At 41.5% G+C, this 144,179-nt stretch overlaps 4 protein-coding genes across 10 annotated transcripts; 2 read left to right on the forward strand and 2 right to left on the reverse strand.

Annotated features, from left to right (window-relative positions):
- Positions 1-13,754: 13,754 nt before the first annotated feature.
- On the reverse strand, positions 13,755-29,870 carry poc5 (POC5 centriolar protein homolog (Chlamydomonas)). Of its 4 annotated transcripts, none has more exons than XM_023822956.2 (13): positions 29,774-29,870; positions 29,214-29,301; positions 28,050-28,197; positions 26,689-26,781; positions 25,975-26,168; positions 22,420-22,596; positions 22,119-22,223; positions 20,950-21,129; positions 20,420-20,582; positions 16,153-16,295; positions 15,879-16,001; positions 14,739-14,918; positions 13,755-14,452 (listed from the first exon to the last, which is right to left on the reverse strand). In XM_023822956.2, the coding sequence occupies exons 2-13, from the start codon at positions 29,295-29,297 to the stop codon at positions 14,324-14,326; spliced, it is 1,719 nt and encodes a 572-aa protein (XP_023678724.1). In that variant the 5' UTR covers positions 29,298-29,301; positions 29,774-29,870; the 3' UTR covers positions 13,755-14,323. The 4 variants fall into 4 exon arrangements, with proteins under 4 accessions (XP_023678724.1, XP_023678725.1, XP_023678727.1 ...); XM_023822957.2 differs by having other exon boundaries at positions 29,214-29,297; positions 29,774-29,861; XM_023822959.2 differs by having other exon boundaries at positions 29,646-29,780.
- Positions 29,871-51,066: 21,196 nt separating this feature from the next.
- On the forward strand, positions 51,067-112,554 carry LOC111849762 (synaptic vesicle glycoprotein 2C). Of its 3 annotated transcripts, none has more exons than XM_023822929.2 (13): positions 51,067-51,343; positions 61,809-62,466; positions 74,526-74,706; positions 80,116-80,267; positions 92,040-92,173; positions 95,414-95,503; positions 96,377-96,487; positions 96,751-96,839; positions 105,644-105,808; positions 106,533-106,666; positions 108,431-108,634; positions 108,926-109,085; positions 109,829-112,554. In XM_023822929.2, exons 2-13 carry the CDS (start codon positions 61,887-61,889, stop codon positions 110,010-110,012), a joined length of 2,184 nt encoding a protein of 727 aa, XP_023678697.2. In that variant the 5' UTR covers positions 51,067-51,343; positions 61,809-61,886; the 3' UTR covers positions 110,013-112,554. The 3 variants fall into 3 exon arrangements, with proteins under 3 accessions (XP_023678697.2, XP_023678698.2, XP_072570527.1); XM_023822930.2 differs by lacking the exon at positions 51,067-51,343 and adding an exon at positions 51,889-51,992; XM_072714426.1 differs by lacking the exons at positions 51,067-51,343; positions 61,809-62,466 and adding an exon at positions 72,391-72,507.
- An 8,386-nt stretch (positions 112,555-120,940) lies between these two features.
- Positions 120,941-123,546, reverse strand: LOC111849805 (proteinase-activated receptor 3-like). Of its 2 annotated transcripts, XM_023823009.2 has the most exons (3): positions 123,349-123,546; positions 122,664-122,708; positions 120,941-122,544 (listed from the first exon to the last, which is right to left on the reverse strand). In XM_023823009.2, exons 1-3 carry the CDS (start codon positions 123,410-123,412, stop codon positions 121,529-121,531), a joined length of 1,125 nt encoding a protein of 374 aa, XP_023678777.2. In that variant the 5' UTR covers positions 123,413-123,546; the 3' UTR covers positions 120,941-121,528. The 2 variants fall into 2 exon arrangements, with proteins under 2 accessions (XP_023678777.2, XP_023678778.2); XM_023823010.2 differs by lacking the exon at positions 122,664-122,708.
- Positions 123,547-132,949: 9,403 nt separating this feature from the next.
- On the forward strand, positions 132,950-139,896 carry LOC111849769 (proteinase-activated receptor 1). Its single transcript, XM_023822939.2, has 2 exons — positions 132,950-133,205; positions 138,090-139,896. Exons 1-2 carry the CDS (start codon positions 133,124-133,126, stop codon positions 139,196-139,198), a joined length of 1,191 nt encoding a protein of 396 aa, XP_023678707.2. The 5' UTR covers positions 132,950-133,123; the 3' UTR covers positions 139,199-139,896.
- Positions 139,897-144,179: the final 4,283 nt, after the last annotated feature.

A 144,179-nucleotide genomic window follows, 5' to 3' on the forward strand; every position in this document is an offset into this window, starting at 1 on the left:
AACGGCACATGGTGGGTTGACATGGTGTAAATGGTGACAGATATGCAAACATTTGGTTTTTCTTGCCCACCTAAGTAAACCATAAGGCATTTCTCACTATTTGGCCTGACACTCGTGAATTATGTCCCACTATTGTGTGTATGCATATTTTATCATGGTTTCCCACTCTGACATTTTTCCCTCTTGCTTCTGTTGCCCCGGTGGCCACACATGTGCAGACTGTCGTAAGTCATTCTACACACACAGACAGACAAGAGATGTGATAACGGGATTTCTGCATGCTTCTGAGACCAACCCAGTAATGCGAATCACATGACATAGGGCAGCAGGTAGAGGCCCTCCTCCCTGGTTAGTCATTGCAGTAACAGGACCTGGGGAGGGAGAATGCTTTGCTCATTCTCCCAGAATGCAGGCGTCATCTTCACAAGCTCATTTCCATGCTGATGGCATTATTTAGCATTCCCCTCTCCACATGCCCAAAAGCAGCCATCATTAGGCATTTAATATTCGAGGTGTACTCCACAACAATGTACTAATTTTAAATACATTTTAAGTGTCTTCAGAAGTGTTAAAAATCCCATCCGTTTTCCAGAACCAGTCCCACGATATAGAGGATGCATGTCAGGCTCTCACAGGGCTCAAACACACACACACACACACGTTTGTATTCCTATATTGTTGTGGGGACTGTCCATTCATTTCTATGGGCATAACCATAATCCCTGCTATGACAACCTTAACCCCTACCCAGCCCTAACCTTAGTCATAAGTAACCAAACAAAAGACTTTTGGCATTTATCGTTTTTCGATTGCAGTCACAGATCATTATAAAACTTTTCCCTTGTGGGAACCAGAAAATCAGAATCAGAACTCACTTTATTGCCAGTATGTGCAAACATGCCAGAATTGTTTGTGGTTAAATGCCAAACGTGGAGTACAGGACCAAAATTACAAGACATACAGGGGAACATTAATAGAACACTATGTGCAAGAAAAGAGGAATACAATCAAGAGTAGACAGATTTACAAAATACACAGTGCAAGACATCTTAAGACAATATGCTAAACATAAGAACTAGTGCAAGAACCATTTTAGCCCACGTCCCCACAGGGAGTGCCCCCTGGTGGTGGAGTACAAAATAACGTGAGAACTGAGATCCATACCCTGTGAGTCAACAGAGGCTATTCATTTAGATATAAATAGAATTATTTAATTTCATATTTCAGGAATAGATTCTATATGAAAAGATATCAACAGAAACTGTATGCATATATGTAGAAAACATTCAAGCAAAAGTTAGTGAACCATTCAGCTTATTCGGAAAAGGTTTTTGCTAGTTTGCCTTATAAATGTTGTTGCCCTTTTTTCTGATGTTATTTGTCCATATCGGGCATTTGTTGTTCCCCTTGACACATTAAACAAATATGCAGTTTTTGCAATTTAGGCACTATCTTTTCGGCAGTTTGAAAATCGTTGATCATCAACCCACTTTTTTAGCTGACATGTACTGCTAATCAATCAACCTTTCAGCCAAATATGACTCCTTGTGGCAGTGCATTTGTAATTGTGATTTAGTTACTTCAAGGTTAAAGTCCTTCTATACATGGCATTTCCAAATTTTGTCCATTTCTGTTTGTCACTGCCGTGATTCGTTTAGTTTGTTCAATGCTTGATTTACTGTTTGGTTTGTTCACTGGCAAACTGGATAATGCAGAGATGCCCAACTGGTGTAATGATGTACACTTGTCTGAAAGAGTCAGAATGGCAAATATAATCTAATATTAACCCTAACCTGGATGGGTAGAAGTGGATAGAAGATGGATTGATGAATTAAGTATAATCTATAATTACATTTAAAATATGTATAAGGAATAAATAGTTGTATAAAAATTCATATAGTTAAGTATAAATAAGTAAAGTTACGTTGAACAATCTAATACACAGATAACCTCCTAAGAATCGCTCACTACAGTGGTCAGCTCTTTTTGATATTTAGAATTGCAAATGGGGATCTCTGGACACAGCATTCCTCAGATTGGAGGACAATCACGTTATTTTGTACTCCACCACAAGGGGGCACTCATTACCCTAATTTTCCTCAAATTCCCTGTGGGTATTGTGGCCTACTCTCCTCTGCAATGGGCTTTTTGTACCTTCAAGAATGGGTCACCCAGGAAAATCTAAAAACATACATGAGGAAAATGCTACTTGCAAAATTCCACCTTTGAAGTCACACTTTGCTTAGGTACATCATGATTGGCTTTTCAAATACTGATGTATCTTACGGATGGACTTACAGGTTTATAAAGTGTTGTTATTAATTCTGTTTGTAGACTTCTTCCAGCTGGCTAGTTTTATATGGATATCTAATATCTTAATTACACAAATTACCCTACATTTGTAGGAAAGCTTATGTGTCTTTAAAAACAATTTTAACCTGGCAGTGGTGACGTGATTATAGTTGTATTTAATTTAAACATATTCATTCAAACTTATAATTACATATTTCCACTGCTCTGACTCATAACATTTTCTGTAAATGAGGTTTTTTAAGGAAATGAAGACATAAAATAATAAGATTATTAAAATATCTGCCCTCTGTAAAAAGATTAAGCAATTCAATTTAAAGTGATCAATTCTCATCCACTGCTGCATTTCCAGGCCATAAATATGGTAATTTAACGTTTTATCCCAAAGCCACTATAAAACTATGTATGTAAATTCCCAAAGGTTTGTATGTGATTTCCTAATACGGGCTTGGTCTAGCGATTACAAATATCATTCACGTACAGGTCTCAGTTAGGCTCTGTATAATTTCTCAGAACTTATCTGGTATTTATGAACATGTTTTGTGATTTTTAAAACATCAATCTTTTGTTAGGCGGCTCCTGTTTGGCTCTGATTTCCTGAAGCAGGGTTGTTCGTATCGTTTTCTGAGTCTAAAGCAGTTATGGAGACCCGTTCCACATCCTGCTCGATAATGTGATCCTGGAGTCGGGTCTAATCTCCCGCTCGCCACTTGGCCTCTGTGATACGTGTCTTCCCACATCTGGCCGAGGACGCCCACCGTAAACCAACCGCGGTGACAGCTCATCACCGCCGAGCCTCACCCTGGGCACTTCGGCATAATGGAAATATTGATTAGCTCCTTGCACTGATGGAGACTCTGCTTGGCAGCTTGTCTGCAGAAGTTAAATGACACTAGCGGTAAATGAAGCGGCATCGTGTGGCTTCTCTACAAGGGACAGTTTAAGCCAATACAGTGATTAAATAAGATAGGTACCTTGTGTGTTGCAGATGTTTCTGTCTTCAAAAGGCACAGATTCACAAGAAACACCCAATGCACTTTTGCACCCCCTGTACCCTTCCAGCTCATAGCAGATACTATACATAAAAAAAAAGTTTAATAGTGTTCTCCAGTTGATAGTGTGAGTTGGATTTATCAGAATTAAATCACTTGTATCCGTAGACAGACATCAAAATACCATAACAATTTATGGTATGAATCAAGGCTAGTAACAAAACATCATAGCAAGGCAGGAAACTAATGAATATCATTATACTTTTTGAACCTCTCTTTGCTGCATGGGCCAGATAATCGGGCAGAAATCGGACAGAAGAAGGAAATCTGATTAAGCCTTTTGTTTAATCTGTGCCCACCTCTCACTGCGAGACTGTATATAATCTTACAAAATCACTTCCCAGCACTGTATCTGAAATTATAGTACATTTCTGGCAAGATTACACCATGATAGCGTCAAACCAAATTCTCCAGTTCACGATGACACCAATTTCCTATTCCGAATGGTCAGATTGCGGATAGCGGGTGGAGTGCAAATGTGAGTTGCATTTTCACTTCAGCAAAATATCAACTGGCTGTTCTGCTTTGCTGAGGACAGAAAGATTAACTTAATGAGTAAAAATCCCCCCCCCCCCCCCCCCAAATGCCACCTTTGCGATTTTTTTCTGCCAGTCAGCACCCCACCACACACCCCCAGCATGACTACTATGCGTTTTGCTGTGACAGGCACCCCAGCTGCAGATTTCTTGAGAGAACTGCATCGATACATTGGTCCTGGTGACATGCCCCCTCGATCACGCTCAGAGGCATACCGCTATGGCACTTCCGCTCACAAACTCAGCGACGTGAAACACAATAGCAGCTTCAATTGATGTATTTAAATTCTATATAATAAAAAAATCCCCTCAAGATTAGCTGGCAGAGGTTTCTGCCACAGGATGGGGGTGGGATGGTACATTTACTAGATTGCCAGATGTTCCTCAGGAGATCTTGTAGAAGTCAGTCTGAGAATCTGGATAAGACGGAGACCCAAGACTACAACTTTATAAACTCAGAGAATCTGAACACTGTCTCCACGTTTGAATATCTGAGATACTGACACACTATGTGCGTGTAGGGGGCAATTCAGTAGGTGGCGCCGTTGCCTCACATCGCTAGGTTTCTGAGTTTGAATCGGACCCCAGCTCCCTGTATTTGTGGTGTGATCAAGTTCACCCTGAGTTATTTGTGTTTCCTATTGGCTATCCTTGCAGTCCTGAGATGTCTGGTTCCAGCGAATCAGCGACTTTAGGCCTTGTGTTTGTGCTGCTGCGTGCATATACCAGTGGCCTTAAAGGGATTGACACTCCAGAGGATGACCTTACCTTATGTGGCGTTCTTTCTGGAACACACTCCAGAGCACCCAGATCAGAGACCCAGGCTGGATGAGCTGTCAGTGAGTGGATGGACGTATATGCATCTGATGTTCTATGATTTTGGAGTTCTCTGAAAAGCTTTATACTTCAGTGTATCTTTATGAATCACATTTAAGATTTTTTATGTTCCCCTCCTCCATCTGAATGTCATTTCTCATCCTGGTGTCCCTTGGTGGCCTTGTGTGCTTCTTTCTTTGGGATATTGATGAGCAGATCTGTCACCCTTGGAGAAACTTGAAGTCGAACTGCTCGTACCCATAACGTGTTTGTTTGAATCCTGGCTGACTCAGAATAGATCAATTCCATTCAATAAAGATGTTTTTTTAAATCATGTGTTATTGTAGTATTGAGTAAAGCAGCTTAGAATCGATCCACAAGATCCCTCCTACGATTGTTTTCTGTTCTAAATTTAAAAAAGCTTGTCCTGAACCGGGGGTCAGTATTCAGTCCCTGCTGTGCTTAGCTGTGTGTGGCCAGTGGACCCCAGAGGACACAAAATGGCTTGGGGGGGAAGGGGGTTCAAGCCAGGTCGCTCTGCCTCTCGACGTCATGCAGTGATGTCAGCTGGTGAAAAGGGCAGAACAGTGTGTGTGTCTGTGTTGAGGAAGCTGGACAGAAGTTCACTGGTAAAGATATGTGTGAGTTGGCATCACTCCTCCCAAGCTGGTGTGCTGGTTGGAGGAGTGGGAAAGTGGGAAATGGGCCAATTCCAAACTCAAGGGGCACATCTGTCTGCCTGCCTGCCTGTCTGTCTGTCTGCTTGTCTGTCTGCCTGTCTGTCTGTCAGCTTGTCTGTCTGCCTGCCTGTCAGATTGTCTGCCTGTCTGTCTGTCAGCTTGTCTGTCTGTCTGCCTGTCTGCCTGTCAGCTTGTCTGTCTGTCTCTCTGTCTGTCTGTCTGTCAGCTTGTCTGTCTGTCTGCCTGCCTGTCTTTCTAATTTCTTTTGTAAGATTCATGCAGAAATATCGAGATTGTCATTACAGACTCATCTCTCTTGTTGTGGGTAAAACTGTTTACAACAATGTCTCTGCTCTCTGCTTGGGACGGTGAACAGTGAACAGAGCCCACGTGAAAAGCAGGAGTGTGGCTTGAAATCTGGGTCGCCTGGCAAGATGCCATTTTGCGCAACTCGCTAGGATCTGCTGAGTTAGGTACATTTTGCTGGTTGGGGGTGGGGTGGGTCCGGCGATACATTTTACTTGGGTCCCCTCATAGAGTTTGCCGGGTGAGGCTGGGTCACCCCAGTAGATCATGTATGGGAAGCTCTCGATTTTGCTGGGCCCCCCGAACCTGCTAGGGTCTCTATCACCCTCTGACACACCTTTGTTGACAAGTGAAAAAATAGGAAAACATCCAGTATTTTTCCTTTCTGTGGTCAGATGGGGACATAGTCACGTTTGAACTAACATGACAAGAGAAAAAACAGGGATTAACGTGCGACTGGTGTGTTGAGGCTGAACAGGGGAAGGAGATCACAGGCCCTTGGGAATGGTGTCAACTAGCATCTGAATTACTGGGTGTGAAAAAACCCAGAGCACCTCAATATACTGTATACAACAAGGAACAGGTGGATGTAATCAATACAAACTTGATCTCTGAAGGCAACACCCCACCTCACATGGAACAAATAATGATACCTTCAAAATCTATATCAGACTGTAGATTAATATGCATATATTTCTGCAGATACATTTGACATGTACTTTCCATGACCCTAATGCTTGCAATTTTATATGTGTAACCATAGCTACTGTCACTGACATCTAGTTGTATGATTTGAATTGTGAGGCCATTTTTGTGTATCTCTTTTTCATGTGGTGGTTTTTTTTTCATATTATGAGTTATATTTTCAGCAGCACTGTACTGGATAAGTGCTTGGAAGATGTCTGGATGGGTGACTTAATGTGCTCTTATGGTGATGCTCTTTATCTGTTAAGTGCACGTATTATTTGCACTGACCTCTGCGTCACATTGCAGAAAAAAGAATGCAGCCAGTCAAACACAATCCAAAGGCTAATGTCAGGACAAAATGGCAGGGGGGGGGGGGCTTTGCTGATCAACACAGCCCTGGCTGCGGTTTTATGAAAACACCTGGGGGAGGCAGTGAAGGTGGGACAGAAACAAGGAGAGCAGCGCATGTACAGCTGCTGTCAGTCTGTGTTCACATTTAATCAACATGGAAGCTTTTGGCACAATAATCAAAACGTCAAACCAGATTTACTTAATCAATGAGAGAAACTGAAGACTATAACAAGGCATTAACATCAAAAGGAATTAAATATTGTCTGGATTTAATCTTTATACAATTTCTGTGCTCTCGTATGCCTTAATCATTAACTAGCAGATTTTAGATTAATTTGGTTCCTAGTCTAATACAAAAGAGGTTAGCTGTGATTGGATTGCAGTGATTACGTTTCCTTAACATGTTTTTTTATAATTAGTAAATAGATTAAGTAATAACATTTTATCATAAAATAACGTGTATGGGAACGCATCCTCTCCACATATGTGTCAGAGTTTTCCTACAGAAATTATGGGATGTTGCTGACGCAACAATAAAATACCGCCTCCCTCCCCCCATAAACACAAGGGTATATAAATGTGCTCCTGATTCCATTCTACGCTGCTGCACAACAATTTCTCTCTGCGCCCCCAACGGCATTTTAAGCAACTCTCCCGTTTCTGTTACCCTGACCAAAGATGGCAGAGAAAGACCTTGGAGACCCAGAGACAGTGTATATGCCTGAAGTGCTGTTGGGAGAGTAGAGCAATGAGTAGATAGATTCTGACCACCGCTATGATGCTGTACATGTCCCGCTTATGAAATCCACTGAGGTGTTTTGACCATTCCTAACATATTCCAGTTGTCAGAAAGAATGCAAGCAGAGTATGAGGGAGCATTTAGTCAAAACATGCAGTTTATTACATTAGTCAATTCTTCGATTATAATCGATTATTTGTATTTTCCATCCATCCATCCATCCTACCAACCATAAACTCAGTGGCCATTAGCTAGTAATGGGTAGAATCCACTTTTGCCTCTTGACACTCTCTGCATGGGATATATATTCAGGTGCTGACATACGATTTGCTGTTTGGATGTGCGACTGTCCTGCTGCTTTGTTTACCTGCTACAACAGATACCTTGCACTAGTGTCTAAACCAAGAAGAATGAGAATTATGCTCTTTTGTGGTTTTATGTGAGTGCGCACACTGTCATCTCTTGTGACTACAAATCCCTCCATGCACCCCCACGACCCACTGTGCCTCAGAGCCTTGGAAAATAATAGGCTTGGCTGCAATGTGAAAAATGTCAGAATCACGTCAAAATGAGGGACATAGAAAGGCTTTACATTAGTATAAACTTCCCAAATAAAGAAATTCTTAGTTTTCTGGCACATCGGTACCAGACAATTATTAATATGAGGACATTGAAATGGCTGTATTATAAATGATAACTTTTTATTTTTATTATTATCAAATTATTACTTTATTCTCGAACGTTATGCCTCGAAGCTTCATATTTTTATTTTACATAACAGTGGCACTAAAATACCATTGCATTATTCAGTTATGAAGGGATGTAGTAAATGTGTTGTCAAATTGCATCACCAGTCCTGAAGCGGTTTAATAAATATGAATGTAGCTTTTGTACATCCCTGACATCATTCTCAAAGTGACACACTGAGCAGCCAGTAATGATTCCCCTTGAGACACACAATGGAAACTGGAATTATAGCATCTCAGTCCCACCTTCCCCACTGTTCTGCACTGACGTTCAGAAAAGAGGGGTCTTTGATCACAGCAAAGGCTAATTCATACTTAGTGTTCTGCTTCACATTCAACCCAGTAATTCATCACGTTGAAAACAATTTAACCACGAAAATAAAGTACAGTTAGATCATTGCACAATTTAAGTTATATCAAGTATCTCCTCTGTATTTTAAACACCACTTTAATCTCTAGCATCCTATCAAAATATATTGTATGCTTTTCAGGGGATTATTACTTTGCCACAGTTAGTGCAGCTTAAACAGATTCTTGCCCATTACATATGACAAAATATTACATATTTGTATCCTTGTGAATGGCAGTAATGAGCTATCATTTTTAGGAGCAATCAAGGGTGAGATGTTGAGAATTTGTTTTATTATTATTATTAGCAGTAGTAGTAGTATTCAAATTATTTGTATTATTCATTATAATTTTTATTGTGGTTGGAAGTCATTAAGATCCAGAGTTTTCTTTCATCATGTTACAAATCACAATTCAAGGCATCTGTGGAGTATGTTCCTGTGAAATGGCCGATCGGATCAATGTCTTATCTTCTCCACAGCAGGGATGTCCTTAGAAGTGCCATAAAGGCTTTCTGGTCTTCCAAGGAAGGATATGAGAAAATATCTCAAATCACCCAAATCATATACATGAAGCCTTTTTATTGCGTTTCTTTGATGTACTGAAATCTACTCGCTGACTATCGGCCAGCACTGAGGCGTAAAACTAAAACACGTTTCACAAAGTGCCTTTTTCCGGCAGATTGCAGGCCACTGGTCAATGCTGTGCTTTGCGGTCTCCCCCAGGACCAGCTCAGTGTGTTACCACTGCAAAAGCCAAGGACTTTGTAACTTACACGTTCCTATTTCATTTTTATTCCATAGTGCCTTTGATTAGCGCAATTAATTTATATTGTTGCTATTTTTCTTACTTTTCAATGTCTATTTGTATTTTTAATTATTGTCACTTTAATTGTCTTTTACTTGATTTTTAATTCTCCATTAATGATTGTTTTTATTTCATCTTACTTTATGTACTCTGAATAACCTGTGTTTGAAGATGTGCTATATAAATAAACTTGCATTACCTTGCCTAGAAAGTCTGTAAATGAGACAGACTGCAGAGGAACTAGAACATTATACAAAGGTAATTATATGCATATTTAGGCTCATCATCACAAGTGCAGGTATTAAGCCAAGCTAGCAATCTTATATCTCAGATCATTCACAGGCTTTCCACCTATACTGGATATTTCTGAAATACTACGACTATTTGAGCAGTGGTGTAGGCAACCATTAGAGCGAAGATTATTTGCAATTTTCCTGAGGGAATTCTTGAGAGTGTAATTCATCCTCCTTTGAGAGGGGGATAAGATTATCAGTGTTTCAGAGTCGAATGGAGGCAGTGTCACTGCCCTTAGAGTATTCCCTTATCGGGGAAATTCGCCACTCGTCTGAGCTGCTGCCGCTGTCATCCTTTGAGGGAGAGACCGAGAGGCCACTGGAATCCAGTGTCTACAAAACGGATTTGAATTTTCCATCTCCCTACATGCTACAGGGTTGGAGGTGGTCGAATAATTCAGCTTTCCATCTCTCTATTCTCATGAGCTTCTTACACATCTGGGGTCCTGAAGCAAAGAAGCAAATTATTTTCCTGAGGCTTGAAAATCACATATCTGTAGATGAATTGATTCCTCAAGTGTAAATAAAAAGGCCAGCTGGAAAGGCTTCGCTATGGAGTGTTTGATGGTGGCAGAAGCTAATGTTTTATTATTATTTAATAACAAACTCTGATTGTAGCTATTTTCAAAATGTGCCGTATTTGTATCTTGAGGTGTAGATACTGTATGCTGGTCGACCTGAAGGTATTTAATATATGTTTTTCTGTTTGTAAGTGCTAATCACTTTAACAGTTCAATGTGTTCAATGTTATGTAGTTAGGTAATGAAAAATATAGGCTTTGTAATTATTGATAAATGTGCATTTTAACAATTGTTTATTGGCAAAAATATTACAATTTCTGGAGCTGAGTCAGAATCTGTGCTGTTTGTGACTAACAGCTGTGGATCATGTTGATTTATTCTCTTAATTTCACACTGATAGATCACAGTGATCATAGACCTCAGCTCTGTAGCAGAACACTGTTGTTATATCTGAATAATGTAAGGTCACCACGGCGACCCTGGGCTTTGGTCAGCTTCGGAGCCCCCAGGTCACAGTATGCAACCATCCACGATGAATGTTTTCTTGATGAGGCCGCAGAATTCAATCTCCAGTTTCAACACTGCCTTGCAATTATTGGATTTCAAGATGAAATTTAGTGTAAGCCCAAGACCAGAATACAGGTTGTCCCCGGGTTAAGAACATCCAACTTAAAGACAGCTTGTACTTACCAAGAGACTGCCATAAAGCCTATTATATTAAAAATTCAGATTAAATACAGTGGTTCGTAATAATGAACGTACACACTACTTTGTGAAGCTCGTGAAGACATTGCGTGGCTTCAGCAGTTCACTGGCTTGAGGCACTATATCTACTTTTATTACTGTATTGTTATCATTATTATATACTAATAGTAATATACAGCACCCTCCACAATTATTGGCATCCCTTGTAAAGATTTGTAAAAAGGGTTAGAAAAAATGCACCTTATACTGAAGTAGCTTCATCTCACACTGAAAAAATTTGAAAAATCCAATCTTTCATTGAAATAAATTTATTCAAAGAAAAAAAAATCCTTCATCAAAAAATTATTATTTTTAACAAAAACACATGTGCCATGATTATTGGCACCCCTGGAAATTATAGTGAACACAATGTAACTGAAGCATGTTTCCCCTGTAAATTGTACATCTTTGAGTTGAGTGGAGTGAATAGGAACCTTCAAGCTGTAATCCATGACTTCCTGGTTAACAGGGATACGAACATGAGGCGACACAGAGGCCAAATTCCCTTAGTCATCCATCAACATGGGAAAGATAGGAGAACACACAGACCAAATGAGGGAGAAGTGCGTTGACCTTCATAAATCTGGGAATGAATATTTAAAAATAGGTACTCGCCTGAAAATGCCCATCTCTACTGCTAGGGCAATAATAAAAAAGTGGACAACAACTGGAACTGTTACAACCTGCCTGGAAGAGGACCCAAGTTCATTTTCCCCCACGTACAGTGAGGAGGATCGTAAGAGAGACAAAAAAATCCCCAAGGATCACGGTTGGTGAATTACAAGGCCAAGTAAAATCTTGGGGTTACCATCAGACGCCACCTTCATGCTAACAGATTATTCGGAAGCTATGCCAGAAAGAAGCCTTTTCTGTCAGTTAACCACAAACATAAGCGCCAGGAGTTCGTGAAACACTACTACAATTTAAATGGAACCAAATTCAATGGTCTGATGAAACAAAAATGGAGCTTTTTGGCAATAAACATTCAAGGTGGGTTTGGTGTAAAAAGAAGGATGGCTATAATGAAAAGAACCTTATCCCAACTGTAAAACATGGTGGAGGTTCTGTTTTTCCTCCAAAGGCCCTGGAAACCTTGTTATGGACTCCATGAAATACCAGGACATTTTAAATCAAAACTTGGCTGTCTGTCAAAAAATTAAAACTGGATCTTCCAGCAGGACCATGATCCTAAGCACATGTCCAACTCTACACAAAAATGTTTAGCTGACCATAGAATCAAGCTTCTGCCATGGCCGTCTCAGTCTCCTGACCTGAACCCCATTGAACACCTGTGGGCTGAGCTGAGGAGGACAGTGCACAAGAGATAGCCTAGAACCCTGGATGATCTGGAGAGATTCTGTAAAGAGGAATGGTCTCAGATGCCCTGCTCTGTATTCTCCAACCTTGTAAAATGTTATAGAAGACTCAATGCTGTTAAGGTACGTTGTACAAAGTATTAAATCCAGGTGTGCCAATAATTGTGGCACCTGTGTTTTTGTTGAAAATAATTATTTCTTGATGAGGGATGTTTTTCTTTCAATAAATTTATTTTAATGAAAGGTTGGATGTTTGTCATTTTTTCAGTGTGATATGAAACTATTTCACCAAACTACAAATCTTTGCAGGAGGTGCCAATAATTGTGGAGGGTGCTGTAATAGTAACTACAGTATATAGTAGTTGTTATATGCTATTATTAATTATATAGTAATTATATACTATTATTAAGCTATATTACCATTACTGTATCATTATTATGTAGTGTTTTATTATTTTTCCAACTTACCTTACAAATTCAACTTAAAGATAGAACGGATCTTGCTCGTAACCGGGGTACTGCCTGTAAGCAGTTAGAAGACGGCCAGATGGATAAACGGATTTTGTATAAGGACTCATAAATCCCATAGAGTTTATGGCTACATTAATGCTAATTTCAATCTCAAGATCACATAGCTCCAGCTTTTCTATAAGAAGTGTTTAGATAGAGTGCCAATGTACTGAGGACATTTAACAGTATCCCCAGGGCTCTGGGTTCAATGAACCCCACCGACTCTGGCTGTGTGCAGTTCAAAAACACGCAGTTCGGTGAATTGTGTACCTAAATTGCCCATTGCAAGTGTGTGCGCCCTGTGACTAAACGAGTTTGCATCCAAGGTGCCTCCCGCCTGGTGCCCTCTGCTTCCTGAAACCGGCACTTATGCAGGATGAATGGATGCTCATTTTCATTTTTTTAAAACCCCATTACTGAAGCCTTCAAGGCTGGAGCACAGAAAAGCATTTAAAGCTGGGCAGCCTCTCCAAAGGACGGAGGTAAAATTAATTAAATGACCCACTGCGGCTGAACCAATGTGACATTCAGTGTGGGGGGGGATTGGAAGATGCTATCGCTGACTTTTTATGACACGTCTGTTTCCTGCTCTCGCCACAGTGAAATACAAAGAGGCTGCCCTTAACCCTGGATTTATCACTGTCTTCACAGTCCACGGGAACAGAATGAGCCAGCATTTACGCTGGGAAAATGAGCCCAAGCTGCTCCCCTCACCACAGGCAGGGAGCTGTTACACAGGCCCCTCGGCCCTGTAACCGGCAGCCAGTGACACAGTTAACTAATTTCAGGCCGGAGCAGGAACCTGCTGCCTGCATGTTTCAAAGGATCCGCACCGTTTCCTGTGAATCTCCTCCACATCCCAGGCACACAGGAAGCCTTCGGATTGCTGAAGGGATGTGCTGGCTGGGAGACTCCATTACTGTGACCAGGTAAGAGGATTCAAGGTTGGCAGACGAATATACAAAAGGTATACTACACTTATACAACAGTGATACACTTCATTAATAAAATTTATTAAAAATCAGACAAAGTTAATTGAAAACATTTAAAAAAAAAAAAAATGTAAACAAATGCATAAAACAGGAAAGTGGTCCCTGAGGTTTGAGAGTTTGAGGAAAATTAGTTTAGTATGATGTTATTATTTCCAACAAAAAACTTAATTGTGCACAATTGTAATTCTCAACCGTAATCTTTTTAACTACCCATTTCAAAATCGACCTTTTAGCATATGAAAATGTATATCATACACACACACGCACACGTATGTGTGTGTATGTATATAATTTATATATCAATCAATCAATGCATACAGAGGTAGCCTAAATCAGCATTTCCCATCCCAGCCCTCAGGGACCCCCAGACAGTCCACATTTTCGCTCCTAGCTGGGAAGGAGCAAAAACGTGGACTGGCTAGGGGTTGCCAAGGACCGGGTTGGGAAACACTGGCCTAAGTGAGGCTCTTCAAGTCCTTCACTCCAGTCCTCAGCCGTGTCAGATTAACGAGCCTGATGAATGCCCTTTCGCTTGTGCGTGTGTGTGTGTGTGGGGGGGGGGGTGAGCTTCATTCCACCAGCTTGATGGAGTGTATCTGAGAGGTGGGGGCCCTGCCATGATGGGCGGGGCCTCTGCCACCTGCGGAGCCCTGAGAGGATCGGGGGAACTTCGCTGCTGTCGCCTGGCTGACAGTAAGCTGATGAGGTGACACAGGGGAGGAAAAAACAATACAAGAGTGTCATGGCAACGCAGATCACAGTACGGTGTGACGGTAAATATACCGCTATGTCCACAGCATCCCGCCACGTTTCATTATTAAATGCAAAACTAATGAGAAGCTATGACACTGTTCAGTCTCTAATTAAATTAACTTAATTGGAAGATTATTAAATACAGTGAACGACACGCTGCTTCCCTGCTGAAGCTATAATTGTTCTTCCTTCACAAATAATATCTAATGAGGGTGATGTGGGTGGGCTGACCTGAGTGACGGGATGGTGTCGCTCCACGATGACCGAGCTCATGGGCGGGTCGACCCCCATCACCTGCAGGCTCCCGGCCACACGGCTTGCCCTGCCTCTGAGGTCGGGGCGGCCTGTGATGCGAGCCGTGATGGTCTTGGCAGCCTTCTGCTGGGCCGAGGTCACGACACGCGTGCCGGGCTACGGGAGAGCAGGGAGGCCTTCAGAATACAGCCGTCAGCTCACTGATAAATCTGCTCCACCTTAAACCCGGCTGTTACGCTCATACACTGTTCTCAGATCAGCCATGCTTCAAATGGAGACAAAAACCTGTTTCATTTTATGAGAATCACTATTCTTCTTGTCCTCTACTTCAGTGCATCCCAACCTGGGGGATACCCAAACAGGCCCGAGGACCAGCTTGAGAAATACAGACGCTCCTCTACTTACGAATGAGGTACGTTCCAAACGACCGTTCGTAACTTGAAATGTTCTTAAGTCGTTATTCAACATCATTTTAAGGGTATACGCAAGTACAAAGAACTAGGATGCTGTGAGTATGCATGCACGCTACGCTGAAAGTTCCTCAGTTGAAAGTGCGTAAGTAGAGGAGCATCTGTACTGCTCTATTTCACGAACCGTGGAACTAAGGAGGGCACCCTGGCACAGGGAACTTCTATAGTAATTTGCTAACTGAGGCTTTTGTCCAAAGCGACTTACAGTAGAGGGAAGGGCTCCCTGGGATTTGAACCTATGACCTTGCGTTGTTAGTGCATTGATCTTTTGGACAACCATTAAGAATGTAGTGATGAACTGTCACAAAAAAATGACCTACAAATAATGTAATGTACACTGATAAAACTATATTAATAAAAACCTGCATCATACCTGTGTGTTTTTATTTTACAAAAAAAAGTTTATAGCAGAGCTTTTAAGCGCAAACAGCCAATAGGACATGACTTTATGACCCTCCAATGCACCCCCCCCCCCCCTCGTGTTCAGATGTGTGCTGTGGCCACCAAACGCAGTATTCAGGGACCCCCCCCCCCCAGGGAGCTGGAGGACAGCAAAAATGTGGACTTCCTGGGGGTCCCTGGGGATTGGAAACACTGCTGTACCAGAATTTCTGTTCAGGGGAGTGCTGGACTGAAGGAGTACAACCTGTTTGTGGGTCGCTGCAGCGCCTCCTGGCGGAAGAACAGTACTGACTGAAGTGGTGGAGGGGAAGCCTTCCACTGATCTGAATGGGCCAGCTCCAGATCCAGACTGAGACATGAACTGGGACTGTACAGGAGAGACGTTACTAGGGACCAGAACCAATGCTGTTACCAGTATCTACAGGCATTAGTGACTGAGCCAGAAAAGAGCAGATCAGTGGGAGAGTTGTAAGTGATGCGGCAAGCAAAAGACAAGCTTCTCCACAGCGATGTCTCACCGCAGGATCTGCGTCATCATGGGCCAGGCTGGGGGGCGTGGCTGACTCAAAGTGCACCGGGCTGGAGCGGGCAGGGGGGTTGGGCTGTGGCTGGAAGCAGACCGAGGAGCTGGAGCGGGGGGCGTCCGGCGCGGGCTGGAGGTCTGTGAGTGCGACAGGGCTGATCATTGAAGAGCTGCCCAGGAGGGGGCGGCAGAGAGCAAATCTAATCACAGCTGCCACAGACTGAATGGGGCGTCTCCTCCACATGAAAAAAATCATCACCACTAGCTGTTAGCCATCAAAGGAACAACGTGAGGACATAAGATGCATTTCTGATCTGGAACTTTCTGCAAAGCCCACAACTACGTGACTGCAAATATATATCTAGCATGCTTCACAAATTTTTAAAATGTCAAAATGGCAAAGAAAAACATCATTCATTCACGGATACAGCTGTCAGAATCAGGCAGTGTTTGTGACCAGTTTCCTGCAGCATTATCTGGATTTGGAATAAACCTGTAACGAGCAACGGAGCCCACTGCCCAGCGACAGTCGCCGTGGTGACAGAGCACGCCCACCATAACGGCTCCTCCTGCTCTACTTGCAGCCATTCTGTCTGGCCCTATTTAACAAAAACGGCACTTCCCCTTCATCTGCCGCACGGGAACATCCTGACCTTCGTTAAAACCCAGCAGCCCCCACAGCCTCCCTCCCAGGCGCCCCGCCGCTGCTCGTAAGAGCAGGAGGCAGCTTCCCGTCCAGCCTGCATCACGGAGGGCTCGCTGATTTATGGGGGGGTTTACCGGCAGGTTCAGGACGAGGACACAGTTCGGAGAACAGCAGGCCCACGTTACAGAAGCCTGCAGACTCCCTGCTTATTCATACTCGGCAAAATGGCAAGTATTCCTACCACTTCAGCACTATACATAAAATCACACACACACACACAACTGTCACTGCCCATCCCTTAGGACACCCCCCCCCCACACACACACACACACACACACACACACACACACACAAACACATCCACCACTGGACCTCTCACACATGCACACACTGGATATCTACACCATATGGACAAAAGTATTGGGACACACCTCTTAATCACTGAATTCAGGTTGTTTCATTCAGACCCATTGCCACGGGTGTATGACATTAAGCACAGAGCCATGCAGTCAGGTTTACACACATTTGTGAAAGAATGATTCGTTCTGAAGAGCTCAGTGAATTCAAGCGTGGTGCTGTCATAGGATGCCACCATTGTAATAAGTGAGCTTGTGAAATTTCTTCCCTGCTAGATATTCCATGGTGATCTGTAAGTGGCATTATTGCAAAGTGGAAGCGTTTAGGACAACAGAAACTCAGCCACGTAAAGTATGAGAGCAGGTCACCGAGTGCTGAGGCATATAATGCGTAAATATTGCCAACGCTCTGTTGATTCAGTAACTGCAGAGTTCCAAACTTCCTCTGGCATTAACTCCAGCACAAAAACCGTGCGCCTGGAGCTTCATGGAACAGGCTTCCATGGCCGAGCAGCTGCATACAAGCCCCACATCACCAAGCTCAATGCCAAGTGTCGGATGGAGTGGTGTAAAGCTCACCGCCACTGGACTCTGGAGGAGTGGAAACATGTTCTGTGGAGTGACGAATAACGCTTCTCTGTCTGGCAATCCGATGGACAAGTCTGGGTTTGGCAGATGCCAGGAGAATGTTACCTGCCTGACTGCATTGTGCCAAATGTATAGTTTGGTGGAGGAGGGATAATGGTGTGGGGTCAGGCGTTACTAATAAATGACATGATTTTAGTCTTGGTGCCTTATGCCTTAGTCAAAGATGACTTAGACTAAATGAATTCATGGCACTAAATGAATCTACTCCAGCTGATTACAGTTATAAGCATAACCCTCGACCAGATGGCAAAGGTGGTGCTGATGCAATGTTTCAGTCTAACCTAGGAGAGTCTGAAAAAAGTGGTTATAGCTTTAGCACATTTGAAATTCTTGTTCTTAGTTTTGCTGGCTCATCTCCTTGTAGTCCTTCACCTCCAATCATCATTGTTATTGTGTATAGACTTCCTGGTCCGTACAGTAATTTTCTTAAGGAGTCTGCTATTCTTGACTCTGTAGGTGTATGTGAGAATTTAGTCAGGCCTACTCATGTCTGCAACCACACCCTGGATTTGGTTCTTAGCCATGGTGTCCTGGAGGAACATGTATCTATTATCCCTCAGAATCCTCTAATTAAATGTTTGAATTACAGTATAGCCTCCCTTCCAGCCTGCTCGCCCTTCTGCCTGAGACGTCTCTCCTGCATGCCCTGCTGCTGTACCACTGTTCATCCTACCATCAGAAGCAGCACCAGTATCTGCTTGCCCCCTGCTTTGAGACTCAAATGTTAAAATTGGGACAGTGTGAACTGGAACTTTGCCATCTTGCCCATTTGATTTCCTCTGCCGGTCCCAGGAGGATGGGCTCCTCCTTTGAGTCTGGTTCCTCCCAAGGTTTCTTCCTTCTAGTTTTTCCTTGCCACGGTCACCTTGGGCTTGCTCACTGGGAGCTTTGGGCGGGGATAATGTAAAGCGCTTTGAGACAGTGAAACAACGTGAAAATGTGTTATACAAATAAAACTGAATTGCTTTCCTAGCCCAACCCCTGAGAAACAAGATCCATAAGTTGGTTGCGTTTGGTGTGGAAGATCTTGACTGGCCTGCAAAGAACCCTAACCTCAACCCCAATAAACACCTTTGGGATGAACTGGACCTGAGATTGCGAGCCAGACCTGACCTCACAAATGCTCTTCTGGATGAATGGACAAAAATTCCCATAGAAACGCTTCAAATTCTTGTGGAAAGCCTCCCCAGAAAAGCGATATAGCTGCAAAGGGGGGACCAGCTCCATATTCATGCCTATGGATATAGAATGGGATGTCGTAAGCTTCTGTAGGTGTAATGGTCAGGGGTGAGTTTCCCGAAGCCTTCGTAATGCTACGTCTTTCGTAAGTTCTACGTTAAAAGATATAACTTACGAATGATGTAGCATAAAGGTTGCAGGAAACTCACCCCAGGTGTCCCAATACTTTTTTCCATATAGTGTTTCTCCTTGTGGAGGCTTTCCATTAATTTCTATGGGCATAACATAAAAACTATGACAACCTTAACCGCTACCCAGCCCTAACCTTAAGTAACCAAACAAAATACTTGTGGCTATTTTAGTTTTTTTGATTGCAGTCACAGATCTTTATAAAATCGAGTTTCCCTACTAAGAGGGTTTCACTTTATGGCACTGCCCAATGTGACACATTTCCTCTGCGCCCTGCCACCTCCTTCAGTGTGACCCTGGGGAAATGGACAAGGCTCCACCTCCAGGCCTGATGAGCCACTGGCTCCAAGAAACACACAGCTCCCGGAAGACCGTCGAGCTGGAGGAGCAATCCAGGTGTGAAGACTGTGAAGACGGCAGACTGTGACGATCCAACATTACAGCAGCTCCGGTAGACCCAAGCTGCCCAGCATGTGTGTCTGTGTCTGGCCGCTTTCACATCTCAGGAACTTTTTTTTAGGAACAAAAACCTTTTTCCAGAACCGGGAACTTTTGTCACGTTCACACTGCAGGAACCGGCTGTAGTTCCTTAGAGGTGATTCCGGAACCCTTTTTTAGTCCCTACTCGAGACAAGGTACTTTTCGTTCAAACTCAAACTACTGGGGACATGCTTACAGTGACACCCTGCATATTAGTTGACCACAAGCACTGGCAGTAACTTGGAAGGTACAGGGCAGTGCAGAAAAAGAGATGTTGCAGAGTAAATATTGAGCAGATGGAACTATTTTTCTAACCCAATTACAGTCAATGCATCAATAAATCCCTTTTTTGCTTGCGTTTCTATATTCCTGCACCGGTATATTCGAATGATAACTAATATACTTTTATCTAATATTGCTAGGGTTGGCGGCGAAACTTGCCAATGCGAATTAGAGGGATACCGTTACATCTTTTTTTATTCTGTGGAAAACTAAAGATCTTCTGACCAAATTTAATTAGAATCATGAATATGTTGCGGGTCATATAAGTAAAATATAAATAAAAGGCTGTGTCCTGGTTCGGTCACAATGAATCCTCCCAGTAACTAACAAATAACCAGCAAAGCTTACTGCGGTGTAGTTTCCTATGAGATTATGTGTGAAGTTTAACCTTATGTCTCCCCTGCTTATTTAGCATTAAGTGTGGTTTAACTTGTGTGGTTTGAAAGCGCTTTAAATATGTGTCAGTTTCTCGGGGCACTGACCGTGGTCTGGCCTGGCCTCAGCCCCCTGGAACACGCTCATGGCCTCCATATTGAGAGCACACACCCCTCGCATGAAAGCCTTCTTCATGGACTCCTCGAAGCGCTCCCTCTCCGCGTGCAGCCTCCGGATCTCTCCCCGGGCCTCCTCCAGTTCCTCGGTGCACTGACGGACACAGCATGAGGCTCCACTCAGGTACTGGGTGTGACTGGAAGGGCCCCTCGGCACAAGGCCCCCCAGGGTGAACTCATTTTCCGACCCATGTGACCCCTGGTCACACAAATGCTGTGTTGGAGCGGCTCCTTGTGAAGGTGAGGATGCCATCCCTTCTCCGTCCCCATAAAACAGACACATCTCAGCTGTTAGACCCTCTTAAGGTGGTGCAGTGATCACTAAAATTTAAATAAATTCAAACTTAGCCCCATCCAGCTCTGTATACACCCCCCCCCCCCTCCAAAGTCCCACTGGAGCCACTATCCTCATTAAAGCCTGGGTATACTCCCGGGACCTTTAACCCCCAGAGGCCCCTCACCTGGGCCAGCTGTGCCTCGTGGTTGGCAGACAGCTGGGCGCACACGGCCTCGGCGCGGGCCTGGCATGCCCTCTCCACATGCTGCTTCCACCGGGCTTGGATGGGCGAGCGCCAGGCCGCCCATACCTTCCTCTTCAACTGCAGCAGGTAGTGCTGCTCCGCCACCTTGGCCGCGTGAGCCTGGAGCGGCGGACAGGAGAGCCGGAGGTGAGGGAGGGACGGGGGGGACGGGCACACTCACACACACGCATGCAGACACACGCACACACACGCATGTACACAGACGAACGCTCATACACACAGGCACATACACACACACATACACACGCATTTGCGAGTTTATAAGTAACCAAACGCAATACAAGCCTGTTGGCTTTTGTAGTTTTTCGATTGCTCTCACAGATTCTTATAAAATTGAGTTTTCCCTTTTGGGGACCGGAAAAAGTGGTTCTCACGTTAAAATAACAGGTTATTATTGCATTGTGGGGACATTCGCTACGTATACATTTCACCCACCCACCCACGCACCCCCACACAAAACACTGAATACATCATGCAATGGACTCCAAAACACCTACAATTTTGATGCTCTACAACAATGTTTGTCAACCCAGTCCACAGGGACCCCCCAGACAGCCCACATTTTTGCTCCCTCCCAGCTCCCAGCCAATCAAGACCACAGAAATCAGGTGCAGGTGTGCTGGGACCTGGGACAGAGCAAAAATGTGGACCATCCTTGAGGACTGGATTGAGAAACACTACTCTAGAAGATGACAGAGGTATGACAAAAAAAAAAAAGCTTTTTATCTCAAAGTTTTTATCTAAAAGCCTTAAATTGACCTGTGTCTCTGAGTGGATTTTGTGGCTGTAAGGTATACATCATATCCTCAAAAAAGAAAAAAATATATAATGACATAAAAGGAGACAGTAGGTTGAGTGTTTAATAAGCACATATAGAGGGCTGTCATAAGTCACGCTCAGGCTCAATACGCCATTTGCATAAACCATAATGTTGTTAGATTACTGTCATTAGGATTTAATGGAGTAAGGCCCTGCAGAGGAGGCTGCATGAAGTGCCGGGCTAGGGGGGGGGGCGGTCACAAGCAGCACATCAACAGCTGGGTGTTTAAAGGAAAGCTGGGCGGAGCCCCCTTGGGAGGGGCCCTCACCTCCTCCTTGGCTTCAAGGTGCTGCAGCCTCCAGTGGGTGAAGGTCCTCATCAGCTCCAGCCGCTCCCTCTGCCTCTCCAGCGAGTGGCTCAGGTTACTGATCACCTGCCGGCATGGAGGGGAACCTTTCAGGCCATAAATCCACCCCCTTGTCCGTCTCGAAAACAGTACTAACCAGCCACAGAGGCTGAAGGAAGAGCAAACTGATGGTAGCCTTAAGGCTGGGGAAACGCAGGATAACGACACCAAAGCCTGAGATCATTCAGGAGACCCTGGTGGGTGGGGGGGGGGGCGCAGGCACCTCGTCCTTCCTCTGGTTGGAGGTCTCGTAGGTGCGCAGCAGCTCCTTCAGACTGTCCGTCTGGGCAGAGAGGCGAGCCACCTGGGCCGCGTGCCTCTGCCGCTCCCTCTTCAGCTCCAGCCGGTGCTGCTCCATGAAGACCAGCTTCCACTTGCGGAGCTCTGCCATCACGTGAACCTGAAAATCACTGCGAGAGTCACCCAAAGAGAGCCCAACCCCCCCACCCCTCCCCGTCAGGATCAGAAGCTCAAAGTCCCGCCCCCAGGTAATGTGGACAGTTGTCCTCTGCTCACATTATATTATTCCCTTTTAAACACCACGTATGTCCACTTTATTATTGTGCTTTTTTACTATATATATATATATATATATATATATATATATATATATATATATATATATATATATATATATATATATATTAGGGGTGCACCGATTGCAGTTTTCTGGCCGATCAACGATCACCGATCCTTAGGCAACCTTACCTGCCGATCTCGATTTTTTTTTGCCGATCTTGTTTCTTTCATAACTAAAAGACAGTTACTTCAATGTTTCCATTTTTATTGAGTAAATTGATATGAATACTCACAAAACATGAGGTAGTGTCCTCAAATATAAATGAACATATAAATGAGCATTGCTGTTTGAACTACAAAATCATATTTTTTCTTCCAGACTTTAATTTCTCTAATTTTGTAAAAAAAAAATATATATATAGCTGTTATGACACACTTGTCCAAAAAATAGGGAGGGAGGCAGCCTGCACTGCACCTCTCTCGGGAATGGGAGAAAAGGCTGATTTAACCCTCTGGGGCCTAGGGGTAGGAAATACACTTTCACTGACTGGGGCATGATCACACATTTCATCACACTTAATTCATGGCAAATAAATTATTTCTTATATATTTGTTTTGCCATTACACTCATCTTTATTTTAATATATATTGTAAATATGTCAGATTTTTGTTAAGTTTAAAATTTGACATCAAAGTATAGACATTGCAAAATGCAGTTTGGAACACTTGCAGAAACATTATAAAAGTACATAGTAAGCAATGCTGGCAGTTTGTTTTGATCCCAGATATCTGATCACCAAAGTCTTGGCTACATGAAGATGACTAAATGGTGTAGATGCAACATTAATTTGGATAAATAAATAAGAAAAACCTAACTCATGTAACTATTTCTGGCTCCTTTCATTGAATATGTAGCAACTTTCATGTGTATGAATGAGCCATTGTCACCTGGCCACGTCCCCAACCCCCTTTTATGGCGCTGAAGGGGATGTATCTGGATCGCGTTTCACCGTTGCGCTGTTAATCAAATTACCATGCGAATGCGATTTGAATACGCGCTAATGCGGCTATTTAGAATGTGAATAGCGATCTTCGGGTGAGAGCGGTACTACACGCCCCCGATGCAGGTAAAACAAAGTAAGATGACATGGTTTACTTTTTTGCCGATTTAACCTAATTAAAAAAACTTTAATACTTCCGACAATGGACGTTTTGAAAAGAAGACAGATTACGGATTTAGCCAGCGTTTTTTTCATGATTATACATTAAGATTTCAGCGAGATATTTATAAACTGAAATAGACGCGAAAAGTACGCGATGTCGTCGACGACATACTCGACCCCAAAGAGTTAAAAGCATATAACTAAGATCGGTGGATCTCATGGGAATATGGTCGATTTCTGATCCCCTCAAATTAACGTGATCGAGGCCGATCGATCGGTGCGCCGATCGATCGGTGCACCCCTAATATATATATATATATATATATATATATATATATATATATGGAATACGTCTATTTTTCTTTACCTACTGATAGCATTTGATATTTAAGTGACCAATGAAAAGATATTTTATGAAATCATCTATTTAAGTAGCATTTATGTTTGTGCTAGGTATCATCGTATATTAGGTGTTCATCCTGGTTTTTTGTATGGATTACATAATATTGCTAATTTTAACAATGAAAGCTAGATAGCTAGCTAACTACAATTAGTGTTAATTGTAAATATAATTTTTATATAATTGTATTATATAAAGAATAATTCGTTTATATCTTGTTGACACTGACATATTTGCCTCCCTGACAACAACTGATATCCACTGAGAACATTAAACTGTTCACTGCTGGCTGCGGTAAAAATAGGTTTCTGTTTATGGTGCTAATAGTGTCTCATTCTGTTGTTTTAGGTTTATTTTGTAAAGCAGTTTGAGAAAATTATGGATTTTTGGAGATACAATCAGCCTGCATTTTACGTGGTTTTGAATGACTGCGGTTGGAAAACACATTTGAAAAAGCCTTAAAACTAACCAAAAAAGAACAATTTCAAATTGGCACGCAAAGTGCGTAAGTGTGGATTGAGCTAGGTGTGTGTCAGTACGCCGTCTGTTAAAACATCCACTAGCCAGCATCCTAACTCAGTTGTTGTCTAGCACTGGTTGGTGACGGAACTGCGCTCACTATTTCTGTACTGTACTATAGCATTCACTAATAGGTGTACATGCAAAGTAAATAGGCACTTTCATACAAGGGTTTTGAACGTACGCAGTTTTGGATTATCTCAGTGAGTCTCTTGATTTAATTAGCGACTGGGCTGACATCTGGCAGAAGAAATTTAACGTAGATAAATGTAAGGTAATCCATGCAGGGAGCAGAAATATAAAAGTACAGATATTTTATGGGTTCCCCACAAATAAAGGTAGCTGATTATGAGAAAGACCTTGTGTGTATGTTGATGCTTCCATATCCCACTTTCACCAGTGCGGGGAAGCAATTAAAAAGGCCAATAGGATGTTGGGTTACATCTCTTAAGTCAAGGGAGGTGATGCTATGATTATAAAATTCCTTGGTAAGACCCCACCTAGAATATTGTGTGCAGGTTTGGTCACCATACCTTAAAAAGGACATTGCTGCCTTGGAAAGGGTGTAACGTAGGGCTACGAGAATGATTCCTGGTCTTAGAGGAATGTCTTATGAGGAGAGGTTAGCTGAGCTGAATCTGTTTAGCCTCTGCAAAGGAGACTAAGGGGGGACATGATCCAGGTATATAAGATTCTAACAGGTCTGGATGCTGTTCAGCCAAATGGCTACGTCAATATTAGTTTAAATACTAGAACTCGTGGCCATAGGTGGAAATTAGCGGGAGAACATTTTAAACTAAATTTGGAGGAAACACTTCTTTACACAGCATGTAGTTAGAGTATGGAATAGTCTTTCTGCTAGTGTAGCGGAAGCTAAAACCCTGGGTTCCTTTAAATCAGAGCTAGATAAGATTTTAACAACTCTGAGCTGTTAGTAAAGTTCTCCCCCAAACGAGCTTGATGGGCCGAATGGCCTCCTCTCGTTTGTAGATTTCTTATGTTCTTATGTAGTCGTGGAACCAACTGACCAGACAAGATGCAGGAGTACTGTACGTGTTTTTCATCAGACAGTGATGATCTACACTGACAAAACCTGACAGGTGATGGCTTCCTGTTCATTCTAATCACCATAATTAATCTGATAGATCTTCCTCTGTAAACACTGGTGATAACTTGCCTTCAGGTTGTCGCTCCAGGTATCCAGCACCTGTTCCATACGGCTCAGCTGCTCTTCAGACACAAACATCTCAGTCACGGCAGTAACCCCAGGCTCTGGGATGCTGCTCCCAGAGCTCTCCGGCTCACTGTGCACCTCCTCCAAATCGACGGCTGACACGACACTGGCCCTGATGGGCATCTCCTCTGCGGAAGCTGAACATCAACAAAAAAAAAACTTCCACGTGAAAGCTGTACGGTGACCAACACCCTTCTCATTTACCCGTAAACTTTATCTCAAAAACGTAAATTAGATAAACGGTAATAAGAGGTCTGGGTGTTCCAGTGCAAGTTCCTAATCTAGTGAGATTTACTTTTCATATAATAATATGAGATTTTTATTAGTTCATTTTAGAATAATGATGATTATGCATCTGAGAATAAGCCCTGTGGATTGCTGTGCATTGTACCCTGTGCTTCATGCAAAAGGCTCCAAGCTGACTGTGACCCTGCTAGGGGGAAAATGAATAAATGGATGGATGGATGAATGGATGGATAGATATGCTCATAATAATTTTTAAAAGCTATTTTTATAACTTAAAATACTTTTGCATTGCACATTTATGAACACTATGACTATGACCTTGATACAAAAAGCAGCTCAGGTATACTGTGGAATAAGAAGTGCAAGAACCTAAAAGGCACCATAAAAGGCAGCTGGCTTTCCGGGACCTACCTAGAACCCTGGCTGAGTGCTCCCTGGGCGCGACTCCAGCTGACGGTACCTCGCTGCTCGAGAGACGCTCTCCTGCCCACTTGGCCGTCGACCCTGTGACGTCATACAGAAAAGCCAGCGCTTCATTTCCAAATGACTGTCTGTGCCTTAATGAAATTAAAGGATACTGGGAGACACACACACGCTGAAGGTTAAAAACCGACTTTGGCTCCAGTCCAGCGGCTCGTTTCCAATCAGCTGTAAACCCAGTGGTCCTTCGCAGATAAAAGCCTGCAGACTAATTGCACTCAGAAGCTGAGCAGCTGCCGCGTCAGCAGAGCCAATCGGTGCCGGTGAACGAAAAGGATACAACTTTAAAAACAAGACTGAGACGCATCTTATCCATCTTAAGCTGGCCCAGCCAGCGATGTTAGGGCTGCTCATTCTCAACAGCATGGAGAGAGTCTAAATTATAAACACCGTCACGGTCAGACAGGGTACACTGGAGACTGTTTCTTAAGATAAGCTTTAAATGGCAGGCACAATGCTGTCCATTACATTGGTAGAAAATTCTATTCATCCATTCATCAACTGCTTATCCTGGTCAGAATGAAATCGGGGGTCTAAAATATCATTAAAAATACAGCATCCAATGTGGGCTGGTTTTTTTTCATCTGCCTGGCAAATTAATCAGGTTGTTTGAGATTGCAACAAATTACTGAGAGGTTGGACCCTGAACTAACTACCTAGGGATACTTATGAACCTTAATTAATGATCCATCACACAAGAAAGGGATGTTTTTGAGCTTAAAATAACCACCTAGGGGGTGGTGTGTAGCTCAGCGGGTGACTGGAAGGTTGCTGGTTCGAGTCCCATCCCCAGCAAAATAGTCGCATGTCTGTAGGGCCCTTGAGCAAGACCCTTAACCCTCCAAAATGCTGCAGGGGTGCTGCATAAATGGCCAGACCCAGCCATTGGACCTTAAGCCTCGCTCTGACTTGTCTATATGTATTTGTGTGTGTGTCTCATGGAGAGCAAGATGGGACCCATGGAAGCAGGTGTAGCTGTACTTATACAAATGGTGATAAAAGCATTTCAATTCACCTGCCTGCTAGGGCAGGGATGCTTTTAAAAACTTGTATGCAAGAAGTCATTGGAAAGTATATTGTTTTACATCATTTGGGTTTGGCTTTTAGTGGAACACTTTTACCACGATTTACCATGGAAAGCTTATCGTGCTTCTTTGCCAGTGATCATAATCGCAGAGTACAGGCAAAAAAGACCTGTGGCTCAGGGGAAAATTATGTAAATATCTCAGTCGCCCGTTTCTTTAAAAAATAACAATCGTAGCAGAGCATGTGCAGTCATGGTGGCAGCTTACCCACAAGGGGGCGAGAGCGAGTGGCGTCCATTAACCCCGCGATCCTCCCGTCGGCGGGTGCCTGCGATGCGTGGCGGGGCTGACGTGCCGGGTCCACCTCAAACTTGGGAGTCACCACAGCGTATCGGAGAAGCTCCTCATATTCATCCTGTCAGTCCGGCAGCAGTCAGGGAGCAGAGGTGATTAAGAATGAAATGATGTACGATGACTGTAAGAGCTCCATCTACTTCTGCTTTTCGTTCTTATAGAAATTACATCAAAAAGTATTGGTGTGACAGCATCAGTTAAAGATACTAATAAAGTCACAATTTGTATTCTTAAAACTGGAATAAATCATTGATTATCCGTCATACATTTTTTTTTTCCATTTAATAAGTAACCACATTTTGGAAAGAAAAATTATCATCTACTATGAATTTAGTGCATTTGATTAAGCTGCTGACAGTCTTCTTTATAAACAGCTGTTATCCGTAAATGAGTTTCTTGGCAAATTTATGAAATTACATATTAAATTTTAAGAAAAAATAAGTCAAAGTTATTATTACAACGAGACAGTCTTGAGAAAGAACATCAGTTTGACCAATTAAATTTAAAATACTCAAAATCCATCCATAGGTCCCAGCTGCATGATCAGACCTGACTTCTGCCTGATAATGCAATTACATATTATTTTTTAACAGACCTTACAATGCTGTCACAGCCATTTCTATTTCTGCGGCATTTGCCAAAATAGAGCATGTATGATTTTCTCTAACCACGTAAATACAACATTCCCATTTAAATATGACTCTTTGATCACACTTACCTGAGCCAAGTAATTTGAAAAACTTTATATAAGAATGTCTGGTGGAGCTGAATAAATACTTTTGATTAAAAAACTGACGTTTCAAAGATTATCCACAACTAGCAAAATATTAAGCATGTAGTAATTAAGAGAAGAGGTCCTGCATGGGTCCAAAGAAAATTATGTCTTTATAAATTTGTAATGTATTGTGGGAGGTGGTAGACCCATAGAAGAACTATTCTATACTTGTTTATCAAAGTTAGGCTGTTCATGTTGTGTCCCATAACTGATTTTCACTGGTTAGCATCAACTCAAATGTGACGCTGGTGAAGAAGTATCTGATACATTAACAGAAGTTTAAGACGTTCCAGTTGCAGTACCTGCAGCGCGGAGGACACTGAACTGCCCCCATCTGAATCCTTCGGCAGAACTGGGCTGCTTCCCTCCGCTTCATCTGATGACATCTAGCTAAGCAATATCAAATACGATACAATAACCAACATTATGTAGATCTGCAGACCTACGTTTTGCAGCGTTGTATTATGTTATATAGCAGTATGATTGCTAATAAATCTTTCCAACCTAGACATTACACATACCCAGAGGAATACTATGGAAAGTATAACGCTATCAAATATAACAGAAATCTATAGAGACTATACTATTTTAAAAATGATAATCTTATTACATATTAAGCACAATTTATCAACACATATATAAACATTATTTGAACAAGCACCCATCCGGCTTTTGCCTAATATTGATATTACATACAGTATAAGTATTAGCAATTTACAAATTGGCAGAACCACCTATGCCATTTCCAAAAAGTGTAATACTGCCCGTATAGACGTGTGCAAAAACACAGCAGGCATACTCCTCTTCAGCCCAGCAAAATAAATCCTCTTTCATTCACACACGATTCCTTCTTTGCAATTACCTTTCGTTTATAAGACACTGCCCAGGAAGCACAGTTAGCAAGCTAAACTTTCTCTTTGCTTTCTGACAGTTTCAAACCTGTGGGCGCGTCATCAACAACGCCACATCTGATTGGCCGCGTTTGTCTACAATGCTTACCATTGGTGGGCTGTTAACCGGAATTAGGGGTTATTAAGTGGAAGCTGGTTGGATCTGTTTCTATGGCAATCTGCGCAGAGGTAACGCCAGGCAGTTACTCCATATGGTAACTCAGCGGGTAGCGCTGATGCCTCTTCCTATTAGGGTTAGGGGATTGAATTGCTCGCTCTGTATGTGTGGGATTCCTCAGGGCACCTCCCAAACACACGCCGTCTCTCAGTGTGTGTGATAATGTGTGCTGCCATTTAAATGGACAAATGGCTGTAAAATAGGGTGAAAAAACACCGTTCATTTTAAGAAACGGTGACTGCTCAATTCTTCTGTTAGTGCGCTCAAATAATTACACGTTAAATGCCTAATGTTTTAGCTAGGTTGATTATTAAGGTTAGGTTACTTTGATATAGCTGTACGTAGTGCTCAGTTTTTTCGTCCTTTTTTGTACTGTGTCCATCCAGTTTATGAAATTATATTCAGAATTAAGCTGCTTACAATTATATTGCCGTCGCAATAAATACTAAGAACACTGGGTGTTTTAAACATGCTCTATACAGTACGTGGGACAAGGACCTCTTTATCATTGTGCCCAAAATCCCTTGCTAAGTCTGTCTTGGGTTTCTTCAAGCTTTGCTAGCCTCAGTACAGAGCTGGTGCAATATTAAGTAGATCTTTGCTAAAGATCTCCCATAAAGTACTCTTGGGTGCCGCTAGAAATTTTGGACCCCATGAAAGCCCCCCCAAACCCAGACCAATCCAATCATGTTGCAATTTTTTGGGCCCTTAATTGTCAGTCAGATTTATAAAGTATATCGTTTTAGAAAGTATAATATCTCTTTCAGATGGACAGAACATATAAGTATTATTAAATCAGTACCTTTAGTGATACTTCTCACTTTGTCATTAACATAATACAGTTTTTTCCATGATGCTGAGTATGTATGTCTTGTCCTTTTTCCTCTGTTACGCCCATTCATCAGCACCATATCGATAATGCACCAGCATTATAATTAATAAACATTTACCGGAAGCAATTACAAACTGAGGAAATTATTAATGACGCCATACTGTATTGACGTAATAATGAAAGATAATAAATCAGCTAATTTTTCTATTACCAAGCTTCTTTTCCCATATCTTTTCCATGGTCCTTGACATTATATTATTTACTGTTATGGAACAGGGTACTTTAATGCAGTTTATAATGCATTATTATTATTATTATTATTATTATTATTGTGATGGGAACAAAATTCAGTGGAAAGTTTTTTGATCAACTTATGTGTGGACTCTTCTGACACCCAAAAATAAAACCATCAAGTCATATCTAAACACAAGTATCAAACAGCTAATACATATTTATTTGGGTGTTTTAAAGCAAAATCTACATCAGTTAAATTATTAATGAATAAATGACTGACAAACCTAGCAAAGGAAAACAGATCATTTCTGCTCCTCACCTTCCTCTTCTCCTACAGTCCTTGGTCACTTCTTGTCCCACAGCTGGTACTAGACTTCCAACTGGCTTTCTGCCGTTTAGCACTAATCTTGAGAAATACCAAAGACGGACATCTACATCATCAGATAGTCTTAATGGTTAATTTGGTCATTTATAGTGAATTTAAAAAAATGTTGCAGCCATGTTTCATAAATCATCAGTTGTACTTATTTCACCTTCATTGGTTTAATATCTTGCAGTTTCTCTGTCCTAGAGCAGATTGCCCTTGATAATATTGAATGGAATAATGTCAAGCTTCATCTAACTTTTAAATACATATATAATAGTGTGATCTGCATTCTAAAGCTCTTAAGAACTATCCAGACTTGAGCTGTTGCCCAAAATCATCCATCCATGTATCCATCCATCTTCCAAATGCTTATTCTAGTCAGGGTTGCATGGCAGCAGCTATAGGCTCAAGGCTGGAGTACAAGATGCCAATTCATCAAAGGGCACATGCAGACACACTCACATGCACAGACATACAGGACAGGCAGTTCTGATACACCAATCAGCCTAACTGTATTTCTTTGAGCTGACTCGTGTGACATGGGGAGAATATGCAATATATACAAACTCCACACATACACAAAGCAGAGGGGAGATTCATACCAAAACATGGTCAGAAGTGTGGAAGACAGTCTTTATATAAATGTTCATTAGGTGGTTTGATCCATCCTTTACACCGTCCTGCTGGATTTCATGTTAAATCTTAGAAGGAGATGTTTTTTGTTTTCTGCAGCCTCATGCCATGATGGGACAGTCGTTCTTTGAGGGACAAGCTGCAGGTGGAGGCTCTGACCAGTAGGGGCATTATGCTGATAATATCCTCTAAAGACAGATTGAGGACATATGCCATCCATTTCCCGAAACTGCTCATCTTACTCAGGCTCACAGGGAGGCCTGAGCCTACAGGAACAAGGCAGGGAGTGACCCAGGATGGGACACCAACCCGTCACAGGGCACACTCACACATGCCATTCACTCACACCTACAGGGAATCTGGTAACTCCAATTAGCCTCGGCCTGATTATGGACTGTGTGGGAAAACCCGCATACCTGGAGGAAACTCCATGATAGCAATATGCAAATTCCACATGCATGGAATTCTGGTGGAGACTTGAATCCAAGCCCCAGAGATGTGAGGCAACAGTGCTAAGCACTGCACCCCAAGCACTGCACCCCAAGCACTGCACTCCAAGCACTGCACCCCAAGCACTGCACCCCAAGCACTGCACCCCAACCCCAACCCCAAATGAGAACAGAAAGGAGACTGTGTTTAAAACATAAATTTCTAACCACTGTAGATGGAAGGTGATGGACATTATTAGGAAGGATGATGATACATTTTAAACTAACCACAGAAGATAATGTAAAAAACATTAAAATTACCCACAATTACTGGTACTGACTGCTTTTCCCATTGTGATTATAATGTTAATTGGCCTTCTGTCCAAGATGGAGCCCCAGCCTTATGCCCTGTGCTACCTGGGGAGACTCCAAGACCCCTGGACCATGAGCAGAATAAGCAGCTGGAAGGATACCTGCAGACACTCCCGTTTCCCCGGGTTTCTCCTGTATTTCAAGGCTATCTCCTGGCACCTTCTCATGTTGTTGTTTCTCCTGGGTAAGTCCTGAAATTTCCCTGGCCCTCAAACTGTTATGAATAACTGTCATACATGAATCCATAAGTTGTGTATGTTTGTATGATGTCACCCAACTTGACTGATTGTTTATGAAACACAATCTAGACACACAATTCACACACTACATACAGTTTTGACCCATTCCTTACTGCAACCTAGCAACAAACAGTCCAATTTAAGGGGTGTATGCAGCCATCTGTCTGTCTGTCTGTCTGTCTAACTATCTATATAATCTGTTTATTTATTTAATCATCTACTTACTGACTTATCCAATTCCCACCCTTCACCACCAAAATAACTCCAGTATTTTGAAACCGAAATGTTGGCAGGTATGGGAAAGTGGCTGGATGATTATGAAGTTTAAACGTTTAATAAACAAGTTATCTTATAGATTATAAGACCCCTTGAGAGTTACATTGTAATACAATGAGCAATGACTCAAAACGTTCATTTAGCAAGGTGCTCATACAGACTGACATTGTCACAAATTAGAACATCTGGCGGTGTTCATTTAATGTGGGAGACAGTCATCAACATGGCGCGATCTGTCGAGTTTGATGACAGTCTGATGAGCACGCTGCTGTTGTTTTTAAATTTTGTTTGCCAGGCCAGTTTTTGCCTTCCCATAGCATAGAAAGAAACAGTGCAAAAGATGGCCTTTGGTCTTGAAAAGCTGGTGGACTCATTTCAAATGCTCTATACAGGAAATGAAATACAGCATTCATCTGTTTCTTCTGATCCTGAGTAAGCAGGTTAATACACAAAGGAAGCACCTTATCTTATGTTGTCTTATTGTCTTCGATAAGCAGAGAGTTTTTGATATTTTAAGATAGATCTACTTGAGTTTGCTTTACAAATTACTGAAAAAGACCAGCCAGTACCCCATACGTGGATTTTATCATGCGTTTGTTTTCATTAGTCATTTATAAAAATCAAACCAAATTTAAATTAACGAATGATTTTGATTTAACTTAATTATGTCAAAAGCTTACAATTAATATCTGTAAAATTAAAGTAATAGGCTTCTTGTGTGTTTATCGGCTCATAAAAATTCATGCTGCAATAAAAGTATAATTGAATTGTCTACGACAGTTTTCTGTGAACCATCGAAACATTTCAGTCTAATGTGAAAACATTAACAAACAAAAACCAATAAAACATAACATTGTTGCAACATTCACCCCTGGATTTTTAATCAACTACCCAATAATAAAGGTGAAGTTCATAATATAATCATTAACAACAATACAATAACAACTATGCCACAGAGGTTTCAGAAACAAAATAGCTGTTTAATTAAAGATGCATGACAAAGCTAGAATATTTTTACAGTACCCCTAACAGCTACTGAAATGCATTACAATGCTTACCAATCATTTCCAAACTGTAAACTATTTTGATGCTCTAATCATTATTGCCTCTCCCCCTAGCTAATTGTTATTTGGCTTTAAAGTATTAAGATTTATGCGGCTGTCTTAATAAAGATGAAATGTTTTTATTCATGTTTAATGTGAAATTTGAGCATGTTTTCCCAGAGTACAGTGTGATTGTCTCTGCTGTGATTTATTATGAGTCAGTCTGAAGAAAGCTGTTCAGTGAAACATACTGGGGAGTCAGGCATACTACCCCTGCTGCTCGACTAAAGCATTATCTGCTAATCAGTATTTTAAGAGGAGTCAGTCATTGAGGATTGTGCGGAAGAAACTGTTTTTTTTTAGATAGGATAGGATAGGATAGGAGAAACTTTCTCAGCCTATTACATAATTCTACACATAAAGCTCAAATCTGCACTCAAGACGAATACTATTCAGCACAGATAGCTGGGACCACCTGCTTGCCGTCTCTGCCTGGCGCACCTCTGACAGTGCCCTTCTCCCGGCTGCAGGGCCGTCAGCCGGGAGCCGCCCTTCTCCGGTGTTTCACTCCTTTAATCCTGGAACTTCTCTGGGTGGTGGAGCAGCGACTGGGACGTCTCCCTACTGCCCCCTGCATCTGGCCCTAAGATCCCTGCTCCTCCCCATTGCTTGTCCTTCCTGCGGAGCCAGAGCCAGAAGCTCCCCTGCTCTGCCTCCTCAGCAATACCTCTGATGGCTAGGGACTTGAGGAGACGCTGAGCTGATGTTCCTGCATAGCCTCTGCAATCAACCTCCAGTGGGAATGCGAACGCCCTCCACCCGGCCTGAGAGCATGCAGCTGCCAGCTCTGCATGCTTGTCCTTCTCCCTCTCGAAGGCAGCCTCCATTCCTTCCTCCCACGGAATGGTCAGCTCGACCATGATGACCGCCTTGGTGAAGGAAGACCAGAGCACTATATCGGGTCGCAGAGAGGTTGGGGTGATCTCCTGAGCAGCTGGTTAAAATTAGTGATTAAATAGGTGCAGATTATGGATAAACACACAGAAAATTCAAATTCCAGCAGGATTTGTGCTGTAAAACTCCCGGTTAATGCACTCCATCTTCAATGACAAAATAAAATACCCTATCTAAAAACTATATTTGGTCATATTTTTTTGTGTCAGACACGTGTTGATTGTTTCCCAGGAAAACAGGAAACATGCCCCCCATGAAATAATACAATATGTATGGAGGGAAAAACAGGGTGAATTCAGGTGATCAGCCCATTCATTCCCACCGTCTGTTTCGTTTTTCAGCGTGCTTCCTTTCTGCTGGAACTGAAAAGGCCGTCTTCTCTGTCATTCTTTACTGTTCCTCTGTACAGTTTTGTTCGGTCCCTGTTTCTTTTCCCATCTAGTCACATGGTTCTGTTTTTGGTTCTACCGGAGCGTACCAAGAAATTCTGCCCCCCCAACAAAATGTCATCTTGCCCCCCCACCAGATTTTACATATGATTTCACATATCCAAGGGTCCCGGGAAACTGTTGGGCCTCCTGAATCTGCCAGGGTATCCATGACCCTCCTCTGCCCCCAGTCCTACCCAGGGTAAGTGAAAAAGATGCAAAAAAGCAAATACCATTCATCCTAAGTATATAATGTTTTGTACAATATGTTGATTGTCATTGCTATGTTATATGACTGCTAAATATAAAAATCTGTCAGGGTCGGTGTCCCATTTGTTTTCTCCCTATCTGGCCAGAAGGTGTCGCTGGTCGTCTCGATCCCTAGCGTGTCTCCCTGCTCCCTGAGCCATTGTGTAGCTCAATGGGTTGAACAAGCGGCTCTGAGGCTGATGCCCTCCAGTCCTGAGTTCCTGTTATTTAATATTTATTAGTTTTCTGCTTTGCTTTGTGTGATTGTTTAAGGTTTACCCTGCTTGTGCCTTGATTTTGTTCTGCTTATACTTATGTTTGTAGTCATTCCAATATTGTTGTTAACCCTTAGCGCTTGTTAAGGTTTCCTAGTCTCTGTGTTTGTTAATTGTAACTTATTCCACTGATTGGTTGATTTTATTATGATCCAAACCTGCCCCTTGTTAGTCTTGTTGTCTAAGTATTTAAGTGCCTGTTCTTGTTCTGTTCCTTGTTGGTTCATTGTGGCCATTTTCCATGTGTGACTGTATTCCTGTGTTCCTGTGAGTTTGTTAGCTGTATTTTTGATAGTTATTTCTTGTTAGTTCTGTAGTTGTTAATGTGTCTTATAGTAGCTGCGGTTGTTTTCTACTCCTGCTCCTTGTTTTTCTCTGTTCCCTAGTTGTGCTTTGGTTTGTTCTTGATTTTCCTGTTTTGCTTTTGGTCCCTCGTTGTCTATTTTCGGGTTTCTGCTTTGTGTTCTGTTCTGTTTTGTGAATAAACCCCTTTTCGTTGGAGCCACTCCTTGGGTCGTCATTCTTTTCGCTCCTTTATCATGCCCCAGCATAAGAAAGAATACATTGTTCGATATTCGATATTCCACATCGAATGTTACATTGTTAAGGCCATAGAATATTTATTTTTCTTTACTTTTGTATGTTTTAGTTACTGCTTAATTTGTACATGCCTGATAAGGCCTTCTGGCACAAATGAAGTTCATTTCTATGTCATCATTACTATAGCCAAGGTAAGAAATACGTATAAATGTTGTAAATGCGAAATCCTTAGTTTTCCAGCGCCCAGACATTGCAAATTCCTTTGTCTGAACAATATCAACAAGTCGATTTTTCATTACTTTCTGCAGGCGTATCTGGCAGCATCTGAGAACTTCCTGTTATAAATCAACCAAGTGATAAATAGCAGAGATATGGCAGGGGAGGAATGCTGTAAGGATTCAGAAAGCAACACATATTTACAGCATTTTCAGTGACCACAGACAAACATAGCACCCACAACATTTTTAATATTAAAAAATAAACTGGAACAGCAGGAGGTGTAGTGGTTAAGAATATATAAACCCATAACTTTCTTCAAAGTGCTTAGCCTGAATTGCCCCAGTAAAATATGTAAAAATTTATGAATAGGTGGAAATTGCATGTTGCATTCGATGAAAACATCCGATGTTATGAAACTCTCAGACGAAAGGGAATATAAAAGATGATTTGCTGACATGAACACAATCAGCTTTGCGCTAATTATTATGATGCCATGTATATGTTCTAATTAAAAGTCGCTTTCCATATGCAATTAAAGGCACAGCCAAAAACAGTGTAAATGAGTGCCCATGCACCACTTAAAATTAATCAAGGTTTGAGCAAGTCATGATTGATTTAATTAATATCATTAAAACATGTACACTACTTTAATTACTCGATGAATAATAATAAAAAAAGATAATACATTTTAATGATCTCTGTTTTCTGAAAATATGCAGAAATCATTGCTATACTGTAATTGCTTTGCTGTCATTAAGGACTCTGATCACTTCCTGATTTTCGCACAGCTGAAGACATCAAAAACAACCTAAACAAAGGAAGCAATAGAGTGCAGAAATGAAGGATGTGAACCTGTATCTGGTAGCCCCAGGTCTCTGGCCCCAGGTGAGTCCTGCTGCAGCCTTTTGGGCGAAGGACTGAACCTGCTGAACTGCTCAGGTAAGACAAGCATCGCAATAAATGGGTTCCATGGGTCACTTCAGACAAACACATTAGCTAAACAAGTAAATAAAAGAAACTACTTCCAGCATTTAGAAATCAGTTTTGAAAGAAACTGCATCTTAAAGATCAAATAAATATTTTTAAAATGAATATAACAGGACATAATATACTGTCTGATTGAATATAAGTTTTTCACTATAAAATAGTTAAATGGTCCTTTATTAATATTAGTACAATTATACAACTTTAAACAGGAACATCCATCCATCCATTGTCCAACCCGCTTATCCTACTGGGTCGCGGGGGGTTCGGAGCCTATCCCGGAAGCAATGGGCACAAGGCAGGGAACAACCCTGGACAGGGGGCCAGCCCATCACAGGGTAAACAGGAACAATTTAATAATATTATAGCGCAGTGTAATGTTCACCCAAATTCCATTAAGAGTTTGCTATTTATTAGACATTTATTATGCTTTATCTTTGCTTGCTGTGGTTGAGTGAGTAAGGTCAGGTGATCAGCACAAAGTAAAAGAGGGACTGAAATGTTCCCCGCAAAGCGTGCTTTTGATAAAGCGTTCCCGAGGCAGGTTGCTTTGGAGACACGTTCTCCCAGGGATCATTGTCATTCGCTTTGTGATTATGAGTCATCGCCATGTTGCGGAGGAGTCGGTGGCTATGGGAAGGGGAAGGCACAGCTCAGCGAATGAAAAAGAAACGTGACTCCCCTCCATCTTAATGATCTCACGACTCCTATTCCCCCTCCCCCACATGCACGACGCTGTGGAAATTGAACGTCTAATGGTTTCCGCCTGATGGTTTCAGCCTGATGGGAATCAAAATAGAACATGGTTTTCTGTGTACAAGTGAGATTATAAGTCTTAAGCTTCCCTGGATTTTCTGATGTGAAAAATTATTGCATTTGCATCCTCTTTGCCTCATATTACAACAGTTGTGCTATTTTTACCCCCTTCAAATCTTTTCTGATTTCTGATTATTATACAATAGGTGAATTCATACAATGATGAATGCATACTTATACAATGATCATATATTTTTTGGTCTATTTTGAGTGGCAATTTTACATTTCTGATTTTCTGTATTCTAAAGACACTTTTGGATTCGCTGTCCTAAATGTCATAGAAGATAATAGCAAGCAGAGGCAGAGGAGGGGCAGTATACCCCCAGAGGCCCCTCCTGGGCCTAATGGATTATGTCGCAGATGTGGGGGGGGGGGGGGAGGGGGGTCATTTGGCCAGTGACTTAAATGTAATGAAACGTGACACAAGACAAGGGAACATCCTCATAATGCAGCACATGGGGAGCAAACGGCAGCTGGGCAGGGAAAACAAAGCGATTACGTCTATCTGCTTCTCAGTCTCTTACTGTATTCATAGAATTATTTGAGTTCACCTGGGATTTCCTTGCCATGTACAGTATATTGCTTATTGGCATCTTGTCTTGGGTCTCTGTGGAGGAGGGAAGGCAAGGAAGGAACGTATATGATTGAGTATTTGCCAACTTATATTACTGATAATTGAATTTAGGTGGTGATGTCTGTCAAGGGATAACTCTTCAGATTGATACTTATCTGATAGTGTGGTTATTAGTGTGGAAATGAGTAGGAGAGATTTAGGCTGTTTAAAAAGGCTCATTATTCTTACTGGTAAATTGTGGGAACCTGAATTCTCTTCCCAATTTGGTCCTGGTTGGTCTTTATTTGGTTAAGCAGGTTCTGCCTCTGCTTCTGAACTTAATTTTTACACACACACACACACACACACACAGAATAATATTTTGCTATCCCCAGACATTGACTCGGAAATGAGATGTCAAGCTAAGGGAAAAAACACATTGCTAAGATCTCTGAGGAACAAATATCCATTTTAAATGTTTTCCCTTTCCACTGGGTTCTGTTAGATTAAACATATGGTACCCCTTGCTTTTGCCATTATTTTGAACACTTTTACACATCACATAAGAAACAGTCTACTTTAACCAGTTACATTTTGTAATTTGTGATCGGTTTGTGTTGTTATGTTAGTGTTAAAACTACCTGAATTTTTTAACTAAATGCACATCAAATTACCCATACAAATATGCATTTAATAATAATATAATAACATTGCATTTTCACCCTGTGATGGGTTGGAGCCCCACCCTGGGTTTTTTCCCTGCTTTGTGCCTGTAGAATCTGGGGTAGGCAGTGGACCCCCCCACAGCCTTGAATAGACAAGCAGGTTGGATGGATGGATGGATGGATTTTCACTCTAGTGGTTTATCCATTTTGTTGCTGTCTACAGGTGGCATGATTACCCAGTGGGTAGCCCTGTCATTGTCATACCTCCAGGGTTGGGGGTTTGAATCCCACCTCGTTGTATGTGTGTGGAGTTTGCCTGTTCTTCCCGTGTCATGTGGTTCCCTCCAAAGACATACACTCAGTGTCTAACTGCATATGTTCCCTGTGCTTGACTGGCATCCCATGTAGGGTGTGCCCCTACCTTGTGCCTGGCATAGACTGGCAGTCTCTGATGTTTCACAGCTCTGACTAGCAGCTGCCCAAGGTTACTGACCAATTAAAGTCTTCATGGGAACTTACATCAATTTGCTTTTTCCCCAGAATGCATATGGCTAATTGTGTATAGTGTACTGAGGCAAAACTATAAAGTATATATTTTTTAAGTAAAATACATTTTTCTTTTAAATATTACTGAAATATGAGGTCATCTTGTGTTAGAGGTGATAAGAGCTGTAAACTTTCAAGCAATGATCAGAGGCATTGCAACATGACAGGCAGGGCAGGCAATGGCCTGGGGGCCCCAAGCTGTAAAGGGGCCCCCAAGGGAGACCAATTACATAGTACATCGCAACGACAAATCTGCTTTTTTGTGTATTCTATTTTTCTCAAAGTGAAAAGAAATTCTCTTTGTTGATATTATTAATTTGCACTTCACAGTAAAATAAAGGTAATATATTTTACCATGCTGGGGGGGAGCTGGAGTTTTTTGCTTAGGGCCCCCAGAGTCCCTCGAATCGCCTGTGTTCATGCTGAACGGCTGGATGCTGCTTCAGCTGCTGGTGCAGCTGACTGACAGAAGGTGGCAGGGCAGAGAGAAGCAGGCAGCTGAGATTTCAGCTAAATTGCATCAGGGGAAAATGCAGGTGTGTAAATGAGTCTTTATTCATTTATGTAGTTTACAGCAAACACAGGCCTGATCTCCTGAACACTGACAAGCAAAGGACATAAATCATTTTCAGTATATGGTCTAAATTAATTGTTATTTGTTACTGGTAGTGAACTAATATACTGTATATATATATATATATATATATATATATATATATATATATATATATATATATATACACACACACACACACTACTGTATACCACATGGTACAAAATGAACCAATTAATGATTAATGGTAAGGTAATGCAGTTAGTGCCAATACCAGGAATCTGACATGTAGTTTCACTGTTTTACATTAAGCTGCTCCAGTGTGGTGCCTTCTGCAGTTAAATGGGAAACTTAAGAATTTGCACTTTTAGCCCTTTTACTTAAAAGATAAGGGTAGTCTGTGAGGTCATCTCCGGGAGACTTGTGGGGCCGCCAGGCTCAGAGAGGAGTTAATTATGGCTGTCACGTTGGAACCCGACATCGCCAGGTTAAAGGTGAATGAAGAAGTGCATTGAGAGCCAGCGTGATGACGAATTTGTGGAATGTAACTTTCTAACACTGGATCCTTTACAAAATGCATTACCAAACCTTTGCCTTTAGGAGATTTTTCAACTGGCAGGTTCTCTTCATTAGCAGAATTGGGAGCAGCCAGTACAATGTCAGCCCTGGAAGTGGGTTAGTTATGCACATGCTGGCACTGGGCATGTGACAGGACACAATAAAGGTAATTAAGCTCTTTCCTGTCTATATTTATATGTATAGTGACATAATGGTCCACAGGGAAGCTGCCACAGACCAGTAGGGGGTGATCAACACCATGCAGGCCTAAGGTAGCCATGATTCTCTGATGACTGACCACTGTGAGGATCAACAGGACATGGCTGGCAGCCAGTAATTGCCCCATGTGGGGGAGGGGCGGAGGGGGTGGGGTTCAGAACTGTCTTCAACAGTAAGATTAACGCTTGCAAAGGGGAGGAGGTCCGGAGGATAGAGGATGGGGCAAAGCAGTAGCTCTCTCTGCCCATGTGACCCACGGAGGAGGATCGTCCTGATGGGACTTCTGCCTTCTGTTTGACCCTTTTGTGTGTTTTCCCCCATTTTCCCATAAACTGCCCCTCAAGGGGGTATTTACCTGCACCCTTGCTATGCCTAATTGCCAGCTGCTATATATAAACAAACAAACAAACAATAGATATTTAAATAAATATTGTGTGTGTGTGTGTGTGTGTGTGTGCACCTTATAAGACATCACTTTAAGTATTCACATATTTTTAGTGAATTCATAAGTCATGCATTATTACTATATAACGGTACAGCATTATTTCATTGCAGATTAATAATATGCATTAATACACACACAGATTGTATTCTTCAAATAATACATTTTGATTAATTTCATTCACATCACAAAGAATGAGTCTTGTCTTAACAGCCTTTTGCAATTAAAAATCAATATAGGATCTGTGGCCTGAGGGGGGAAGCGAAAGCTAAATCATTTAAACAGTGTAATCCATCATGCATTCAGAGCTGCTGAAGAGAGGCTTAATAAATCACACACAATGGCAAATGCTTCAGAACAGATTTCATGTTGTAAAAACACGGCGAGGACCGGAAGTGGAAAAAAACAATGTGTTAGCAGTAGGTGGGAACGTGGTGAGAGAAGCTGCGGATATTCTAGGTTTTGCCCAGAGTTCAGGAACCTGACAACTTGCTTTTGTTAACAGCAGAGTTTGTATAGACAAATTGCTTAAAGCCATATGTGACGCTCCAGGTTTTACTACTAAGCTGAAGAAGGTATTCAGGAGGACAGGCACTAAATTATCTTGTACTGCAGAATGGCTTCAGTTTCGGTTACGGCTGCGTCCCCGGCGTGCTCTTTAAAATGCAGCCCATGTGAGTGCGAACGTAGAAGGAGATTTACATGTTTCCGTGCTTCCTCCCTGTCCCTTTTCATTAGAGATGCCGGCGAGGCGACCGCCGTTCGTCCCCGGATGCATCAAGCCCTCAGCTGCAGGCCTTTATGAGATTCGGATGACATTCTGTAAAATTATGGCCCAGGCATCGATGTTTGTTCTGCGCAGATAGAGGACCCCATAAACCACACTGCATGCTTGGTACGCCTGTGGTTTCCAGACCGGCACTGAGCTAATGGATAGCACGAGTATGCCTGAGGAGCAAAATGGCTTCCATGCCTGATGCCTCCCATTTCCAGAGAATGTTTAGAGAGCCGCTGGTGCTGGCTGTGGTAGGAAGTACCTGTATGAAGCAGCTCCATCCAAGGGCTGGGGTTATGTTATGTGCCTGGAAGGGAACCCAAACGTCCAGAGTAACCATCCGCATGAACTGCTCAGCGCTTCGTATTTAGTATGACGTTGCTTACATATAAAATGAGTAAAAATCTGGTGTGTAAAAAAATGTGTGTGCTGATTCAAATTTATATCTCGGCCATCACTGGATGTTAAAGCAGATTATTTTAGTGGCTACGGGTATGAACTTATGACCTGAACAGTGCCGTTGGAGGGGTAGGTGCTGTAATGGGGTGGGGCAGCAGAGGGTATATTTTGCTGATGGGGGGGGGGGGGATTTTGTACATGATGGTCAGTTATCGAATATTGAAAAGGGGCATTAGGAAGCTCAAAAGAGGGGCACATGTAATGATGTAATGCTTTGGGCAAAAGTGGCAGGTGCTTCGGCACCGTCAGCCTCCCCAGGACGTGCCCAGAATGACTCAAGTTCCAACTGGGAAACTCCTCTGTTGTACCCTTATACAACGGGTCAGAATCCAGGGAAATATCCACCCACGCAAATGGATGAAGCCAGCAAGTTGCTATGGGCAAAATGGTCTGCTAAAGCAATCGGGTTCATCATCTGCATACCTGAGCCAGTCCATCAAAGGAGCCGTTTGTAGGCGGCAGACAAAAATGTGGACTGGGGGAGCAAGGACTTGGGTGAGAACCACTGATCTAAGACAATGAGCGTATTCACAATGGAACCACCACAGTGATTGTTCTCAACAGACAAGCTGTTCACCGGTAATTTCGGTGGCCGTCCTACAGAACCTGAAGGAGATATTCGCTCTAACTTCCCATGTAAATAACTGATAATAAGAACATATGATCACAGAGGCAAGCAAATACCGATGAATTATTCATGCTGCTCGGGGAAGGTGCTGAGGACCATTGAGTATCTGACCCAAAAGAAAGAGCCAGTTATCTACACTTACCTCTGCCCAGCGGAAAAAAAAAGCAATTAACATCAATGTCAGAATCCATCTATTATCGGAGGGACTAATATAGGATGACAGATTATAGATGGTGCAGCGTGAATACGGAGATGATCGGCCCCATGGCTCATGCTTCTGTCCCGTAACGATGCCTCTACACAGTGCAGCTCAATAGCCCCTGATGCTTATTATGGGGAAACTTCAGCTTGTACTCCAGGTATGTCAGCACCTTCTGAAAGTGATCCAGTGAAGGTCCCCAGATGAGCGACATCTTTTAGATAAAATGTAACACAGTTATGCATCCAGTAAGGGGTGTTGGTGGGGCACGGATGTCCTGGCAGATTTGGGGGTACCAGCACTTCATAGTTGCCCAATAATATGAAAATGAATAATGCATACAGTATGCTCAGGAAACATTATACATCTGCTCAGTATATTGTATTCTGGGGGGCCTTCACTCTGCAATTTCTACTATGGTGGAACCCCCCCCCCCCCCACACACACACACACACACACACGCACCCTGCTTCATTCTGGGGGGACCTTTTATTGGGAGCACAGAATTTCTAGCTGCACACCTATTTCCAGAACACGACCTTTGACCAGCACCTGCTTGGGTTCATGGTTCGACCTTTTAAAGTCTTGTTAAAAGTTTTTCTGGTACCTGTTATGAGGAAATAAATGCATTTGACTATTGTTCTGCTGCAATCAATGAGATGATTTGTTTTTTTTCAAAAGCTGAGTTATTTCAGCACAAGTAACCGTGTCTACAATATCATCAATGTGACTGTCATTTTGGAGAATCCTTGGGTACCACTGGTTGGAATTTGTGTCAAATGACTGGTTGCTAGAGGAGTCCCGAATGAGGCACATTACCTGCATTGTGAGGGAGCATCAGTTACAGCCCTACAGCCATGTGGCGCGTTTCCCTGAGGGTGATCTGGCTCACAGGATCCACATCTCTGAGGACCCGAGCGGCTGGACCAGGCCAAGGGGACGCCCACATAATATCTGGCTGAAGCAGGTAGGTGGGCACTTCTGGAGGGTGGAACTGGACCGTGTGTCGGCCAGGGTGGGTCACCAACTGGGATCCCGTCGTGTGGTGGTGCAGCAACACGCTGTACCAGTACAGGCTCCCCATATCTGACCTGACCTGAAATATACAATGCTAGATTATTTACATGCATATGACCAGTGTGCCATAAATACTGAATAAATTAATTCACTGTAGAAATAACCCTGTTTTGTACTAAGTTGTCAGTTTAAACACTTTCTGGTTTTCTTATTCAGTTGTAGATCGTGATGATAATTCTTATTTTATAAATCGTATTGTGGCACTTGGCAGATCGAGGCATTGCAGCACTGGAGAAGAGACGAAGTGAGACAAAGTGAGATGGAGTGAGACGGAGTGAGATGGAGTGAGACGAAGTGAGACAAAGTGAGACGGTTCTACGTGAAGCAAAACAGCCCTTACGAGGATTGCACACAATTAACAAAGGCTTCGAACTCATTGCATGGAAACACAAGGAGGATGGGAGAGCTCACACATGATAGGTCATTACACAATGGCTAGAGCACGTCAGGATCAGACAAGGACAATCGTGGTACACAACACAACAAGTATGGACCGGTGGCTTGTGCAGATCCCAGGACAATAACAGTACCTCATTCATGGTGACACACTAACGGACAGAGAAATACTAAGAAAACATGAAGAGGAAACATCAGGACGTGAAGAGGAATCGTTAAGTAGATGCAACTGAACATCCATTCCGCCAAACTCAAAATATGAACAGCATAAAAAGAATATTATCAGCTCCACCTGCATGGAGAGTTACATATTAACAAAGTTCATTTACTGAACATTTCAACCTTGATAACAGTTACCAAATGGTTAAAAGGGAAGGGGCAGATCTCAGAAAGTGTCAGGTCTGAACGGGGTTTCATGTTACAAAATTCAATACGTGAACCCAGAGGAAATCCAGGGAAGTTTTTGTTGATGTTGTGCATTAAAATAAGTGCATCTGTGCACTCCAGTGATTTGAAAGGACTTCAAAATGTGTCTCACAAAGAAGAGAAAGGATGGTTAAAGAATCGGATGGGGAGGGTTACGTATTCGAAGCACTATTACTGTAGGTTTTTATTAGAAAGGGAAGTTCCTTTTCCAGTCCATGGATGGCTTTCCAGTGGAACAGATTGGATGAAAACATGGATGTGACATGTTTTTTAAAGAACAATATACAGAACTGCAACCCTCACTACAGAAGCAGGGTGAAGATGGATGGGTGGATATATTGAATCAATAAGATGTAAAATGGCTACAGTATAGTACCATGTATTATTAACCTGCCTGTTATGTCATATAGATTATGCCATGTATTTGTATACTAACTTATATTACCGTAAATGTTCTTATTTCACCCTAACCCTCTTCATGGATGCACAGAGTAGGAGGCAGAAACACCCTGGATGGGATGCCAGGCACAGGGCGGGAGCACCCGGGACGGGGTGGCAATAATAGGGTGGGGGAACCCTGGATGGGATGCCAGGCGCAGGGTAAACTCACCCAGAGACGCTATTTAGAGATGCAAAGTCCCCTGACTGCGTGCTGTGGGAGGAAGCGTACCCAGAGGTTGGGTGGCAAATTATTTAATATTTAGTATTAAGTAACATTTCAGCATAAATTTATTAATATATTATTTGCATAATTCTGTAAATAAAAGTCAGAATTGCATCATGAATAATGATGGTTAAATTAAAATTCGCACTGAACAAGGTGTGAAATTTCAAGGTAATCCTCAAAATCATTCACATATTTTCATCTTTCACTGCTGCCAGTGATTTTTCTGTATTAAAAGTAGGACTGTTGAATAATTGACATTTATTGGATTAACTTAATGCACAGCACTGCAGCCTTTTTAAAACCTGAACCCCCAAATAAAAGTGGGCCAGAGCAAGGGAAACCCCAGCACTGAGAATGGGGGGGGGGGTCCCCCATTATTCGTATTGTGTAAACTGGACCCCCCAGAGGAGATCCCAGCCAGCTGCTTCAGGTAAGGGGGCAGTGTGAACACAAAGCTCATGGCCCTTAAAGGAGCCCCGTTGGCTGATTATTTTCATTGATAGAACTGTGGAGACAGAAGAGCATCAGCTTGAGCTTGGATCACAAATCACTGAATCTATGTCCCTAAGACCAGCCTGATGAAGCTTCCCTCAACTTGCCAAATGTCGTTAACACAACTGGCTCATTAATTGGGTCATTTCTGCATGACAGATGGAATCCCAACCCTTTGCAGCTACTAGACCTACTGCAGCATTTCCCAGCCCGGCCCTCTGGGACCCCCAGTCAGTCCTCCCAGTTGCTCCCTCCCAGTTCCTTGCCAGAGAATTCACATTTTTGCTCGGGGAACTGGGAGGGAGGAAAAACGTGGAGCTTCTGGGGATCCCTGAGAAGCAGATTGGGAAACACTGACGTAATGGGAAAAGCAGAAGCTTGAAACTAACAGTGGGTGGGATTATGAAACACTGTAGATCATAAACTGGTTTAACCGAATGGGGACATTTAAATAAAATAAAGAAATAATTTTATTTTGTCTTGAACATTGTCATCTGCTGAGCTTTCTATACATCCAATGGAAAAAAAAAAATCTGTAATCATCACTGCAAGTCCAAGGATTCTCATTGGTTCCCTCAGATTTGTTATTTCCAGTTAATAATGCAAGAATAATGTTGCCAATTTTACATCCCATTAAACGTGTTTCTCTAAAATTTTAAACTGCATATGGGTTTGCACTGAAATATTTGTATCACGCCTTGGTAGTGATACCTACCCAAGTGGTATACTATAGAGAATATACTATAGAGAAAATACCAAGAGAAATCCTAAATGCTGGTGTGATGACACAGTTCATCCATGACTAGAACTGTTTCCTGCCTAAGTGGACAATCTGAATTTTTAGTGGGTGTTGAACAATAACACAGAACCCACATAAAATTAGCATGAATTTATTTTTGCAGAATAACACCCAAGACAACCTATAATTAACCAAAACAAAAGAAAAAAATGTTCTGATACTGACAGGTGTATTTTGTTCAAAAAATATGTATATCTCAAGTGGAAACTCCATAAATTTGCATCAATTTAGCTTTAGTTTATAGGAACAGCTTGGTACAAAACAAGTATCTATTATGCAAATTAAAAAGAATTAATAAATAAATGTTGAAAAGAGCCAAAGAAACACCCTTATGTGTTACTGCTGGAGCAAGATGAGATCAGACAACAATGAAAAATGACAGAGAGGCTTAGAATGCTTGAATTAAAATTCACCGTGGGTGCTTGACAAACTCTTTCATTTAATAGAGAGGGGTTACACATTGATTGTAAAGTGTACACAGTAAATGAAGCAATCCCTCCATCCATCCATCCATCCATCTTTAGGAGTAGGACCTCCATCTTTAGAACCTATCCCAGGCAGCATGGAGTATAAGACAAGGGAACATGCTGGATGTGATTAGTTCTCCACAAAATAAAATTTTATTATAATATGTATAGGAAAACTGCATTTAAAAGCTAATTCAAAGCTGTAGTCCATGACTGGTCACATGACAGAGGCTACAGCATTGCTTTGCTGAGAATGAGGCCACATTATTCAGGTTGTGCAGTGCAATGGATGGGAAAAACCCCAAGGCTTTGTCAGGCTGGCCGCTGCTCTCTCAGATGCAGGGACAGCCTCCCCTTTGCTGCTGTGTTTATCGCTCCGGATTTCATTACACTGCCCCCTAGGTATGACAGCGTGCAGCCCTGAAGTGATTGTTGATATTAATAATACGCTTCATTTACCTGATGCAGCTGCAAATTTTGCCTTACAATTACATTCAAATGTGCAGGTTTTTCTAAACCATTAAAGGAAAATTATTTGGCAGATTCATATCAAGGCTGAGCCTTAAAAGTCTTAAAAAAGACTAAAGTGTGAGATCATTGGACAGAGGTTGGCAGCATTTGTGTGGCTGAACCTGTCTCATTGATTACTGTCCATCAGGCCACTCCTGCAGTCTGAGTATAAGAACAACAATGTTATACGTCATTAAAATGGCAGGTTATCCAATTGGTGGAGAAGTGGGGTTAATTAAATCATACATTTCATTTAATAAACTAAAAGCCTATATGCCTGGAAATGCCAGATGCCCAGTTTTGACATAAAGGGCTGCAGAGCTCATATTATTTTAATAACGGGGCAATTAGCAGTTCTAACCCCCCCAAGCTCCACAATATTCACTCGCCACCATTTTGAAACTCAAATGAAACATCTGCTGTTTATTGTAATTGCAGAGTTTTCTATGCATTTCGGGGGTTTTGAGAAGGAACTTCACAGCTTCCTTCCTTCCATCTTCACATTTTATGGTTATTTCCAACCGAGCATGTGGCATGTGGCTCCATCCCACCCAAGCAGGAAGAATTGGATTTTTTTTTTGTTTTTGGAGGGGTGGGGGTGGGGGTGGGGATTGCCTCAGAAATCTCCAGGAAGCCCTCCAAGTCCTTAAAAAAATAGCATTGGATTTGGCGACGTGACACGCTGCTGGGGAAGTGGCAATCACAGGGCAATCACGGGGCAATCCTCTGGGCCTTTCACTCCAGCTTACACATCAACTTTATCAAGAGCTCTCTCTTTTGACACCTGTTATGTTTCCAGAGATCCAGCTATTAAATCAGTTGGTTATAATTCTCTTTAGACATACAGCTCAAAAAACCATCACTGGTAAAGGATGTAGACTCGTGGCTATACTGTAATTTAGTTTTGCGTGGTGATGCAATGATGAACACTGTTCCTCATACCTCTGAAACCTGGGGCTTTGCAGTGGAGTTTGCAGGTTCTCATGCCACTGTGGGTTTCCTCCAGGTTCTCCCGAGTCCCCCTACAGTCCAAAAACCTGCTAAGGTGAATCGCAGCTGCAGACTGTCTGTCAGCATGTATGTGCCCTGTAATGGGTTAGCTATCATCTGCCTTGTGACGCTGCATAGGACAAGCAGGTATAGAAAATGGATTTGAAACAATATACACAATCCTTAAACAGACCTCTTGAAGTACTACTGTGTTCTCAAATACTTGATGGCAAATTACTATCAAGTGCTGCAGTAATGTTGTGTTCTTCCTCTCTTGTGCTGTAGACCGGAGTAATTCATGGCATTTAAGCACTGCAGGAAGACAGCTCAGTGGGTTGCACTGTTACCTCACACCTGCGTGATGTGTGTTTGTGGGGGCCGCATGTTCTCCCCCTCATTAGGGTTTCTTCCCTCTGTAAGCGTGCATGCGTTACCCTGTGATGCACCCAGGATGTGTTCCAGTGATGCCTGGATCTGCCCCCCTATGACACTTATCGAAATAAGTCGTCGGAAGATGAAGCTGTTGTGGACAAAGACAATGGAAATAACTTGATTAAGATATTCTTCGTCTGAAGATCCTATTTATATATATATTTAATATAACTTAATATAAATATTCAATTTAAATTAATTAAATTTTACTTTTAGATTCACTTCTATTTTTATGTTTTCGCTGGCACTACAAACAGTATTTCAAGTTTTCACCTCGTACTGGATGGCAGCTAGATTATTCCATTAGACGGGATTGCCCACTTCACTCCCTAGAATACAAGTATTGATTGCATTTTCCCTGTACTCTCCCTCCCTCTCCGGGTTCCCTTTCTCTCTCCCTTTCTCGCTCACCACCCTCCCTCTCTCCCTTCTTTCTTGAAAGTACTGCAGAGGCACAGCTGCAACGTAAAAAGAAGAGAGAAAGAGAAAAGAAACCTCGCCGGCAGTTACTACCCCCCGTCGCAGTGACCGTAGGATAATCAACAGCGTTAAATCCGCAACCATCTATCTTCGGACTGTGGGTATTCACTCATAACATCGACACTTCTCCCATTTTTAACCGGTGAGTGATTTTTTTTTTCGTTTTATTAGTTGGGTAGAAGCGATTCCCTGTTTCTTTTGCGTTGCGTTTCTTTTTCGTTATCAATACTTAAATCGACGTTTCTTTATCATTTTATTGAGCAGGGCATAGTAGTGATCCTATAAACTGTATGTACGGCTACATTTTGTAGCGGTTTTAGGCTGACGACTTCTATTTCAATAAAAATACAGTCACACATCGTTTAATGTTTACTGTCACAAATCAACTTTTTATCATTTTTGAAACTTTACGGGCTTTTATACAAAATTAGTTTTAAATTGTGTACTTTCTATAGCCTGTATGCTGTTACAACTGTTGTTCAAACGTCAGTTTTAGCCTTCAGTTGTAAAGGGATTATGTGTAAAATTACCTGTAGATCCCTGTCCTACATGGAAAAGCAAGTGAACCCTAACCTCCAACCCCCCCTTTTTCTCGCAATTAACTACCCCCTGTTATAAATTAAAAGTGGCTAATTGTCCCGAAGTGTTTTGCATCGTGCTTATAATACACCCAAGATACGTAGAAAAGTTGCTTTTATGTGTCAAGTGAGATGCACGACTGTGAGAAATGTGCTAGATCGCCGGACTGTTCCTGCACTTAAAACAGCCGCCCTGCGTGCTTTCCGATGACGGTGAGTCAGGTTCCGTCGGCGGCATAAAGGATTCGGCGTTAAGCAAAAGGGATCCGTCTATTAGAAAAGAGCTGGATGCTGCAGCTTCTGAGTCATCCGTAGATTGCGGGATGGGGGAGTCCGATCCCCATGCACGGTGTCAGGCCATCAGAAATCTCATTACAGGAGGCAGCCTGCGTCAAACTGTATTCCGAGACCAGCCTGGATTTAACAAAACGACGTTGCGCTGCCCGATGTAGATGCATCAAAGTGTGCTGCCTTAAAGACCCAGAGCTTTTGGCAACCAAGCGATCGGAGTAAATTCACTTAAACCTCGGCTGCATTTACGTTTTATCAGCAACTTAGAAACGCTAGGGCAGTTTAATCCTATTAATTCGCCTTAATTACTAAATGCCTCGATACCAGAACAAACCTTATAATTTTGTTTGTTTGATTGCCACTGTAGTATTATTTCCAGCCAAATGTTTGCCAGAAGAATATTTCAGTGTAATGATGTAACGTATTATATGCGCCGACTTATTGAATTATTGTCGGACAAAACGATGCTGACACATTCGCTTAGGCTATTACAAGACTGATCACCATATTTATTTTATCGGCAATTAAGAAATGCTTACTTCATGAGGTCATGGACTCGGTTATACAGATTTTTTTTTTTAATTAATAACTTTTCGCCCTTCTTTTAATATTTTTATTTTAAATAATCTGTAGCAAATAAACAACGAACTGACTGATTTTGTTTGTTTGTTTAGGCCTATTTATTATTATTTTTTTTGAGTACATTATTCTTGCCATGAAAATACTACCGAAATAGACAACGTGAGTCATGTTCACCAAGTCTTTCTCAGGGTCCTGTTTGCCTGGTGAGTCAGCGTCAACACTTCATATTTTTATCCCTTGCAATATATTTTACAACACAATTGCTATGATATAAAGGCAGCCCCAAAATATTGTATTGCTTCTTTTCTGCAGAACAGAATAGTCTTAAACTACGTGTTTTCTGTAATATCTTCATAAGATCACGCAGAGCGTATCACATACACCTGGCTTTAGTTATACCGATAGTATCCTGCTCCTCTTTACATGCCCGGAATTCTCCGCGTTTAGCGCTACGCTCCGCCGGCCGGCGCTCCGCAGCCTCCGTTGGGTCCGGCCGCTTACTCTTGCGGGTATCCTGCCCCCAAACTCATTCCTTCTTTCAGCCCATGCGGACTCTAACAGCAGAGTTAATGGGAACTCCGCCCGCTGCTAAAGATCTGCCTTGGTGATCGTAATCCATAATTAACGTCCACCTCTAATCAGAGAGGCACAAAGTCTCATTTAACTTTGACGGGGAGAAGTATTGATAAAACCCTGCATTAACACTTAATGTTGTCTTTTAAGTATTAACTTTTCAATCAGCATTAGCTACGGGTGGTATGGTGAGCATTGCAGCCTCCTACATCAGTTACTGTGGGTTTAAAGTGTGTGTGTCTTGTTATAGACTGGCATCCTGGTCAGGATGTCCCGTTTGGTACCCTATGCGTCCTGGTATAGGCTCCAGGCTGACAGTGACCCTGTACTGAATAAGAGGTTCCGGAAATGGATGGATTAGCTGGACATTAGCAAAGTGTCCTTGTAGCCTGAACTTTTCTTTTTTTCCTGCAAAGGGTGGATAGTGTTGATTATATCATAATAGCTTATTGGCTTCTTCTGGGCCACCTGCTAGTAAAAAACAGAATCCTTTCAGATAGAGCGTTCGTCACTGATGCACTAGACAGAAGTGACAGTATAGAAGATACAGCTGAAGAAAATGTGATGCCTGGACTCGAATATGAATCAAAGCTTGCGACATGAGTCACATCAACGAGGTGTCATTTCTGACAGGGGAGTGCAGCTGGGCAGTGTTTTGTCGCTGCAGGAGTGTGTACAGTGTGGAGATCCTGGAGTCCCTCACCGTGATTTCGCCTGGCATATGATCTGCTAATGTGCCTCTGGTTACCCGGTTTACCATGATGCACAGCTAGTTTCCCAATAAAACTATTTGTAGTTTTAGTGTCTACAAGGGAAAAAAATATGATTGATTATTGTGCTGTCATGGTGATCCTGTTCCATGGTGAATTTGGTTTCTTTGTCTTCTGCTACGTGGATTTACTTGCTCAAAGTTGCTTCCTCAGGTGGATTTGCATCTGCTGAAGGTTTTCCCCTCTGTGTTTCCCGCTAATGCCGTTGTTCTGTGGGCGGCGCACACCACGTGTCTCTCTTCCAGCGTCTGATGGTGCACATGCTATGGTGCTGAAAACCACAATTACTGGTCGGGCAAATGTTTGAACCTTGAAACCGCAATTAAATGCGAAAGACATAAGTTCCCCTTGATATTTAAGCGCCATTATAACGCTCACGCTGCCGCTGGGGAGTGAAGCTCGGACAGGATAACTGCAGTGGCCTTGATAGATGTCACAGTGCAACTCCTCCAACCCTGCATGACTCGTGGACCCTCTATCTCTACCACCCCCCCCCCCCCCCCCCCGACAGCCCCACTGTAGCGTCCCCCGTAACACTACACCAAGTCTCCTGAAAAAGTGGAAAAACACAATGCTACGGCCTCTCGCTGATGATGAAAACCTCCACCGCTGATCTAATTACCTATTTTGCTTGCCTGGTGGGCGGACTTATCTACTTCATGTTTTCTGATGTCGATGTGAGAGAAGACACGTTTTCATTTCTGTGTTCTTACTAGTGATATATGCCAGGAAGCTGTTATAATTTTACATTATTTTCTTTTTTCAGATGTTACACATTTAAAAATATATGGAAAGGGAAAAACTGATTTCATGCTGCAAAGGTTTATTATTAGATTACTGTTCTTGGAGTGCACACACACTCAAATATATACACCTAAACTGGATAAATGTATAACTCAACCTTTACCAAACACCCATAATTCTTCACCTCTAAAGTTATGGATCAAGTCAACATTAAATTAATTAGGCACCATTTGAAAACACGCCTTAAACACTTGTATGAGCACAAACATTTTTAACTGCTCAGTTAGTCAGTCAAATGCAAGAGGAATGGTAAGGCTGAATGAGTTTGCTTTATCAACGGCGGCAGAACGTAAATTGTGGTTTCATAAAGGAAAAGTGGGATGTTATTTTTAAAGTCTGTCTGCCCCCAGAATATTGTATGGTTCAAAATGGTTGTATGAGTCAAAATGCTTTAAAAAAATGTAAGAACATCCATCCATCCATTTTCTGTTACTGCTTCTGCTCGTCCTATTCAGGGTTGTGTCTGGAGCCTGTCCCAGAGGCTACAGACGCAGAATGTGAAAACGTATCCTGACAATATAGCAATTTTTATATATATATTGTATTACACAGTAAGTGTGTTTTCATCAAACTTGATTTTCTTTAATGCTATTGTACATTGTTAAATACTGTGTACAGCACAATGCTATTAAATTAAATTTCTCTAATACTGTGGCACACAGCTTGCAGATTCCATATTCTCCCCATGTCATATTGGGGTTTCCCCTGAGTCTTACACCCCCCCCCCTCCCCCCCAGTTCACAAACATGCTGAAGTTGATTGGAGCTGCCAAAATGCCCATAGGTGTGAATGATGTGCGAGTGTGCCCGGTGATGGGTTGGCACCCATCTTGGGTCGGTCTCTGCCTCCAGACCCCCCGCAACCCTTAATAGTGGTTACAGAGATTGGATGGATGATCCAGGAGAAGGAATTTGGAGGAGAACATGAATGGGTGAACAGAAGGATTATAGTAAAATGTAAGGAGAAAAAAATGTTGACTGTTGTGGTCACCAGAATTGACACATGTAGTTTCTAAATACTCCTCTGCAAATGTATAGCTGCACTTATTCAAAATGTATGCAACTCTAAATATAAGCAAATACATGCTCTTATAGCTTATATATCAATGATGCTTCTCATATTTGGGAAACATTCATCTTCACATTTATACAATGAGTATTAGCGTTTGTGTTTCTAAAAGGATTACAAAAAGGATAACAACTAAGTTAACTAACTAATAATTTGTGATTAGGCAACATATCAATGCACATTAATAAGTGAATGTAATGTTATTTTTGAAGACATGAACTTGTAAAGATTTCACTGTTACATAAAGTAAATGACTTATATTAATGGTTTGATTGAATAGAGAAAAAAAACATGTAATTCATTGTAAAGTATCTGGGGATAGAGAAGGAATCAGAAGATCTCCTTAGGCCTGACTATTAAAGAATATTTTTTTCAAACCTTCAGTGCAGTATCTGACTAAATAGTACAATTAATAATTAGCAAATCAATTGATTTATCCAGTAGCCCACAAGCCCTGTGACTTCCAAACCACTGTAGATGCGTTAAGCAGTGATGTAGAGAATATCTCTTAAGTTCCAATGAATCACAGGGCAACTTTAGAAAACCTGTTATATTTTGTTACTTGAACTGCAATTCACTCACTGTGAAACACATTTACGTGATGCATATTTAATACTTTTAAAAACAATGCTTCCAGGTATTAGAAAGAATTGGATGTACAGAATATGAATTATCTGCTTTAACAGCTCTCCAAGATAATCAGGGCACACAAGTGAGCAATTACATAAAAATGTCTCTGGCATAGTGCTGAAGAGGGAATGAAGTAGCGTGTCTCGGTGAGCTGCCGCTGAAATAGCGCACATGGAGTAATTCAGTTTAATAAAAGATCTCACATTTCCACCATGATGGTAACTTTCACTTTATGACATTAAAAAGGCTGCTGTAGTAGTGATGTTACGTGTAATATGGAGACTACTATGCAAATGCCTCTTTCTTTATGTGCTGTGTTTATTGTGTATTTGATAAATGGTTATGCAAGACAGATGGGTGGATTGTTATGAATTTTAAAATTATTATTATTATAGTTTAATAATACAAGCAAGTACTTCATCTATCCAACTTCGTCTTCCATCCTCTGCTTATCTAGTGCTGTACCGCAGTGACCCTGTACTCTGGGTACCAGGCAGTGGCACCCAAGCTTATATGCTATGATCAATTTAAGGATGCTCTTTAAAGACAACCGCTGTATCTGTGTTCAGCCTCTCAGCAGATATTCAGGGGATCTCTCTGGGTGAAGGGTGGGCGAATTGCTGCCAGTCATTGATGGGTGGTATTTTAACAAGGCTGGGGAGGTCTGGTTCTCAGTGACCATGCTGGAGAGTTAGGAAACAGGAGGCTTCAGCATCAGCACTGGAAGTGCGGACGACCTGGCTGATGGTACCACTGGAAATATTTCTGTGATACTGCTGTAGCGATCAGCACTCTGATCACATGTTACCAGCCTGTTAGGTAACCTGTGTTTTTTTTCAGAAGGAAATGAAAGGTTTGGATGAAAATGAAAATACAGCGAGATATACAGTGCTAACTGAATTTAAGCTGAATATAAAATTACTGCTATGACTGCATTCCCTTATAAGTTATGCCCACAGCTATTAATCAGTGCAACTTTGGTTATGACATCCTTATATCAAATGCAGAAAATATTAAACATGTCTGGCAGAAACATACATTTTTGATAACACAGGGCTAAGTTAATTCAGTTGATTCTGCCAAGAACCCATCTGCCCATGGTGTGACGGGCTTTACCCAATCCACTCTGCTGTCTGTACAGAAGTGGATTACTCTGTTCAATTTAGGGATAATGCAATGCTTTATATAGCACTACTTATGTAATATTATATCTCAAATTGTTGTGGTGATAAAATTATGCGAAAATAAGGTGCATAGTGATGAGTGATAATAATCTACCTGTCAGTGTAAATGCATGTTTTTGGACTACGGGGGGAAATCGGACATCGGGAAGAAGATGAAGAGAATGAGCAAGGCCCTTAACCCCAAAGAATGGTCCAGGCGTGCATACCTCACCTCGGATTGTGTGTGCTCTGACCAAAATCTTTGTTCGCACCTGTGCATGTGTGTGTCTTATATAAGGAGAGTAAGATGGCATATGTGAAACCCAAGGAATTCCTAAGTACTTCCTGTTCCTGTTGCTATGGACTCACACAAACAGCAAATAAATAGAATCATTCTTATCATTATAACAGTAATTTCTTACACATTTCACATGATGGGGTGAGCAAGGGAGCATTTCTTTGATTATCTGGTTTCTACTTTAAATTACTAGATAAACCAATAGTCTTGTAGTAAAAAGTTACATGGTTAAAACAAAGATAGTAAAAACATCCATTCAGACCAACAGAGATGCTATGTTGCATTCCCACAAAACTGATGATAATGCCGAATTTCAGTCATCAATACTTTTCAAATGGGAATAATGAGTGTAGCTAAACATAAAACATTACATAGCTTCCTACGTAGGTAGATAGGTAACTGAGAAATATAGAAAAGGCTTTTTAACTTATACTTACTCTATGTATCAAACAGGTATTATTGTTGTTGTTCTGTCTGCATAATTGCAAGGGATTTTACCTATTGATAAATTATAAGAATGTGGGTAATGTTGAAAGGATAATATTATGCGTTTAAATGCAGGTGGGTTTGGAGTTCTACTCCTGTTCGTGTGGAGTCTGCATTTTCTCCCTGTGTGCCGCAGACTTTCTCTCTCAGTCCAAAGCCATGCAGCTTCCCTACATTCCCCATGTAGAGAATACTGCATATGCATGTGCCCTGCAATGGACCAGGTTTCCAGGGTCCCCTGCATTGTGCCCTGCAATGGACCAGGTTTCCAGGGTCCCCTGCATTGTGCCCTGCAATGGACCAGGTGTCCAGGGTCCCCTGCATTGTGCCCTGTGCTACCTGGAAAAAGCTCCAGCGCTTCCAGGGAAGTGTCTGCATCATTGATGGACGTGTGATAGAAATATTGTAATATTCGTGCGGGAACGAAGATTTTTACAGTTTGTACTGCTGATTCTTGCAAATATTTGCTGAAGTAATCTAGATAATCTCTTTAAAGATGTAAGAGAACTGCCCACATCAGATGAGTACCTGTGACTATATCAAAGAAAATTAATCACCTTGACAACAATGGAGAAGTTGAGAAATCAGTTGTGCACCCGCACGTCACACCCGCAATCTAATGCATGTAACACTGTGTAATAAAATGCATCACTGTGCATTAAACTTGTAATTATGAATGATTACAAGAAGGGGAGTGCTGCTGAAATTGAACGAGATTGAATGCGACAGCCGCGCCCCCTTGCCACCAGATTCACCTTGCATGAATGACTTTAGTCTTTTTATCTATCATGCAGCAAAAACCCTGAATTGTTCATGCAAGGGGGCACTGCAGTGAGATACAATCTAAATGTTGTAGCTTGCAGATCCTTCTCGCATGTAAGAATTTTGCATCAATGGTATTTGCAACAAAGAGTAAGAATCACAAAATTAAAGAAGAGTAATAATTATATAATAATATAATTAGAGTAATAATAATAATAATATAATAGCAACATAGATTAAAAGTATGTTAAATCTCCCAAAGATCCAGTAATAATCCCCGTAACATAATTTAACTTTGACGTAATTTAAACAATAAATGTTTCGCAGAGGGGGAGTGGCCTTTTTGGGGGAGGAGTCAGAAGACTGGGCAGGTCTTATTGATTCAGTCCATCTGTTCCTCATGATATGAATCACTATAAATGCTTGCTTCTTTTGCTCTCTACCTATGACACTGACCCTGGCCTCTCTAACTTGCTCATGCTTCTCTTTCATGTCACTGATGCACCTCCGTCTGAATTGTTTTTTTTTTACTCTGTCTCGCAAAAGCACTTGTTTGTTTTTGCTTCGTCGATACCTGCAGGATTTGTTGCATCGATCCCATGTCTGTCCTATTTTTCTACGTCTGGCATGTTGACTAAAACAAGTTGACTGTACCCATGCACTGTGCCGTGTGAATGTCACACAGTTTTTCCTAGTGAGTTCATTTCTGCTGCCAAAGGGATGTCCACAGATGCCAGCCAAGTTCTTCATTCATTGCTCTTCTAGTTTAGCTCTGGGTTAATGGGCTGATAATTATACCTATGGTATGTTCCAAAGCAAACTCAGCTCATTTAAGGAGTGTAACTAACTCTTTGTCTGGAGTTATGCATGGATTTTTCGGCCTCAATCTGTCACTTTGCCCTTTGCTGACTCACGTGATGTAAAACTGGGTAAGACTGAGCTAACTGTGTCACAGTAAATTCATCATTTACATTCCATGCCGTTATGGGCAGTTTCACAGCAGAAAGATTTATGCAAGATCAGAGCTTAATGGTGCTTCCTTCTTCAGCCAGAACAATGGGAGAACCGCAGTCACCTTAAATATCACGTCCTGCTGTAAAACCATGTTTTAATGTCTTTCAGAACAGAATGAAAAAGTATAGCAGCCACAATAAAATAATACTGTAAAGACTCTTATGACAATAATAAAATCAAGCAGACCCTGAACGACCAGTGATTTTTAATAAGGCTATCTATTTTTTTGGAATGGGTCCACCGTGTAACTAGCAAGCAGTCATCAAAATATATGTATGAATAGCCTTATCGTGAATATGTTTGCATATCTGACAGATTACTAAATGATGAAATACTAAGATAAATAAAATGAAAACTACCATTGGCTGATACAACACAGTAATGATCAGTAGTTGGTTGTTAAAAAGCAGTTTATAGGAATTATCCTCAAAGCTCATACACAGATTTAGTGTGTGATATTGTGATTACGTTTATTTAATAAATTAACTGGAAAGTTTATCACATGAAAATCCCCAGGTTTTGAGATGGTGCTTGTCATGTGGAACTAAAGACTCTATGACTGTTTCTGTCATTGTCACGGCTGAATGAGCCAGTGATTAAAGAAGACCTACATCATTTTATCAGCATAAGATGAGCCACACAGGGGTGACCCATGTGACAGGACCACACGTTTCAGGATGGTTCATCTGATACAGTACATGGACAATATGGACCACAATGACGCCTGTGTAGTCCATTAGTACACGGTCCATCATGACTCGTTTCTGTCTGAGGGTCTGTTTCCTTATGTTTTTCTAGTCCAGGCCTCCTGCCCTAAAGCGAGCACTATAAGCCAATGGTTTGCCATTATGCTTGTTTTGCAGTCCAGAAGGACCAAAGGCACTCTGCTTTTAGTCTGAATGAGCAAAAATATTACACAGATTGCATAGTCATTTTAATAAAATCAGATACCCCATGTAAAGAGATTTCACTACGATTCACCACTTTACTTAGTTTTCTTTGATCCTAAAGAAAAGGGAAAACACTCTGTTAGGAAATCCAGCTGAGGATAAAGAAATGGGGAGTCCCTTGGATCGTAAACACACTCTCACCATATATAGATAGAGCATTATGAACAGAAATAGTCCATCCATCCATTTTCTGTGCCCACTTTTCCTATGCAGTGTCACACGGGTCCAGAGCCTATCCCAGAAGCTATGGGCACAACCCAGGATGGGCTGCCAACCCATCACAGGGCACACACACCATTCACACCTAGGGAACAAATTGGTAACTTCAGTTAATCTCAGCATGTTTTTTGGGCTCTGGGGGGGAAACCAGAGTACCCAGAAAAAAACCGCACAATGACAGAAGGAGAACATGCAAACTCCACACACACACAGCACCGTGGCAGAGACCCTGGAGTCAGAGGTGGCAGGTAACTCTGCTAACCTCTGCACCACCAACAGAGAGTCAACATGCTTAAATGCTGCCGCCAATAACCTGGTGGGAGCCGGGGGAACCACATGGTCTGTGTGAATGCGGAGCGTAGCAGCATCGGTACAGCTTAATGCTAATCATCATTTCTTTGCCTTTTCTTCTCCCACAGTCCTTCAAGCACCAACACCCGGTCTCCAAAAAGTTGTATGTTGATCCCTCCAACAAAGCTTCAAGAGTTTAAGGCAAGATGGACGATACGTACAAGGACAGGACTTCATTGGCTAAGGGCGCCAAGGACATTGCCAAGGAGGCCAAGCGGCACGCGGCGAAGAAGGTGAACAAGATGATGGACCGCGCCTCGGACGAGTACTCCCAGCGCTCCTACAACCGCTTCCAGGATGAGGAAGACGACGACTACTACGGGCAGGACGGCAACTACACGGAGGCCGCCGGCGAGGAGGAGGAGGCCCTGAGCGACGCCACCGAGGGCCACGACGACGAGGACGAGATTTACGAGGGGGAGTACCAGGGCATTCCTGATGGGGGGCAGCCCAAGGACAGCCAGCTCGCCGCCGGGAAGCAGGTGCCGGACGCGCTGAAGGAGCGCAGCGAGCTGGAGTCGGAGCGGCAGGCCGACGAGGAGGAGCTGGCGCAGCAGTACGAGCTCATCATCCAGGAGTGTGGCCACGGGCGCTTCCAGTGGCAGCTCTTCTTCGTGCTGGGCTTGGCACTCATGTCGGACGGCGTGGAGGTGTTTGTGGTCGGCTTCGTGCTGCCCAGCGCCGAGACAGACATGTGCATCCCCAACTCAGGGGCAGGCTGGCTGGGTAAGGACAGTGTGCCAATCAGCAACCAAGACAAGGCAGCTGGAGTCTCGGATTTGCCAGTGGTGTGTGTGTGTGTGTCTGGGTTTGTGTACTGTGATGGATTGTTAGTTGGAAGATGAATGGAGCGATACACTTGTATATGTTGTCCTGGAAGTATCTGAATGCTTAAATAACAGCAAAAAACTGGGTAATCCCTCTAATAATGATTGCATGTTTTCTGTTTCATATTACATGCACTATAAGGTACTCTTGGGAAATATGACCGAGTTGATCTCACTGCTTTCAAGGACTATACCATTCGTGTCTTTCATCACACGGCTTTCGGTGATGTGGTTGTATTCTTAGAGCTTCATCTCTGAATTGCTAATGTGTTTAAAGCTTCACCGTTGATATTTACAAACGTAATCTCATTTGGTTTGGTGAGGCTGCTGGGTTGTCATGGCACCAGTATTTGGAGGCAGGAGTGGGAGGAATCGCTGTGTTGCCTCTTTGTGGGGCTCACATCCTAGCAGGTGGTGCATGCACATGTGAGAGATCTTCTGCTCAAGTTTGCAGTAACATGGATGGAAAAGATTAACGTTTGCTTATCATGACATCTCATTAGCATTAGAATATAGAATGTAAATGCTGCCTGTGCTCTTAGCAAATTAGTGATTCCTGCAAAAACAGGGCAGAGAGTTTTTAACCTACACGTCTTGAAATGTGTCAATATTTTATTCTTTTTTTTAACATTGAGCTTAGCAGCTTTCATGAACTAATTGTCAGGATAATTCAGGACAGGGCTATTCAATTCAGGCCCTTGATTCCAAATCCAGGCCTTGTTTTCAGTTCTCCCAGGTAGTTAGTTTAATAATTACTGATTCTGATTGGCCAGAGGCTTCACACCTGGCTCACAGGTAAAGGAAGGCTGGAAAACCAGCAGTGCTCGGCTCTTGAGGACTGTGACTTGAATAGCCCTGATGTAGGGGTTGTAGTGAATAACGGGCTGGAAGATGGATAGATCTGTTTTGTTTTTGAATGCTTAATACATATTACAGCCTGCCTTATGGCTTGAAATTCTGAATTTTTAGAGCAGAATCAAAAGAATTCAGAAGTTTATAACTTTTCGAACTTAAGTTTACAAATGAGAGGATTTGTTTGAATAAAAAAATTGATTTCCTAAGTAGGAAAACATGCACAGGACAGAGAAAGAGATGTGATTATGTACATTTGCTCATGGCTGAAAGATCTGGAGACATAAGCTTGGAAAAAAAACAGATACACGCAAAAATAATGTTCTGTCAGGCTGGAGAAGAGCAGTAATTGCATGATGGCATTAAGGGTCCCTATGAAGGTCATCTCAGGGAGACATCGTCAGAGAACAAGGCTAATGGTCTGCGTGTCGATGGGGTCCTCGGCCGTAAGGATGGCAAACATAGACACAGAGGTGCATAAGGAACAGGAATAACCTCATCATGATTTCACTCTGCCATAGTCATATGTATTCAGCTGATCAAAGGGCCTTTCTGAAAGAGTCACACAATCTTCATAAAGAAATTTGTTATTTACTGCTGACTGTTACCCAATTCCCAACAAACAGCAATCTTCAATTTTAAAAGTTACTTGCCATTCAATCATCAGAGGGAAAAAGTTACTTTTTCCATTTTAATGTTATTTTTGCTAATGGGCGGCGGTGGCCAAATGGTTAGGGAAGTGTGTTTGTGAGCAAAGGGTTGCTGTTTCCAATCCCTGACCAGCGAGGTACCACTGAGATATGCTAAGTAAGGTACTGCTCTCACGCACTACACCCCCCCGGTGCTGAATTGGCTGCCCCCTGCTATGTTGTATATGCAGAGGGCACATTTGAGAGTGCTATGGTGTGTCAACAATGACAATTAAATACTAATAATAATAATAATAGTAGCATTCACAGAGTTGACATAAGCTAGGCTGAACTACATCTATTGATATGTGGTTTTTCTGGATGAAAGCTCCTCTAATCTGCCTTTATGCCAAAGGGTTTCCTACAGTGTGCACCCTCTTGCTCTGTCTGCCCTCCCAAGCCTCTCCTGACTCCGTCTTGCTTTAACTCTTATAAACAATCTCGAAGAAGTCTCTCTCAGGTCAGTCATGTAGCTCGCTCTGCTCTATCCCGCCTACCTTTTCCTTTTTCATGTGGTGGTTGCTCTCGGCAGCATTTGAGAGAGCAGTTACATGTCTGTCCCAGCCCCCACCTAAGAAAGCCTTCATGGGCAGCAAGGGTTCGACAAGAACTGCATTTTCTGATCTCGGTTTTGGGTGGACTTGCGTCTGTTTTCCTAATGCTGTTCCTTCGGCTGGGAGTGAAGAATGCGCTATATGGAACCACTTGTTATGCCACAATGTGGGAAAAAAAGGGATTCAATGCTTCTATATGCTTCTACAGGAAGCAGTGTTCTAGCTACGCCCATGTTCTCAAGAACATTTGTTGTCGCGGGTTTTTTATTTTTTTTGCATGTCGGTCATGTGCCGCAGTGCCTTGACTCAGTGCTAGCTTAGTGATTAACAGCAGCACAGGGATATAAATTACCCGAAGAGCTTGTTTAGTGGCCTGTGACCATGGCTGTGACCATCTACAATGCTTCTAGAAAAGCACACAATCCTGAGGCATTAAATGCGAAATGCTGTTACAACCGTATGCGACATGTGCATAAAATGTAAATGGGGCTGCTTATATTCATACATATACGCTGCGCACAGGCAAAGACACGAGAACTGTTGCACTTTTCCCCTACAAATATAGAACAAGGCCCTTTCCGTTAAATATAGTTCACAGCCTTTAACTTAACATAACAGAGTACTCCTTTCATTATCACTGATAATCTCAAGTACATGCAGGACAGAACCACTAGCAAATATGTCAATGGCAAGTAATAGCTAATATAATGACTCTGATCACTATAAGTGGTTTGAGGATGGATGAATATACATAATTATAATTTGATTATGGAACTAATGTTAAATACTGTAGCCTACAATAGATAATAAATTGCGGTGCAAGTTAGGGTCAGTGCTACTTCTAAGGGAGAATTGAAGGGGTTTTGTATGCTTTAAATAGCTAGACAGGCACAGTTATACTATAAAGGCAGACATCCCACCGCTCCCGGGAGTTCCTGCAAACTGACAGCTGCTCCCTAACAAACGCGAATGATGTACAATATCAGGCAGCTCCGTTGTTCTAGTACCCTAACGATTTTGATGTAGCTAATTTTAGGTTTTTAATGGAATGATATAGGTAGGATTTCTTGCGTGAGCGTCTGAAAGCGTGAGTTTCACGCCAGATGCGTGAGAGCTTGTAACCCTGCTGATACGTTACATTTTACAGTTACTTAGTTCGATTATTCAGAAGTAAACTAATACTACGGTTTCCACGTTAATAACCGAAGCCCTGGTTGGAGGTGTCTGGTTTATTACCTGCGACCGCAGCAGCAGCCGGAGCATAAAACGATAGCTACGCTGAAAACCGCGAAGATTAAAGCCCGATAGCAAACGCAGGGAGATGACTGCCAAGTTTTGCTCTCCACTATAACGACCATTATTACTGATTCGTTTATTAACCGATCTCGTTTTGATGCCGATCTGTCTTACTACTGTATTACTTACTCTGAAGTCAGCCTTTGCGTGAAGTTCGGTTCAGGATCTCCGAAACCCGCGATATCTTGATATATAACCACCGACACGCGTCCATCGCAGTATACTGCTGTAAGATCACACGGGGTTTTATTTGCAGAAAGACCACCGGATCCAGCAGACCCCGAGGAGAATATATTTAACTAATTCAGTTACATGCCTGTTCTATTCAAAGGTTCGGAGAGGAAGAATATTAGATTCCCCCTGTAGAAATTGCTCCCTCTACATTACAGGTGACAGAGAATTTTACACCAGATGAAGGTACAATGAATAGAACAGTACTGATTTATGGGCTGTAATATAATTTTTTCCCCTCTCAGGAAATGCATCAATGCGTGAAATAGGAAAAGAGTCGGTGCTGTCAGCTCAATGCTCCCAGTGGTCACTAGGGTCAATACACAGCATCAGACAGACAGCTCCGGAAAAGGGGGAAGCCCACCTCACTCTCATTTGGTCTCGACACCCTTTCATATGTGCTGAATGTTCGTAAAATGCAAACGCATCTCTGAAATTGGCCACCTGCGTGTCTGTTGCCCCATCGCACACATCACTAAGTCGTCACTTTATGCGACAAGGTTTTCCCAGCATCCTGCTGCATAGTCAGGATTTTTTTTCCTTCTCTGTTTCTTTCACAGACAGGAAGATATATTACTGTTTTCCAGGATTACAGTAGTTTAAACCCAGAGCCTATTTTTATAAGTCTTTTATTATGGTTTAAGTGTACTATCCAGCTGTTAGATAATTTATTTGTTTATAACTAAGAGTGTTCAGGGAGACTTAATATGTATATGTAGTTTAAAAAAAAAAGGCAAATCCCTTAATAAATCACTTTAGAAAATGTCACTCGCAGTGCATGAGTCTCTGCTCTGATGATGAAAGAGGCAGAAGATATTCTGTAAAAAAAACAAGTAATTCTTACTGCAAGGAATGATTGTGATTCAGGGTTTCCGTCCGCATGCACAGGTAGATTTCAGATTAAAAAGCCAGCGATACGGCAGAAAAAGCGTCCAAATAAACCTCCCTTCCTTTCAGACTCCAAATAATAAGATATGAAATACTGGATGAACACAGAACGTCTTATGCGAGGCATGATGCACATTCCAGAAGCACATCAAATCAAACAGCAATATTTACACTAAAAACAAGAAACTGTGTATACTAGAGAAATGAAATCCCTGTTCCGAGTCATTTTATAAATGGTCACATATGCTGAGATTTTAATGATGGTACTCAATCCAATCTTTTATGATGGGGCTTTTTCCCAGTGCATGTATGTGTGGGTGTGTGTGTGTGTGTGTGTGTGTGTGTGTGTGTGTGTATATATATATATATATATGCACGCACACACACACACACACACATTTGGGTGTATCATGTTGTATAATAAGCTATATAATATACACTTGGGGGGCATCGCAGGTGTCTGTCTCAGACTGACCGTTTCCTCTATATCAAGTTTAACCCAATTAATAGTTTGCCTGGACAGCTGTAGGACATGGGCTGTGTAACACAGGTCTCAGCAGCACTAATGCAGGCCTGGGATAGGTGCAGTATTTGCATTGAAATTGTTTGTTGCCCCCTTTTTAACGTTTCCTTTATGCCCAAGCTGTGCCATAGGCTCCTGGGTCATTCTTTATCATGTCACAGTAAGCTGCATTGTTTAAATTCATCCCTTACATTGTTTCCAGTGTGAAAATAGTTCTTCTCTATGCAACCAATTAAGTGTAACATCAGATTTTTTTAATCCCTAAAAAACCTGCAGCACACTGAATGAAGAGGATTGGAATCACAATGTCTTTGCTGTATACGTTTAAATGCGACACATGCTGATTTTATACTTTAACTGGGCTGCTTGTCGCTGGGTTGATGCACCCTTGGAATGGAATGCATGGGGTAGAGTGTCCCTTAATATGGGACATTTTAATTAAAGGACCTGAGGCCTTAGCCATGTTATCCAGAGCACTGTCCAGCTGCCGTGTGTCACAGTGCACAGGAGAGCAAGCCGCAAGACAAGCATCATGACCGACGGACGCAGTGCTTATGTACTCCTAGTGGCTGGACAGCACAGTCTTCAGGGTTTCCTTCAAGCACCGCTGATCCAAACATGCCTCACACGCTCTCTACACATGAATTATTAACTTCGCCCAGATCATCCAAATTAATTAGTGGGACTTTTGAATTAGTACAAATTAATTTACTAAATATGAATGGGCATGTTATCGTTGCAGATAATAAACATACTATGTCTTCTGTAGGAATTGCATACAATTACTTGCCTTAAATACTACATATGCAGCCCACTTCTGATTATTTCTAGATATTTAGACACCCCACTTCTAAATGTCTATTTCTTACATGTCACTGGTTTTATATCTTACAAATATTTGTCTTAAAATAGCAGTAAGAGAAAAATATAGCGGTTAAAAAACTATAAATTGTATTAAAAATGTTAACCTAAGAATTAGGTTTATTATTAAAATTATTGAGCTGCAAGATGCTACTTCTACATGCCGGCACAGACAGCTAAGTAAAGCAGCCAATAACATCCAAGGCTAAGTAAAGCAGCCAATAAAAAGGCCCAACCAGCAAGCCATGTCCAGGGAGAGGAGTGTGGTCAGGGAGAGGAGCAGCAAGGAGCGCGGTCAGGGCGAGGAGCGCAATCAGGGCGAGGAGCGCAGTCAGGGCGAGGATTGGGGGCAGGATGAGGAGCGCAGTCAGGGCGAGGATTGGGGGCAGGATGAGGAGCGCAGTCAGGGCGAGGATTGGGGGCAGGATGAGGAGTGCAGTCAGGGCGAGGATTGGGGGCAGGATGAGGAGCGCAGTCAGGACTAGGATTGGGGGCAGGATGAGGAGCGCAGTCAGGGCGAGGATTGGGGGCAGGATGAGGAGCGCAGTCAGGGCGAGGATTGGGGGCAGGATGAGGAGCGCTGTCAGGGCGAGGATTGGGGGCAGGATGAGGAGCGCTGTCAGGGCGAGGAGCGCAGTCAGGGCGAGGATTGGGGGCAGGATGAGGAGCGCTGTCAGGACGAGGATTGGGGGCAGGATGAGGAGCGCAGTCAGGACGAGGATTGGGGGCAGGATGAGGAGCGCAGTCAGGGCGAGGAGCGCAGTCAGGGCGAGGATTGGGGGCAGGATGAGGAGCGCAGTCAGGGCGAGGAGCGCAGTCAGGGCGAGGATTGGGGGCAGGATGAGGAGCGCAGTCAGGGCGAGGAGCGCAGTCAGGGCGAGGATTGGGGGCGGCCAGGAGTCAGACGTATTAAAGGCAGCAAATGAACCAAAATGAACTATGAGGAGCAGATGCTCCAAATGGCAAGAGTGTACGAAAGAATGGCTAGGAGCAGCCCTTTGGCAGGGAGCATCAGGGTAACTGCGTGCACTAATGGCACAGGGGGGAGCTGTCAGACTCAGCGTGAGCTTACAGGGTTGATTACAGGCAGGCGATGGGCCACCCTGGCAGATGGGCGGTTCATCAGGAGAAACGCCGTCCGCTTGATTGTTCAGACCATCCCGAACACTCTTAGGTGTTGCATCAGACTCCCCCAGAGAGTTTCCCAGCGTTCCCATTGTGTGCTGGCCACACTGTGCACCACTATAATTAGAACAAAGCAGCAAGAAAAAACGCAACGACACAGTGATTAACATGAAATGCCAGCTGAATAATTCAAAAGCAATGCAAAGATGCATTAAAAACAAACGAAAGTAAAATTCACATCATGCTACACTAGCTTATATAGAGCAGTATGTATAAACACATAATTATAATTCTCTAATGTGTAAAAAAAAACAAAAAGAAATGGACCCTATAGTGGAAACAGAGATATTGACCAATAAACAAGGTATCGCTGTCATTATTTGGTGTGTAGTATGCAGATAAAAAGCTGGCTTGCAGTGAACAGGTTGACAGTGACGGTCCTTCTGGTGAATGAGCACGCAGAGGTGTGGCTCCTGAGGCAGGGGAGAGCTGAGGAGCGGCAGCAGGGCTGGGAAACCAGGCCCCGGGGTCCCATATCGCCTACAGACCGTGCCTGTTTGGAAGACCGATGATGTGTCTGTGCTGAGTTATCTGGACAGTAACCGGTGATCATACTTGAGACATGAAGCAAAATGAAATTTCAACATAACAGTTTCTGTGTCTCATTTGTCTTGTTTGTTAGTAAGTTGAAAATAAGAAATTAAAATAAGAAAACAGTACTTTGGCAGGGCATAAAACTAGATACAAGTACAATAACAACTGTGAAAGGCTGTGCATATTGCGTAATGAATGCTGGAGACATACGAACAGCAACGTAACAGCAGCAAACACCCTGAAGCTCTGGACCGCTCACTCGTAGCGTGTCACATCGACGCTGGCTATAGGAATCCCCAGCAAATTCAAAGAAGAATCTATAGGAGTGAAATCCAGCATGCAGGCTTATTGTGGGGGCAGTAAGGCTATGGACAGTTATATTATAATCATAGAATAGGTATCCCTTTGAGAGCCAGAGACTATAAAATACGACCTATTAAAACAGGCTGTCCAGGTGCCGGACTGAGGTCAACCAAAGGACAATGTGAAGCAGGGGGCGTGGCTTTACCAAAACTGCAGAGTCCCCCAGTGAGGTCGTGCTAGGCCTCACTGATCAGGTCCTGTATATAATTCAAGTGAATTGTCTTTGAGGTCACAGTCTGACAGCTCTGCTATCAGATATCCCCCCTCCCCCCCACCACCACCACCTTTAGATTAATGTAACACTGATTCACCCTAAAGGATGGCTCATTTTAATTTAACGCACTGCTGACCAGACAAAGTAACAACTTACTCTGCAGCCAGCTGATGTCGTTGTTTTTCCACATAGTGCATGTCCTTCTAAAATCTATAACTGCGACCTGGGAAACTGCGCAAAAATAAAAATACTGTGGTGAGTCGAGTCCAGATGACGGGACGTAAAGTGCATCTTGGGTGATCGCACGGCAAGTGGATAGCGCTAAATTCAAGTGTAAATGACCAAGATGCATCGTGATCCAATCACTAAATTAAACCACTTGCCGAGGTGGTCTCGCACGCATTTCACTACATATGCTTTGTAGCGTTAATGCGAATGTGTCCGGATGCGTCCACGACCAGAAGGTCTCAATAACTGTGCCCGGGCAGTAATCTGAACACAAGTTTAGTCACCTGAACACGACCTGGACACGTTAGAGACGCACGATAGACACAGGTGTAAAATGTGTGTGTGTGTGTGTGTGTGTGTGTGTGTATGTATATATATATATATATATATGGTTGTTCTTTGTAGTTCAATTCATGTCTAATTAGTTGATATTATTTTTCGTCTTAAAATATGTAAGACCCCTTATGTCTTTTACATGTAGCCGATTTCATAGGATGCAGGGGAGCCGCTACCACTACAGCTAATGAAATTCGCTGTAAATATGTAAACAGATAACTCAAAGTTACAGCGCATAACTTGTGCCTTCCGAGTTCAGTAAGTTTTATGCATACCTTGCAGTAGGCTAATGGTAGTCATAACAAATATTCAACTCGGATATTCAGAATTTTTAAAATATAAAAACAGTTCAGCTTTAACGACTCTAACCATTCTCTGGTGATCTCTAATTAATAAGGTATTTTCGGCAACAACTGACTACCATGCTTTTTTTCTTCATCACGCGTCTCTCTGTAAACTCGAGTGCGTTAAATAATCCCGGGAGGGTGGTTATATCTGAAATGCTGGAACACCGGCGATCACGCCACGTGTAAAGTCAGTTAAATCACGCATCTGACCTGGACAGTAACCTGAACCTCTCGTTACTTTCTGCATGCGTGTACAGTATTCACTTGCAGTGACCATTCGCTCTTAGGAGAAGTAGGTGGTTTGCGTTAATAAGCAGGTGCCCCTAACTAATAGGCGCTGATCGCTGACACTGGCACACGTGCTGTATGTCTGCGGGTGGAGCGGGAATGAAGGGCGCTGCGCTGGGAGCAGATCGTTTGACTGCAGCGTTTCTCCCGCAGCGGCGATCTCACGCCGCAGCGCCTTTCCATTCCCGTAGCTGTCAAGAATAATGAATTACAGCGCTGGCCAAAAGCTGCCTCATCACATCTGTACCTCCCGATAAGGAAACAAACTTGGGATATCTCCCCGATCGGGACGGTGTAAAAAGGAGGGAGGGGGGAAACGTCAGCTCTGCACCTGGGGAGTTGTGGTACGCGGGTCGGCCGCTTGTTTCCGCGCAGAATTAGCATTTCTATTAGCATATTTTAATTCTGGTAAGTATAGCGGCTTGCTCGACGACATGGGCCAGTCGCCTTCATGAAGAGTGATTGCCACGCATTTGTTGTGGTAGAGAACCAGACGCGGCTCTGCGAACTCGCCCAAGCGCGAAAAAGGCTGAATTCAGCACGTCGTAAAGGCAAGATTAAAATCAAAACCCAAATGTATGAACCGATGCATGCTAATTTGGTTTCGTTAAAATTTCGGAAATTTTGAAACGCATGAAATATGCTATGGTTCTTTTTTTATACTTAGTTTGATAATAAAGTTTCTGATTGGTACTGGGTACAGTAATACCCAGCAAAACCATACACAGATTTTTTTTGGGAAATAAGGTTATTCTAGCTAGGAATGTGTTAAATATAACATTACTTCCTCGACACAATAGGATTTTGATGCCAAATGTTCTATGTAGTAGTCATATAATCTAGGACTATTACCAATTACCCAGATGGATGTGCATTCTAGACGAGCTATACTCAATGATGTTATACATAATGAAACATGAAAAGATCGTGGTGGTATCTTTTTTAGGGTAGTTACCAGGTTTTTCCATTAAATCACTGACTGTAATTGTCAGTTTATGGATACGCTGACTGGATTTTAAAATGAGTCTTATTCACACAATACACTTAAAAGGTCAAACTGGGGTCAGAATACTATGAAATACAATTAAATACCCTTAAATGAACCGTATAGTGATTTTATCAACAATATTCTGCGTATATATTAATCAATGGAAATTTAAAAAATTGCATTTTTAATTTAATCACTCAGTTGAACAGATCTGTGGTGAAATTATAAAAATAATATTAATCTAACAAACATTAACATTAATTATACCTTGAGTTTCTACTAACATTGCCTGAGTAACATGGCCTTATACTGGCTGCAGGGGCGCTGCTAATGATTTTGGGCCCCATGAAAAGAATCTTGACAGGGCCCCCAACACAGCTGAGACTTTTTTCTCTGGGCCTCCTCTCAGTCATGGGCCCCGAGAATCGTCATCGTTTACCCCCCCCCCCCCTTTACAGCGCCCCTGACTGGCTGAAAGGTGTTTTCCAAGGAAAAGAACTGGTGGGCAACATGTTTAAGCAAAATAACATAATGATCCCTGAACATGTGTCATCTTCTGAGAAAAGTTGAGTAAATAATGTATGAAATAGCTACATACATGATGTTTAATAAAGTTGCATACATGATACTAAATACAGTTACATACATGTTACATAGAGTATTTGCATAAATGATAACAAAAAAAAACAGCTACAGATATACAATCCAGTTTCCAAACAACTTTGGGACGCTGTGTAAAATGTAAATAAAAACAGAATGCAATGATTTACAAATCATATAAACCCATATTTAATTGAAAATAGAACAAATACAACATATCAAATGTTCAATCTGAGAAATATATGCTCACTTTGAATTTGATGCCAGCAACACGTTTCAAAAACGTTGTGACAGGAGTATATTTACCACTATGCTGCATCACCTCTTCTTTTAACAACACTCTGTAAACGTTTGGGAACTGAGGAGACCAGTTGCTGGTGTCCCAACTTGTTTGGAGACGAGGTTTTATATAACAGGCATGTATATGTTGTATGTTAAATAAGATACATGCTGTATAGACTAAATAATGTAAATGGGGTGTGCTCAGTGTAAATGGGGTGTGCTCAGTGTAAATGGGCTGTGCTCAGTGTAAATGGGGTGTGCTTAGTATAAATGGGCTGTGCTCAGTGTAAATGGGCTGTGCTTAGTATAAATGGGGTGTGCTAAGTGTAAATGGGCTGTGCTCAGTGTAAATGGGCTGTGCTCAGTGTAAATGGGGTGTGCTCAGTGTAAATGTGCTGTGCTCAGTGTAAATGGGCTGTGCTTAGTATAAATGGGCTGTGCTCAGTGTAAATGGGGTGTGCTCAGTGTAAATGTGCTGTGCTCAGTGTAAATGGTCTGTGCTTAGTATAAATGGGCTGTGCTCAGTGTAAATGGGCTGTGCTTAGTATAAATGGGCTGTGCTCAGTGTAAATGGGCTGTGCTCAGTGTAAATGGGCTGTGCTCAGTCACTGTAGCACAGGCATATTCCTGTACCCGCAGTTCTAGCCTCAGCTCAGCATGGCTGGCATTTAACTGCCTTCTCCTCATTTCTCTACCCAGGCAGCATCGTGTACCTGGGAATGATGGTGGGGGCCTTCTTCTGGGGGGGTCTGTCGGACAAGGTGGGCCGTCGACAGACGCTCCTCATCTGTATGTCTGTCAACGGCTTCTTCGCCTTCCTGTCCTCCTTCGTGCAGGGCTACGGCGTCTTCCTGCTGTGCCGCATGGTGTCCGGGTTTGGGTGAGTACCCGGCAGGGCCCCCCACCCTGCTGTCTGTCTCCCAGGAGACTCTCGGAATTACTGACTTACTTGTTTGGGTTTTCCTGAAGGGTGATATTCCTCCACCAGCGGGAAATCTTAGACCCAGTTTCTTTCTCGGCTTAAAATCTAATTCATAGCTCAATTTGTCCAACAAACTAGAAATAATCTAAACTATGACTTTTGCCCTGGTTATTAGAATTTCCGTCCATCTTCTTACCCAGGGGTTGAGGCTCCTGATCCTGGAGGGCGGGTATCCATCAGGTTTCCCATCTTACCTGGTCTCTGAGGAACCTCCCCTGATCTCAGGCAGATGGTAACTCATCAGGTAGGATAGAAATCCTGCTGGGTACCAGCACTCCAGGATCAGGGTGGCCTACCCCTGTTCTAACCACTTATCCAGGTTAGAGTGGTGGGGGGCCTGTCCCAGGCAGCATGGAGCCCAAGGCCTGGGTACACCTAGAATGGGATGCCGGTCCACATATTTCACACGCACAGTCATACATTATGGGAAATTTGAAGGCAGCAGTACCCACAAGAAATCTGTGTAGCTTGGGAAACAGGAAATTGCTATGCACCCCCAACACAGCAATCCAATGAGCCACCATGCCCCCCCAATGAGCATTTTTGGGAGGATATTGTGGTGCTCATGTTGAAAGGTGTAAGACTGCAGCATGACTGAAAGTTGCTGGACAGGAGCTGCTGTTTAGTTCCTTAATAGAGCTTCTGAAGCTGGCAGCTCTGTGTGAAGTCCTGCTTCGAAAGCCCCTTCACATCTCCGTCTCTCTGAATAATACAAGCAACAAAAGGGGGGCTGTTTTGCTGCCGGGCTTTGGTCAATATCATAAGTGCATCATAAGTGAATAGAAAAATATATAAATTTAGGTAGCGCCAAGCAAAATGCATCTGCAGTGTAATTCTGCTTACTAGACATATTGTGTCTTTGACTTTTAACATATATACCTCCTCAAACAATCCGTTGTGTGTATGTGTGTGTGTGTGTGTGTCTATATATTTATATACAGTATATAGACACATACACACACCTGTAATTTTGACCTTGTGGAGACATTTTTTCCAGTCCCCACAAGGGGAAACTCAATTGTATAAAAAGTCTGTGACTGCAATCAAAAAACTAAAAATGCTACAGGTCTTATATTTCGTTTGGTTACTTATGGTCAAAGTTTAGGCTGGGTTGGATTTAAGGTTGTCATATAACCCCATTTCCAAAAAAGTTGGGATGCTTTGTAAAATGTAAATAAAAACAGAATGCAAATCATATAAACCAATATTTAATTGAAAGTAGAACAAAGACAACATGTCAAATGTTAAAACTGAGAAGTTTTAAAGTTTTATGACAAATATATGCTCAGTTTGAATTTGATGCCAGCAACACATTTCAGAAAAGTTGGGACGGGACAACAAAAGACTTTGAAAGGCTTCATGGGCAAATAGTGCAGCAATTTAAGAATAATGTTCCTCAACATATTATTGCAAAGTATTTGGGAATTTCATCATCTATGATACATAATATCAGAGAATTCAGAGAAATCTCTGTATGCAAGGCACCAGGCCAAAAACCAGTACTGGATATCTTTGGGTCCTCACACAGCACTGCATTAAAAGCAGACATGATTCTATAGTGGAAATCACCGCATGGGCTCAACAACATTTCTGAAAACTGTCTGTGAACACAGTTCTTTGCTGATTCCACAAATGCAGGATGAAACTCTACCATGCAAAGAAGAAACCATATCTAACCATGATCCATAACTGACTTCTCTGGGCCTGAGCTCATTTAAGATGAACTGAGGTAAAATGGAAAACTGTCCTTTTGAGAGAAGTCCTTGTACATTTCAGCAAGACAATGCCAAACCGCATTCTGCACGTATTACAACGGCATGGCTCTGTAGTAGAAGCGTTCGGGTGCTAGACTGGTAATCATGCCCCTGTCACAACTTTTTTAAAATGTGTTGCTGGCATCAAGTTCAAAGTAAGAATATATCTGTCATAATAAAATTTCTGTGTTTCAGAAGATATGTTGTCTTTGTTGTACTTTCAATTAAATATGGGTTCATCCGTCCCTTCCTTTTCTGAAACCACTTATCCTGTTCAGGGTCAAGGTGTCCAGAGCCTATGGGCACAAGGCAGGGAATAACCCAGGATGGGGCACCATCCCATCCCTGGCCACACTCACACACACCCATTGTATTCTGTTTTTATTCACATTTTACACAGCGTCCAATCTTGTTTTAGGAATGGGGTTGTAGTTGGGATTACGGTTATGCCCATAGAAAGTCCCCACAAAGAAATAGATACCTAGTGTGTGTGTGTGTGTGTGTGTGTACTGTTTATGTGTGCAGTTAACATTCAGTGTTTTCTGCCTGCACCAAATTGGATGACATTGTAGACTCGGCAGCAACTGGGTTGATTCAAAACACTTAATTTTCGGACTCTTATCACGATTATCTTTGATTGCTTGTGCTTGTCATATAACTGCTTTCTGGACTATTTGTGTAGATCATAGATATGCTTATCCCTCCATTTGCTTTTACTGAGAAATAAACAAATGCTTGAAAAACAAACAATATATTTTTGTTGTGTCCTACAGACTGGGTGCGACAGTAAAAATTGTAATTTTACATAATCTTCTCAATATTTTCAAAATGAAAGCTGGTATGAAAATCTCTTCCATATCAATATAACGTAGTTGAATGCAAAATACAGTACTGTTTTTGTAATTATAAGAAAAATAGTTAATTCTCAAAATATTTTTATGAAAAATTATAACCTTGAAATCATATATTTGGGCATGATTTGGAAGTGAAGACAGATTTATCATAATGATATTTTAGATTAGCAGTAGAGTAATACCTCGTCATACTTTGTTAAAAATATAGTACAGTATATGGAAACATCGACATCACTCCTAATTTTTTTTGATAAATTTATTTATTTTTTGTTTTTTCTTTAATTTAGCATTAATGAGGTTTATACATGTAAGGAAATGCTTGGATATAGGGGGTGTTTATAGGGGGTTTTCATGTTAAGGTGCTTTTTGACTGATCTAGGGTAAGGTATTACTGTAAATGTCTGTGTTTATGGCATATTGTTTTCCCAGCTAGGGTGTACTCTGCCTTGTACCTGGTACGTGACTGGATAGGTTCTCTGTTATCTGGCATGGGATGAGTGGTTTTGGGAAAATTAAGGAAGGAAGGAGTGACTTTCTGAATAACTTTTGCTGTAAAACCGGTATTATCACTTTCCTGATTTTTTTTTTTACATATGGAATTCAGCAATTGTAACTGAATCTGCTTTGTTCTGTTACTATGTAGCCCTGAAAATCACTTGCTGCAGGATTGCTGTTCGGACCCCTATAGCTTTTTGAAGTCTGTTTGTTTGCATCCATTCTTTTCTTGCCGCCGTTTTCCCATGATTAAAATGGGTGACATTTACTAACTGTTGTGTGACAACATAAACAACCAAGAGTGACTTTTACCCTAAATATTGATTATTTAACAATAATACTGTTAGCAGTTTATTTGTGGAAACTTGTCCATTTCCCACAACCCCAGGTGTGCATGCAGAATACCCTTGATGTATTTTTTTAATTAATTGTGGAAGTTATCTGCTACAGTCTAATTATTTTTTTTATATCTAATGTAGTCCTTTGAGATCATTAAATAAATTTCCTCCAGTTATTTAAGGATCTTGGCCGTATGAAAGGAAGCCTTTTATGACCAACAACAAATTAGCATGAGGCCGCTCAGTTCTGCTTGATGATCAGTGTCACTATAAAACATAATTTAGTTAACTGTCAGAAGTCACAATAATTATGCATGATATTGAGAGATTACACAAATTCCCAGAACAAAGCTGTACAGTATGTGTGCCATACAGTAATCACTTTCACATATAAATGTGAGATATTTGTATTTGTATTTTTAACTTTGGCATTTATTTAGTATACCATGATTTGTTTGGCTGTTATTTAGTATACCATGTTTTGACTGATGGTTGTTTAGTATACCATGTTTTGATTGGTGATTGTTTAGTATACCATGTTTTAATTGGTAGTGGCTTAGTATACCATATTTTGATCACCTGTTCTTTAGTAAACCATGTTTAGATTGGCTGTTGTTTAATATACCATGTTTTGACTGACGGATGTTTAGTATACCATGTTTTTACTGACAGTTGTTTAGTATACCATGACTTGATTGGTGATTGTTTAGTATACCATGTTTTAATTGGCAGTGGTTTAGTATACCATATTTTGATCACCTGTTCTTTAGTAAACCATGTTTAGAATTCAAATAAACCATTATGCCTTGTTTCCAATGGTATCACTGAAGCATAGCTTTGGTGAACATTACGGCAGAGGGGGCAAAATGCCATATAAGTTTAGATCTACCATTGCACAGGTACAGTGTATAATATTACAAAAAAAAAAAACAAATTGTAAAGGACTTAAAGCACTTAGTTGGTGTGCAGGTGTCTTCGGTCGGGACAGGAACCCTCAAGGCGCAACGGCACCAAGGCAGTGATGGATATTATTAGGAAGCTCTGTAGGCAGATGGTTTGTTTTATATAAGATCTATATAAGACGTGGAAATGATCTGGTGAAAACTGGAGGCTGGAAGGCTTCGCAAAAAAAGCTTTCCATTCTCTGTGTCTTGTCTTGGCAGGTTCATTACACCACCTAGATAAATAGCCTGGGAGGCGTCTGCTTTTTCTTGCTGTCTGAATCATTTCAGGTTCTCGTCTAGCAAAGCAAGCAGTTAAAGAAAAACGTACTTAAAAAAAAGACCTGCAGTGTTCCTTACAATGTATTAGGTGAAGCAGTTTAATTTTCTTTATTTAACCGATATTGGTGTTGTGGGTTAAAGGAACAGACTGAAACCTCAGCCGCTCCACTGCGCTATTGAACCTCGCTCACCACACACTCCTTTCCTCCCTGTCTTAGTATATATGCAGAATCTAGAGTAGTCAGAGAGTAAATGCTTCTTGCAGTCGTTGTGATGACACTTATACCCATGACCCTCTCACGTGCACCGGGTAGTTTTTTTTTTGCATCCCCACTATATACCACGTCTAGGAAACCTTATCTCTGACATCACTATCCGCCATCGTAGTGTATGGAGACCATTTGGCTGATTTCCCGGCAGGTACTGACTCCGCCACGTCTTATAACTCATTATAACTGTACCAGTTCATTCACAGTGTCCCAAACATACTGCTTCATATTGCCTGGCACCTTGGAAAAAAGGAGTCAGTTTTATAGGTGTCCTCTGTGAGTGTTGTATGTCTTCTTTTGACACCTCATTTGCCAGTCGCTCGCTTTCCTGGAACAGCCTTGGCAAACTCCCTGCCTTCTTCTCCTTCCTGTAGGATTGGCGGTGCTGTGCCCATCGTCTTCTCGTACTTCTCGGAGGTGCTGGCGCGGGAGAAGCGGGGAGAGCATCTGAGCTGGCTCTGCATGTTCTGGATGATCGGGGGCATCTACGCCTCCGCTATGGCCTGGGCCATCATCCCGCACTATGGTGAGTGCCCTCTAGTGGACAAAAATGAATTTTAGCTACAGGTTGTGGAGATTGGAAGAGGCAAGTGATATGCCGTTGACTGGCCACAGTTAGTAGATCACGTGCCTTGATGAAAATGCCTCAGAGCTAAAATAGTGCAGGCGATCCTTCGACTACTCTCCCGATAGGTCCCTTAACCTTTAAGTAATGGGGCGTTTACCACAACGCTGCTGGTCTGATGTCTGTTCACTTGTTCTGTAGGTTTAGCTAATGTGGATAATAATCAATCCCCCTCACAACTCAATTAAACATGTATTCAGCTGCAATTTCTCTCACTAAGAAATTACAATAATTATGCAACACATTGTGTTTTGGTTGAGAAACAAAATTCCCAGTGTATTGCTCAACTCCTGTATAATTAGCATTAATCAGAGAAATGCACAGTGCCATGTGGATGTGGCTGTATTAAAAGCAGATGTACTCTATGAATATATAACATAAAAATGAATTTTTCTTTGCACTATGCTTTTATACATTGTGTGAAAAGATAAAACATATTGTCCTGCATTATGAAACAATAGCTGCCTTTGTGCAAGGTTTAAGCATCTCTTGTCCACCAGGATAAAGGGCATTAAAATGTAGCAACAGGAACAAGTTTATAGCATCTTTCATAAAGTTTGTACGTTAATCGTTATATTACAGTTTTTTTCAGTCGCTAACAAGCGTTTGTCCAAACAGTTGTCACATTTTCAAAACTCTAAACACAATTAGCACAGCATCGGTCTTTTGTGGCCATACCATTCACACATTTCATGTCGTTTTCACCCAATATGCAGTCAGTGAACACATTTCCACAATGCTTACATTTTCTTAACAGACAAGCTATACCTCCCAACAAAATTATGGACTGTTTTTGTAGTATTTACGATTGTTAACACACAACATCCCACAATAGCAAAAACAATATTCCAAACCTTAGATACAGTATAAAAACCTCTGCTTCTGCAATGATATCAGTTCAAAAACAATATCAATATCAAAAATATATCTCAGCTGATAATAAACAAACAATTGAATAATTGACACACAGCTGATTTATGTTGGGTAAATTGGGCCAACCACAGCTTATTCCATTCTGGCTTAGACTCAGTGGGGTTTATAAGGCAAGACTTTGAGGAGTGATGTTGATGAAAACATGTGGCCTAACCCTGAAGATCGCAGAGATTAGATGCAAATTTTTTGCCTTTTTTTAGCCCCCCTCCCCCTCCCCCTCCCCCCCTTTTTATCTTGGCTTTTTGCTGTTGTTTTTTGTTCAGAATGCTCTTGTGTGTTTCATGGATATTTTGTTCACTGTAAGCAATACTGTAAAACTTTTTCTGTTCTATCATACCGTGTTTCTACTGTACCTCCTGTAGTAAACAGTAAAGAAAAAAAAACTTGTTTGCTTTTTACTGGAATGCTTTTGAATGTGAACATTACTGTACATGTGGACATACAGTTACCAACCAAGACATTTCTGGTGTCAAAATGGTGGATTGCATGTTTTGCATGCAAATACCTGTAAAACTGAAACATAAAAGTCTATGCAGTTTTTGTAATGTCAATAATAGCCTGTATTTTGAAACCTGGTGTACTTTGATTGACTGCATGTACCTTGTGAAGTGAAAACAAGTGTTATTCTTTGACAGAATAATTTCATTTTGAGTCAGATTTATAGTGTTTTTGTAAAGTTAGTGTGTGCAGAGAAAGATGTGTTCTATTTTGAAATGAAGAGTTAGTGTATATTTAACAAAATGTATTTTTGAGAAGAAAATTATCCATTTGGCCAATTGTGTTTTGTAGGTGTGAGTCTGTGTTAAGAGTTTAGAAAAAGTATCTGAAGTATGGGTAAGCGCTTGTTAGCGATTGAAAAAAACTGTAATGACTTTGCTGAGGACAATACGCATAGGCTACCTGTAAATCTAGGATAAGACCCTGCTTTGTGTTGTGAGTCATTTCGGAGAGAATGTGGGGGTGGAGGGGGGGGGTTAAATGATTAATGCATGCTGCACTGGGGATATTTAAAGGACACTGGCGCCAGTGATGGGACAGATGAGGCAGAGCCCCATGATTTATATAATTCACTGTGCAGGACGTAAGTGACGTCTATCAATAAAGTGAATTACAAGAGGGCTGGAGAAGAGGCAATGTTGCAGAATGAATGAATGTGAATGTATGAGAAAATGATGCTGATATATTACATGTCGGAATCAGAGTTATGCTCATTGGCTGAGGAATTCAGCTTGGCCTGGTGCTTGCAGTGACATTTAACAAACATGACAGGGTGCAGTTGAAATCAATAGTCAACTTACAGACAACATTAACTAGTAAATACGTTTCAATAAATAAATGTGCAGTATATGGTGCAGTGCTGGTCATAGGGGGCTTGTGTGCTGTCAGTTGTGTGCAGACTAGTGTAGTTGTGGGGCAGACAGGATGAATCATGGGTAGCTGTTCTAGGTCAGCTTCAGGCCTTTCAGATCTGCAGTACAATCTGTTTAGACCTGTAGCTGAAGTGCAGTTGTCTGTAGATAGGTGCTCTTTCTATTTGTAGCTTCCTGCATCCCCTTTCACAGCGAATACCTTGTTCTTCATTTTTTCAGAGCGCCTTTGATTGGCTACTCTGTCTCCCTTCTCCGCGCTGTACTCTGCAGTCTTATTACCCTCGCTCCTGTAGACGTCCTCTTTTGCCCTAAGAAGCTCTCTGAGTTCTGCTGTGAGCCAGGGCTTGTCAGTGTTTTAAATAACCCAGGACCTTTCAGGAAGATGGTGCTAGGCTTCTGGTTGCAACCCTGAAAATATTCCAGTGTGTAAAGTCAAACCAGCTCCGTAGCTTTACTATGGTATATTTGCTCCATATTTTCTTACTGGATACGATGGACTTGACTCATTTTAGTCTTTGCCTGTACTTCGGGATGAGATGGACCATGGTGTGGCTGGAATGTCTCAGAGCTGTATGCGTAGAAATGGTCTAGTACTGTATCTTCCCCTCCCTGGTAGCACATGTGATGTACTGTCTGTGTTTAGGGAGATCCTTGCTCAAATGTGTTTTAGAAATGTACAATGTTGCTACAGCGATAATCTGGCATTCCAGATTGTTCTTTTCCAGCCCAGTTCCTGCTCAGCTAGTCTCTCTTGCACTTCAAGCAAAAAGGACTGTAGTCGAATGTATACGCCGGTCTGAATAAAAGAGACGGATTCCCAGGGAGAAGAGCAGGGCTTGCAGTTTATGAAAAAAGATTTCCAGGTCAGGAGAGCATGTTGCAAAAGCACCGTGGCATAGTTATGCCAATGCAATATGTTTTCTTAGAAAGGAGTGACCTGCGATCCTGTCTGCGTGGCTGGAAACCAGGTTGCTGTTGTCCTGAATCGACTCATATAACCACGATTCTGCAAAGCAGAAGGCAAATGAGGGGAAGAGTCCTTATTTATCTTGGTCAGGAGTTTCATTCCATCTAGGTTTTTGCAAAGCGTTAAGAGATTAGCCTGGTGAGTATGTTCTCCCCCAAGCCCAAAGTGCATTAGTGTGATTTCCACTCTGCATGCATTTTACCGCTTGCGACAGAACTGCAGCTCCGCTGGGAAAGACGTCAGAAAGGTAACAGCTGAAGAAAAATACGAGACTGGATTTGATGATACTGTAGTTTGCGTATTTTGAGGAGTCCTTTCGTGTACGCAATTATTTTTCAACCCCAATGTATAACCATAGAAGGACAAAACAGAGGGTAATGCCACAGCACGGCCACCAGTCACGATGCACAGTCTGTGTATGTGACTCGTCTAACTGCACCACAAAGTCTGTGTATGTGACTCGTCTAACTGCACCACACAGTCTGTGTATGTGACTCAGCCTAACTGCACCACAAAGTCTGTGTATGTGACTCGCCTAACTGCACCACAAAGTCTGTGTATGTGACTCGCCTAACTGCACCACAAAGTCTGTGTATGTGACTCAGCCTAACTGCACCACACAGTCTGTGTATGTGACTCGTCTAACTGCACCACAAAGTCTGTGTATGTGACTCGTCTAACTGCACCACACAGTCTGTGTATGTGACTCGTCTAACTGCACCACACAGTCTGTGTATGTGACTCAGCCTAACTGCACCACAAAGTCTGTGTACAGTATGTGACTCGCCTAACTGCACCACAAAGTCTGTGTATGTGACTCGCCTAACTGCACCACAAAGTCTGTGTATGTGACTCAGCCTAACTGCACCACACAGTCTGTGTATGTGACTCGTCTAACTGCACCACAAAGTCTGTGTATGTGACTCAGCCTAACTGCACCACAAAGTCTGTGTATGTGACTCGCCTAACTGCACCACACAGTCTGTGTATGTGACTCGTCTAACTGCACCACACAGTCTGTGTATGTGACTCGTCTAACTGCACCACAAAGTCTGTGTATGTGACTCGCCTAACTGCACCACAAAGTCTGTGTATGTGACTCAGCCTAACTGCACCACACAGTCTGTGTATGTGACTCGTCTAACTGCACCACAAAGTCTGTGTATGTGACTCGTCTAACTGCACCACACAGTCTGTGTATGTGACTCGTCTAACTGCACCACACAGTCTGTGTATGTGACTCAGCCTAACTGCACCACAAAGTCTGTGTACAGTATGTGACTCGCCTAACTGCACCACAAAGTCTGTGTATGTGACTCGCCTAACTGCACCACAAAGTCTGTGTATGTGACTCAGCCTAACTGCACCACACAGTCTGTGTATGTGACTCGTCTAACTGCACCACAAAGTCTGTGTATGTGACTCAGCCTAACTGCACCACAAAGTCTGTGTATGTGACTCAGCCTAACTGCACCACAAAGTCTGTGTATGTGACTCGCCTAACTGCACCACAAAGTCTGTGTATGTGACTCGTCTAACTGCACCACACAGTCTGTGTATGTGACTCGTCTAACTGCACCACAAAGTCTGTGTATGTGACTCGTCTAACTGCACCACACAGTCTGTGTATGTGACTCAGCCTAACTGCACCACAAAGTCTGTGTATGTGACTCGCCTAACTGCACCACAAAGTCTGTGTATGTGACTCAGCCTAACTGCACCACACAGTCTGTGTATGTGACTCGTCTAACTGCACCACAAAGTCTGTGTATGTGACTCAGCCTAACTGCACCACACAGTCTGTGTATGTGACTCGCCTAACTGCACCACAAAGTCTGTGTATGTGACTCAGCCTAACTGCACCACACAGTCTGTGTATGTGACTCGTCTAACTGCACCACAAAGTCTGTGTATGTGACTCAGCCTAACTGCACCACAAAGTCTGTGTATGTGACTCGCCTAACTGCACCACAAAGTCTGTGTATGTGACTCGTCTAACTGCACCACACAGTCTGTGTATGTGACTCGTCTAACTGCACCACACAGTCTGTGTATGTGACTCAGCCTAACTGCACCACAAAGTCTGTGTATGTGACTCGTCTAACTGCACCAAACAGTCTGTGTATGTGACTCGTCTAACTGCACCACACAGTCTGTGTATGTGACTCGTCTAACTGCACTGCACACAGCATAACTCTCCCAGTGTGGGACCCCTTTCACATACAAACCCATTCATGTATCATGTAAAAACAACCCAGGATAGATACATTTTCATTCCCACTCAGTCTTCCATAACGACAAAGCAACATGTGTTGCGAACTCTCAATTGATATCAATGCAGTGAATAAAGGGGGAGAAGCCCCCACCCCACCCCCAGTACTGTAACCTGTTACACTGTAGTTTCACATTCACACTGTAGCCGTGTCAGAAAGCCTGGGCTTCCAAGGCGAGTCACCAAGGACTTTGATTAGATGACTGATGACTGGTTGTATAGATGATTTTTTTGCTGTGGCAGGCCGCCACAGAGACATGTTTCCAGTGCGATCCCTGTATGAGGTTTCTTGGCAGAGTTATACCCTAATGCAGCCTTATTTGACTGCCCTTTAAAATGATGCTGACCTTCACTTCAAAGGTAAACACTGGCATGTGCTAAAGCAGCACCGTACTCCCGGTGCATAGCCGAGGGAGTCCATCTTACTTCTGAGCTGGGTCTGAAGTCTGCCCCCCCCCCTCACCCAGAGTACAGTAAACCTCCTCCTTTACTTTGAATAAACCTTGGTTTGTGATTTATGCCCCTCGCCAGACGAGTGTGATACACTCCCTCCCGCCCGAGACTCGCGGTGTTTTGAGGAAGCCTTGTCTCCCCCTGAGAGCACAGCACCTTCCAGCCGCTGGGTCAGCGAGTCTTATTAGTCAGACCGCAGCCGTTTTTGCCAACAGCGCCTGACTGCAGCGTTATTCCCCGCATCTGCTGCACGAGAGGAGCCTTAAGGTAATCGGAGACTCAGCTCTGCTTTATTAACAGACGGGTGTCCTTTAACATCACCAGGTTCAAGGAACCAGCACTGAAACAGAAATGTCCAAAAAACAAGGGTTTAAAAAGAGTAAAATATAATCAGTAGCCCTAAGCGTATCATTTCAGCAGAACCGAAGCAGGACCGGCCCGCTGCTTCGTCTCGGAATGCCTTTGCAGTTCCGTCCTGCGTCTTGCGCCCACTGCGGTTTTCATTACCCTCGTCTTGTCCTGTCGCAGTGCATTTCTTTACATAATCTCACCTCCTTTGTTGGGGTTATTTTCGTTCACCGTTAGTTATGGTATCATTGTTCACACACAGTGTTAGCTAAATTAAGGCAATAACATAAGAGTGTTTATGTCTAGTCTAGCTACTTGTCCAGCCAGTACCGTACTGGGGTTTCTATGTCGGTGTTACAGTATATGTGCCCTAACTCGCTTGTAATCAGCACAATCTCTAATGTGAAGGGATTTTTATGATATGTGGACCTTAGCCAGCTTAAGCTTTGGTCCTTCCTCAGTATCATAGCTTAAAAGTTAGGTCAGTGAATGTAAGGAGCTGAGCTTGTCAATGTTCAGAGAGAAGTTGCTGCTGTTTTGTATAAACAAGCGGCCAGGAAGGTATATTTTATGCAGAATGTATGAAATGCAGTCAGACACTCTAATTCACATCATGTAAATTCACCCAAAACTAGGATTTCTTTGCATTGTTACCTGAGCGTTTAAAATCTACAGCATGCCTATGTTATTATTTACTTAATTCACTCTGTGTAGCACATGTGGCTAATGTATATGCTACTCTGAACTAGCACATCTTTTTGTGACCTTGATTAAGAGCATCTACTAATATGAAAATGTGTTTAAATTGCTTAAGGCAAAAAGGAAAACGTACACCGTGACCATTAATCATAGAGAAAATGAATCCAGCACAACACAGCTGACACGGTCAGTAACACCCGTTACTTTAAAATAAACTGTCACTGCTGTACACAAGTGCCAGATTTGTGGATATCTAATTATTACTAGGCGAGGTCAGTGTGCAGTCCTGACAACATATGGATGGTATTCCCCCAGAACATCTGGCTAATATCTAGGTCTTCAGGATTCCCAATGGCATTTTCAATGTTATGGTGATTGAAATATCTCCTTAAGGTGATTCCCTTAAATGAAAAAGGCACTGTGATGCTGCTAATAGCTAATAGCTGATAATGTGTTCTGGAGTTTCTGTGGTGTGCCAAAGCATGACTTTGTTATATGTGCAATAGCATAAGTGCTCTGTATAGTGTGGGGGGGGGGGGGGGGGGGTCAGCACAGGCAGACGTTTCATCACGGAGGGCCCTCATCGATTTTACATAAAGGAGAATGAACCTTGACAAAGAAAACAGGTCCCCCATAAAGAAAGCTAATTTTCTCTCTCTTGCCTATAGAGAGTTGCAGCTCATAATTGAGGTCAATCGATTAGTTTTCAGCCTTAACATTTTCTATTAACTTGGCCTTTGGAATAAGTTGGTTCTGCTGCGTTACCTTCTTTCAGCCGGTGGTGGGTGAAGGAACCTGAGGCTGGGTCCCAAAGCCATCCCTCATGGTTCCTTCAGCCGGGAGGGTGGAGTATCGCAGGGCTGTGTGTCACCGAGGGCTTTTTCAGGGGGCCCCAGCCTGGGTGCCTCCACCTCAAAGGTCGGCTTGTCATGGGAGGAGGTACCAGCTGCCGCGTAGCCGAGCACATGGTCATAGAGATGCGGCACAGATGAGCTAGAGGCTTATTGGCCCCTCTGTGGTCCCTCCCACTGATATACACATTAACCCTCTCATACACTGTGAGGAAAAAATGCTTTTCTATATGGTTTTTCAGGATGATCTTTTTGCTTTTGGGAAAATGCCCGTGGCCTGTGACCAAAGAAATCTTACAGTCCTGCCTAGCACAGCTGTCAAGCTCAGTTTGGTATGAATAATCCTTACTACCTGAAATGTAGAACCTGTAATATCCATTCATCTATCCATCTGACATACTGCTTATCATATACTATGTTGCTGTAGTCTTTATAGCTTATTTATAATATTTGAGTCATGAATAATTTGCTGGTCTCAAGACCAGAAGTTTCTGCAGCATGATCTCATGCAACATAATATTTAAACAGATAAATTATTTCTGGTAAACCTCCCTCGTTCGTACTGCAGAAACTTTGAAAAGTGATGAATTTCTGTTGGGACAACAAGTTTGTGTATGTATTCATAAAGCTGTGGGGTGTATTTCAGGTCTTGTGCTTATTTTTAGGGGTATTTGAGTGGCCCCAGAGTTGTTGGGTTGCCCTAGATTGGGAGTTGGATACACGACTCAAAATTCAGCTGAAGCACCATTCTATACCCATCCATCCATTTTCCAAACCGCTTATCCTTCTGGATCACAGGGGGTCTGGAGCCCATCCCAGAAGATACAGGCACGAGGCGGGGAACAACCCAGGATGGGAGGCCAGCCCATTGCAGAGCACACTCACACACCATTCACACCTATGGGCAATTTAAGTAACTCCAATTAGCCTGAGCATGTCTTTGGACTGTGGGGGAAACCAGAGTACCCGGAGGAAACCCCACGGTGACACGGGGAGAACATGCAAACTCCACACACATGTAACCTAGGCAGAGACTCAAACCCTGGTCCCAGAAGTGTGAGGCAACAGTGCTAAACACTGCACCACCTTGGAGCCATGAAGGTGTATTTAAGATCATTTGTATGGTGCATCAATTTCATAAATGCATTTTATACTTCAGTGTAAAACATTTAGTTCAAATTGTTACATAAAATAATCTATGGAATAGAGAAGATGGAACTATCATATAGGAAATTTTACATAGTATATTGTAGATTATTGGCCATATGTTCATTCAATATCGTAATATACTGTAGATTTTGAACATATGTTCATAATTAGTAACACCTACAAATGTTACAGGGGATGTCTTTGGTGTGAAACCTTGTAGTACTGTGAACAAACTGGATGGAGTACCTTGTAGTACTGTGAACAGAATGAATGGAATACCTTGTAATTCTGGGAACAGTGTGAATGGAGTACCTTGTAGTACTGGGAACAGACTGAATGGAATACCTTGCAGTTCTGGGAACAGAGTGAATGGAGTACCTTGTAGTACTGGGAACAGAGTGAATGCAGTACCTTGTAGTACTGGAAGCTGGGTGAATGGTGTACCTCGTAGTACTGGGAACAGTGTGAATGGAGTACCTTGTAGTACTGGGAACAGAGTGAATGCAGTACCTTGTAGTACTGGGAACAGAGTGAATGCAGTACCTTGAGTGAGTCATCTCTGGCCAGTGAGTAGAAAGCCAGGTCAGACACGTCTTTTGAGCAGCTCTGCTATGTACTGATCTAAAGACCCCTCAGTTTAATTCAGAGGACTTCACTTAGAGGGCAGTGCTGCTGGGGTGCAGTGCTGCTGGGGTGCAGTGCTGCTGGGGTGCAGTGCTGCCTGTATGGGCCCCCAAAAATCTACCCTCAGTGGCCACCCCACTGAGCAAAATCTGCTGAGAGGGGATGCCCCCCCCCCCACAAAATCTACTGAAAATTTATGTGTGGGACTCATATTTGCAGGGGGGACCCAAGGTGACATTTGTCAGGGGGTCCAGAATTTCCAGCTTCGCCTCTGGGCTTTCGTGTCCTGGACACAGTTGGTGTGAAAGTAAAAGTGACGTGAAGTAATGAAGTTACCATTTAGATTTGCCATCCTCAGCTCAGTTCAGTCCAATGACCCGGATCAGTGTAGGTGGTTGGAAGGTAAATGGGTGGAATAGAATTAAATGGGGTTTTTATGATTGCAGATTTAGAAAAATAAAGATGTTCACAAATCTTTTTGTGTTGCCTGCACAGAAATTCACACGCAAACTTAAGTGTATATTGCTTTGCCTCTTCTTAATTCTGGGAAGGTTTACCCTGCCCTGTTCTTTCATTATGTGTTTATGGGCATTTCCCATAGTCCTCTGACATAAGCTGCACTGCGGGCTTTGTCTGCGTGATTCACACATCTCTACTGCCCAACCAAGTGAGAAGGTGATATTGAACTGTGTGAAGGCACACGCACACACGGGAGCGAGCGCACTCACACACACGCACTGCGGCCAGTGGTTTCCTGCATCAAGTGTACTCCCGTGATGCAGTGGGACGTGGGGTGGAGCTCTCCTTCTACACAAGGGCAGTTCCTTGAAAGATTTATTGGGACAGTGGTGATGAGAGCCAAAGGCTCAGTTTGGTTTGGGGGGAGGTGGAGGAGACCAAAGTGCAGTTCAGCACCAAAACACGTTTCCAGCCCCTGAAGATTAGCAGAGTACTTCATTTTCTATTCGCTAGCTAAGGGGCTAGCTTAAGTAAGTACTCTTTTACGGAAGATTTAGTGCAAATTCTATCAAGCGCAAACACTCACATGAGTGGTGAAGCAGACAATGCTTTGAGATAATGAATGCCAGAGTCGCCGCGGTCACATCAGGCAGCGTTTTGTCATTCTCACGCGTTCCCCTGTTCCCCTCAGTCACGGAGAGTAGGGCGACAACGTGAAGGCAGCAGCTGCACTTAGAAGTGGAGTGATTGTGTCTGTTTCAATGGACGCGCTGCTACCGTTGTGCGAGGAAGCACTTAGCGTAATTGCCTTTTGCATAGAGATTAACATTAACCTGGGCAAAAATGTGCATGCGTGCAGTTTGTCTCCTGCGATCCTTCTGAAGATACTGGGCCACCCATCCCTTAAATAGAAGGCTGACTATGGTTATCCGCACTGCCACTGGGGGGGGGGGGGGGGGGGAATGTGTGTGAGCCCCCTACTATTGGCCTGAAGCGAGGAAGAGGAGGATTAATTGTGGGCTATTTTTGGATCAGGTGTTTTTTTCTATAGTATACCGCTCATGTTGCCTTCATGATATCCTTTGTAAAACTGGGGCTGTACTGTAAGTGCATTGAGTTGGGCACAGGATGGTGCTTTAAGGGAAACATCTAGAACTGGGAAAATCGCAGAGAGTTTAGATATACTGGAAGCTGAAAGGGAAATTTCTTTTCTTGTCCAGTTCATTTCTTGTTTTTAGGCATTTTCCTGATCAGCATGTCGCTCTTTTGCTTCTCGAATGCAAACGTAGACATCAGCACTGAAGGCTCTGAAATCAGTTTCATTTATTTGACAAGTTGATGATTCCTTTTGATGATCCCATCCAGGGTCAGTGAGTGTGTGTGTGGATGGAAAGCGAAATGCTGTACTATAATGTAAGATGTGGGGAGCACACCAGGCCGACTACCATCTAAAATGTGAAGCTCAACTTATTTGTCTTCCTGATAAGACCACATGTCTGCCTCCGTCTGAGGGATGGAACCATCGGCTGCTCTGCTTCATCTGTGCAGGCTGGAGCTTCAGCATGGGCTCGGCCTACCAGTTCCACAGCTGGAGGGTCTTCGTGGTGGTCTGCGCTCTGCCCTGCGTCTGTTCCGTGGTGTCCCTCACCTTCGTGCCTGAGAGTCCCAGGTTCTTTCTCGAGGTACTGTAGGCCTGACAGCATGACCGCATTCACCGCCTTCCTGACATGTCAGCATGTGTAATAGAATGCGTTGTTAGTTGGGGTGACCAGATAATCCATGTCAGGGAGGACACTCTGAGCTAGTACATAAGAACATAAGAACATAAGAAATTTACAAACGAGAGGAGGCCATTTGGCCCATCAAGCTCGTTTGGGGAGAACTTAGCTAATATCTCAGAGTTGTTAAAATCTTATCTAGCTCTGATTTAAAGGAACCCATGGTTTTAGCTTCCACTACAATAGCAGGAAGACTATTCCATACTCTGACTACATGCTGTGTAAAGAAGTGCTTCCTCAAATTTGTTTTAAAATGTTCTCCCGCTAATTTCCACTTATGGCCACGAGTTCTAGTATTTAGACTAATATTGAAATAGTCATTTGGCTGAACAGCATCCAGACCCGTTAGAATCTTATAGACCTGAATCATATCCCCCCTTAGTCTCCTTTGCTCAAGGCTGAACAGATTCAGTTCCGCTAACCTCTCCTCGTAAGACATTCCTCTAAGACCTGGAATCATTCTTGTAGCTCTTCGTTGCACCTTTTCTAAGGCAGCAATGTCCTTCTTGAGGTATGGTGACCAAACCTGCACACAGTATTCTAGGTGGGGTCTTACCAAGGAATTATATAAGTGTAACATCACCTCCCTTGACTTAAACTCCACACATCTAGAGATATAACCCAACATTCTGTTCGCCTTTTTTATTGCTTCCCCACATTGGCGAGAGTGGGACATGGAAGCATCAACATACATACCGAGATCTTTCTCGTAATCAGCTACCTTTATTTCAGTGGAACCCATAAAATATCTGTACTGTATATTTCTGTTCCCTGCATGGATTACCTTACATTTATCTGTGTTAAATTTCATCTGCCAAGTATCAGCCCATTCGCTAATTAAATCCAGATCCCATTGAAGCCTCTCTGCTGCTAGATTAGTATCTGCTACCCCGCCCACCTTAGTGTCGTCTGCAAATTTAACCAGTTTACTATATGTATTCGTGTCAATATCATTAATGTAAATTAGGAACAATAGTGGTCCTAAAATTGAACCCTGCGGTACCCCACTATAAACGGAGGCCCACTGTGACATAGTGCCTCTAATAACTACTCTCTGCTTCCTATCAGTTAGCCAGTTTTTGATCCAAGCTGCCACAGTTCCTAAAATTCCTGCAGCTTTAAGCTTTAACAAGAGCCGTTTGTGGGGGACAACATCAAAGGCTTTCTGGAAATCTAAGTAAATCACATCGTAGGCCTTTTTGTGATCAATTTCACTTGTAGCTTCCTCAAAGAACTCAAGCAGATTCGTTAAGCAGGATCTACCTCTCCTAAATCCATGTTGGCTATCCTTTATAATTTATAGTACAGGTATTGTAAATTACCATTTCAATTAAACGGACCTGGATTTCACTTGAGCACTGAGTTCTTGCTGTGTGCTGATTGGTCAGTCTCCTGTAATCATGCATGTTTCACTAATGCTAATGTGAAACAGCTGGATGAGTCTTTCAGTCAAGGAAATAAACCAGTCAAAGCACAAGAAGAGCTGAGCTATTTAGCCGAGCACAGGAGCCTTTCAATTTGAAAGTAGTTTGTAAAACCCGAAGTAGCTCAAAGTGTCCTCCCTGACATGGATTATCTGGTCACCCTATTGTTAGTGCCACAATGGAGTTTAATTTAGTGAATTCAGAGAAGTTCTCTAAGAGTATAGATAGGATGGTGTGGTCCATCCATCCATCCATCCATCCATCATCCAACTGCTAACCCAGTACAAGGTCACAGGAGGCCTGGAGTCTTTCCCAGGCAGCACAAAGCCAGCAAATACCCTGGGTGAGATATCAGTGCATCACTGGACAGAAACGCACACTCACACTCATGCACACGATCAGACCCTTTCCTGACTTTGTAAACTTTAAGCTGCGTCTTACCGACCTTAAAGTATAAGTACAAAACAAAACTGCAGCAAAACAATGTGGCTAATTACACGCACCTGCCTTCCTTATCTGCTCTCAGTGGTGTTGTAAAGGACAGGCTGTTCTCTTCCTCTCCTGTGCTTAGAAAAGGACAAAATATTGCTGACTCCCCTAACTAATAAATTCAGGTTATTAGAACATTCCTGGAATATTGCAGCTTGCTGTGTATCTAAACATAAATCTGTTGGGTTTCCTGTTCCTTTTATGAATGCAGTATTTACTTACGCTGAACCCAAGTGTGCATAGCAATGTGTGTAAGGTTTTATGTTTAAAAAGTGTGTTTTTGAGATGTTTTGTTAGAATGCCTAATCACGGTTAGAAGTGGCTGGTTCTGATCCATATCACCTTCCATTACAATAATTAATAACTATGGCAAGCATGTAAGACTATGATATAAAAGTAATAAATAGATTACAAGCCTAGATGTCAAGTCCGGTTTACTAAAGCTTAATTTGTAATTATTATTTAATATGTGTTTACGGTAATTATCTGACTAAATGTGTGAAGACTTTCTTCCTTTTAAGGCTGTGATATGCTGAAATGTTTATAGTACCCAGTATTAAATGATTGAAAATGTGTAAGACCCTCACCAAAACCTATTTATTTCTTTATTAGGAAATTCACTTAAATGCTTTTGAGTAAAAATCACTGAGGATAGAGGGTCAGACAAAACAGACTCAGAAAAATCCTGTGATTGTTTAAATCATTTCATGCAGTTCATTCAAGGACACTCGCCTCAAAATGCACACAATCTGATCAATTTTGATAAATACAAACACATTCTGTGATCATAATGGAATGAAGTAACCAAGTGACAACCTCTAGTTAACATTCCCTCAACTGCTTGGGGCACTTTGCCAAAGATCAAGTGTGTGATTCATTTATTTGCAATGTCACAAGCTTAGAATGAAGCCTGGATGTCTTCTTAAATATACAGTACAGGTATCGTGCTGAACGTTGGCTGGGGGGGGGGGGGGAGGGGGGCAGTGAGCCAGAAACAGAGTGTCCTGGAAAGCTGAATTGTCCTTGATCAATCATCATCCATTTCATGAGCTCTGCAGTAAAACCAAGCTAAGGGAGGCTCGGAGTAAAGACTATCATAAATTACGCCAAAGCACATAAGATCATACTGCTCCATGCTTGGCTTCCCAGAGACGGTGGTGGGGGGTGTATTTCTCTGTGGTGCTGTGATGGCCGAATCCCTTCATACAAAGCACCATGTGTCTCCGGTCAGGTGGGGAAGCATGACGAGGCTTGGATGGTCCTCAAGCACATCCACGACACCAACATGCGAGCACGCGGCCAGCCGGAGAAAGTCTTCACCGTGAGTGTCGTCCGCCTTCCGCGCACAGCTGAAAGGGGCTCAGCGCGGCTGGGGGATTAAAAACGCCGCACCTTTCAATTAACAGAGAATCTCGCACAAGGTTATTGATGAGCTCCTACATTTCAACAACTACTGGGTGTTGTTTTCTGCCAGACGGAGAGAGAAGCTCATTAACGTGAGGCAGTGGGGAGGGAGCACAGAGCTCTTAGGAGAGATTAAAGCTGCTGGGATGCATCGTGATGAATCCCAGGCTGTAACAGTGATGCAGATGCCCTGTATTCTCTTCTAATTAAATTTCAGCTCCTTCAAAACATTAACCGGTAGCCTAAGCTCCCTCTGACACCTGTATCTGTAACCTCTATACCTGTAACAAGTGTTTGAGAAGAATTTTTAAAAGTAGATCTTTGGATATTAATATTTTAATATTGACCTTGTGGTTCAATTTGGCAACGTGGCTCATTAGCTGAATTTACAGAGAACCCTTGTCTTGTTGGATATATTTATACGACTGGATGGGAGAGTCAAACACAAGTGTAGAACATTTTCCAGTGGTATTTATAAGACTGGATGGGAGAGTCAAACACAAGTGTAGAACATTTTCCAGTGGTATTTATAAGACTGGATGGGAGAGTCAAACACAAGTGTAGAACATTTTCCAGTGGTATTTATAAGACTTCCTACTGGCTGCATCTGATGATGTGTTTCTTTTGATTTTTTACATAAATTAATAAAGTCAGTCAGTGGAGGACCACTTTACTATATCCAGGTCTTATGTTTTAAGGCTTAATATGATGATGCTAAATCTGCATTAGATATGTAAGGTGTAAGAACGACAGATAACCATAGCTTGGTTCTTACCGCTTTTGCTTGCAGGTGAACAGAATTAAGATTCCAAAGCAAATTGATGAGCTGGTGGAGATGGAGTCTCAGAGTGCAAACCCAGTGTCCAAAGTCCTCTTCAGGATGAAGACTGAGCTTAATGGGGTGAGTATGGCAGTGCTGTGATAGTTCTGGTCCAGCAAATCAAAATCTAAATTTTTCTGCTTGAAATCTTCTTTGATGTATAAACTTGCTGTTTGACTTCCCTGATTTGGCTGTACAGTTTGCACGTTCTTCTCACGTTTCCTCTTACAGTTCAGAAACATGCTGTCAGGCGACCTGACATCACACATATTATTGTGTGTGAAAGAGTGTGTGAAAGTGTTATTAAGCAGTAAAACGAGTTTGCACGTTTTCTGTTTCTACAGATCTGGTTGACTTTCATGAAATGCTTGAGCTACCCAGTGAAGGATAACACAATCAAGCTAGCCATTGTATGGTTCACACTGTCCTTTGGGTAAGTTAAAGTCCCAGCAAGACAATCGCTTATGACATTTAAGTAATACGCATAATTATCTGAACATAAAGTTTTTGAATAACAAATAATGTTTAAATGAAATTTTATGAAATTGCTTTACTGGTCCCAGCATTGTTATATATTAATAGTAAATATTTAACAAAGTACACTGTGTTTTATTATTAATAATTAGATTTTCTAATTAGAATTATTATTATTGTTGTTGTTGTTATTGTCGTTATCAACAACAATAATAATAATTATAATAATTCTGATGTTCATTTGGAGAATATTTCTAGAATTTATTGTTTTTAAATCAATATGCAGCATCCCTCTTTTTAATACTTTTTCTCTGTAAGTAAAGTGCTTAACTGCCTTTACTGCATAGCAGTTTGGAAAAGGGCCAAAGCACTGCTTCATGGTGACGGTCTTCAGGCATACGGTTCCAATGCCCTTCTGATACAGTAAAATCCAGTTATAACGGACTTCAAGGGACCTGGCAAAAAGGTCCGTTATATCCAAAGTCCGTTATATCCAGAGTTGCTGTATGCCCAGAACACAGCTACAGGACACCATTTACTCATGCCACACCCCAGCAGACACACTTGTGGTATAGATTATTATATTGTACATGTAGTAATCCAACTTTACCTGACCAGATGCATGACTATTAATAATCCCGACTACGTATCTGCGCTGGATATCACCGGCACGCCACGTGCCTTGTAGGCGGAGCTGCATGTCCGTTATAGCCGAACAAAACTACAGTTAAAAGCAGCCCTGGGGACCAAATTGTTTGTCTGTTATAAGTGAAATTCTGTTACATGCGAGTCCGCTATATCCGATGCTTTTTCTACATGTCCGTTATACCCGAACAAAACTACAGCTAAAAGCGGCCCTGGGGACCAAATTGTTTGTCCGTTATAAGCGAAATTCCGTCATATGCGAGTCCACTATATCCAATGCTTTCTCTGCATGTTCTTAAAGGCGCACTGCCGGGACCAGTGGACCTCGTCCATTATAGACGATATTCCGTTATAAGCGAGTCCACTATAACGGGATTTTACTGTATTATCATACTATATGTTCCATAATATGTTTTAAGCAGTACAAATGGAAGCGACCAGAACATTTTTTGGAATCATTTATTTTTGTTCGTGGGATGAACAAGATGGTAGATGCCGCTTTGTAAGTGTGTTATGCTGCTGTTCAGGTGAAACACTACTACTTTGTCAACAACCTTCCAAATTACATCAGACATATGGCAGCACTGGAATTATTTTAAAGACAGATTAAAATTGGTATTCTTAGCAAGTTATTTAGTTTATTGTGAAGATTTTAGTGAATAGCACCATAGGAATTAATTCTTTCTATCTATCTATCTATCTATCTATCTATCTATCTATGATGATGATGAATGTTATTATTATTATTACAGGAGTATTTGTTATTACAGGAGAATATTACACACTGAGAAATGCATTGAAACAGTGAAACAGGCCGCAGTGGGCAGAAAGTGGCACAAACACACAATGCTGCCCGTTTCTATTTTGCATTTAGACTTATATAGTGGCTGCTGTCTTTCCCCGCAGTGTTTCAGAATGGCTGCTCGGGCTCTTAAATCTTAATTCTCTACAGCTGCCAGTTCAGAGAGGGTATGCATCGAATAAGTGAACAAGGGTTTCCTTGCATCACTGCTTAATAGCACTGCTCTTCTGGCTACGTTAAAATAACTGCATCACGTTAATGTAACTCGTGTGATTGTACAGGCCAGCATTCAAGGTGACCAACATTTCTTTTCACTGTGTCATTCTGTAACCGTTTCAGTACAACATTATTATTTTGAACACAGGGATGCGTATTTGTCAGTTTAAAAACAAATAAATAATAGAGCCAGAAACCTTAAAAAGCTACACTTTGTTACTTGCAGAAACTGGCGTTACACTGATATTTTAACACAAGCTTGTTGGAATCCACTGTACAGCATTTATTACACTGTTTCAACTGCAGTTTGTCTTAAATATGTTAAATAAAAAGGGACAATTTTTGTAGCAGAGGTCTGCAGCAATATCATCTATTATGAATATTTATACAGTGTGGTATAGTGGTCTTTGTTTTCAGTGTCACGTAGTTTTAATCCATTTCAGAAGCCCTGTAGATTCAACATTTGCAGTACTGTGCTAAAGTCTTAAGCAGTCAAAAAAATTGATATTTAAATGATCTTCACATTGGTGTAAAACTATTATATTATGCCTGTCAAAGTGTGTCAGCTTAGCCGTTTCAAAACCCCTGCTAAAATCGCCCCAGTATCCGTGGCAACCGACCACCAATTCACCCATATTTTTTGACTTGATGGCTACCGCATCTTGTTTGGCTAATCGAAGCCTCACTGAGTTGTTTAACAAATTTAATTAAGTAATTAACTAATTGAGCTGGTGGTGAAATTTAACAAACACATAGAATGACTGAGGTGCTACTGAGGAGATTTTTAAAAACTGTTGATCTAGCCAGCCAGCGAAATATCAGTAGCTTTCTGGAGAGCAGAAGAAATTCTTGTTAGTTTTTATTGTGTTACTCTTCATTTGCATATATTCGAATGTTAAATCGTTTTTTTCTTCTGTGCAAATATACACTTACTACTCAAATAAAGCTTTACACGTTTTTTCTGACTGCCTAAGATTTTGCATAGTACTGTACCTAAGACAGATTTATCGCAGGAAATAATTTTAGCGGAAAACAATCTTCACTGACAGTCATATTAAGCTAATGGCCTTACTTGTACAGGATAATGGAGTTTTATTGGTTATTGTAATGGCCAGTTCCTGTGGACATATTTCAATCCTGACCTTACAGTTTGGATTCCTTATCATCCTTGGACTGAATAGAGTGGAAGTCCTTTCCAGTGACCATCATTTCGAAAACACAAAACATGAACTATGAAGTCAGATGTCTGATATATGTCCAGTGTTATTCCTTTGAATGATTTATATCGTGTTCATGGCTGCCTGTGTTACCATTGCCCGTTTCCAGGGTATTCGCTGCGCTGATTTAAACCCTGATGAATGAATGATATATCAAAGGTTTCCTGGTTTGCTGATTGCTTTCCCATAGGCCAGTATGTCCCAACCCGGTCCTCGGGGGCCACCAGACAGTCCATGTTTTTGGTATTGGACAGTCTGGGTCCAGTACCTGGACAGTCTGGTAACCCGGAAGACCGGGTTGGGAATCACTACTATATATTACTTTTCCACTAGCATACAGGAACTGAGCCATACCTGGTCCGTACTATGAACTGAGATACGTTCTAGTTCGGTTTTCCACTGCGAAATGGTTGGCTTGGAAAAGACGTTGTCGTGTTTGGAGAGCAACAGTGATGTTAACCCAAAGAGACATGTATTTACAGTACTGTTCATATGGTGCACATCGTGATTTACTATATGCTAAATTCTGCTAGCAAGTCTGTGAAAATTCCTGTGTTATGTTAGCATCAAATGCTAATGGAATTAGCATTTGCTGTGTGTAAATTTGCCTTATGAATCCATTCCATTCAGCTGTTCTGTAATACCTTTTTGAGCAAGAGGTTGGAATTTTTCAAATTCCAAGTTCTCAGGAAAGCATCAATACATCGCAACACTACTAATAATGAATAATATATATAGAATATGCCCTTTTTTCCTTCAGATAATCCATGCGTATCAGCACAGATCACTCGTATCACCGTGTATTTCGACCAGTCAGATGATGGTGATGTAACCAGCTTAGTGTGGCCATGCTTTGTAACTGGAATGTCTGGTGGAAACCCACGTGGCATTTGGAGAACATGCAAATTTCACAAACTGAGCGGAAGTTTGATTTAAAGCCAGGATAAAAAGCACATAGTTTTGACCACTGGAACACATTTCTACATAAATATGAACAATATTTACTTATTTTACTTACAGATGTTAACTGGTGTTGATATGTCAGTGTAATACTAATATGTGTAACTTCATAAAAAATATGAAACCTGCCGGTACCCAGCAGGATTTCCATCCTACCTGATGAGTTTCTATCTGCCCAAGGTCAGGTTTGGTTCATCCGAGACCAGCTAGGATCTGGGTTGGCTACCCTGATGTACAGCATACCGTGTATTACCCATGGTAGCATATGTCAGAGCCCATGTTGATTCCCGAGTGGAAGCCTTGAAAACCTCAAAGCAGCGCAGCTGAGGAGTCTGATCCAGGCATGTTCCACTGGGCAGTGAGCCCACTGCAGAATCAGGAGGGATTACTATCCCCAGTAAGGCCTGGGGAATGCAGGGGAATCCCCAGAAGGAGTCTGCAGGTTTGGAGAGGCAGGTTGTCTGTTCTGCTAGCTATGCTGAACCATGATGCGCAGCAGGAAAAGCCAGTGAGGGTGGCTGGATGATACTGCACTAATGAGTAAATGAAGTAGGAAAGCAAATGATTCTCTAGAGAGCATAAATAGTCTGCAGTTTATACTTGTTCTATAGTTCAATGTTAATGTTAATTTTAATGATGTATTCTACTGTATACGTCATATATATTTTGTTCTATTACGTGGTCAAGTGGTGGTTTTTTGAAAGATAATGTTGAGTGCTTTATGTAATGTTTGATGAATGCATTTTGCATACTATATGTTTATGTCTATTTTTGGTTTTCTAAAAATTCATTGTACATTGGCAGTTTTACTAAATATCCAAAGCATATCAAAGGTGACGGCCATGTACGCTATTGTTTAAGGACGGTATAGTAATCTCATCATGACTCATCTTCCCAGCTTCCCTGATAACTGGAATCAGTCTTTGATGGGAGGATTCCCGCCAGTAAAATCTAAAAAATGATTAGTTAGCAGATATCCTGTTTGCCATGGCTGCTTCAGTGCCGTGAGGAAGTTTTTGCTCCTGTCCCGATTCCCTCTTTTTTTTTTTCTGAACTCGAAACAAATTCAGGATAATTCAAAGGACAACCCAAGTCAACGCAACACACAATTTTTAAATAAGTATTTTATTCATTGACAGAAACAAATTTACCAACACTCATATCATATGTGACAAAGTAATTGCCAAAGTAATTTGTAGTCATTCAGTCAACCAATGAACGAAATCGAAATGATATCGTGTTAAATTGTACTACATACACCCAAGCTTGACTGATGCCAACCCTGTTGAATCTACTCACCCTTAAACAGAATCGTTCCAGCAATCTGGATTTGGATTAGGGGTCTCAAGAAGCAGCGCACAATGCCTTATCCAAAGAACTTCCTGAAGACCTGAGAAAACAAGTTATTGAGATGTATCTGTCAGAAAAGGGTACAAACCGCTCTATAAAACCTTTGGACTCTAGCAGACCATCGTGAGAGCCATCATCTTCAGATAGAGAAGACTTGAACTGTAGTATATCTGCCCAGGAATGGCCATTACCGCAAAATTACTTCAAGAGAGCATAGAAAACTCATCAGGAGCATCACATCAAGCCTCAGACGAACATCTAGGGAACTGCAGGCCTCTCTCAGGTCAGTTAATGTCTGAATTTATGATTCTGCAATTAAAAAGCTACTGGGTAGAAATGGTGTCTGTGGGACAGGTGCAAGGCAAAAACCACTGCTAAACATGAGGAAGGTGAAGCATCGTTTAGCATTTGCCAAAACACCTTGATTAGCCCCAACTCTGTGGGGTGAATATTCTGTGGACTGAAGAGTTAAAAGTGGAACTGTTTGGAAGATGGCATAAAGCTAACACAGCTTCCACACAACGAACATCATGGCCACAGTCAGACATGGTGGAGGCAGAGTGATGGTGTGCGCATGGTTTGCAGCCGCCTCAGGGTCATAATTGAGATAATCCAGCTGTCTGCCAGGAAGTACTGAAGCGAAATGTCCCGTCATCAGTCCGAGATCTGAAGCTGAAGTGCAGTTGGGTTATGCAGCCGACAGCGACCTGAAGCACAAGATCCCGAGTCTGATCTCCTCTTACCAGAAGCATTTGATTAGAGTTGATGCTACTAAAGGTGTCACAAACAAGCATTAGTTGGTGATATGCCTGTTGGTGAATTATTGTTTTTCAATAAATCAAACGATCTTTTAAAAACTGTGTTGTATTTACTTTGTATTATACTAAATTTGTTTGGAGTTCAGAAACAAATGTTAAGACATGGAGGGACTTAGGCAGGTGGAAATACTTTGCTACACTCCTGTGTGATGTTGCTGCGATGGAACCCAACTTTCTTTATTATCGCATCCTTTTTTGATGGGCTTTTATCAGCAGGTGTTTCTTCCTAACGGACAATAGTATCATAATGAAGCAAACAGTTTTTTTTTGTAACATTAACCCTATGCCCTGTGACCCTGACCAGGATAGGTGGTTGGATTTATGGATTAACTCTATGCACAATGGATACCTCCCCACTGTTCTACTGTAGCACCGGTCTGTAAGCAACACAAAAATACATTTACAGCTGTTATTTTGATAAGGATGGTCCAGGAACACACTGTATTCTGCTAGGAGAATGAACCCCCCCACGCAAAACTCCTCAGTTCATTACGTTGGTGTTAAAACATGGCTGATATGTAAATGCTATCACTGCCACCTTAACATGCCAAGGAAACAACCCATAGAACTAGAAACAAGAGTGTTTCAATTGGCTTAGGAGTAAAGCTAAATCATTGTTCTTCTGTTGACTGCAAAGAGCCATTGTTTCCATTACAGAGAGACGCAGTGGCTTTTCGAGATATGCTGGTTGGTTCTGATAAACATTCAGTCATGGCTTTGAGAAAAATGAAAGGATCTACTGAACATCCACAGGTCAAACTCTTCCTGCTGGGTCGTAAAAAGGCAAAGCAGTGGTTAGATATTAAGCATGGCGGGACGGACAAAATCCACCCAGCAGGCTTTTGGCTGGCTGCCGCTGACATTATTGTCTTGCGGCTGCAATATGTCTGTCCTGCTGCTCTGCTTTCTAAGCCATTCCATCTGGCCCCATCTTCAGAGAACAACGTAAGACCAAGGCCTGACTGGACCCAGGGTGCCTATATGTAGAATACTTAAGCTATACCTGGAACAGCTTTTCCCTGTCTGTGACTCAGTTTCCATGGAAAAGTTTCAATTTGGTTTACTTGCCAACTTTTTTCACATATTTCCCTGTTGAATCCATCCATCCATCCATTTTCACTAACATTTTATTCAGTGTGGGTCGCAATGAGCTGGGGCCTCACATATGAAGCAGTTTGCATAATCACAGTTGATCCAGGTCCATCTTGGTCCACCAGAGTCATTGCCAATTCAACAAGCCTGTTGTTTGTGTTTATCTAATGCAAATTTGTGCTAACTAATAATAACAGTCTTATTAGATTACCATGTCAGACCCTTTACTGCAGTATAATAAGGGATCCCCTTCCTCCCACATACCCAATAATATGGACATCCATCCATCCATTAGGGATGGAGAAAAATCAATTCCGTTACAAATCCCGATTCTTCAAGGCTACAATTTTTATATGGCTATGAGAGTTGAAAAACGATTTTTAAGTATCGTTTTCAAAGTTGATTACTGTAATTATGTTGGTCCCATTTGTTACTTCCGATAGATTTTCCCAGTTGCACGTGGCCTGACTTTAATAGCAGACTGACATGCATGAGTGTGGCACCGTGCTGTCATGGATGAGCAAGCGTGTGCAGAGATGTTCCACAACTGTGTTTAAACCCATTTTGGATTCTGTAAAGTAAATGGATATCTGGACAGGAGTACGGTTCATGCTTTTCTGCAATTTCAATACAGCAGGGAAACAGAATCGGTTTTGGAATTGTTTATATTTAAAACTGCCAAAACATTATAGGAACAGTTATAGAAGAAACAGTTGGCCATTGTGTCTGAATGACAGAAGCTAAGAGATGCTCATTTGCACAGTAAAAACTAACTACATAAAATACTGTAAATGAAAATAGACTGCATTGTAAACAATCATAATGAATGAATTCTGTGTTCTCTGCTACTAACAATGGTTGCATATCTGTAGCAATAAACACCCCTATAGCAATAAACCCCTATAGCTGTGTTTATTTATTATAATTTTTTTTTTAGCCCAGTCTGAATTTCCTGGCAATAGCACCTTAAATGTCATCGGAAGTTAACTTGCAGAGACGTACCATTGCAGTTCTTGTCTTTACTTAGACCTGACCTGCTCTTCAGCAGAAACTGTAAAAAACATGAAGTTGGCAAACAAACATCGACATGCTATGCGAGCACATGCTAATTCCCACCTCTAATGCAAACACTCTGGGTGAAATTATTGTACATTTATATTGTACTAATTCAGTCTGAAAGGGCAACAGAATCAGGAACATTAAGAGCCCGGGTCACAGATTGTTGGGTATTGTTGTGTAACACCTGTGGATACAATGGATGACCTTTGTTTGGCCCTTTTGATTGTTCATTGAGAAAGGTTAAGAAATTATACAATTGGCCCTTTTTTGACACCAATGTCTTGTGGAAGGACTGAATTAAGTTTTTTATATACTTGGATTTTTTATGAAACAGAATTAGATGTAATGGCCTGGTTTCCTCAAAAGAGTACAAAATGACTAATTGAATGACTTCCTCTGATAAGCTGTCATTTATTCTTGTTATTTTTTTCCATTCTTTGTTCCTCTTGTGCTTTGATATTGAATATTCATGGATCTTTTACAAGAACAATTGGTGTAAAGCCTTCTGTTTGGTGCTTGGCAGAGGATGTGGTTTCCATCCCTGCCCCCGACACCGGGGTTCTGGCAGAGAAGGCACTAACGTTGACCCCCCACCGGCCCGCAGGTTCTACGGCCTGTCTGTGTGGTTCCCAGACGTCATCAAGCACCTGCAAGCGGATGAGTACGCCTCCCGGGTCAAGACCCACAACAATGAGCGCATTGAAGACTTCACTTTTAACTTCACATTGGAGAACCAGATCCACACGAATGGGGTATTCATCAATGACAGGTGGGGAGAGAGTAATGTATATCCCCTCCTTATCTGGGCTGCGGCAGGAAATTAGAAATACTTATCGCCCCCCTGCATCCTTTCTGCTTCTGGACCAGCATTTCTCTTTAGCACAGCCGCAAGAAAAACATATTAATATCCTGTTTTTGTGCAGCTTATATATTTCTGGGGAAAGTGCTTTAAGTAAACATCTTTTTTTCGTACATTGTTAAAGGATTATCATGAAATGGATCCAGCTTATTCTAGTGTAAACACAAAGAAATTGTATTAAAAACATTGTGGTTGTTAGGACATGGATTTGCAATTTCAAGGCTGCAGTTTCAGTGCTGTAATGCATGTGAGGAAGCGTTACAGGAAAAAGATGCTGAACAAATGTTTAAACACATCTCTTTGGAAAAAAAACATCAGCCAACCAATCACCCATGATATTCATTAGTTAGCTCAGCTCTGACATTAATATTGCCAGTTCATAAACATGAAAGGGTAAAAATTGGACAACGTAGAAGGAATTACTCATCACTACCACCAAAGGTTTTTAAAAACGAATATGTTAATTCGTTTGCCCATTACCTCTACTGCAAAGAAAGCGTCAAAAAAGGAAGCAGAGCTCACATTTCTGATGGCCTTCAGTGTTTCAGGACAGTGCGAAGTGTGGCGCCCCCTTTGGGTCATTTAATAAGCCACCGCTGCTTATTCTCACCTGAACTTAATCTCTTCCACCCAGGTTTGTCAGCATGAAGTTCAAGTCGGTCACTTTCATCAGTTCCACCTTCCAGAATTGCTACTTCGACGATGTGACGACTATGGGCTCCTATTTTAGAAATTGCACTTTCATTGAGGCTTTTTTCTATAACACCGGTAAGACAACCAGGGGCAACCCCCCCCCCCCACCCCCGTAGAAATTTCCCATTAAGCTTTTATTGTTCTACTCTGGTTGTATGGTACTGGAGGGGTACAGGGTTGTAAAGGCCTTTATTACACTGCCCATTCTCTCTCCCTCCCACCCCCTGATGCAATGACCTCACATTCTTTTCTTCTGAACCAAAGGAAAGGGGTGGAAATTGATGATGGTAAAAAAGCCGCAGTAATGTTGAGATGCAGCATGTGAAATGAACGGAAGCTTGGCACTGGCCTTAGTGCTCGTGTATCTGGTGAAGCTGAACTGTGAACACTGGGTGGAGAACATAAATCCTAAAATCCTTGTAAGGGCAGAAGCCTTGTAAAAATCACACAGAATTGCTTACTTGATGTCCCCAATGTGGGTAATAAGGGGTAGACTTGCAGCCGCCGGGCCGGGGGCTTGAATCCTACTTTGCATGCTTGGAGGTACTTCCTGCAGTCACACCCATCGTGTGTGTGTGTGGGTGGAGGGGGTTGTATTTACCACATTGTGAGGAACAAATATCCACACAATATGGTAAAACCTGTTACCTTTTATCTTGTGGGGACATTTCTCATGTTCCCACTGTAAAAATTTCAGTTTTATAAAAATCTGTGAATGCAATCAAAAAAGTTAAATAACATTAATAATATTTTGTTTAGTTACATATGGTTCCAGTTAAGGCTGGGTAGGGGTTAAGGTCGTCATGTTGTGATTTGAGTTTTCCCCATTGAAGTGAATGGAGAGTCCCCACAAAGATATAATTATAAACCTGTGTGTGTGTGTGTGTGTGTGTGTGTGTGTGTGTTTGTAGACACGTGTGCACCCCCAGATTGACTGACTTCCTGTCCAGCACGTTTTATCCCCTTTTATCACATTGTAAACATGAATCAGGACTTGAATACCATAAAATAATTGTTACGCAACATGGCAAATAAAAAAAACATTTCAGAGCTTGCACATATTTACTGTACTATATTTGCCCGAAGCCAAGAAAACAAAATGCATTTTAAACAAGAAATGAAAAAATATGCTTTGCATCTTATAAGAATGAAATGAATGTTGCCATTTTCTATCTCATTTGCCTGAATAAGTCATTGAGAGTGATGCACTGAGAGGATTGATTTATCAGCGATCCTCATCGCTAGAAGCCGATTGGCTGAAAGAGGCTAATTCAATTAGCTGAGAGTGACTGTGCTATTTTAGACAAAGGAAGGGTGGCAGGCACGCGTCCCGGGCAGCCCGGGGGGGCCGGGCCTCTCAGGAGATGACAGAGGGGTTAATGGTGGGTGGAGACGCAAACGCTGACGAGCGGAACGCGGCCGGGCTGCTTTCAGACGAGCTCCCCAGAGCGGTGCCAGGACACAAAGGCATTTAGCTGTTTCTGCAGACTCATGGCTTTTCAGCTTTAGTTTAGAGCGTGGGGGGGCCCTGAAATGCAGGTGTCCTGCAGTAGTGGGTCCATGGGGGGGGGGGGCAAACAAGGTTCTGTTAAAAAAACTGGCCTTAACTGACATTGCGAAATGCTGGAAATGCTGAGGCCTACCATCCGTCCATTAATGCTCGGCAGCCCTGCTGACGTGGAGACTTCATGAGAATGGGAGTTTTATTTTATTTTACTTTTATGAGTTATACTAAAGCAAGATATTTACACATCAATATTCACAGACATTGAAGCTTTTGTTGTAGATGCCAAAAATAAAGATTTTTTTTACGTCAGTTTTTTTTCTTCTCATTGGTAGATATTGACAACACAAAGCTCATCAACACAAGGCTGATAAACAGCACGTTCCATCACAACAAGACAGGCTGTCAGATGACGTTTGATGATGACTACAGCGCCTACTGGGTCTACTTTGTGAACTTCCTGGGGACTTTGGCAGTGCTGCCGGGAAACATAGTGTCGGCCCTTCTCATGGATAAAATAGGACGTTTGACAATGCTAGGTAAGAGAATTACATTACACGGAACACAGGACTTCCAGAACTTTCTCTGCCTTCTCTTTGGTCTATCTTCATACATACCTAAAGAGTAAAATGAAAAAAAGTGATATTGATTTCTTAGACTCATGCTCACTTTTTGAGATGCAGTCTTACTGCTTTGTTATTTGGGGTTATTTGTGGATTTTGTTTGACATTCGACAGAGACGGGATGGTGCGTGCAGTTGGACGATTTTTCCAACCTTGTTTGTGGATGTGAATCCGTTCAAATCGAGTCTGTGTGTGTGTTTTTATAAGGGGGCTCCATGGTCCTGTCAGGAATCAGCTGCTTCTTCCTCTGGTTCGGGACCAGCGAGTCCATGATGATCGGCATGTTGTGCCTCTATAACGGCCTGAGCATCTCTGCTTGGAACTCCCTGGACGTGGTCACTGTGGAGCTGTACCCCACGGATAGGAGGTCAGGCCCACACACAATGAACACAAATGATCAGCCAATCACATACTGGTGATCACAGCACATGCCAATCACATACTGGATGCTGGGTTGCTGTGGTGTAGCTCTCAGTAATAGAGATTAAATAACTGAGTGGTCATAAGAACAACTGAAAGACTTACAATTTAACTCAAATGCTCCACAGTGTAGCTTTATTAAATAATGAAAAATCAATGTACTGTATATATTAAATGAAATGAAAACTTTGAAATATCTGAAAACGAGTAAACAAAAAATAAGCATTTTGACAAAAAATGTAGGCGACACTTTCTAAGAATGCCATGTATATAAATATTTATGTATATAAAGTCTATAAATATTTATAAATAGGCATAACACCTTATAGCCATGTGTATTATAAATTCTTCATGAAACTCATGTTTAATGCACTTTAGAAACCTTCATAATGCAGTACAAACCGTCCTTAATTCTTATACCAAACATTATAATGCATTATGAAGGTGTCTATAGTGAATTATAGATGAGAGCTTCATTGGAGCTTATGAAGTATTATAATCAACACTATAATGCCTTATGACTGTCAATAGAATATGCTGTAATGCTTTATTAACCCTCATACCTACAATTATAATGCATCATGAAGGTATCTATAGTGCATTGTAGATGACAGCTTCAAGTAAAGTGTTTCCAAAATGTGCAGTCTGATGATCATTAGATTCTTCTGATGCTTTCTTTCTCTGTTCTAGGGGCACCGGGTTTGGGTTCTGCAATGCCATGTGTAAGCTGGCGGCAGTGCTGGGCAACATGATCTTTGGGTCGTTGGTGGGTATCACGAAAGCCATCCCCATCCTGCTGGCCTCCACTGTGCTGGTGTGCGGGGGCTTGGTCGGACTGAGACTGCCAGACACAAGATCCAACGTTCTAATGTAACCCCTGCCCCCTCCCCCGGTGAAAAAGGCTTAGATGCAGTGTTACAGTACATCTCACATTTTGGTTTTTTGTTTTCATTTCTGCCCATAAAATCCAGCCTCCTGTTAGGTGATGGACAGGACTGGGTGAAGAATGAGGTCACAGTGCGATGTCACGAGACACTCGGCAAATGTGCTCTGGGTACCTGGGCTCATGGGTGACGGTGCCGCCCCCTGCCGCTGTGCGGGTTGTCATGGCAGCCACACATGGTGAAATAAAACCATTTCGTGCTTGGAGTTTCACTGAAAGTGACAGATTATAACGGAAGCATGGAACTAGGAGGACCTAGGCTACTTTTTAAACTGTACTAATGTCACGTTAAAGCAGTTCATGCTTCAGGTTAAGAAAATGTAGAATAATAGTTTTTCTAATGAATATCGCTGCTGATTTGCTGACAGGAAATCAGGAATAAAGTTCCTTACATGATGACGTGTTTTTAGTGAAAAAGATTTAGTAATATTATAAAGTGAGCCTTTAAGCCTTTTACACCCGTTTCAACTCTACTAATAACAAGGCCATAGACAATTATAGAGAGTAATAATTATCAGTTTAGTCTTGTTGCGGGTGACTATATCGGCAATGTTTTAAAAAGAGTTTACATTTTCTGCTTTTTAACAGTCTGAAACATGAAAACATTGGAACATGGAATCTTTATGAAACCATGAGATCACACGACGTGGATTAAGTTGTGATTATGTTCATTTTTCCTCTGTACCATGTCTAAGATATTTGAGCTCAGAAGAGATTTCATATTTATTTATTCATCATATTTTTTCACAACATCCCAGAACTGCAGAGTACGGCTGTGACGGGGGCTTCTCATTGAGCCCGTCCTTTATGAACACTGAATTGCCTTTCCATTTGTCTGTTTGTCTGTCTGTTGATTCATTTGTTTATTTCAAAACGCTGAGGTTCTCCCCAACGGTTCACCCACTGGGCCATCTTCATAAGCCTGGAAATACCTGCATTGAAAAAAACTGAAATCAGTCTGAACATATTTATATGAAGCAAGGTTCATAAGAAATCAAATTGTACTTTTAAATAGTAAGTTGAAATTGTTCTTCCATCTTCCAATGCAGTGTTATTTTGTATGTTGTATAAGTAGGTAATTTAAGTCAATTAAATTGGATAATTTAGTCTAAATAAATTTTTTAATTGAAATAAAATAAAATTAAAATAAGTACTGTATGTACTGTTTGGAAAGAAAAGGCCCTAATGCAGGATTCTATTTTTAATTATCCTTTCATTACTTACTTTCTGGAAGGCACATTCAACAGTATCATTAATTAGCCTATTCACAGTCATTAAAAACTCCGGAACATGTAACTCTTGGTTCTGTTTGCTGTGTGCATTTGTTGATATGCAGAGTGTCAATGACTTCCTCCCACACAAGTTCGTCTTTCTCTGTCGTGTTTGTCGTCCCAGCGCTGCAGTGTGCGCTTGCGCTATGTGCCGTCTATGCAACACGCCCGTAGTGTCGTCTGCCTTTGGTGTCTCTGTGATTTTATGTGAAGTGGCCATCTGAACTGCAATGTCCCTCCACTGTGCATATAGCGGACGTTCTTCCATTTGCCTGGAGGATCGTCTCTGAAGACCCTAACTTTGAGTCATGTACAGTATACAAACATCTGAGTTTTTCAGATATATAGGTTGTTAGTGTCAATATGTTTATTAAAAAGAGAAGACATATTTATTATAATATAATTTAAAAATGAGGAGAAGCCATTTAAATTAGACAATTCATTTAGACTTAACATGTCAACGGCTGCTATCTCCTCAGTGCTGTGAGGGGCTACATATTTTTATATAATGTTTTCATTGGGTTGTATAAACATCCTTTGCTCATATCAAAATGTGTCATTTTGAGGAAACGTGTCCATTCCCATTAAAATGCGCGTTTGTGTGTGTGGGTGTGTGCTTTGTAAATACTGTATATATAGGTAGTTGTTGGTGTCTGGAAGCTGAGTCATCTGTTTGCTCACGAGTTTGATTTCCTGAAGTGTGTTTGCATTTTGTTTTGTTGAGTATGTGATGGCTTGTGGGAATTCACTGGCGGCAGCAGTGCGTCTGTCTTCTGAAAGCTCTGTACCCCAGAGAAACGCTAGACATGTTTTATTATTATGTTAAATCAAACAAACAAAAAAATGCATGCATCTGCTGAAGTTGTTCATTTGTGTCCAGCTCTTCTGTTGTTCTTCCCAGAGAGGAACAAAACGGTTGCTTCGGAATGGCCGTACCCATTTTGTCAGGTCTCGTCGTCCAGTTTGTGGGTGAAATTCATCGGACTCGGTCTTCGGTCGTTGTGCAAGGGCGTGTCAGCTGTGAGGACTGCACTCACCGGGCAGTTCAGAACGTTATGTGAAAGTGTGTAAAAAAAAATAAAAAATGGTTAAAATCTATCCTTAATAATATTTTAACGACGACAAAGTAATAGGTGCAATGTAAATCTCATTCTGCTCCATGAGTATTAAAGATCTAAATAAAGAGTTCTCTATCTATTGAAGCCTCTGCCTTTTGGTCTGCATACAAAGTGTGTGTCTTTGTCTGGGTACTCTGTATCGCACTCAGTATTACCAATCACTAATTCTCGAGTAAAGCCGCAGTAACAGTAGTAGTTGGCATTGTACTTTGACACTCCCAGGGTTATGGGTTTGATTCTCAAGCCCAGCTCTGTGTGTGGAGTTTGTATGAACTTCCTGTGTTTTTGCATGGTTTTGTCCTGAGAATTCTGCTTCCCTCCTGCCATCCAAAAACACACAGGTGGATACAGGGTGTGAGTGCATGTATGTCCTGCACCTGTCTGCCATTACTGGATGTCTCACCCAGGCTGTCTCCTGCCATGGTCCCCGGATGAGGCTCCAGTCCTACCATGAATCTGTAATGCAGGAGTGGTTATGGGAAACGGATGTACGGTCTGTGACTCTTCTTGTAGGTGCTACAATACTCTTTGATAATGATAATTTAAGATGTAATGCAGGAAACTATGTCAACGAGCAGGATGGGAAGTGGCTAATACAGCAGTTAAGGATATAGACCATAATTTCAAATGCTTTCAGTTCCAGGAAGGGCTCTGTGTGTTTATATTTAGTTGAGATAAATCATCTGCTTTATTTGTAAACTAAAATCCTAAGCTCTGTTAGTCACTACAGATACCATCTGTGAAGTGAATGCAAATTTTTTCACTTACCTCACCATGCTGCCACCTAATGGTGATTTGTGTGAACTAAAGGTGGCCATTTTTAATTTTTTTTTTTTTTTCCTGTGGAATGTCCATCCAAACATATAGTGACTTTCTTAGCATGATAAGATTTAGTAATCTTAGAAAAAGGTTAATTTTCAAATTGAATATTTGCATTATACCTCTTTTACAATTTCTATCCACATAAGCATGACAAATTAGCTGTCAGGTCTCCAAGAATAGAAGTCCTGCAGGTTTTATGACATTACCAGTCAAAAGTTATTGCACACACTGAGATTTTCTACATTTGCATGTTACTTACTTAACATGTACAAAAGATACACTTAATACTCTTTGCTAACACATACATTTACAACAGAGTCACTATTTAAGTACCTTTATTAACAAGAAAATGTCATACCTTTGATTCCTTATAACACTAAAGAAAATTCAAGGCATTCTTTCTACAGGTTACATTAAACACTGCTCTGTCTCATGGGATGGAACAGTTAACTAGTGCATTTAAAATTAAAGGACAGCCTAGAATTTTACTACGCCATCACCACACAACCAGTTAATAGGATGTCAGACATGCGCTGTTACATACTTTTTCCATGTTATAAAGGACACTTGTTTTGTTTGACTTTTATGTTCATTTATAGTTGTTCACTCAACTTTCCAAAGCCTAACAAGAATAAAAAATCTGCAGTTTATGAATTAAATGGACAAGTGGTAAAATTCTGTGGTGTGCAAAAACATTTGACTGATGGTGTATGTTTTACAGGACAGTAGTTAGCATGATGGTTTTGGCATGATATGTAGCATCAATCATATAATATAGCAATGCACACTTATTCTCTTTGTTCAGGAATAGAAATATATTTTATCCATTTTTCAAAAAAGTATTTAATTTTTGGAGAATATATTCAAAACATAAGAACATAAGACAAAGAACTGAGAATGCCGTGGCAAGAAATTGATATAAAATTAACCAATATTTTCGTCAATATTTCTAGACATTTTGTCAACCTGCGAAACAGTCTTAAATTCCATGGAAACTGAGTATTATTTAAAAAAAAAAAAAAGAACAGTAGGAGGCCTCATTTGGCCTCTCCAGAAGACTGCACTGCAATTCTTACCTGGTATGACAGGTATTGATTCAGACTTTTGACCTATGGGCAGCATAATCAGCCAGCTCATTACCTTAATTAAGATAGCCAGATACATATGACTGAAAATTCAATTATCTGAATGCACAAAGTACTCAAATAGCCAGTATAAATTCTGTCCTTGGATACATAGTCTATTTTGAGCAGGAGACAGCTTTAAAGATTAGGTTATTGATCAAGGTAGACCTGGTCGACCCAGCACATAAAATTTACATTTTACAGCTGAATGGAAGCAACCTCAGACTTAACTTGAGAAAATGTACTGTAGGTAGCTGAAATGCAGATAGATAGATAGATAGATAGATAGATAGATAGATAGATAGATAGATAATCTACACAACCTTCAAACAAAGTGGTGCATTTTGTATAATGTCCCATAAATCAAAATTGAACATAATTTCCCTGGCCCATCATAGCTGATATTTCTTCTGCACATGCATGCCCTCTCCTAGTTAATTAATAAATGGTCAATGACAAAAAAATTGTGTGTCTTTGCATGTTCACTAACAATTCAAATTAAATTTATTGAGTCTTTCTAGCACGTAAAGTTTTTGAATCACATTTTCGTGTGAAATTATTGAAAAATCTGAATATTTTCTGCTCTCTGTTTTTTATACGGAGTGATCTTTCATAGGCTGATCTGAAACGCATCATACATTGATATGTGGCAAACAGGTGACAGAATCAGAAGCCAAAAAATACGAAAAAGAATGTGAAAGTCTGCAGATAAAAATGTGTGTAGCTTGAGAACACAAGCTTGGGCAGCTAAAACATACTATTACTAAAGATTGTGTCTCAAAAGTTACGGGGTTTTTAATGTATTTATCTATTAAACTGTTTTTATGCAATATTACTATCATGGTCTAAATTTAAGTTATTTCGTATCACTGATTCTGCTATTATTAATAACTTCTGCAGAGATAAAATCAATCTTCATATGTGATTGACTGCAATACTTTGTTCTTTTTGAACAGAGACGTGAAAATAAGTGAAAGTTTCAGAATGTATTTCAGCCTCGTCGTGGACATGGCGATGAGCCTCTGGCACCCGGGTCACATCACTGGGTCACCCCATGGAAAAGGTTACAGGAAGCGACTCAAAGAAACACAAAACGCATCACCTTGGCATCCTGCTGCAGCCACACCAAGATGCAAGAGATGTGCTCTAGCCATAGCAGAGATCATTAACGGCATCTTGGATGCTTACCAGGACCGGGGGTGGGGGAGGGGTTGGGATTCACGGTACTGGAGAACAGTGTCTGCTTCATCTCTTCCTGACTGTAATCTAAAGATGTGCCCTAGTGATCTCCCTCATTAGAGGGTAAAATCTGTGCTGCCTGCTAATCAGTCTCACCATGGCCTGGAGGAATCGTTTCCCACAATTCTGTCTGGGTTATGGAGGTGCTGCAGAAAAGGAGGTCATTTATCTATTTAGATTTTGTGACCCTTTGGTAGGAAAGGTCACTTCCTCTTGTACAAACTAGACAATATGGTTTTCAGCATGGAGCACTGAGGGAACACACGCCAGTCTCACGTCTGCTAAATGCTCACTGTTCATTGGCAAGCCGTGCGATCCACATGTCTGCGTTATCACAATACGCATTATTTTCTGGTGTCCCTGGGTAATCATAATTGTTTTCCACCTTCCAGCCAGTCGCTTACTGACTGCTAATGCCTTATTAGCATCCTCTTGGTGGACAGACATAAGTCTGCCTACACCGCCTGTAAGCGTTAAGCACTGGGGCTACAAGGTAAGATTTTGGCAGCACAGTCCTGGGAAAGTAGAAGCAGACACTTGTGCTTTCAACCCTGAGCCAAAGAAAAAAGTTGCCCAAGGGGGTTTGTGTTTAGGGCTCTGGGGATTCCGATCAAATAGCTGTCTACTACACTGGAATTTTAAGCATACGATGAAGACTGAATGACTCCCTATCCCCTGGGATCCCAGATATCTGACAGCGAGTAGAGACTAGAGACCCCACTCATTTTGAATATAGTGTGATAGCCAGCACACCTCTGGTGTCAGTATCAACCATCTGAGTGAGGAAAAATGTCCTGTATAAACAACAGAACAGGTAAGTGTAAAGCAGGAAGCCACCCCTCCTACCATCAGCCTGCACTGCAAAGTAAATCAGAACAATGGCCCCCAGAATGTTTATCGATTTCAGAATGGATTCTAGAATTTCTGCTATCACAAAGATCACCGTTTCAGAAGGTGGATTCTTTGTGTGTTTACAGCTTCAGCACTGATCCCAATGTATCTTTTTTATGCACCAGACTCCATTCATTTGCATTTTCCCCCTATCTCAGAAAATACTTTTCTATCATATATAAAACAAGCCTGGAATACTGTGAATTTGTTTTTAAAGGGCATTAATTTTCCACTATCAGATAGGAAGCCCAGGTTAAAGGTTACAAAGAACTAACTCCACTTTCATTTCCCATTTTGCTGTGTTTTTTTCTTTCTTTCACATGTCTCTGTCAGATGATTTTGCTTAATGTTTATGCTAAGCTAAGAGTTTCTGCCGCTTTTTTTGTTACACCAGTCCAGATAGTAGGCCAGTGTAAATTTAACAGATGAAACAGGATTTCAGCTTTACATTTTCTCTGGAATCATGAAGGGTGGCGGTGAAGCAATTAAGCCTTTAACCTCCCAAACAATCAGGCCTAGACTTCAGTAATACAGATTTTCTCTTCCTTACGTCCACATAGGTCAAAAGTCTGAAGAGGTCCAGTTGTGTATAGTGCTGTATAATACACCAGACCGAGATCATTATGCACCGAACACTCTACTGCTATTCTCAGTAATCATCTTTAAGGAAGTGCATAATATTATGAAATATTCTTTTCTTTGATTGATCGCTTTGATAATGGTTTTTAACAGGACAGAAGAAAGACAACTACAGTGAATTATCTGGCAATTATCTGCTTATTATCTTTACCACTTATGCATTGAATTGTTCCTCTATAGCTGATTTGATGGGGACTGTTATATGTTTTTACAACCCATTGGAAACAGTAAATCAGCAAATATCATTAAGCTTCTAATTTATATGTTTCAAAAATCTGTCCAACAGCCCCATTATGATTTGATATTTCCCATATTTCCCTGCATACTCTATTGTAAATATTCCACATTCAGACAGATGAACAATATGTAGTAGCAGGGCTTTGGGGATGCTCAGAGCCTTCAATCAGATCAATGTCCTTTATGCCACTGCAAAGAATTCAAATATCCAAACTTGTTAAATTAAATGAAGTGCAACTTTACTGTTTCCAATAAAATATAATACTGTGCAAAGGTCTTAGGCAGTCACAGAAAATATTTAAAGCTATTTATCTGGATAGTATATTTTGCTCAGAAAAATAAACACGCAATTTAACTTTTGAATTTATGCAGATAAATAGGGTTATCTTGATCTCTTAAACAAGGCTGACAGTAATCACTGGCATATGTAACTTTAGCATAGAAACATGTTCTTGTAATACCATTTAAAACCAGACAAATCAGGGTCTAAAACAGATAGGAAAACTGGACAAGCACACGGCCAGCTTAGCAATATGAAAGGAGCTCTTTCTCACAGGTCTTCAAATCTGAGTCAAGTTTACCATTATTCCTGCAAAATACTGTCAAAATCATGAAAATAATAAAAAATGCTGGAAGATCATGCAATGAAATGGGTTGTAATTTTCAAAATTTCACCATGTATATTGAAATATAAACAAACACAGACAAGAGCCATGCACAACTACACCCAAACGTTTCCTTTAAAGATTTGAATAATGCTTTAAGTACAACTTGTTTTTAAAATACTGTGTTGCCATTTGAAATGATAAACTCATCCTTAGCCTCAGCCTCTCTGAGCACCTGCCCCAGAAGAGAAGGACAGCAATAAATGATAAGCAGTATTAGTTTGTTTCATTACCTAAGACATAAAAGGACACACTGAAGCTTAAAAGTAAGACACTTTGGCTATTAAGGTCTTTCTTCCACTTTCTTTTGATGTGATGCTTTTTTAATTGTGGTTCATTTCTGTAACCTCTCAGGGCAGGAAATGCAAGCAGAGTGGAAACAATTAAGTGAGCTTTCCACTGGGTAATTGTAAGAAATGCCACCTGCAGCATTCTGTGGTGCCCACAGTCCTGCATTATGTGCTGCGTCAGCCAACTGGAAAATAGAGCAACACTTCTGCCCCCATTGTGGGAACCTGTTTTGGGGGCTAAGTCATGAATTATGGTGAATTTCCCTGTGTTTGTCAAATATATGCAGCTTTATTTTCCAGAAAAGGAGAAGGTTATGCTAATTTAGAAAAGCGAATCATTATACCCTGTGAAGACTGGGATTGTTATTAAGCTAAATTTTACTACTTAATAGCTCCATAACAATTAATGTATCCATCTGATTGGTATATAGTATTATTATAAATACTCAATAAAAGTTTAATGATCCATGATAATCATAGAGGGTTTGTTTGGAGGAAATTTTGAGAATTGTAAACTTTTCGTTAATTGTTGTCTGAATTAACCTCCTAGACAAAATTGATTCACATTCACAACCATGTCTGTTGCTTTTGAAAAATATATGAAGTCATATGGAACATGGGATATTGGTGGATGCCATTGTTGTGTGGTGCCAAGACGTGCTGGTAATTGGAACAGTCTCTGTTATGTGCAGAGCTGAACTGACTGACTGGCATACTGGGCATTTTCCCAGTGGGCTGATGGGTATGTGGGTCACCAAAATTTAATATGAAGCTTCATGAAACTTGCTGTGAAGATTTGGCCAGCAGGTTCGATCATGTGACACCATCATTGGACTCCGTAGGATGTTGAAGTTCCTCTGCAGTTACAATGGGGACAGTTGGCCAGTGTTGCAGGGACATTGCAGAAAAATAAACACAGTGTTCCTTACATTTATTCAGGCTTTTGGAGAAGTTTAACAAAAGCGATTGTTTCCCATGAACAAAATAAGTACAGAGCTAGAGTACATTTCATTCTTCAAAACTGGAAAAATAATCAATTTCATTACTAATATATTTTTTTATTACACTTTTAATATTTTTGTTGTTTTCCCATCCTTGCAAATCTTTGATTATCTTCAATTATTAAACATTATTACAAATGTGGAAATAGAGATTACAGATACAAATATTACAAGTATTTAAATGCTTCATTTCAGTTTTGGGTCATTTTCTTTATTTAGTTCATTGCTGTATTGCTCTTTTATAAGCTAATTTACTTAATCTTTTAAGTATTTATATCAGAGTCAGAATCTTAACTGCCATATGACCAAGACGAGAGTAAATCTTTGTTGACACAGTTTACTACTCTTAGGGACAATTAACAGTTACAGACAGAAAATATATACAAGACACAGAGTACACAACTGAGAGCGATAAGCACAGAGCAAGTGATAAATAAAGGGTTGTGCAAATTTAAGTAGTGCAATGCAAACACATATATACGGTATATTGTTCGCATTAAATCCTAACATCAGTCATCATATTCAAAAGTATTACTTAATTTCAAATAATGGATTTTAAGGATGATCAGTATTTTATTGTTATCATTTGTTATTTGTTTAAGTGTGCGTGTTACTATGATGATAATGTAGCCTGTAATTTTCATTTTTCACTCATTGGCCGGCAGAGGACACTGTTGCACACTGATACAGCGTCTATCTCCCTGCTGTTCATCCCAGGCAGGTTTTTCTGGAGCCTATGCAAGGCAGCACAGGAGCCCCTGGAAGGAAGGAAGCCACGTGACCCAGGGAGAGCGTGCAGTGATGGGATTCAAAATCCCGGCCTGAAGATGGGAGGCAACAGCATCAGCCATCCTCAAAGTAAGCAGTGAAAAACGATTTGTCTATAGTTTTGAAATGTACAAAAATGATGCAGCTTATAATATCTATTAGGGGGTAAGTTTACAAATTAAAATCTCAAGTTAAACTACCGCTGGGTGGTTGCCAGAATTTACACCCGTAGGACTTTTAAACTGCATGACTGGCTTTTTGGCAAACATGATAGCTCATTTTAAATACTGGGCCATTCAATCATGTCGGTTTCTAAAGCTATGACGATACAGAAGTTGCCAGCTCCGTCAGCCACATCAATGCTCTCCCCCATGCCACTGAATAACTGCTCCTTCATCATTTATATTATGCAGCCATGGCTTGGTTAAGTATTATTCAACAATATACTCATCAGTGTAAACTATTCATACCTTACTTAATATACCTACCTTTGACCATTTCATGTATGACAGACAGACAGTATATCCACAACTGACACTGAATAAGAAACTGCATCATTAAATATTGCTTTCTTTTACTCCTCTTCACTCTTTCTCCTGCCTGTCAGTCAGGACCATTTGTCATTATGGCCAATGACCTTCGGATCACAGACACTGTCTCCTACCTCACTCAGCCGCACGCTGCCCTCATAATTGCTACCTATAATGTGCTGAGTCAGGTTACTTTCATTAAAATGCAATTTACTCTTTGATTATAGTTTTGTTTTTGCTTGTACAAAATACACAAAAGCAGTACGTTTTTGCATAAACTTCACATTTATTAACTTTTATACAGTATTTATTTAATAAAATTAGTATACACTACATATAACTCTGTTAAAGGAATACAAAAACAAATATTTATGGTAAAATACAGCTAAAACAACATGCTGATATTCTGATTCCACATTGGGCTAAGCTTAATCCTACTGTGATTTAAAGCTGCTTCAGCAGTCTGCAAGTAACCCACAGCTACTTGCCCAAAGAGGTGTGTCAGCAAGAGACTCCCTGGCTGAATCAGAGAAATATTTCCGACGTGTATCAGCCTGACTTAGGTTTGCACAACCTCCAGATGAATCCTGAAGCTGATTGTATGCAATGAATCCACTGATACTACTGATATATCACATGTTACTTAAAGAAAACAGAATTCATTAAAATAGAATTCATTTTAGGACTGTACAGTAGACAGCAGTTTTTTTTCCCCCGAGTATACCTGGTGCATAGTGTCCCGATTTGTTCCCAGCAAAACCACACTGATAAATCTCTTAGCCCCACTGATTCAAGAAACATTTCTGCTATAGCATTTCAAGCAATGGAATGTCAAAGTTCATAAGGCTTATTTTAGAATGAAACACTGTCCTTCGATTGTACATCCTCTTCTTTATGGGTAATGAGGACAATTCCTGATCTTGTTGTTCTAGCCATGAGGAAGAAGAGGAAAGGATCCAAAGAGCAGTGTAGGCTGCACAAACAGAGCATTGTGCTGTAATAGATATAGAAGGAGTCCTCATTGCCAATACGCAGGTTTATGTAATGAACGAAGTGGAAGACATTGCTGGGTGTAAAACAGATGAGAAAAATGGCAAACACCAAGGAGCTGATCATGATGTAGGACATCCAGTCAAAGTGAGATTTGTTCAGCTTTCTGATTATAGACACATAGGAAAAGATTGTGACCATGAAGGGTATAAAAAATCCCCAACATGTAAGACCAAGTTTGTAGTAGAGCAGGAAATTGTAGTATTCCATATTTGTTGGAATGATATCATGGCATGTGGTAGCGTTTAACTGATGGATGTTGTAACTCTGTCGGACAAGTAGTTCTGGTACCATGGCGATGAGGAGTACAGCACACGCAATCAAGGTGATCCACATACTGCACCAGAACCTGGGCAGGTTCTTGTACATGAAAGGATGAGCCACAGCCATGTAGCGCCTGAAACTGAGGCACATGTGCATGTAGATAGAACAGTAGATGTTTCCATAGAAGCTGGCTGTCACTACCCTGCACAAAGTTTCCCCAAATATCCAATTACTGCCATTATAGTAGTAATGAACCTTAAGCGTCAGAGTAAGTAGAGTCAAGAGGTCCGATACGGCAAGGCTCATGTAAAGGATGGCACTGGAGAAGGTCTTGATTTTGCTGCAGAGCATTTTCATAATGATGACGTTGGATGGGACACCAATGAGTATTGTCACTAAGTAGGCAGTCGGAATGAGCCGAGAACTTAGGCTGCTGTTTAGGTAGTTAGCAGCTCTGACATCATGCTCATCATCCAGGTAAATCCTATCTGAGTCGTTTATTTGTTTTCCTCTTAAGCTCCTAATTATATTGGTAACATTTGTTGTTTCATCCCCTAAAAGTAAAAGAAAAACAAATGCATGAGTCATATGCTAATATAAAATCACTGGTGTATTTACAATGTATATACTATTAATTCATTATTTTTTTTATTTTATTTATCCTTTATTTTACCAGGAAGCTTCCATTGAGATACAATATCTCTTCTTCCAGGAAGTCCTGGCCAAGTTGGCAGCAAATACGAAAAAAGACTAAAGTTTCATATACAATCTCACAGAGATGATTAATATGAACACAAACTAAAACGCATACAAATACTCAAACTATACATAGAATAAAATGAATTTTTATGAAACAATGACACTGTTCTTTAAGCTCAGAGTTTAAGAGATTTTTAAACACATTCAGAGAAAGCAAGGAGTCCAAATTCAATATATTTTGTACTATATTCGACTCATGTGGTGCACCAGAATGCTACCAGAATTAATTAAATGTACATAATAAAAACTAAACATGCAAATAATTACAGCACAGCTTAGCTAATAGTGGTGTGATTTGGTATTATAGCTATAGTAAAATAATTGATTGGCCTTTGTTTGCTAATATTTATTTGATGAATAAAAGAACAAAATGTCTTATCGTGAAAATACAGAAGAAAATTTCAGTAGGATTATTGCCCTCATTGAGAGAAATAGCAGGTTTATATTCGCCAAAGGTTTATATTATTAACATCACCATGATAACATAATAACAAAACTTTAAAATACTTAACCAGAAAGCTACCAGAATAAATGTATACATATTTAGCAAAAAATGTGAAGGAACACCATTATATATAATATTTATTTAGTTATCTTACCTTTAACTTGACAGGAAAAGTGCAGAAAAATGAAATATAACAGTAATGGTAGTAATTTGCTCATATTTTATCTCTGTGTTGTTTCACTTTTCTTAAGTCCGAAAGCCAAAGCTACATAATGGAAAGTGCGTCTGGATTAAAAGTTGTGTCTCTCACAAGCCTGTGATGCAGATGCTTGTTTTGCCTGTAAGGTCCTGCCGATTCCCAAATATGACTATGAAGTCATATCCTGTTTCTACTCTTGGTGAGGGGGAGGAAGGCTGGGCGGATAAAAAGAATTCCTCTGTTGCCTCGGGCTCATTATAAGTTTTGTATATCCCAAGTAAAAAGAAAAAAAATGGAGCAGCACAATACAATTAGCAATGATAAAAATGAGTAAAACAGAAATGTTTCTTTCAGGCTTCATGGTATGTCTTTTCAAGCTTTACTGAAGCGCTATCATAGAATTTCAGATTTTGAACGGTGGAAACTGAGTGCCGTCATTTACCAAGCAGTTATAATCTCATCAAAATACAGCCTGCAGAGCAGTTCTGAGATAAAACAAATGATGTGCATGGAAATGTTTAAGTCTCTGAGGTGAAACTGGAACTGAACACCAGGAGTTCACTGAAACAGGTTTTATTGTCATAAGACTGAACAATCAATTAGGTTAATTGGCATGTACTGTATGTTGTCAGTAGCATGTAATTGTGTGTGTGTGGGGGTTTGCTTAGATCACATTTGAGGACCAAATTGTCCCCAAAGTGTAGTAAAACCTGAAATCTCCCTACTTTTGGGGACATCTTTTGAGGTCCCCATTTGGATAACCTCAGTTTTATAAAAATCTGTGAATGCAATCAAAAAAGTAAAAATGCAAAAAGTCTTGTATTTGGGTTGGTTACTTATGGTTAAGGTTAGGGATGGGTAGAGGTTAAGGGTGTCGTGATTGGGATTAGGGTTTTTCCCATAGAAGTGAATGGACGGTCCCCATTCAGATAGGAAGACCAACTTGCGTGTGTGTGCGTGTGTGTGTCTGTGTGCCCTGTAATGGTCTGGCATTCCAGCCTGGGTGTACTCCTGTCTAATGGCTGGCATTTCCTGTATAGATTCCAGGCCCCTTTGCAACTCGGACCAGCATAAGTGGTTGGGAGTTGCAGGGGTCCCACTGTGACGTATGTGTAAGAAAGTTAAGGAGGTCTGTTCCAGATAAGCATCTTCTCTCTGAGAATGTTGTCAGCTGTTTATTTGTCAAATAAACATGAATCATTGTGATCAGACTACCATTTTAAAGCAAATTATACTGGGAGTGTTTTACTATTTAAAGCAGAAAAAGATCAAATGATAATAGCCGCAAGACCAACAGTCTGAGGCTTCATATCGGAGCCCCATGGAAAATATGTGGCAGAGTACAATCTAACCCTACACAAAGAACTGCTAATGATGTGGTTCATCACCATGGAACACGGTGAAGTCGGCTAAAAAGGTTTAGCATCACATATGGTTGACGCGTTCTATATTAAAGCTCATGTGATCCTCTTGCTTTTATAGAATGTTTGTTTAGGCTGGGGGGGAGCAAAAACGTGGACCTTCTGGGGTCCCCAAGGACCAGATGTGAGTCATCCTAACCAGCTGCATCATCATCTGGTTCAGAAACTGCGAAGTCACTGACCACAAGTCCTCGGGGAATAGTGAGGACATATATATAGTGAGACAGCATAGCAGAGCACAGGACCCCCTACCCACCTTCATAGTCATCTACAACAAACGCTGCTGTAGCAGAGCCCACTCCACCACACATGACCCCTCGCAGCCGTCAAACATCCTGCCCCCCCCTCCATCAGGAAGAAGGTTCCGGAGCATTCAGTCCCCAACCCCCCTGTCTTCTCATAAACGCTTATAAAATGCCTATTAGTACTACAATGTTTATGCTGATTGCGCAGTCTATGTATTTACTCGTATTAATGCCATTATTGTTAATATTGTTGCGTATTGTTGTGCATTGTTTTTATGTAATTTTAATTTTTACTCTTTTATTTACCCCCCACACAGCGATTCTTGTACAGGGTATATCGCTCAGCTTTTCTTGTTCTAGCTGTACGATGGTGTTATCACGAAATATCACAATTTCGTTTCATTTGTGTGAAAATATACGAAAATGACTTGAGATGATTATTTAGATTTTTAATGGTAATTAAAACAGATTTCTGGAATCAATATATGATTATTGCACAGACAAATGCATCAAATGGCTGGATGGTCATTTGTTCGCTTGAGATGGTGCCTCTGACTTTGATGTCTGTGTGTGGGGGGGGGGGGGGGCAGACAGGTCACCATAGGGCAGGTTCTGACGTAAGTAAATGGGCCCACAGTAGGCGGCCGGGGACAGCTGCCGAAAATGTGTCCCTGGCTTATATTAAACATCACATAGCCCCCCCCCCCCCACAGAGTAGTCTAACTTCTCCTCCAAACAAATCAAGGACTTCGGCGCCAGCTGTGCACTAAAACACCCGACCCAGTAGACCTCTTCCCAGTTGGACTTGTGTATTTTCCCCATCAAAAGAACTGCGCCTGAATGAGATTTTCTTATTAAGCGGTGAAATAACATTTGCTGTTTTTACTTAAGACCTAACCTGGACTGTTCTTAAAAATACATTTACCAGTTTATTATTGGTCACAAATTACACTGAAAAATTCTTATTGCATTAAACCAACATTTGGCTGACAATGACAATCACAGTTTGCTTCTTTCGTTTACCATCACTAACACGCTGCAGAAGGGTATTTCCAGAAAACCATCTTGACTTAATCATTTCTTTTACAGTTCAGGCCATCCGAGGCAGGGCCACCCCTTCCCCGCCCTCCCCGCCCTCCCCACCCTCCCCGCCCTCCCCGCCCTCCCTCTCCTATAATTGTACATGCCTCATTTATACTTCCGCTCTGCATTTCCCTCCCCCCCTAAATCACTTTAATTTCAGCCACCTTCACAAACTCCTGCCCTTCTATGGTTGTGTTATACTTCGTGTACAAGCGTTTATCCACCTGTATGTCACTCTGGACAAAGGCATCTGCTAAATGATGAGTTATGTAAAAATACATCACCTTTAGTGATTGTCTATTAAATTCAGCTGGCAAAACGAAATTGCTGTAGTTTACAAATATGTCCTTTTTTGTGGACTATGATTCGTAACAAATATAGTGTGAGCTGCTTTGTTTATGGAACATTAATCTGAGTGATACTTCATTTTAACCTTTGCACCTTGATCATCTTTTGAGGAACTTTCTTTTAAGGAAGTAGGAGGCACATAAGCTACAAGCAGTCATGGTTACTGTTACTTTTAGCAAGAAATGCAGTGTATCACAGATGATCTGCCTTCACATTACATCCCATTCCAGGGTGGACAGACAGTCAGATGGATGGACGCAGTTGGTTCTAGCCTGTGTGGCACTCTGGGGCAGCATCACCTTTGGCACAAGCCCCCATATAATGAAAGAATAAGATAAAAATAATTACAGGTAAAAATAGCTCTGTCAGAACCGCAAAGAGGGCAAGTACTTCTAGGGGTGCTGACTTAGAGAATCAATTTCACTTTGTCTTAGACAATGTGCCCCCACAGAATTTGATTCCCGACATCGCGTAGCTGTTCTCTGCTGGCCCTGCAGACTCTTCTATCATAGATGAGTGATCAGGAATTTGGATCAGCGCGTTGAATAATGCCACGCTGGGCAATCGCCGATCAAACCCTGAAGGTTGCTTGTTCCAGTCCAGGGTAAATTCTCACTGTAGTTTTCATGGAACTCATTAACTTGATTTGTATTATTGAGTTGTATAGAGCCGTGTCTTTCCTGGTGAAGCAGGAAGCAAGCGGATAAATTCAGTAACAGTTCTTTGTCACGACTCAAGAAGCGAATGACTCAAGGACAGGCGTTGGGGCAAAACAAAAGGGGGATTATTAAACTCAAAGAACATGGACTGGAAATAAACAAGAACACATGGGATGAAAATGGGAGGAGGGAGCAAGGAAGGGCACAGGCAACACAAGGGTTCAGCGTCAATGACCAGAATGGGGAACACAGGACTGAGAAGCACATATATACCAGACTATCGATGGAGCTAACAAGGGGCAACTTGGAGTGATTAACACGAGGGTTAGGAACGATAAGTAAGACAAACAAGTAACTGGCGTGGCTGGTTAGGGTCATGCTAGGGAGGAGACAGGAGGGTCAGGTGGACGTGGCAGGCAGGACATAACATTCTTCTGTGGTGTTCAATGTTGTAAAATTCTGTTGTGTTTCAAGTGTCCCTGTCATTCTGCTGATCTAGTCATGATTCAGCCACAAATTAACAATATCAATTAACAACCTAACAAGGAGTGAAAGTGACAGATTAAAGACCATGCAGCATCAAAGGAAACTGTTTCAGTTCCAAAGGCACAGTTAAAGGAGTTCAAATTTACAGGCAATTCAATGACCAAAACCAAGAGCGGCAAGGCTGGTGACCTTGAAGATGGTCATAAATGTTCAGCATGTAACTTCACTTAATCACCACAGACTTTCTTCTACTGACTCCATCCATCCATCCATCCATTAATTTTCTGAAACCTCTATCCCGGAGGTGCAAGTCAGGGAACAACCCAGGACGGGGCGCCAAACTCAACTGACTCTTATTAATAAAAAAATAAAGCGAGAGAAATCATATGAACAACATCTCTGAAGAAAGAGAAGAGGTTAACTGTCAATGATCCCATTAAAGGTCAATTGAAGCATTTTAAGTCAATAAGAGATTTTGAACAGTCTTGGATACACTTTCAGGAGACAATAAGTTTGTTGGTATTAGCAGACTGCAAAGACTTGACCAGTCTGAGGAACATTCCCACAGACATCAAAGATCCTGATGTATATAGCCAGTGAACGCATTTCCCCATTCTTCATCTGCCATCCATAAATGCTTATCCTATACGGTGTCATAGATTTCCTGGAGCCAACACAAACATGAACAGGGAAACTACAAATAAACACACATTCCGAGCCCCAGTCGTGACATTGTGAGGCTACAGTGCTTCTCAGTAAACCGTAATGCTGCCCTGCCAGCCTCACACACACCTCATATCTACTCTATGGGAAAAAACAGCAAATACTTTGTTAGCCTTAATAAGCTTGAGAAGAGGTTTGAAACTGAAGCTGTGTTCTTCTCTCCATCGAAAAAGATATCAGTAACTTTTTGGAGAACAGAAGAAATTCTTGTTACTATTCATTATGCTTCTTTTCATCTGCATATATGCTAATGTTAAATGATGTGTTTTTTCTAAACACTACTTATTACCCAGATACTGTAAATAGCTTTTGCACAGTACGTAACAGTATGTATTTGACAAAATGTATCAATCAGCACTTAAAAGGATTAGAGAAAAATTGGCCTCAGTGATAAAATGTATACAGTGATCAATGCTTTATCCAGTGATAGACCCAATGACAAAGTATGTTTAGAACATAAACTTGTTCAAATATAAATGCTAGACTAAATGGTCAACTGAATGAACACAGTTAAAGGGAGGATAAAATGAATTACTTGTGATATTAGACAACTTTTTCTCTACTTCTCTAGGAGCCATCTATCTCAGAATTGCAGAGCTACATTGTCATCCGGTGCTTCCTGTTTCATAACAGGAAGAGAGGCAGCAGCCTCTCATTATCTACTCTGGCATATCTGCACAGTTAAAGGTTTAGTGACCACAATTGTGCTTGTTTTTCCATGGCAACAGATAATGTGACCAGAAGGAAAAAATGTCCAAAATTCCCAATAAACACAGTACCAAATGTCCAATCAGAAATGTGGTGTAAAGCTGACAGGCTTTTAATAGTACAACACCCAAATTTTGGTGGCCCTAAATTTGTACCTACATACTGCGATCCTACGAAATTTCCTGGAAGAACAACATTTACTGGAATTCTTTCAGACAAAACACTTTGAGATGGTATCTTTCCATGGGAAATGTCAGAGCAAGCCCAAGAGCCCAGGATGTGAATATGAAAGAAACAAAGTTATCAGATCCTAATCTGAAACGTACTTTTGCCTTTTTTGAAAACCAAAAAATTCACAAGCCTAGTTCTGTATTGCTGCAGCTGGGATTAATTCAAATTAAAAATGATATGTCAAATAAAATGATAGCAGAATAAAAATTTCACAATTGTTCAATCAAGACCACCTATAGCACTATATGCACACACACACACATATATATAAATATATATATATATGTGTGTGTGTGTGTGTGTTATTATCTCGTTTTAAGAAATTTACATATACAAAGACAAATCACTTTATTTTGTCTAATCACTTTAGAAAAATCACAAGACAAATCATCAACTTGAGTGAAAAACTGAAAAGCAAATTTCTAAAGCATGTTTTTGAGGAAATTTCTGTGGACTTTGAGTTTTGGACATTCAATGAAAGTTCTTCACTGGAGTGCATAAGGACTAAGTGAGTTTTATTTTCTGATACTGTAACAGATGATGAGGAAGCCTGACTGGTGATATTCAGGATTTTGTGACTTCAGATTTGTGTTTAGCTAAATATAAACTTTCCACTGTACCTTAAATCTCACATATATTGACAATATTCTTTTCTTAATCAATACTACTTTGTTTAGTAGCTACTAGACTGGTTTATCGTGTCAGGCATGTTTGTTTCTCAAGATCCAAAATTTTACTTTTATTGCTCATTTTGCTCCTTAGCTGCTGCTTTTGGCAATTTATATGACCAGATAGTTTGATAGAGAAACTTATAAGGGTCTTGTTCAAATGTTGTAATCCTGGGCTGCACTGGAAACCTGAGCAATGAACATACAAATACTGCTGCTTAACCACCTGGCCATCTACTGCCCTTTCAATTCTGCTCAAAAGGTTATATTATTACCACAGAAAAGCTTTAGGGCCACCAGGGAGAAGAAACAAGTAATTAATTTTGTCATTGAAGTCAAAGGTTTTGAGATTATAAAGTCAAATTTTTGAGATTACAAAGCCAAAATGTTAAGATTAAAAAGTCAAAATAAACTTTTGAGATTATAGTCAGAATAGGTTCCAAGAAAAAGGACTAAATAAACTTTCAAGATTAAAATAGCAAGTTTTGAGGTATAAGTTGAATTCTACATGAGTCTGCATTTTGTATGGAATGAATCCAGAAAGCAGCCGAATGTGAGGCATCTGTATGGTGTCATCATGTAAGACGATTCACCTCTTACTGATATCTCACAGTCACTCACAGATTTCTACAGTTTAACTTTCGACTGTTTTCTGGAAAGTTTATTTCAACTTTAATTTCGAAAGTTTATTTTGACCTTTTTCTGGAAAGTTTATTTCAACTTTAATTTCGAAAGTTTATTTTGACCTTTTTCTGGAAAGTTTATTCTGACTTTATAATCTCAAAAGTTTATTTTGACTTTATGATTTTAAAATTTTAAAATTTTACTTTAATGTAAATTTTATTTTTTTTCTCCCCGTGACCCAGCAGGATAAGCTGGTTGGACAATGGATGGATGGATTGTTTTTTTTTTTCTTTTTGGTGGCCCTAAAGCTCTGCTGTACACAGCAGCGTAGATTTGGATATGGACAGTAGGGACATGTCCCTACCAAGTACGAGTACCGTCCGTGTTCAGAGGGGCAGGGGGCTCGGGGCTGATTTTCTTCCTACCAATGTTGAAATCAAACCTGCAGTCTTGTCTGTGCATTGCAGTGTATGGATCCTTGCTTTTTTTTAGAGAAACTGGGCTACTGGTGATGTACTTTCACTGTGGGAAGCTTCTCCATAATCCTCTCTCGCTGAAAACACAGCATCAGTGCCAGTGGAATGTAAAGGTGAGTGTAGGGGAAATAAGCCCGGTAGTATATTTCCTTGCATGTGTTCTTTGTTACTGTAGAGTTTGAAGTTCATGACAAGGGCATACGCTGGCATGAGATGGTGCAGTGCAGTGATCCAAGCAGCCATGCTAGGTGGCATGAGAGGGTGCAGTACAGTGAACCAAGCAGCCATGCTAGGTAGCAGGAGAAGGTGCAGTGCAGTGATCCAAGCAGCCATGCTAGGTAGCAGGAGAAGGTGCAGTGCAGTGATCCAAGCAGCCATGCTAGGTAGCAGGAGAAGGTGCAGTGCAGTGATCCAAAGCAGCCATGCTAGGTAGCAGGAGAAGGTGCAGTGCAGTGATCCAAAGCAGCCATGCTAGGTAGCAGGAGAAGGTGCAGTGCAGTGATCCAAGCAGCCATGCTAGGTAGCAGGAGAAGGTGCAGTGCAGTGATCCAAGCAGCCATGTTAGGTAGCAGGAGAAGGTGCAGTGCAGTGATCCAAGCAGCCATGCTAGGTGACTTTAGCCTGTTGGTTATGGTTCCTCTCTTCAAGATATGGATTTACCCACATTCTGCCCTTAGCCGAGCTGCTACACTGTCAATACCAAATCATCCATGTTTCCTGCTAAATTGAGTTACATTCTTTGTAATGTGCTATCCATTTGCATGATATACTGATATTATAAAAAATGGGGGCGACATGTTGGTGTACTGTTGCTTCACGGACTGGGAGTCGAGTCTCCTCCCTGGCCTTACGCGTGTGTAGTCTGCATGCTCTCCCTGTGACATCATGGGGTTTCCTCTAGGAACTCCTGTTTCCCCCCACAGTCCAAAAACATGCTGAGGTTAATTGGAGTTGCCTAACTGTTTATATGTGTAATTGGTGTGTGAGTGTGCCCTGCAATGGGTTGGCACCCCATCTTGGGTTATTCCCTACAGTACAACTACAGCTTCCAGGACAGGCTGCAGACCCCAGTGACCCTGAAAAGGATAAGCAGATATAGAAAATTAAAGGATGGATGGATGGATTCTCATGAAACAGGTTATAACCTGTTATAAGGTTTAACATCTTATAATTTGCTCATATAGCCAAAGATTTTACAATATGCCTAAGTGCAGAGGCGATTCTAGGGACACTGGGGGCCCTGGGCAAAAAACTCCATAGGACCCACCAGCATTTATTAACATTTATTACCTTTATTTTACTGTTAAGTGTATATTTATAATATCAACAAAGAGAATTTAATAAACACAATTCCTTTATTTTCACTTTACTGTGAAAAACAGAATTCACAAATACAGCAGATTGGTCATTGCAATGTACTATGTAACTGGCCCCGGTCAGGGGCTCTAGGCAGTCGTCGGCCTCGCCTGTCCTCTCCCTACGCCTTTGCCTAAGTGCATTCCTGTCTTGTGCTGTGTACTTCCTGGGATTGGCTTCAGGCTGCCTGCCCAGCAAGCCTAACCCTAACCCTAAACCCTAAACCCTAACCCCTAACCCGGATCAGCAGCTGAAAGATGCATGGGTGGATATCTTTATTTTTTATATATACGGAACAAAAACAAGCATAATTATCTGTTGTCAAAAGTCACTACTTTGGTCAGGTACATTATAATGTGAATTTTTAAATTATTTTTCTTATTTAATGATATTTTAAAGTTTAAACGCGAGAATAACAGCCCTGTAGTCATATTATGTTAGTTTATTAATCTGGATACTCTTAGGTAAATAAACGCATTCGTGACATAAACAGACTGGCAAAATTGCTACAATGACATCATCTGACAAATAGGCAGCCTTAATAAGACCCGTTAGGCGTAAGGAAAGAGCGCAGAGAAGAAGCCGGGCTTAGGGAGCATCGCTGCGAGGCGTTTTCCTCCGCTTTGTCTTACAGTATATATCGTGGAATTAAAAGCTTTTTGTCGTTTTCTTTTTTTACTGAAAAGTGAAGAAAGTGCCGTCATGTTAAAATTGCTTGTATTTTCGGCATATATAGCTCTCCACTCCGCCACTTCACTGTCAACTCCATCCTCGCCAACCGTTCGTAAGTATTTTTTTTTTCCTTTTTTTGAAACAACTTCTTCCAAGAACAATGCATCGTAAAGTTCGCCGAAGGTATTATTATATAAGGCTTAAAGTCTTTCAGCTAAGCCCATTTAAAAACGGTATATAACGTCATGTTAAACTTTTAGCTTTATATAAATCTCACCAGGAATTTACTCTCGCATTCGCTGTATGATTCATGCCTTTTGATCCACGACATTGTATTTTTAGTCTAATACATTAATTAAACGTGTACCCTATTTTTGCAAAAAAAAAAAAAAAAAAAACTTTCCGCCTATCCAGTGTAAAAGAACAAATTTGTCTACGTGGTTAGGGTCGCTGGGTAAATAAGTATTTGTAAGATAAATATGCATATGTAAATCCAAAGTACTGTTTTTATTTTGAGTTTTCTGTCTCTCTTGCGGTTTGGATCCTGGCTTGACATTTCTCTCTCGCGCTGTTAACATGTTTACTCCGGTCATACATATGCTATAGAACATTTTAAAATCGTTTTTTAAATATAGGCCTACACAAAAACTTTGTATCTTTCTTTGTAAAACAGTCTGATGTGTGGTGCAACATATTTTTGACGTTATCGTTTTCTCAGATATAAAATACGTTTCGGCTACGGAAATGCTGATGCTCCTGTTTAATCTAGAGTGAATCCACTCGAAATAATAAACGTTTAGTTGGAAAATACTGTGTTTTTTCCTGGCACATAGACTTTGGTCCATAGGTTCATGCGGGTCATATTGTCATGTACACAGTCTGCACTCCGCAGAATGAATCGTTCTGAACTTATGATGTTGATTCATACCCCAATTCAGTTTCATTTGTACATGACAAAGATTCTGCCAAGTTTGCATTAGCAGGGAAAACCGTTGCATCAAACCATACGCTCGTATTCTTAATAAGCTGTATCAACAAATGAAAATGGCAAAGTCCCGTTTAATGTTTGATATTCGCTGGATAGTCGGCTTTAGCTTAGGCTACCACCAGAAATCACTAAACTAATATTTTCCGTTTCAATAGAATATACATATTCTACTACAATAATGTATACTGACTGATATGTTCATTCGTTATCGTCGTTATTCAGTGTTTTCCTCGAAACCCATAAACCAGGGTTAGAAGCGCAACCTATTGTTAGGGACCGTCTACAAAGTGTATTCAGAACGAACGAGAGAATCAAGCATTGCTACTGGAGCATGTCTGCTACGATTTTCTAACAGACAAATCTGTGAAGTTCCTGCAAAAAGATACTTGGAAGAATAAACAATTTAAGTTGCCTCTTAAAGTTCTCATATATACTAAACCAATTTGTAATATTTCAAAGAATGTAGTAGTTGCCAGATATGATGACTTACTAATTACTACAAGTAGAACTTCTCAGAAAACTCTAATGACCAGTACATTGTAATTCAATGCACTTTGCAAAATATTACTAAAAAGCATCCAATCAGTTTCTCTCACTTGAAAGGTTGCAGAAGTTGCCAAATGTAATGACTGACTTACAAGTGCAATTTAACAGAAATCTTTGCTACGGATATGGTAATTCAATATGTTTTTTGAAATATTGCTAAAAACTAACCAAATCAATTTCTCTCACTTGGAAGGTTGTAGTTCTTGCCAGGGCAGATAGTCATCATGCTGGAGAGAAAAGGCGTTTCACACGCCTACCCAAATGGGTCGCCTCAAACCACCACACACCCATGTAAAGCTATATAATAATGGATTTGAATTGGATTGAATTGTATTGAACTGAATTAGGTCCTGCAGTGCAGCAGGTGACACCTCTGATCCCAACAGGCCTGACCCCAACAGGCCTGACCCCACTGGCTCTCCAGTAGTTTCCACTCCTCCCGGAATGAGCCTCCCAAGGGCTTCCCTCCATTCCCTTCAGGATGCAGGCAGCCTTCCTGAGGGCGGCTGCCAATCAGCTACTCCCACAGAGAGTAGAAAAGGGTGCTGCCTGCCGCTTCAGGGTTGCATGAAGCCTTCAATCCGACAAGTTACCCCGATAAGCCAGTAACCCCGCTTCGTAGTACAGGCCACAGTAATGCTCACAGATGTTGGAGTAATTTATACAACACTGAAGACAGGCGAGGATCTCGAATGGTTCACGCAAAACACGGCAAACATGCGCGACACGGAAATACGATCGACACGGGAACTTACAGTAACAAATACATACAATACAAGGGACCACTTACAAGCGCTCCTGCTGTCAGCGCACTTACCATCTCCCCGGCGCTACAATTATTTTTTTTTAATTATAAAGGAGGTGGGCGTTACATTAAAATTACAAATCATGTGGTGCGAGATCTTATCTTTTAATGTTTCCTTTTTAAAAAAAAATGTCTGGCTCTTGGTTGACTGAATCAGTCGCATTCCCTTGAAAGCAGGACAGTCTCCAAAAGCTAAATCTACCTACAAGTATAAATAAGTAACCTGACCTGTGGCCTGTACTACGAAGCGGGGTTACTGGCTTATCGGGGTAACTTGTTGGATTTAAGGTAGTCTGGGCAAAATGTAATTGAGCGAATATGAAGTCCATTTAAACTGTGGTACCTTAAATCCGACAAGTTACCCCGATAAGCCAGTAACCCCGCTTCGTAGTACAGGCCACTGATCGACCTGCCTTTTGTATGCCTGCAGTGACAAGCGGTCATGGCAGCTTTACGCCAGTTACATAGTCGCATAAACAAAGTGGTGCAACTCGAACATAACAGTAGTACGAATTTAACGGCATGAACCATCACGAGCGAATTGTTGAAATCAGAAACACGGTGCCTATTAACGGCAGAACTTAACAAGAAATTACAGTGACGTACGTAGCCAATGTAAAAAAACCTGAATTAAAAATGAGGCTGCACGAACGATCTTTTTATGGCACAAACCAGCTCAAACGATTTAGACTGATGTGGTTGAAATCGGAAAGACATCGGTTCATGACCGCGGTGAAGTTGGTTTTATGTTCGATATTCGCCACATTTACTGACATCTAAACTGCAATATCTTCCGGGTCATAACGGCAATTCTTTTCAGATTAGGCTCCACATGTGAAGTTAAACGAGGGCAATATTTCACACTTTAAGTTAGCTCAACATTCTCCAGCAATATGAATTAAGAATACAAAACAAGATGGGAATATCGTTCTGCTCGCACAAAACTGCCGGAAAAGTTAGGGACCGTCTTGAAAGTGCAATGCCAATCAGCATAACACCACTTGTAAATTGTAATACCTCCTTCAATTTTAAGCCAATCAACATAAAACCAAGTTTAATGAGTTCCTCTGGCCCTCTCTCATCTTTCACACCCTTTCAGGAAAGTTTCACACTCAACTATTTTGCTGAACAACATTTGTATGTGTCCATATAACTGTTGTTGACATTATGAAATATGGATGTTCTTTTGATATTGCAGTTTAGATGTCAGTAAATGTGGCGAATATCGAACATTAAACCAACTTCACCGCGGTGGGTCACCGGCGTTATTTCCCCAATAATCAGATCCAGCCAATATATAACCCCCCCCAATAATCATGTTTCCCCCGTAATGGGTGGAGACCTCGACCCCCGCGATGTTCCAGGCAAAGTTACGCCCTTGCATGGGGTACTAGCATGTAAACAAAGTTTTAGGTAAGATGTTACGTGAAAGGGTACAAATAATGTAGTTTGTAATGTATTAATTGACCAGAAACTGTTAGTTACGTGTCGATCCCATGTTCGTTCATCATTAATAATGGTTCTTGTATTTAATGCAGTGACTATATTTGCTCATGATTTGTACTTAAATATGTACTGAGTTACTAAGTTACTAAGTTACTTAATTGTGTCTCCTCAAGTAGGGATGGACCGATCAACATTTTTTTTTTCAGTTCGATACGATTCCGATACACTTCACACTGCTGATACCGATACAGGTTCTAATACAAGAGCTGTTTTACTTTAATATGTTAATGTAATAAATATATACTATATATATTTATACTTTATATATAACAATAATAGATACTTTATTGATCCCAGTGGGGAGATTCTCTTTACGCCTCCCCCAGCTTGATCTCTGTAGCTGAGAGCAAGCTGGCCGCGAAGGGCAGCCTCCCATCGCAGCGCCCAGAGAGCTGAAGGTTAAGGGTCTTGCTGAAGGACCTGCAGATGTGCCGAGGCTGGGCTCAAACCAGCGACTTTCCAATCACAGGCTTTTTTAAACTAGTAAATACAAATGAAATAATGTATGCCAAAAAAATCTTTAACTATGGTAGCATATCTAACATATCATTCCACCTTGTTTGTACATCTTGTTTTAAGTGTTTTTGAGGCATTTGCAGTTCAGTATGAATATCTTCCAGGAGAGGATATGCAAGTGGTGAATGCTTAAAATGCCCCACAATTTTTCTCCCACTGGCAACATCGTTACTTACACTTCGTTGTGGTAGCAGCCCCTCCTGCATCACAAGCTTATGTTATCTGATGTTCCTACGTTTATCTGATGTTCTTAGCGTTAAACTTCAATGCCACAAAAAACAATGAGAAAGAGCCGTCCTGTGATTGATTGTGCAAATTGATTTAACAAGAAATAGGAGCTATCTTTCTGCAGACTGCCGAAAATTAAATAAGCAAACATCCTTCTAATAGGTCTGGATCGGTGCCGATACCGATCCGAATGTCGGTGCTCCTTTACCCTCAAGTAAAGTGGTACCAATTTTAATATCTTAAAAACTAAAGCACAACAAAAATTCCTACTACACAAACTAGTGAGATGGTTTGGTTAAAATCAGAAACACATGGGATGCCAACAGGTCACACAAGCTTGTGGAATGGGTAGAATAAAATAATAGAGAGATTTGTTTTAATTAATTCATACAATTTTGTTATTGCAGTTCCAAGGGTGAGGTCTTTCCAAGGATTCTTAGTGACGTCTGAACCCATTGACTATGGGGATTCCTCAGAAGACACAGGACTTGCTGTTCCCAAACCAAAATTCAACGTCACCAAGGAGGTCAAGGAGTATCTCACCGGTCCTCTGCTCACTGTCTTTGTCCCTTCCATCTACACGCTAGTGTTCATCATCAGCATTCCACTCAACACCGCCGCCATCCTCTTGTTCATCGGAAAGATCCGGCCCTCGAAGCCGGCCGGAATTTACATGATCAATCTGGCTGTGGCGGACCTGTTGTTTGTGTCGCTCCTGTCTTTCAGGATATCCTATCACTTCAATGGCAATGACTGGGTGTTTGGCTCTGCAATGTGCCGCATTGTCACATCTGCATTCTTCTTGAACATGTACTGCTCCATCCTCCTCATAATGTGCATCAGTGTGGACCGCTACGTGGCAGTCGTCTATCCTATTAAATCACTGATGTGGCGCAGTCCCCTGAAAGCTGCGGCAGCTTGTGGCCTCATGTGGTTCCTGGCATCGGTAGGGGTGACCCCTCTTCTCATGTCCAAGCAGGACCTCCACTTGACCCTGAATATAACCACCTGCCATGATGTATTAGACGTCAATCAGATGAAGGCCTTCTACGTTTACTTCTTCACCATCTTCACCTCCATCTTCTTCTTTGTACCCCTAATTGTCACCACCTTCTGCTATGTGCGCATCATCCAGACCCTCTGCTCCACCAGCACTGTGAAACACTCCAAGAGGACCCGGGCCATTGTGATGGCTGTCATTGTGTTGATCATCTTTGTGGCCTGTTTCGCCCCCACCAATGTCGTCCTGTTCACCCACTACCTGCAGTTCACTCGTGGTTCTTCTGAGCAATCTTACATGGCCTACCTTCTGTCTGTGTGCATTGGTAGCATCAACTGCTGCCTGGACCCGCTCATCTACTACTTTGGGTCGTCCCAATGCCAGAAGCAGGTCGCTGGAATCCTGCGTTGTAAGGCTGCGGCAGACAGGAGACGGGCCTCAGAGTACACCAGCTCCAGCAAGATGGACACCTTCCAGGTAAACATAAGTGACCCATACAAAAAGCTGATGACCTGATTCTTCTACAGGGACCTACAGAGGATGATGCTGGCTTGGTTAAAATTGAATTTGAAGGTGGAAGTTATTTTTCTCTTATTTTTCTATTCCTTTTTGACTGTATTGTTTAAAGAACAGCCAGCTGGCCACCGCCTACCGCAGCACAGGGCACAAGGCTGGATGGTATGCCAGTGCATGTCAGTATTAATATAGTTGTTGTTTTGCTTATGTTACCCATATTTATTTTGTAGCTCTCAGTGTAAAATTAATGTATGGATATTTAATATGAATCATTCTGTACTATGGCTGGGCGAAAAAAAACAAAATGCAGTATCTTAATTTAAAAAATGGGCCGGACGGTGCTGCAGAGGTTAGTACTGCTGCCTCACGCCTCTGGGATCACAGTTCCAGTCTCCGCCATGTGTGTAGAGTTTGCATGTCCTCCTTGTGACGTCGTGGGGAGTCCAGCGGGAACTCCGGCTTCCCCCCACATAAAGCTTTGTCCTGGGTTATTCCCTGCCATGTGCCTGGAGCTCCCAGGACAGGCTCTGGACCCCCATCACCCTGCATAGCATGAATGGTTATAGAAAATAGATGGATGGCTTTTCACATAACTGTGTTATCGCTGTTGAAGATTTTGCTTTTTTACTGTAAATATACAGTGTGTATATATCCACATATAAATATATGTATATCTAATAAATTCTATTTAACTGCAATGTCTTTCAAAGTATTGTTTTTTTTATTGATCAGTATATCTTAAATAACCATGTAACCGATTAGGGTTACTCTGATCTGAGTGGTGAAAGGGCGGGTTTTTCTAGAAAAGCACACAGACTATTCACATGCACATAGTTTAACACTAAATGCAATTTGGATCCAAATGTCTGATTTATATGTTTTCAGAATGTATTGGAGATCAGTAGAGTAGTGGAACTGGGAATGACCTTGTAATGAGAAGAGTACATATTCAAATCTAATGGAAAAACCCATTTTACCAGTAACTGCAATTAAGACACAATGTCAGTAAGTGATATAATATGTTACGCTGTGTAACTCATCGCTTAAGCAAGTAACAGCTACAAGGTTGCCTCCCTGGACATTAATTTTTATCAATGCCATATTACATTATGCCTATAGTCATTTGAGGTAGATGAGAACAAGGGCGATGGTGGGAGTTGCCTGCTGAAGATTTAATTATTATTGTAGATCAATGAGTGTAGATTTCACATTTTCTAAAGCTTTTTGGCCAAGTTTAATCTCAGGGGGTTGAAGCAGGTGTGAGTGAAATAAGCTGATTCCACCTGTTGTAGAAATTTTTAAAATAGTGAATCATTTGAATTTTAAAAAGTCTGAATCATTTCCATTCAAATGGTTTAAATAAACATGTAGCAATTCATCCTGTTATGACCTGAAGTGTAGACACATACATTCGGTTTGCTTATGACTAAGCACTGAGCTGTACTTATCAGATGTGTTATTTCCTCCTCTTCCCCATGGAGGAATGTTGTCACAGGCTCATAGGAAGCCTGGAGCCTATTCCAGGAAGCACAAGGCATGATGACACCGTGGGTGGGACACCAGCCCGTTGCAGTTGCACACATTGACCCAGCAAGAGCAATTTAGACACCGTTGTTGTTGTCAATAGCAAGACACACAGACTTCCTGTTCCCAAGCAGCAGATTGCATTACACCCAGGCACTCGCGTTCAGATGAGAGGTGTAATTCTTTCAGAGTGCCCTGGGGCTTCCTCTGGGACACACAGGGGGACTTAACAAGATCAGCTCCGGTGGAAGCAAAGTGTAGGAGGTACCCTTACAAAATCTGCAGACCACCTCCTGATCCAGAACAGCAGCAGTCCTCCGAGATGCTATCAGGGTTGATACAGTCCTCGTTTTATTATGCAGAATCAATCCGACAATCCTGCAGAGATACTGAATGACAGTCACTGGTATCGATGACCATATCCTTTTTGTTGCTACAGAAAGGTCATGGTGAACTACAGTAACTGCTTGGTCCACAAACTCACCACAAGTGGGTACCTGACAGCCCCACCCTGCTTTCTCATTTTCCATCACTCATGAAGGAGACTCCCAGATATTCAAACCCCACTAGAGGCTGCACCTACTAATGCTGTACCAATGAAAAAGAAATATACAGCCAACGGAGTGAACAAAGGATGAAAAGTATGGGGCTATTATTGTAGCAAAATCATTTGCAAATGTGTATGGAGAGTTGTGTGCCTGTATCTCAATTCATGTGTGCGTAATCAGATTTGTAAATATAAAAGAATTTGTAAATGCGTACTGAGATTTGGAAATGTGTACAGGAATCTGTAAATGTGAATTCAGAATCTGTGTGCGTAATCTGATTTGTGTACTGAGATTTGTACATGTGTGGACAAATCTGTAAATGCGTACATACAGTAGGTATTAAGGCTAAAAAGTCTAAGTCTTTTGCTCCAAGAGCTGTAAATACAGACAAGTCATCAGTTACCAGTCAGGCAGACCTTGCTATTGGCTATCTTTTTACACGTGATTTTTGCTACACTTCGCCCGTAGCAGATCGGCATGTGGAGATTTGTCTGTGTACAGAGGTTTTGAGGGCTTAGGGCTGTCCCACTGTGAAGCTTTTGAGGGCTTAAGTGTGGAACATCATCAGGGTATAAACCGTCAGACTGTATATACCTCTTGACATGGGATGCTGAATATATATCTGAATTATATTATATCTGGTGACTTTTTAGCCATCAATAACCATGTACGTACAGATTTGTCTATGCATTCACAGATCTGTGCATGTACGTACAGATTTGTCTATGCATTCACAGATCTGTGCATGTATTTACGGATTTGTCTACACACGTACAAATCTCAGTATGCTTGAAAATCTCTTTATGCATATGAATCTGATGATGCACATGGATTATGAATGCACATTTACAGATTCCTGTACACATTTTCAAATCTTAGTATGCATTTACAAATTCTTTTACACATTTACAAATCTGACTATGCACCCACGGATTGAGATACAGTCACACAACTGTCCACACACATTTGCAAATAAATTTGCTACAGTAACAGCCCCATAGAAAAGCACCATTAACCACTAGGGGGAGAGAATCTTTCAACAGTATCAGACTGGAATAACCAAGTGCTGAATGGGACACTTTAAAAACTGCTTCTAATGAAAACTGAGTATCAAATGGGACATGAGATTATTTATGTTATCATTTATTACAGAGCATAATCAAATCATTTAGGCAAGAGGAATTATAATTGCTGGTTTACAAAACATTAAACAAAAATTAAACAAAAAAAAAAATTGATTGAGCAAAATTATGTATTACTGCCTACTGCTTTATTAACACGTTTAAGTTTGTGTTTGTGGTAATAAAAAAAAGGATTTCAATTAATTAAAGTTTAATGTGACCAGCTCTGGTTATACAGTTAACAGTGCTGCATAGGGACTGGGAAGTTAGCATGGCGATAGGTAAACACTGCTCTGTCGCGGGAGCCATGACCACTCCTCAGACAAATAGTGTATAGACTGAAATCTCGCTAAGTTCATAAGGGGAAAAGAAAATGTTCTGCTGGACCTGAATTTGAAACATTTGGAACTCCAGCCACCTGACTCTCCTGCCCAAAATAGACTCTTCCTTCCAGAATAGAGTGATTTTCACACATCCACAGACAACTCATATGCAACTTTGTTTTTTTCCCCAACATCTGCTAGCTGTAGATTTGTTAACATGCTACCATAGATAGAAGTTCTAAATGTACTTACAGTGGTTTTCTGTCAACACCACAAAGGAGCCAAGCTATCATTTGGGGGCTACAGCTTACAACAGAGAGAGGAACAAGCACACACCCTCAGTTCCAGCTCCAACTGAGAGAACAGTACCGGAAGTATCTGTATCCACTGAGACCTAAATTCAATTCAGTTCAATTTAATCTTATTTATACGGACCAGAATGGAGAATCTGATCCACAAAGAGCTGGTGTGGGTGCGGGTTTTTGGGATGGCCTCTCAATCAGCCAATAATGAAGCAGTGCTTCTCAACTCCAGTCCTGGGGACCCACTGTTATTGGCTGAGTGAGAGGTCATTCCAAAAACCACATGGAACATGTTCCCCACCCCTTATATAGAGCTTTTAACAAGGAGAATTTTCACAAAGCACTTTACAGAGTCCCAGGCCCAAGGCCTTCAAAGTGCCTGAGGTGACCGTGGCAAGGAAATCTCCCTCAGAGAGCCCATGGGAATAACCTTGGGAGGAAGCAGACTTAGGGGTGAAGCCCACCCTCCTCAGACCAGCACTGAGCAGTGCGGCTTGCAAGGAAGAAGATGGAAGCACAGCACAGATAGGTAGGAGCGTTGTGGTGCACGGCATGTAGGTAGGCAGTTAGGCAATCAGGGAGAGTCAGGTGGTTTAGGCAGATGGCCGGCAGGCAGTGCAGCACAGGCGGGGGGCAGACGAGCAGAAACAAACAGGCCAGGGGGCCGGCAGGGGGCTCCCTTGCATCTGGATCTCTGTGTGCTTCAACCCAGAAGTGAGGCGGGGGTAAGGAGAGTGCATCAGCATATCTGGTGTCACTCCTTTGTGTAAGGAGTAAGGCAGGGGTGGGGAACCTTTTCCATGGAGGGCCGGTGTGGCTGCGGGTTTTTGGGATGGACTTTCAATTGGCTGGCTGACTGAGGGGTGAGAGGTCATCCCAAAAAGCTGCATCCTGAGCAGCCCTCCATGGAACAGACTCCCCACCGCAGGAGTAAAGGAATAAAATGAATACATGTGTGATGCACAACACGATGCAGCAGTCAAGGTGTTCTCATCACAAAGGAACCAGGCCCAGCTTTAGCATATTATGTTCCCTGCTATAGGAACACATAGAATATGCATTCAGATCCCTCACAGAGACGAACTGGACTCAGATCTATGCTGGTCATTTTGAATGCTAGTTTCCACAAGTATATTTATGGCTGTCATTAGGGATGGGCTGAT

The sequence above is a fragment of the Paramormyrops kingsleyae genome, chromosome 7 (assembly GCF_048594095.1).
Source record: "Paramormyrops kingsleyae isolate MSU_618 chromosome 7, PKINGS_0.4, whole genome shotgun sequence".
NCBI classification, from domain to species: Eukaryota; Metazoa; Chordata; class Actinopteri; order Osteoglossiformes; family Mormyridae; genus Paramormyrops; species Paramormyrops kingsleyae.

Coding starts and splice junctions, on each gene's coding strand:
- poc5 (XM_023822956.2), bottom strand. CDS start 29,297: ATGTCATCAGATGAAGCGGAGGGAAGCAGCCCAGTTCTGCCGAAGGAT. Junction 28,198..29,213: donor CAGTGTCCTCCGCGCTGCAG/GTACTGCAACTG, acceptor CCGGACTGACAG/GATGAATATGAGGAGCTTCT. Junction 22,597..25,974: donor CCTGGAGCGACAACCTGAAG/GCAAGTTATCAC, acceptor AGTGATTTTCAG/GTTCACGTGATGGCAGAGCT.
- LOC111849762 (XM_023822929.2), top strand. CDS start 61,887: ATGGACGATACGTACAAGGACAGGACTTCATTGGCTAAGGGCGCCAAG. Junction 95,504..96,376: donor AGCCGGAGAAAGTCTTCACC/GTGAGTGTCGTC, acceptor TTTTGCTTGCAG/GTGAACAGAATTAAGATTCC. Junction 96,488..96,750: donor TGAAGACTGAGCTTAATGGG/GTGAGTATGGCA, acceptor CTGTTTCTACAG/ATCTGGTTGACTTTCATGAA.
- LOC111849805 (XM_023823009.2), bottom strand. CDS start 123,412: ATGAGCAAATTACTACCATTACTGTTATATTTCATTTTTCTGCACTTT. Junction 122,709..123,348: donor CTTTTCCTGTCAAGTTAAAG/GTAAGATAACTA, acceptor CAACTTGGCCAG/GACTTCCTGGAAGAAGAGAT. Junction 122,545..122,663: donor ATCTCAATGGAAGCTTCCTG/GTAAAATAAAGG, acceptor TTTTACTTTTAG/GGGATGAAACAACAAATGTT.
- LOC111849769 (XM_023822939.2), top strand. CDS start 133,124: ATGTTAAAATTGCTTGTATTTTCGGCATATATAGCTCTCCACTCCGCC. Junction 133,206..138,089: donor TCCATCCTCGCCAACCGTTC/GTAAGTATTTTT, acceptor TTGTTATTGCAG/TTCCAAGGGTGAGGTCTTTC.